General features: G+C 42.5%; 1 protein-coding gene across 1 annotated transcript; it reads right to left on the reverse strand.

The window, feature by feature from the left end:
* Window positions 1–17,856: 17,856 nt before the first annotated feature.
* Window positions 17,857–109,222, reverse strand: C1QL1 (complement C1q like 1). Its single transcript, XM_089674573.1, has 2 exons — window positions 107,944–109,222; window positions 17,857–21,195 (listed from the first exon to the last, which is right to left on the reverse strand). The coding sequence occupies exons 1-2, from the start codon at window positions 108,550–108,552 to the stop codon at window positions 21,016–21,018; spliced, it is 789 nt and encodes a 262-aa protein (XP_089530699.1). The 5' UTR covers window positions 108,553–109,222; the 3' UTR covers window positions 17,857–21,015.
* Between the last annotated feature and the right edge of the window lie 12,674 nt (window positions 109,223–121,896).

The raw sequence follows: 121,896 nt of genomic DNA on the forward strand, positions 1-121,896 counted from the left end.
TAAACCTCCCGTCCACCTTTTTCCCCATCCCATTTTCATTACGACTGGGGCATGGTCCGAAAAAGTTCTTGTCTCTATTTCTATTTTAACCAGCATTTCAATGAGTTGATGATCTATTAGAATGTAATCCAGTCTCGAGTATGTCTCATGTGCATTAGAGAAGAAGGTATAGTCTCTGTCCTTCATGTGCATTATTCTCCAGGTGTCCACCAGCTGGTACTCGTGGATCACCTTCCTCAAAGCTCTCAGGGACCTACCCCCTTCTCTCTGCACAAGGGAGGTTGCATCCATTTGTGGGTCCATACAGAGATTCAAATCTCCTGCTATTATCAAACGCCCTTTTTTAAAATCTATCAATTTTTTTAGCAAACCCTTCAGAAAGATCTCAGGTTTCTTGTTGGGGCAATATATATTGGCTAGTGTGCATTCAATTCCCTGTAGTTTACCTTTCAAAAACAGGAATCTCCCTTCCGGGTCAGTCCTTCTATCTTCCAACTCAAATCTCATATTTTTTGCTAATCCTATTGCCACCCCCTTTGCTCTTTTAATTGGAGAGTCAGCGTAATACCATGTAGGATAATATTTAGATTTTAGTTTCACATTAGATTCTATCTCAAAATGTGTCTCCTGCAAAAATACCACTGACATTGCCCTATGATGTAACTCTTTAAACAACTTAAATCTTTTCCCAGGGCAATTCAACCCATTCACATTATATGTTATAAACTGTATTTCTTCCATCCTTCTTGATTTTATTTATCTCTCTTCTAATTCGTCTCCTCCTATTAGGACCGAATGACTTGCAGAATATTAGCCTTACTCCCCCTCCCCCCCCCTCTCCCCATCTCCCTCCCCCCACCCCCCCTCTCTTACTTTTCCCCTACCCATTTTTAGGCTTATAAACTGCCTACAAATCATTTGTGGAACTGTTTCCACAGTTGATTTAAAATATTGGGCGTAGACTCCGCCCATGGACAGCTCACCTTTCCTCCGACCTCCCTAGCACCCCTTTCTCTATCTACAAGGCTCTGCAATAGCCTTTACTTCCCCACCTCAACCGGAGCCTCCAGAGGGACTTCCACCTCAAAAAAGGGGGATACTAGGGGGGCAAGGGAACAAGAGAGAGAAAAAGAAAAGCGTATTTTTTTGCTCACTTCTCCCTCCCCCCTCTCCCCAACCCCAGAGCCTCTCTCCCCCTCCCCCCGACCCGCTGCCCATCCTCCCCTCCCGTATCATCCGAGTCTCCTTTTTCTTCTTCTTCTTCCCACCCAGTTATCTCCATTCTTTGCAGATCCAGTCTATCACAAAAATCTCTCAGTTCCTCCGGGAATCTCAGGTATGCTGTTACCCCATTTTTCCAGCCAATTAGAGATGCTGAAGTCCGCCATCTATATTGCACGTTCTGTTTTCTCATTTGCTCTAACAGGGGTCTCAGGGATCTCGTTCTCCATAGAGTCTCTGGTGTTAAATCCGAAAAAATTTGAACAGTCAAATCTCCATATTTAATTAACGATCTTCCCTTGATCTTCTTCCAAATCTCATTTTTGACCCCAAATTTCTGGAACTGTACAACAATATCTCTCGGTCTTTCCCTCTCAGTATCTTGTTTGAATTTTCCTATTCTAAAAACTCCATCCAGTTCAATCACTTCTGTTTCAGGTCTGTCTCTTATGGAGTTTAAGATTTTTTTTAACTAGTTCATTTAATGTTTCCCCCTTTGCTGCCTCTGGAATTCCTCTCACCCTAAGGTTAGACCTTCTTTCTTTATTTTCTCGAATTTCCATCCTGTAGAACAGTTTTTTCTGGGTTTTCTCCAAATGGGTTATTTTTTTCCTTAGCTTATCTATGGTTTGGGCCTGGGTTTTAACTTTCTCCTCTGTTTCTTCCATTCTCATTAGCAGATGCCCCTAAATCGTTCCGAATTACTGTCATTTCATGTTTTATCGTTTTCTCCAAACTTTGGAACATTTCTATCATCTCCTTCTTATTCGGTATTTGTAGTTCACCATCAAGTTCTTTTTGTCCCAAGCCATCCGCTATTTGTTGGCTACAACTGCTGTTCATACCCAGTGATAGTCTCGGGCTGTTTCCTGAACTAGTGTCCATTTCCCCTTTGGCGCTTGCGCCTTGGGCCCTTTCTGGCGTAATGTTTCCATGTGATGTAAATTTCTTTATCGTGCCTGATTGAGACCCTTTGAGCCCTGCTCCCTTAGGACCTTTATTCTTCATATCCTCTATAAGTCTTTTGTCTTCTATATTCTCTAGATGGGATTATACCTCTCCTCTATGGTTTGTAATCCAGACAGGTTTACTGAGTTTTACTTGTGCTCTCCTAGGGGAACGTGGGTCTCTTCTCTTCTGAACCCAGGGAGTCCTCCCCTCTCCTCCTTAACCCCTTTTTCCCCACTGTCACTCAGGAGTCCATTATACAATACAATAGGCCCCCAGCAGGTCTCACTCACCCTTCTCTTCCCCGGATGGTGGCTCCAAGCTTGGGTGGAGGGTCTTCACAGCAGCTCTGTCCTGGGGGGGATTCCTCTGGGCTTCCAACTCTGTACCTGGGTTTTTTTGTTTTTTTTTTCCCTCTGGGCTTCGTCTCAGGGATGCAGGGTGGGTCTCCTGGCGCTCCCGGGCTCCCTGACCCAGAATCGAAGAGTCAGCTGGCCGGGGGCCCCAGGCAGCAATAGACCGGGGGCTACAGACAGAAGCCAGTCGGGGATTATGGGCAGTAGTTAGCCGGGGGTTGAGGGCATCAGAGAGCCGGTAACTGTAAGCCGGCGTCTCTCCGTCAGATCAGGCTGCCGGCCGCCTTTCTCCTCTCCCAGAGAGCCTCCGCGGCTGGTCACACACCCCCGCCACGTCACTCCGCTCTCCAGCCGTCCGGGTCCCTCTCTCACCAAGGACCGGAGAGGCCGGTCCGTCACTGCGACCCTCGTCTGGCTCCCATCTCCGGCTCTCCGTGCTCCACTCCACGGCCCTCCAGACTCCGGTGAGTCGGCTCCTAAGGGTCACCAGGGAGGTCGGGGAGCGGTACCTAGCCGAAGGCTAGTGCCGCTCACTCCCCACAGCCGCCATGACCAGGCTCCTCCCAGATAGGTCACTCCAACTCAACTCCTGGTCAGTACTTACCTTGCTTTTGTTATGCTCACTTGCCTATGCTTGGAAATAAATATTCTTGACATATTGCACTACTGGCCTCCTCTGTTTTTTTGAGCTCCTGAGGGAGCTAGTTACATCCACAGAGGGGTCATCTTTAAATGTGAACGCTGAGTGCAAACCATGAGGCAGTGAGGGTTGCGTGACCAGATCTGACCAGACCTATGTGAAGACATCTGATGTCCTTGTCATATTACACAAATGCGCATAAAGGTTGCGTATCTGGTGAGTGCTCAGTCTATATCCTATTTCTCTCACCTCATCCACAAATTGTGTCACTGGACGTCAGAAGATTATCTGAGATCTCGCTCACATTTTCACCTTGGACTTACTTTTGTTTGATATAGTGCACTTCTCTCACGATATCAGCCACATATCCTAGTGGCATATATATATAAGTGCACAGTGTCACTTTACTATATCTATTCATTCATATATATGTATGATTTTACTCATTTGTAATTTTACTAGCGCTGCACCCTTTTTTTTATGTTACTATAGAATAGGAATTAGAATCCAAATTAAAACAAAACAGAACAAGAACAAAAAAAAGGGGGGGGGGGGAGAAAATAGAAGGAGAATAGAAAAAAGGAGAAGTCAGTTGGAGAGATAAACAAAGATAAGAAGAGAAGAGAGGGGGATTGGGAGACGGGGACAGCAAAAAGCAGGACCGTGGAGGTAGTAATTAAAAGGTGAGCTAATATAATATATTATATTAATAATTGGCAATATTTATCTGACTAAAGAAAAAATATTGTATCAAACTGTAATTTTTAGTTCTTAATAAATTGACTATCTATATACCATACTCTACACATTCCCTATAAAAGAGTGCTTAGATGTCACCGATGTTACTTTTATTTTTTCAAGTTACTTTGCTGCAATTGCTGTCCAGTCCAGCTGGAATGTTACTCTTTAAAAGTTGAGAAGTCATTTCATGAACCGTTAGCCCAGTTTTAAATAAATTAAGAATAACACCAGGAGCGACGGGGGATCAGAAACGGGAACGGCGCCATATCCAGGCTGAAAAGTGCTGATACGGATCACGCTGGTCTGGCCGGAGTTGGCCGGTGTGAGCACGGTCTTGTATTTTTATTGATCTCTATTTGTTTACAAGCTCCTCGACGTTCTCCTTTTTACTGCCTTCCACTACGGTTTCTGAAGGCTGCCGCTTTCTGAAGCTCCCGTTGCCGTCTTTAAACAGCGTGAAAGGCCAGTAAAATGCAAACTTAAAAGAGTCTGTGCAATTCATATACATTAAAGGCACAGTGAGGGCTTGTTCCTATGGATGCCTCGTGATGCATTCCGTTGCGTTTTCCATTGTTTTCAGTGGAGCCCTTTGTACTGTAAGAAAATACTCTGCGGACTGCTTTTTTTTTTTTTGGTGCTTAGGCCTGCATTTTTTATAGACAACTGAACTGACTGGGGTCCATCAAAAATGTTATTTTGTAATGGAAAGCAAGAAAAAAAAAACCTCCCCGAAAAAGACGATTAGTAATGTATACCTGTCTCAACATCCTTGGCTTGGATCTTCACTCGCTTGAAGAATCATCAGCATCCAACACCGTTTAACCTTAGGTGATTTTTAAACCCCAAGACAAGATTATATTGCAGTTTACCAATGTCTTTTCTTTTCTCCAGGAATGATATATATATATTTCATACTAAGAACTCATTTAGACTTGTGGTTGGGGAGCATAGCAGAGCCATACAAAGCAGTGTGCTTACAGTGAAACACACAGCCTCATAGATACGGGCAGCACAGTGGCTAAATGGTTAGCACTGCTCCCTGGCAGTACTAGGGTTGTCAGTTCAAATCCCAACCACAGCACCACCTGCCTGGAGTTTGCATGTTCTCCCTGTTCCTGCATGGGTTTCCTCCCACACTCCAAAGACATGCTGGTAGGTTAATTGGCTCCTGTCTAAATTGTCCCTACTATGTGTATGTATGAATGTGAGTTAGGGACCTTAGATTGTACACCCCTTGAGGGTTAGGGACTGATGTAAATGTACAATATATATGTAAAGTGCTGTGTAAATTGACAACGCTATGTAAGTACCTGTAATAAATAAATAAAATCATAGTAAAACAGCCCACAGTTAACCCTTTGATCACCCCAGATGTTAACCCCTTCTTGCCCAGTGCCATTAATACAGTGTATGCTTTTTATTAGCATTGATCACTGTATTGGTGTCACTGGCAATGTCAGTGACACCAAGTCAGTTCCCCCCAGTGTCAGAATGCCCACCGCAGTCCCACTATAAGTCGCTGATCGCTGCCATTACTAGTAAAAAAAAAATTCCATTATATATACCTCCATTTGTAAACGCTATAACATTCACGTAAACCAATTAATTTACACATATTGGGAATTTTTTTTAGCAAAGACATGGAGCAGAATACATTTTGACCTAAATTTATGATTTTTTACATTTTTTACTGGACGTGTTTAATAGCAAAAAGTCAAAAATATATATGTTTTTTCAAAACTGTTATTTTTTTTGTTTATAGCACAAAAAAAAAAACACAGGTGATCAAATAGCACCAAAAAAAAGCTCTATTCGTGGGAAAAAAAGGATGTAAATTTAATTTGGGTGTAGCGTTGCATGACCGCGCAATTGTCAGTTAAAATAACGCAGCGTTGTATCGCAAACAATGGCCTGGTCAGGAAGGGGGGGGGGGGAATCCTCTGGAGGGCAAGTGGAGGTTTAGAAAATATATATTTGAATGGCTGCTTTCAGTTACTGTTCTTAGAACAGCTTTTTTTTTATATAAGCGAGCATGAAAAAGAAATACAAAAACCACACAAGTTACAATTCTGGTAGGATTTTATGTTTACAAGAATTATTTGTTAGATATCCCACAGAAACATTTACAAGACAGAAAAGACAAAGCTTCTGACAAAGGAGATTCCTATTAATATCGAGCAGGGATAAACTGCAGGATCTCAATAGACAGGGCACATGTCTCTTATCTTAATGTAAGATCAGGTATAACTGCACTCTGTGTAGGTAGAAACTGGACGTAAACATGCACACTGCCTTTTATTTCCTGTACATCGTCAATATACCTCCTGAAGGAGTACAAAATGTTGGCTAGTATTAAACCCTCAGCATTTTTTACACATCTCCCAGTAAACTAGTTAAGATTTTTGTTCCGTCACTTTATAGCTTTCAGTGCTGCTGGCTCCTGCTCTCTCAGTGCTTCTTCCCTGAACGTCACAGGAAAGAGTTAACAGCGGACAGTGCAGTCTCTAATCAATTAGCATGGAGAAGGGAGCAGGGAGGAGAAGGAGCCATTCTAGGCTATGGGGCTGTGTGTTTCTGTTGATGCACACAGTGTAGGGAGTCACAATTTTTAATCCCTACATGCAAGGTTGGCTCTATAGAATAATGTAAGAGAAAGGAGCCACCTTGAAACAGAATGATTAAGCTGATGCAATCAGCTGCTGAAAGTGCTTACAAGCTGAGGGTTTAATATCAGTTAGTGAAGCATTTACTGTCGCTCTGGCTATCCTTAGATGAGCCACACAAGCATACTGTAGCACCCAACTGTCACTTACTAAGGGGGGGGGCAAATAAGTGACAGTTGGGTGCTACAGTATGCTTGTGTGGCTCATCTAAAAGTAGCCAAAGTGACAGTAAATGCTTCAATGCCCCTGGGCATCCCCTTGATCAGGCCTGAATCCCTCTGCCAGTGACCTGTAAAGACTTTTTATAAATACTGTGGACCCCTGGGTTACAAGTCATACCTATTTATCTGCCTCCCTGAAATATACATAAGAAAAGTTCAAAAGGCAAAAAATTGTTTCTCGTTCTTTTCCCTTGCATGTTACAGAGATGTATGTAAGCATGTCCAGTATGACCTGTAACCTGCAGTATTTAGAGTTGACTTTTTAGCAACTGAACATGTTTGTATGGATCAATTCATGGCGTCTCCTAATACACAGCAACATTTTTCAAAAAGGCTCCACCTTTTATCATTAAAAAGCTGTCCTTGATTTTCAGTCCAGTGATGCATTTCGAGGGTGCTCTCTCTTCATCAGAGCATTTTTGCCCTGATGAAGAGGGTGTACCCTCGAAATGTGTTAGCGAATGACTTTGTGACATGGTTTTAGTCCATCTGGAGCTGTACACATTGGTTCTGGTTGTTCCTTTGAAGATTTGTGATGTTTGTGTTTTCTCTCCCCCAGTGATCAGCTGGCTGATTTGTGTTAGACTTTTATGAATATAGCCAAGAACTGCATGGGCACCAGGATTTACACCAACAATGAGCCAGCATCTCAGTCCAGGAAGCAGACACTGACCGTGCGTGATTCCTGAACAAAGATGGCGCCAGGCTTTAGATTACTAAAGCAGATGAAAGCCTTGTCAGAGGGAGCACTGTGATCATTGGGAGAGGTAATAGATAGCCGGAAGTGAAACACTTACACATTACTTAGCATGCAAACACTTTTTTATGAAAATATATATCTGATGAAAGGTCCACTGCAAGAATGCCATGGAAGGTTGTCTGTCCCTCCTTCCTTCACAGTTGTTTCTTCTTTGGGTTTGATATCTTGATTTCCATAAATAAAATAACTTTTTAAATATTTTTTAATATTTCTCTTAACTGTATGTAGATTATTTCTGCTGACTCAGTAATGAAGAAGGATACAATATATAGCTAAGAGAAAATAAACAATTACAAACAGGCCTTTTCACATATAAAATGTCTTATTGTGGAATTCTATTAGGAGTTATCTGTGGATGTGATGGGCTTCACACAAGATATGTTTCTTATATCACAATCAGGGGCGGACTGACAACTCATGGGGCCCCTGGGCAATAGGGGATCATGGGGCCCCTGTGTCCTTGCCCAAACTCAAAAAAGCCTATAAAAAAGGTACCAGGGGCATCTCATGGGGCCCCCTACTGACCCAGGGCCCTCGGGCAGTGCCCGAGTTTCCAAATGCTCAGTCCGCCCCTGATCACAATTGTTACAGGTGGTTCTCTCTGAGATGGACAAATTGCTCATTAACTACTGTCCTTATTACACTATGACTGGTCTATATGTACCTATACCTGTACTGTAAATACAGTACTACCTAATATATTGTCTCCAAAAACTATCTCTTACTATAAAACTGCATGTACAGCATGGTGGCTAAATGGTTAGCACTTCCGCCTGGCAGTACTAGGGTTATTGGTTGGAATCCCAACCACGGCATCACCTGCCTGGAGTTTGCATGTTCTCCCTGTGCCTGCATGGGTTTCCTCCCACACGCCAAAGACATGCTGGTAGGTTAATTGGCTCCTGTCTAAATTGGCCCTAGTATATGAATGTGAGTTAGGGACCTTAGATTGTATGCCCCTTGAGGGTTAGGTACTGATGTGAATGTACAATACAGGGGCAGACTGACCACTTGGGGTCAGTAGGGGGCCCCATGAGATGCCCCTGGTATCTTTCTTAGGCTTTTTTGGGTGTGGTTTGAGTTTGGGCAAGGACACAGGGGCCCCATGATCCCCTATTGCCCAGGGGCCCCATGAGTTGTCAGTCCGCCCCTGGTACAATATATATGTAAAGAGCTATGTAAATTGGCGGCACTGTACAAGTACCTATAATAAATAAAATGTACATTTGTTCAATGTGAATGCAGGCAAAAATCAAATGTTATTATGCTATTTTTACAGGAGAGAGACCTGTGTTGTTTACACACAGGTCTCTTCCCTGTCAGCTTTGCCAACGATCACCGAATTATTCCTGGCCGGGACCCAGTGATTGACATCCCCAGCAACCAATAGCGGCACAGGTAGGGTGGTGCACAATCACCTCCTACCCGGAAATGCAAATTACATATATATACGTGCTGTACCACCACCCTGTAGCAATACATCTGCTATAGGGCAGCAGGCAAGCGGATATTTCACCATAGCTCCACCAGGTGGCCATGATGCAGTAGTTTCCTGATTCACTCTATTCTGTGCTAATGAGTAACATTCAACCTGTAGAGAGAAAAATGGCCTAATAACTTTTTGCACAGAACAAATGTACACGCAGTTTCTCAGGATGGATGCAATTTTTTTAAATAAATATACCCAGAATATATATGGTGTCCTCCTAGACAGCTGAACTCTCTTTGACAATATCTGTATTTTCCAAATTCCCAAGATCTTGCTCATTTCACTTCTTACTGATCTACCATTCCAAACTTTCCTCCTGTTACGTACGTATTTTCTATTTTTCCTGTTACTCCTATTTTCAGTTTGTAACAATATAAATATAAGAAATATAACAAACAGAAAACCACCCAGATTAAATACATACAGTGCTGTGAAAAAGTATTTGCCCCCTTCCTGATTTTTTTTGCATATTTGTCACATTTATATGATACGGATCATCAAACAAATTTTAATATTACACAAAGATAATCCGAGTAAATACAAAATGCAGTTTTTAAATGATGACTTCATTTATGAAGGGAATAAAGCTGTCCAAAACTGCTTGGTCCTATGTGAAAAAGTAATTGCCCCCTAAACCTAATAACTGGTTGTGCCACCCTTGGCAGCAACAACTGCAATCAAGCATTTGTGATAACTGGCAGTGAGTCTTTAGAGCACGAACTGCCTGTTTAAGGGCATGCCACAGCGTCTCAATCGAATTTAAGTCCGGACTTTGACTAGACCACTCCAAAATCTTCAGTTTGGATTTTTGTGAGCCATTCAGAGGTGGACTTGTGTGTTTTGGATCATTTTCCTGTTGCTTAACCCAAGTCACAAACTGATGGCCAGACATTCTCCTTCAGGATTTTCTGGTAGAGCGCAGAATTCATGGTTCCATCAATTATGGCAAGTTTTCCAGGTCCTGAAGCTGCAAAGTATCCCCAGACCATCACCCTACCACCATGCCTGACTGTTGGTATGATGTTCTTTTTATAAAATGCTGTGTTAGTTTCATGCCAGATGTAACGGGATGCACACCTTCCAAAAAGTTCAGCTTTCGTCTCATCAGTCCACAGAATATTTGCCCAAAAGTCTTGGGGATAATCAAAATGTTTTTTGGTAAATGTGAGATGAGCCTTTGTGTTCTTTTTGGTCAGCAGTGCCTCAGAACTCTCCCATGGAGGCCATTTCTGCCCGGTCTCTTTCTTATTGTTGAATCATGAACACTGACCTTAACTGAGGCAAGTGAGGCCCGAAGTTCTTTAGATGTTGTTCTGAGTTCCTTCATGACCTCCTGGATGAGTTGTCATTGTGCTCTTGGAGTAATTTTAGTAGGCCAAGCACTCCTGGGAAGGTTCACCACAGTTCCAAGTTTTCTCCATTTGTGGATAATGACTCTTGCCCTGGTTCGCTGAACTCCCAAAGCCTTAGAAATGGCTTTATAACCTTTTCCAGACTGATACATGTCAGTTACTTTGTTTCTCATGTGTTCTTAAATTTCTTTGGATCGTGGCACGATGTGTTGCTGTTTGAAATTTTTTAGCACTCTTCACTTTGTCAGACAGCTTCTATTGAAGTGATTTCTTGATTCAACAGGTCTGGCAGTAATCCAGCCTGGGTGTGGCAAGTGAAATTTAACTTAGCTCTCAAAAAAAATGTGGTTAATCACAGTCCATTCAGGATTTAGCAAGGGGAAGGGGGCAATTACTTTTTCACATTGGGCCAGACAGGTTTGGACAGCTTTTTTCATCATTTAAAAAACTGCATTTTGTACTTACTCAGTTTATCTTTGTGTAATATTAAAATTTGTTTAATGATATCTGAATCATTTAAGTGTGACAAACATGCAAAAAAAAAAAAATCAGGAAGGGGGCAAATATTTTTTTACAGCACTGTATATAGGTGCTGTTTTACCTGCCAAAGGATTTGTATATCTTTCTATCCGGTCCTGAGATTTACACAGCTCTGACACACAGCTCTGACACATTTGCCAGGACATAAAACCTGATTTTTCTCAGCTGCATTTCAATAACGTGTTGTGCCTCCCCTACCCTGTGACTAAAACATCCAAGCAGAAACAGCACAAAGATCTCTCTGGCACTCTGCTGTCTCCTGCTATCAGCAAGCACCTGCATGCATCCTGCTGCACAACTGACTGATTCCAGTCTAAGCTCTGCTGTACAGGGACTGCAAGGGGCTCATAACAAGTAAAATTCAAATACTTACCGTATTTGCCGGCGTATAAGACGACTTTTTACCCCTTAAAAATCTTCTCAAAAGTCGGGGGTCGTCTTATACGCCGGTATAACATGACATGACACTTTTTAGGGGGGCGGCGCGGTGCCGCCGCCGCCCCCCCCCTTCCCCTAACGGAAGGGACACTAAGTACAGGGGTGGGCAGGGGCTATTTCTTACCTGGTTCCGGTCCCACGACGATCCGGTCCAGGAAGCGCGGCTGCGCCTTCAGTTCGGCCACTGGAGTTCGCGCGGCTGCTCGGCTCCGCCTCCTCACCAGCGATTGGCCGCCAGAACTGTAGCTCAGGAAAGGCACACAGGCGGCCAATCACCGGCGAGAGGGTGGAGCCGAGCGGCCGCGCGAAAATCGAGTGCAGGACCAGCAGGTAAGTGGTCAGTGTAGAGGTGCTGCTGTAACCACATATGCTGGCTGCAGCAGCACCATACGAGAACAGAGTCAGCAAGTGTCAGTGGGAGGAATAGTGCCCCATCATTGGTGTCACTGATACCAATGATGGGGCACTATTCCTCCCACTGATACCAATGATGGGGCACTATTCCTCCCGCTGATACCTATGATGGGGCACTATTCCTCCCACTGACACCAACGATGGGGCACTATTCCTCCCCCCCACTGACACCAACGATGGGGCACTATTCCCCCCCCCCACTGACACCAACGATGGGGCACTATTCCACCCCCCACTGACACCAATGATGGGGCACTATTCCACCCCCACTGACACCAATGATGGGGCACTATTCCTCCCCCCACTGACACCAACGATGGGGCACTATTCCCCCCCCCACTGACACCAACGATGGGGCACTATTCCACCCCCCACTGACACCAATGATGGGACACCATTCCTCCCACTGACACCAATGTTGGGACACTATTCCTCCTACTGACACCAATGATGGGGCACCATTCCCCCCACTGATACTAATGATGGGACACTATTCCCCCCACTGATACCAATGATGGGGCACTATTCCCCCCACTGATACCGATGATGGGGCACTATTCCCCCCACTGATACCGATGATGGGGCACTATTCCTCCCACTGGTGTGCACTGGAAGAGGGGTAGTCTTATACGGCGAGTATAGCCCAAACACTACATTTTAGCAGGAAAAGTAGGGGGGTCGTCTTATACGCCCAGTCGTCTTATACGCCGGCAAATACGGTATACTGCTTGCATTTAGAAAAGTACATTTAGTTATATAAATTATATATTAATATATTTAATTGATATGAATATAATTGATTAATGTAAAATAATAATAAATGGATCTAATTTGTATATTTTACATCTGATTGGGGTTCAGTCTTTCATTTTATATTATGTGGGTTGGATGCGCAGAAAGTGGAGCTCATCACATCCGTAGATCTCGCAGTATTCCCAAGCGAGCCAACATACAAAGGGTTAAAAGCTCTTAGCTGCGGTGTATCGGCAATGTCCAAATATTGTCTATATATCGTACTAGTATGACATTAAATAAGGATGTTGTTTGTCGAAAGCGGTCAAATGTTTGTCTTCATTTACTTCTACAAACATGATGGATTTTGCTTGCCATGGGCTGCACAATTCTTTGTTTATTTTAACGATTACCAGAGTGATAAAATGATTTTTCAAAATATCCCTTTTTTTTTTTTGTATGATGTCGGCCATCAAGGGGGGAAGCCGTTCGATCAAACATTTGCTGTCCTTTTTAATAAAACCGTTATAAAATTGAACGTATTCGCTGCTTCGATCGATGGATGGCTGATAGAATCGAAACAGCTGCGATCGCAAAACATGAAAATGTTAGATTGCAAACATTTCTCCTGAACTCAAATTAAATTTTTAGTGCAATTTATTGATGGTTTTTTTAAAACCTGAAATCTTTATATGGCGGGTTGCAGCCACTAGGCTTTGCTGGATGTCATATCATATGCCGAATTGTTTTTCTTTTAAACAAATGTGCTGAATAGTTGTTGAACTGATGCGTACGCGTAAAAAAAAAAAATCTGCAGTACAATACCGCCCATGTAATTACATACACTGATCAGCCATAACATTATGACCACTGACAGGTTAAGTCAGGGGTGCTCAACCTTTTGAAGAACGAGGGCCACTTAAGTGGTTTGGTAACTGGTCATGGGCCACAATGAAATGAAATGGTTTCCGAATTTAGAATTTTTTTTGAATAGCATAATGAACATTGGGCTACACCGGGCAGAACAGTGGCTAAATGATTAGCACTTCCACCTGGCAGTATTCTGGTCGTTGGTTCAAATCCCAGCCATAGCACCACCTGCCTGGAGTTTGCATATTCTCCCTGTGCCTGTGTGGGTTTCCTCCCACACTCCAAAGACATGCTGGTAGGTTAATTGGCTCCTGTCTAAATTGGCCCTAATATGTGTATGTATGAATGTGAGTTAGGGACCTTAGATTGTACAAACCCTTGAGGGTTAGGGACTGATGTGAATGTACAATATATATATGTGTGTAAAGCGCTGCATAAATGGATGGCGCTATATAAGTACCTGAAATAAATAATTTTTCCTCCTGCAGCCATGGAATGCCGGCTGGAGGGAGAGGAGGAGAATCCGGCTTTCAGCGGTTGCAGGAGGAAAATGGAGAGGATCAGTTCCTGTATATGCCACCCCTGCCACCCCTCCTATCCAAGTGTAAAACAAAATGTGACAGTGAGGTCACACAGGCCCCCTGGAGAATGGGATGGGGTCGCCATTGTGACCTCTGATGCTAATCCAGTGGTTGGGGGGGTAAAAACACATTTCAAGTATGGGGTTTTACTGCCCCAAAACCACAAATGTAAATGACCCCCCTACTGTCCTGAGACCCCTATAAGGCCGATTACACACTGATGCACTGTGGTTTACCCCCACCGCAGGAGCAGTGCAGTGCATCTTCAGCTTTCCTGTGGGTTAGCTGCACTTTGCCATAGACTTCTATTGTATCCTGCAAGTGTGATGCACTTTCTGAAAGCACACCAAAACCCCTGCATTAAAGAGTTTTGGTACATAATGCAACTCAGTGTAGCTAACCCGCAGGAAAGTCGCAGGTGCACTGTGCTGGACCCATGGATCAGTATGAAAGCAGCCTAACAGTTGTTAACCCTTTTATAGGTGCTAATATGCCCATTGCAAAAGCACAGTGTATGTGTTGTTTAATACACCGACCTTCTTGTCCTCTTCCAGCTTCTGTTGGTGTTGCTCTCTGTCTCCAGGATGCTAGAAAGGTTCCAGGTGAAGTGCACTTGGCATCCCTCTTGGCATACCTGGGACAGGAGCCGGTGCTACAGAGGAAGCATTGACTGATGCAGCTCCTCCTCCGCTGATGGCTCAATGCACTCTGATGCTCTGGGATGGCGAGTCAGCAAGCCCAGATTGCAATCATAGGGTTGCTGACCCTGGGCATGCGCTTTCCTGGTTTGGGGTTGAGGGTCACATTACAGGGCTCTGAGGGCCACATGTGGGCATAGGTTGAGCACCGCTGGGTTAAGTACATAACACTGGCATCTAAAAGTGGGTGGGATATATTAGGTAGCAGGTAAACATGTTTTCCTTGAAGTTGATGTGTTGAAAGCAGAACAAATGGACATCCCAGTTTGTTGTGTATGGGGTTGTGTAACTGCAGACTGGTCAGGGTGCCCATGCTGACCCATGTCCACAACCTAAAGCACCTACAGTCCAGTCCAGAACTGGCAGCAATGGAAGAAAATAGCCTGGTCTGATGAATTAGATTTTCTTTTACATCATCTGGATAGCCAGGTGCATGTATGTTGCTTACCTGGGGAAGAGATGGCACCAGTATTCAGTATAGGATGAAGACAAGCTGGTGGAGGCAATGTGATGCTTTGGGCAATGTACTGCTGGGAAACCTTAGGACCCGCTATTAATGTGGATGTTACTTGACACTTACCACCTACCTAAACATCATGCTGACCGAGTACACCCCTTAATGACATCATCGTAGTCTAATATGGCAGTGGCCTCTTTCAGCAAGGTAATGGGGTTGATTAACTAAAGGCAAATGGACTGTGCACTTTGCTCCAGAGCTTAGTAAATCAGCAGAAGCTTTGTTGACGTCCATCACACAATCACATGCAAGCAAAAATGCTGTTTTTTTTTTATTTTTCCTGCATGTGATTGGGAATTATTTGTAAAGTGAAGCTGTACCTCATTTACTAAGCTCTGGAGCAACTGCACTTTGCAAAGTGCAAGGTCTGTTTGCCTTTAGTAAATCAACCCCAATGTGCCCTGCCACACTACATAAATGGTTCAAGAATGAGTTGAGGAACACAACAATGAGTTGGAGGTGTTCGCCTCCAAATTCTCAAGATCTCAATCCAATCAAGTATCTGGGATGTGTTGGAAAAACAAGTCAATAACAATCCTTGCAGGCCCAAACTCTCAACTTACAGGACTGTAAGGATCTGCTACTGACAGTTTGGCTCCAGATACCACAGCATACCTTCAGAGGACTGTTGGAGTCCATGCCTTGATGGATCAGGGCTGATTTGGCAGCAAAAGGGGGGCCTACTGAAGATTAGGTGGGTGGTTATGGCTGATCAGTGTATGTACACTGCAGTAAGAATTCCTTGTCAGTCTTTCTCAACCTTTTTACCCCAGAGCAATTCTTGCAATTAATTTCTGGTCTAGGGAAAGTCATACTAAAATTAATTCATTGAGAGTCAGTTGGAAAATTGCCATTAGTGGTCAGTGTGAAAAATGCTACTTACATTTGTGGTCAGTATAAAGAAGCCACCCTTGCAGTGGTGGTCAGTAGGAAGAATGTCCCTTGCAGTGGTGGTCAGTAGGAAGAATGTCCCTTACAGTGGTGGTCAAATGAGAAGAATGCTCCTTACAGTGGTGGTCAGTGCAAAGAATACCTTCCTTACAGTGGTGGTAGTAAGAATGCTACCCTTACAGACAGCTAAAAAGATTATCTGTGTTATGCAGTTGACTCTTAAAATTGGCAATGGCCCCAGAGCTATGAAGGAACCATCAAAATGGGAGGTCAATTACCCACATATCAAGGAACCCCTTGCAACATCTGGAGGATCTGGTTGAGAATGACTAGTCTAGCTCCTACCTCTTGCTTTATATAGGGGTGTACTAGTCAATTTTTACAAGATGGAGCAAGTAAAAAAAAATGAACATTGACAGATATTTTGGTTTAGCTACTGTATCATCCTGTAGGGCAGTTATGTGATTACACAAAACTGGCACAATACTTAAAATAGGAGAGGACCATGAAAAAAATGGGTAGGAGTCTTGATGTTCAGCTTTTTCCTCCCGAAGACCTGTAATCTAAGACTTGTTGACCATTATTAGTTATTGTGCAATTTCTAAAGCTGAACTCCAGACAGATATAAACATTAATTTGGACAGATATAAATAAAAAAAACATTAAATGTAGTTTTTTTTTTAAATGCAGCTAGTATAAGTACCTGCATTATCATGGAGTTGTCAGCCTCCTGTAGTCTTCTTCACAGTAAATTGAAAGACGGACGGTCAGTCCGAGCAACTAGTAAGGTTCTGCTGTATGTGCTAATAAAGGAACAGGAGAGAAGATCTAAAAGAGGGATGACCTTATTAGTGTGCTGCTGCTCCTTCACCATCCTATCAGCTGTGTGAGGTGGGTGTTCTTTGCCAAACTTAATGCTGCAATGGAGGTCACAAACCTGGCTGTGCAGTAGTTCTCAAGCACCAGGCAGCAGCCTCTCATATCCTCTAACTTAATGCAGTGCCTCTCCACTCCACCAACCTCTGATAATTGACAACAGTGCACCTCAACCTCTGACAGTGCCCCCATGTCCCCTGAGAGTCCCCAGCCCCCACACCACAGTGCCCCTTAACCTCCAAGAGTGCCACTCAGCCTCCCACAACCTTCAACAGTGTCTCATAGTGCCTTCAAACCTCCTATAGTGCCTAATAGCCTCCACAGTGGCCTCAAGTCTCCTACAGTGCCCCTGCAAAGCCTCTTGGAGAGGCCCCACCACCCTGCAGAAACTTCATCACCTACAGGGCCACCAGGTCTGCTGCAAAGTCCTCTAACCCCTCCAGAACCTCCCCACATTTCCACCCACAGTGACACCCAGACCCATCCAGAGTCTTCCACAATTTCAATACATATTCTGCATGCTTTTATTGTGTGAATATAAAGTCTATTTCTGTGGGGAACTTTTGGAAGACTTTACAGGGCTCTGGTCCCAATAAGGTTGAGAACCACTGGTCTAGATCATGGGACTAGCTGACCAGAACTACAACTTTTTAGCCAGGTACAACAGTTCCCAAATATGTATTTTAATTGCATTTTTAGCTCTTGGAGTTCAGCTTTCAGCAGTTGTCACTTGTTGTCTACACTTGCCTTGCTTTCAAAACAAGGGTAGCAATTGTCCACTTTTGAACCCACCACCTTTATGTCTATACCACCCAACCAATTCCTACCAATACTAAGCCCCCACCTCTTGCAGATTATGAAAATGTATGCTTAAAAATAGGACAATTGAGAAGAGCAACATACAGATATAAGTAAATTGGTAATTTGTATTACTGGAATCAGTCATCAGTAACTTGTAGAGGTCCATAACATGAATTTAAAAAAGAAATTAAAAAATCATGTAGTCAGACATTTTACAGTTGACTTCACAAACATTCAACCTTACATGGGAATTTGGAAAAAACACTTTGCACATGACTGGATGTCTTTTCTGAACATCACTACATCTACATTATAGTATAGTAACCTCAGCAAATGCTGTATAATTTGCAGTTATTGATTTATGTCCTACAAAATGATACTACAATGCAGTACAAATATTTTTTCTAGATTTGACCAAAAATTATTTAGTAAACCCACGAGATATTGGCCTAACACAGTATTCTCTACTAAGTACGATGGCCATTCTGACACTGCTTGTGGTGATGGTGTTGAATTTCAATAATTTTTTTGGCCAGTCCACACCAAAAATATGTTTCAGTTTTTGGCAGATGCTGGAGAAATAAACCACCTCACAATGACTTATATCACCTGTGGACATGATTGGTGTGGTGTTTACACTTGATTTCCCATATCTACACACCTTCTGTGGCCAGTATATGCAATCCATAACAGTTGGAGCTGGGTAACCCAACGGTTTGTGGGAGCTACCCAAAATTCTCAGGTGGGCAGGAACAGAGTCATCTCAGATCTCACTTGCTGAGTATCCAAAACCAGGGCAAGCTCAGCCCATCAGGTTCCATTTATAACTAAAATATTACTATTGAGTTGATTGAACCTTTAACTTGTTACCATTTTATCTTTTATGCTTACATACCTAAAATATATGATAAGAAAACATAAATGACATATTGAATCTAAAGGAAAGAAAATCAAGATCAAGATTCAATTTGCCATTTTTCTGGTGCAGGCTCAAAAATAACAACTAACAGCACTGGCTGGTCCATTTAACATCTCTTATTTTCTTTCCCCTTATTAATCACCCCCTTTAAAAGTCTGCCAACTTAGGCATAGGCTTTGATGCCCTTCTAATCCTGGCCCAACAAGGCCATTGGCCAGCCATTCACAAGAGGTTACAGTCACTGGCCTTTTTGAAGATTATGTGTGTCTACTATTCTCTAGATTTGTCCAGGTTATCACAAAGCTCAGCGGGGTTGCATCTTTAAGTACAAAAAAATAAACAGCTGTGAAAACTTCACAGATGGACGTGGATGAAAAGTACAAAAAAACATATTATTTTAGCATTAAAGTGTTACTTTTTTAATTAACAAGTCTTTGGGAACGCCTTTAGAAAGCTGCTGCTAAATCTGATTGATTTTGCCATCAAATGATAGAAAAGCCATAATTTGATAGACTGTGTGTTGATAACAGAGCTTTTGAGTTGCTGGAACAATTGTCCAATTCGTGACGTACGTGTTCTAGACTGAAGGGTTATTTATGACTCTTTCTCTCTTAGAATATATATAATAATTACACGATTTATTTGGGAACTCTAGAAATACAGATAATGAGGTAGAAGGGGGACATCAAGTAGGAGATTGTGGGTATAGTTTAGGTACAATGAATAATTACAAGAAAGGTTTAGGAAACCAAAGAAGCTATGATGAAATGTAGATGGGTTTATCCTGGCTTGGATGGAAATATTGCAACTGAGGTACTGTTATTACAAAGTAATTAAAATTGATTTATAATTAATATAAATTATATTTAATATAATTATATATTAGTATATTATATTCATTATTTTATATAATAATAATAATAAAACATAATAATTATTATTAATAATAATAATAATAATTATTATTATTATTGTTATTATTATTATTATAATAAATATATTATACTGTAAAAATTAAAAAGTAAAAATTGTCATAACACAGGCTAGTACAATTTAGGTAATTAATTTTCCCATCAAGGTCAACAACCGAAGAAATAAGACTAATTTGGGATAGCGAAGCTTATAATCATAAGCTGAGGTATCTTCCAAACAAGAATACGTGTAGTGGAAACCAAGATTCAAGATTGTTTTTCTGAGCCATACAATTGGGCTTTGAAGATTACAACGAGAATTACACGTTGACACAAATTTGGATTTGGGGAATGAATTCAGGGATTAGGGTTACCAGCTGAGCATGGATACGTTTTTTCAGGTGGATGGTTACAAATCTAAGGGTTTATAAGTATTTTTCTATGATGCAGCCACCATGTTAGCAGGTACTACACAGGCATGAATGCTGAGCAGATAAGTTTCAATATGTTTGACAAGGAGATAAATGCATGCCATGTTGTGAAAGGAAGGAAATATGAGGCAAAATGATACATGCATTATATTTGGCTGAGGTGTTCATGCATAAGTCATGGCAGATATTTAGAAGGATGAAATATTGCTTTGAAAGAATGGAGTAGGCTTGGCAGTGAGATTCATACAGGGGTATGATGGAGGTGTATTAAGATGAGGTGTAGTAGAGGCATGCAGGCATCAGTCTCTACAGAGGTAATCATGCATGAACCTTGGTTTATGATTAGAATCATTAGAAATAGAAGTGTTAAGAGATGCTTAGGCTTTTCTGGGTATGCAAGGATGAAGCCAGGCAGAAAAATTCATTCGTGACAGGAGAACACAAAAAACAGAGATACATGCATAAAGATCCACCTAGATGAAGAAGGTCATATTGCTGGGACCAGGCCAATTTTTACATGGGCTGAGACTCAGTTCTTAGCAATGTCAGGTCACAGATGTCATGTTCAAATGACGTCTTTAGTTCCATTAGCAAAAGAAAAATAAGTGTCTTAACTGTAAGCTATTGAAGGACATACCATGGGAAAGCAGATCACTGCGAACATTAGTAGAAAAGATACAGGTTTGAGCTCTGTAATATGATATGAGCTACAGTAATGGGACATAATAGCGCTTATGGGGGGGGGGGGCAGTTAAAACAAGATGGCAGTAGCAAGTTCTTATTGAGCAGAGACACAGTGAAGCATAAGAGAAGGTGCAGGAGTGAGCCAAGGACACAAGAGAGATGCAGACTCATAGAGAAGGGAGGCAGCTACACAACCCCAGACACACAAGGTGTGTTGTAGAGGACATAAGTGTTCCAGGTAGCCAGCCTATGCTTCTCTGGTGGGCTTCTTTCTTCTTGGCAGTAAAGGTGAGCCTGGGTGCTGTCCACACAGGGGCCTTCTCAGTCTGAGTAAATGATGAACCCAGAGAAGGTACTGTATTTGTTGTTATTGCCCCCATGAGCTTTACCACCGTCCAGCTTAATGTAAACTTCATCTCCTGCATCCAGGTGGAGGATCACACTGTTACTGGCGTAGTCGTAATTCTGGTCTGCATCCTGGGCAATTGCACTGGCACGAACCTGAAGAAAGAAGCAAAGAAGGTGAGCCCATATTGGAAGACTAAGTGAGAGGGATAAATTAAAAGTGCAGAAGAGAAAGAAATGGAACACTTTCTGAAAAGTTTCCTCAAGCCATTTTTAAATGGGAATATTGTCATAGTGGGAACAGCACAACATCAGTAGCAAGTGGAAACACACCCTAAAACTCTTCTAACTGTAATCAGTAAATGTGTCAAAAAATGATTGCTCAGTTTTAGGTGGTCATGGTCCTGTAAAATAATCCAACAGTTTCTTAAAAACCCTTCAGATCCTTGATGGTAGGCCTTTAACAAAACAACTCACCTTGCTGTACCCGATGTCCTTCTTCTCAGGCTGAAAACTCTTTACCTTTAGGAAAAGCAATGGTGTCACTTGATCAATACTGGGGTCTCCTTTTGAGTTAACTTGAAAAAAACAGCTGCACAAATCAGGTGACACCATTACTCGCATAGTACTGCTCTTGCCTCGGTGGAGCTGGTCTTAGGGAGAAGGTGTAGGAGTGAGCCAAGGACACAAGAGAGATGAAGACTCCTAGAGAAGGGAGGCAGCTACACAACCTCAGACACACAAGGTGTAGTGTAGGGGACATAAGAGTTCAAGGTAGCCAGCTCATGCTTCTCTGGTGGGCTCCTTTCTTCCTGGCAATTTTATAGGGTACTTGCCCTCAAAAGAGCCACCTACACATACCTGAAAAAATGGTTTTGGATGGACAACAGTACGTTAAACATGGCAGTGAAATCATTATATAATATTGAACACAGAGAACCCATTCAATGTGGCAACCTCCTAAAAGCCTAAGAAAAGGCTGAAATGTGAACTATGGAATTAAATGCTTGCCAGAAGAAGAAGCACAGGATTAAACCAATCCGTCAGAGCCCATCCAAAACTGAAATAAAGTCTTTGAATAGAATTACCCTTTAAACATACACCCACTATTAACATCTGCTATTGTGTCATGCATCCCATCTACCTGCAATGCAGACTGGCAGTGTGTGGTATTATAAATGGCCTACCTAAAGTAGTAGGAGAACAAGTAATTAGGCTCACTTGTTTATTTGTCAACGAGGGCCAGACATTTTGAGAAAAGCAAAAAAAGAAAAATAATGCACTAATCAGGCAAAATCACGAGGTGTAATTACCACTGTGCTTTAATCTTGCAAGATCCATCGGAACAGACCTAAAATTGTATGGAGACGGAGAAATCTGATTCCGTTTTCTACATCACAAAGCCAATATATATTTATATATATTTTTTCCCCGCATTATAAAGCACACCATCTCAAATGCAGTCAGACCCTTGACTCCCCAGCCTCTGAATCCCGGCGTTCCCTATCGGAAATCAATGTTCAGGCATGGTGCAGGCTGCTCTCAAGGGGTTAATCAGTAATCCCTCTATTCCAGTGGAAGAGCGGACACCATTCTGACAGGACAAAAGCACACGTGAAGCGAGACAGCGACTCGTACACAGAACCAACAGCACAGGTGTGTTAATAAGGAGGATAAACAACACACTGTGCTAGTAATTAATGTCTCAAGTCACAAGCTCAGCTGCCAAGAACTAAGAAGACATTGCAGAGAGAGAGAGGGAGAGATGGAGCGGGGAGGAAGATGACTATGTGACTCATTAAAAGTCCCAGTCCTCCCTGCAAGAAAAAAATATACAGATACATTTTTTTTTCAATAGCCAACTAACAAATGAGGTAATTCATCTGCGATGATAGGGTTAAGCTAGCAAGCTACTCCCTAATACTTAGTTCCACCAGCAGCTATCCTAATTCATTAATTCAACACTGCAGACTTTCTTCCTAAAGAATTGCAGCAACATCCTCTTTTATGTTGATACACAAATGTTTAGGTGTATATATTAGGGAGTAATTTAGTCTAGAGACTGTAGTCCCTGGTGGCCAAATTAAAGCAGGACTGTGCCTTTAGAGTGGATCCAACTGTCACGTCAGTAATGGAAGGGAAGATAGGTAAAAATGGACATGCTGGTTTGGCAAGTCAAGCCAATCTTCAACCATTGGATATTGATGATTGCTGAGATTTAAATAATGTCACATTGGCACATATAGGTATATATATATATATATATTGACAGTGTTGTACCCTGCCATGTGCTCCAGAGTGCATAATATGAATGGAGAAAATTGGTTTTGCAGTTTTCTCCCAGACTGAACTCTGGAAACCAGAGGCTTCAAAGAGTCTTGGGAGGGAGGAGACCTTTAACCCAGTGTCTACCTTTTACTGTTGATTGGGAGCTTGATAGTGTACACTACCTTTTTAATCAAGGGGCTGGCTGCGATTCAGGGCTCCTTTCCCCTGGAGACAGGCTGCCACAGGAGCAGTATGTGTATGAAAGACATTAGGAGATTGTCTACCCTGACCTCAAGGAGAGGTGGCCAGGTCATTGCGCTGAGAGGCAGTAGGAGATGGTGTGTCTTTAGGTAGGAGCCTGTGCAGCCCAGGTGGGTGTTTCATTGGTTGTAAAGCTGAATTGGAAAGTGACAAGTGAGTACTGTACCGAGAGGGACTATGAAATCTGTATAGGAGACTGGAAAATGTATGTTCTGGTGTTGAAAATCCTGATGGAAAGCATTACACTCGAGTGAAACCCGAACAATATCTATATATAGATATATATATATATCAGGGTTTAGACAAACAAAATAGAACCACTACATGATATATATAGATATATATATATATATCAGGGTTTAGACAAACAAAATAGAACCACTACATGATCACAAGGTGTGAAAGTGACAACATGTTTCATGTTGAAAGTGGATGTGATGTAACATTCTTTTGCTTCTGACGCTTTGTGATGAAACACCTAGCAAACAGGTGGGAAGCCTCACTTTCATCATTCACTGCATGCGCTACTAGTAATATGGAGATATGAGCTTCAAAGAGGGCAAATTGTTGGTGGCAGCCTATCTGGTGCCTCTGTGACTCAAGTTGTAAATTTATTTGCCGAGTAGAGAAGTACAGTATCAAAGGTATGACAGCGTATACAGTTTCCAGGAAAACGTCCAGTGAAGACTGAGATTCAGCTCTGCAGTCACTTTTTCAGCAGTTGTTTTCTTATTCCGGGTCACAATCCTGCGCAATAACCTTTTGTCTCTTTTAGCTAGGTGTCTCATCACACAGCAGAAACAAAAGAATGTTACATCACTTCTGCTGTCAACATGAAACATATCACATGTCACACCTGCAAATCATGTAGAGTTTCCACGGAAAACCCCAAAAATGGACTGAACAAAAATATTGGCACCTTCTCAAAATTGTAAGAAATAATTGCATTTCAAGTTTGTGATGCTCCTGTAATTTGCAACTAAACTCACCTGTATCAATGACCAGGTGCTGGTAATATAGAAATCACATTGGCAACCAGTTAAAATGGGGAAAAATGGTCTCCTCCTTTCTGTTGTGCATCTGTGTGCGCCACATGGAGCATGGAGAAGAGGAAGAACAGCAAAGAATTGTCTGAGGATTTGAGAACAAAAATTGTTGAAAATCATGGACAATCTCAAGATTACAAGTGAATCTCCAGAGATCCTAATGTTCCAGTGTACACTGAGCACACAATTGTCAAAAAGTTTATAGCTCATGGCACTGTAGCTAATCTCCATGGACGTGGACAAAAGAGAAAAATTGATCAAAGATAGCAGTGAAGAATTGTTGGAATGGTGGATAAAGAAGCTCTACCAACTTCCAGACAAATTCAAGCTTTTTGGTACAGCCCATCATTCTACTGTTTTCAGAAAAAGCAATGAGGCCTTTAAAGAAAAGAATACAGTCCCTACAGTCAAACATGGTGGAGGGTCGCTGATGTTTTGGGGTTGCTTTCCTGCTTTAGGCACTGGATGTCTTTGCCATGTGCATGGCATTATGAAATCTGAAGACTACCAGAGAATTCTGGGGTGCAATGTAAGGCCCAGTGTGAGAAAGCTGAGTGTTAGTCAGAGGTCATGGGTCTTACAGTAGGACAATGACCCAAAGCACACGTCAAAAAGCACCCAGAAATGGTTTCAGACAAATAGCTGTAGAGTACTGAACTGGCCAGCAACGAGTCCAGATCTCAATCCCATAGAGCACCTGTGGAGAGATCTGAGAACAGCAGTTGGGAAAAGGAACCCTTCCAATCTGAGAGTCCTGAAGCAGTTGGCGAAAGAAGAGCGCTCCAAAATTCCAGTAGAGAGGTGGAAGAAACTTATTGATGCTTACAGGAAGCGATTGATTTCAGTTATTTTTTTCCAAGGGATGTGAAACCAAATATTAAATTGAAGGTGCCAATAATTTTGTCCAGTCCATTTTGGGGGTTTTGGGTGGAATGTGTCAGATTTGGCTTTTTGTTTCTCCTCTTTTTTGTGTCATCCCAATACAAACAAAAGAAATAAAAATGAGAATGCCTAAACACTTGTAATTTGCAACAATTTTCTGGGCAAAGTGGTGCATTATCGGACAGAAAAGCAAACACTTTAATCTGGAAAAGAGTAAATAAAAATGCTTGATTACACTGGAAACAACAGGTCGACCAGATCGTCACACCATCTTTAAGTCCTCATGCACACTGGGCATTTTAAAAATGCCAGTAGCAATAGCTGTATAAACGAACGTTAAAAACACGAGTTTTTGAATTCTAATTTTCCCCTTTATCAGACTACTTATTCTAACTGAGGATACCCCCATAAATTTGATAAAATTTGGTCATGTTGGCTTGATGTTGTCTCTACCGCCAATGCGGCAGATGATGTGGGTAATTGATTAATGGGTAGTCACCTAGGTGCTTTGTTCTCTGTCTTGAGCTGGGTTCCCTCTTATCTGCTATGGTCCTGGAATTTCATCTACAAATGATTAGGCTTTGATTATCATGTGAAGTCCCCCCTCCCCCTCTGTTTTTTCTCCTTTGGGTTGTTTTGAGTTGTTTTGTACCTTTAGTTCGTTTTTATGTTTCAATCTGTTGGGCTTTGACCCTGCCCCTACGAGGGCATCTGTTGTTTGTACTCTGTATATTTTCACCAACTTAATATGTTTAAAATAAAAAAAGATTTAAAAAAAAAAAACACAAGTTTTTCCTCAATTGTTAGCATTTTTGCATTAGCGTTTAGCCAAGTTTTTTCTCATTTGTGGTTTTTAGTGTGTTTTTTTTTTTAAATAAATACAATTTTGGCTAAAAAAAACACTCAAAAAGGTTTGCCGCGCTTTACTGCATTTTACCACGTTTACCAAAGTTAGAATGTTTTTACAACTAAACAACTCCTCTAGAAACCCACTAGTTCTGGGGGGTTTCCACCGACAAAACGCTGATTAAAGCCTATGTGTGCATGGACACATAGGGTAACATGCTGGGGAGTTCAATGGCTGTAGAAAAAAACACCAAAAGCCAAAAACAGCCGCTGTAAAAACATCCAGTGTGCAGGAAGACTAATAGAGTGGAATTTGTCTACAAAATGGATAGCCTTACAGTCCGACTGCAAAATACTATTCCAAAATGTAACAAAAGTCTGGGCCCCATGCATTTACTTGATGCTATTGCTACTTGACAAGGGTAGAATATACGCCTTGCAACCTAACTAAGCCTGCTAGGCCATACCCTCCACCACCCCAGCTGTACTAAATACACAAACAAGTTTCTGGAGTCAAAATGGCCATAGCAGCCTTTTATTAACCAATAAATTATTTTAACATAGATAACATAACATTCCAAATTATAAACAGATGAAAATGTGGTGGTCTTTTGAGGGCCATAAACCCAACTTCAGTTTTGCGGAAAACATTCTTTCAATTTAGGCCCCCAGCCGCAACCCACCGGCTCGGGGACAATCCTACTTATCCCCAGCTGCAGCACACCGGCTCGGGGATAACCCTACGTATCCGCAGTGACCACCATTTTACCTATTCCGAGTTAACTCCTTGTTACCTGGAATGTACCGAGGTCCCAATACCACTGATGGGTCCCGAATCTGTCTCCATACAGAATTCTTTCCTCCTCCACAGACCAACCACCGCCAAGGCCACCGTGACAAGCCAAACCAAAGCACGAAGGGGAGGGAGGGTAGGAAGCTTCTTCTTCTTTCAAACTTCCCCCACTGGACTTCCTGAGGACAGACCCTTCTTTTTCTCCCTGGGAGACCCTCCCCAACATCCCCATCCAATTAGGTAAGCCTTAATCCCCAATACTTCCTTCCCATAATTTAACCCTCTGTTGTCCCTCTATTCCCCCTAGTCATGTCGACCCTGCGCTTTTATTTTTATTTATTTATTTTATTTATTCCGAGCCTACCTTGCTACATCCCCTCAATTATCATGTTTTTAACACAGTGTTAATGTTTTTATCATCTATTGTTGCATCTCAGTGATGCTGAGCTAGACAGGAAGTTTCTAAACAAGTACCTTAATGAAAGGATCCCCAGATATTATTTGAATGAAGGCTACAGATTTGAAATGATTGAAAAATCACTTTTGCAACTGCAATAAGATATTAAAGGTTGCATTGATTGGGTTTACATAAACATAAAGTATGTAATAATATTCATGAGATTTGGAAAAGACATATTGAAATTGGCTCATGAAAAGTATTGGAAAAAAATGAGCACAAAATTAAAACTTTTACTCACAGTAAGCAATCGACCTTCATTAATTGCTAGATAAAATGTAACGTAAAACCGGACTGGTTGGTAGTTTGTGTCCTGGCTTCGAAAAGGTCATCATGCCATCAGGATGTATGGAGTAGAAGACAGCGCAGAAAAAACAATACCTAACATGACTAAGAAATAAACACCCAATAATGCAGAGATATTAAAGTACGTTAGACTGCTGAATATTGGTTGGTTCTAGCCTCATCCAGGGAGCCCATATAAAGTTACAAATATCTAATCTGTCCTCCACCCAAGCTGACAGCTATCTGAATAACTAGATTTCATGCAGTACAGTTTTCACTTTATCAAAACACAAGATAGGCAAAGTATATTATATTTATTATTTTCTGTACCCGAAGGTACCAGTTGGTTTGATTTCTGTGCATTTGCTTATTTGGGGGTTAAAATAAAGACATACTGCAATGGTTCTCTGTATTCCTAATGTCAGTTACTTCAGTCTGTTTCTAACATAAAAAAGCCTTCAGCTACTTTGAATAGAACAGCCTCTATCAATTATTTTATACCGGAGGAACCCTCAAAATGATTTTCAGGCCTCAGGAAGCCCCTGATAAAATTAATTCATCTGTGTCAGTGATCAGTGGGTAGAATGTTCATTACATTGGTGGTCAGTGGGAAGAAAGTCCCTTACATTGGTGGTCAGTGGGAAGAATGCTCATTACATTGGTGGTTAGTGGGAAGATTTTCCCTTACATTGGTGGTCAGTGGGAAGAAAGTCCCTTACATTGGTGGTCAGTGGGAAGAAATTCCCTTACATTGGTGGTCAGTGGAAAGAATGCTCATTACATTGGTGGTTAGTGGGAAGATTGTCCCTTACATTGGTGGTTAGTGGGAAGATTGTCCCTTACATTGGTGGTCAGTGGAAAGAATGTCCCTTACATTGGTGGTCAGTGGAAAGAATGTCCCTTACATTGGTGGACAGTGGGAAAAATGTCCCTTACAATGGTGGACAGTGGGAAGAATGCCCCTCACATTGGTGGTTAATGGGAATAAAGTTCCTTACATTGGTGGTCAGTGGGAAGATAATCCCTTACATTGGTGCTCAGTGGGAAGAATGCCCTTTAGGTTGGTGCTCAAGTAGGAGAATGCTCCTTACAGTCCAAGAGAATGCTCCTTACAGTGGTAATGATTTTGTGATAAAATGTGTGTAATACCACAAAGTTTAGGGATTGCACATTTGGCATAATCAAGAACTGGGCTGCCCAGAAAGTAGGTGTGATCTTGGTGGGATGTCTGGAAAGCCCTCAGCTGCTTTGAATACAACAGCCTCTATCAATTATTTTATACCGGAGGAACCGTCAAAATGATTTTCAGGCCTCAGGGAACCCCTGATAAAATGTATTCATCTGTGTCAATGGTAAGCGGGTAGAATGTTCATTACATTGGTGGTCAGTGGGAACAAAGTCCCTTACATTGGTGGTCAGTGGGAAGAATGTCTCTTACATTGGAGTACAGTGTAAAGAATGTACCTTACATTGGGGGGTCAGTGGAAAGTATGTCCCTTCCATTGGAGGACAGTGTGAAGAATGTTCCGTACATTGGTGGTCAGTGGGAAGAATGTCCCTTACATTGGAGTACAGTGTAAAGAATGTTCCTTACATTGGGGGGGGGGTCAGTGGAAAGCGTGTCCCTTCCATTGGAGGTCAGTGTGAAGAATGTTCCTTACATTGGGGGGGGGGTCATTGGGAAGAATGCCCCTTACATTGAAGGACAGTGTGAAGAATGTTTCTTACATTGGTGGTCAGTGGGAAGAATGTCCCTTACATTCGTGGTCAGTGGGAAGAATATCCCTCACATTGAAGGACAGTGTAAAGAATGTTTCTTACATTGGTGGTCAGTGGGAAGAATATCCCTTACATTGAAGGACAGTGTGAAGAATGTGCCTCACATTGATGGTCAGTGGGAATAATGTCCCTTACTTTGAAGGACAGTGTGAAGAATGTTCCTTACATTGGTGGTCAGTGGGAAGAATGTCCCTTACATTGGAGGACAGTGTGAAGAACATTCCTTACATTGGTGGTCAGTGGGAAGAATGTCTCTTACATTGGTGGACAGTGAGAAGAATGCCCCTCACATTGGTGGTTAGTAGGAAGAAAGTTCCTTACATTGGTGGTCAGTGGGGTGATGGTCCCCTACATTGTTGCCTAGTGGGAAGAATGGCCCTTAGCTTGGTGCTCAAGTAGAAGAATGCTCCTGACATTATGATTTTGTGATAAAATGTGTGTAATACCACAATGTTTAGGGATTGTACATTTTGCATAATTAAGAGCTGGGCTGCCCAGAAAGTAGGTGTGATCTCGGTGGGATGTCCGGAAAGTGTGTGGGATCTGGGCAGGGCCAAAAGGTGTGCCTATCAAGTGTGGGACATTGGCAGGGATGACAGTGACCCAGGACCTTGTACGAAGATATTCCTAAGTATGCTGTTGCTTTGTACTTTGCTTTCAGAAAGCAGGAGCAGAGTGATGACCTCTTCAGTGTGTTATTTCATTTGCATTCTCCATTCAAAGGGCAGCTTGGTAACCAAACTGTAATGTTTAACTGCAGAAAAAAAGTAAGGTCACTGACCTGGCTTTGTTGTCTAGCAGGTGTCTGTCTGAATCTGACTGAACGCAGTAAGAAATCATTTGGCAAGTAAAACGGCTCTTCTATATATTTCAACCCTGTATTTACCTGTTCACGTTTTGTGTTAATTGGGAAGACCCCCTATGCGGGGAAACCATGAATTATGCTTTATGGAACTTTGTGTGACCTTTGCTTTAAATAAAAGTGGGCAAACAAGCCCTTAATTCAAAACATTTGGCATGGACTGTACTCGATAGCAGGTGTTGCACTTGAGCTATACAACACGAAACATTACAAGTGGTGGAGGATGCGGGCAGAACTGGAGATCTCTGCAAAAAGTGAGTTCATTTATTACATGAAATGTGTTTGTGTGCATGAGACAGCACAAACTGTGTGTGCAGGTGAGGAGAACCTGCAAGAGAAAAGGAACTTGCTTTAACCTCTTCCCATCCGACCCATGCCGATAAATGGACGGACGGGAGCGCTGCCGATGTGGGTAGACATTTCTAAACATTTCCCCGCACCCATTGCCTGTGCGCGCTCCCTGGGAGCATGCGGCACAGATCTCTGTACGGGACCTCTGTGTGAGGTCCCTATTCATGTGATCACTGATTGGCCAATCAGTGATTACATGAATAGTAGTAAACAAGATGTCACTTTCTGAAATCATTGCTTACTACGTGTGAAATCTGTGAATGATCACAGAGGTCACATGGTACAAGGCTATTCATAACAGCCTTGTACCATGTGACAAGCTGTGACCAATCACAGCTTGCACAGTATTTCTCAATGGCTGCAGGAATGCAGCCAGAGAGAAGGCGAAATGATTGCTTTTACAGCTTTTATGGGTGTAAAAGTAATCAGTGTAAAAAAAGAACAAAAAAATCTTCATCACCCCCCACAAGTAGCACAGTATATTTAAAAAATATTCCTCCCAAATTTATTGACATCTATTTAAAATACTACAATTTTGGCCATATTCAATATATTTCAAAATATATTTCAATAAATATACACACATACATATATATATATATATATATATATATATATATATATATATATATAAACTGTAAGTTGAAATGCGGTTTTATTACAAAATATATGAAAAATATTTTTAAAAAAAAATTTCAAATATACTGTATGTTTTTAAAAATACAAATCTACATTTTTGGAGTGCATTTACAAATATATGTAAAATATATGTTAAAATGACTTTTTTATGTTAAAAAAATCTGAAGAATATATTTAAAAAATATATATTTTTAAAAATATTTTTCATATATTTTGTAATATATAAAAAACGCATTTCAACATGCAGTATCTATCTATCTATCTATCTATCTATCTGTCTGTCTATCTATCTGTCTGTCTGTCTGTCTGTCTATCTATCTATCTATCTCTCTCTCTCTCTCTCTCTCTCTATATATATATATATATATATATATATATATTGAAATATATTGAATATGGCCAAAATTGTAGTATTTCAAATATATGTCATTATAATTGGGAAGAATATTTTTAAAATATATTTCAAATACATTATTCTTCCATATGGGACACATGCTATACAACCCCAATATATATATATATATATATATATATATGTGTGTGTGTGTATAACAGTGCAGAAACGTTAAAATGTATATATATATATATGTAGTAGGTTAAAAAATGAGCAGAGGCCAATGGATGACATCAGTATTGGTTATGCACAATCTCCCGGGTCACCTGTTCTGTGGGGTTGATGCTTGCCATCATAGTAAAGCGCCCAGTTGAGGTTTGTGATGGGTTTGAAGTTCTTCTGATCCAGATGCCAGCACTTGACTGAGATTGTATTGCTGGCTATTGTGAATTCCACTAATTGCTGCCCGCCATGACCTTGTGTCTGTGTAACGACCTTGTCTCGTCTGCCTGTTTGGATTTGTTTGCTACTGGGTTTGACCCAGTTTGTTGATTCAGTTCTGTCAGTTAACTGAATTACATTAATAACAACGAAACAGACTCTCCTCTGGCAGCATGGCTGATGTGAATGTGACAGCAGGACTGAAGTCTTAAAGTGCTAATAAACCAACATATATAGAAACAATACATCATATGTATCTATCTCTTCTCTGCTGTGCCCTTTTTCTGTACAGGCCTTTTTTCCATCTAGAGCAGGGGTCTCCAAACTGCGGCCCACGGGTGGATTGCTTACCTTAATCCAGCCCTTGGGGTACTATTCCTTCCACTGACACCAAAGATGGAGAACTGATTCTCCCACTAATATCAAATATGAGGCACTGTTCCTCCCACTGACACCAGAGAACTAATTTTCCCACTGACACTAATTATGGGGCACTATTCTTTTCAATGACGCCAAAGATGGGGCATTATTCCTCCCGCTGACACCGACAATGGGTTACTATTCCTCCTACTGACACCAGAGATGGGGAGCTAATTGTCACATTGACACCAATGATGGGGCACTATTCCTCACACTGACACCAAAGATGGGGCACTATTCTTCCCACTGACACCAATTATGTAATCGTTTTACTCTCAATGGTCACCAAGCCTATAGCATTGTTTACTTCCACCTATGCCAGGGCATTTTCTACTCCACTGGCTACCGTCCAGCCCCCCCCTTTCTAAAGTTTGAATGGCAATAAACTGTCCCTTTGTTTCAAAAGTTTGGAGATCCCTGATCTAGAAATTTATTTTCCAATAATTTTATTGAATGAATTTTGATTCAAAAACAGAAATACATGTATAAAAATATCATTACCACAGTGCAGTCACAGACAATACCATAGGTAGGGCACATCTGATTCAGAGAAAACATAGACAGTATGTATATGAGGGTTCATAACACAACAAGATCAGACATAAAGGCATTTGTCAGCAAAGTACTGTAATCAAAGTAAAGGCAAAGATTGCCCAATCACATTGTACAGCTTAATGTCGTGATATTCTGATGTAAAAGGAGGAGAGGAATAAAATACAGTGAAGTGTCACAGAGCTCCGTTTACCAGAGCTGGCGGCACTTTAACATCATATTTGAATTGAATCGGACAAAAAGTAAAATGATCCAATAAACTGCACCCAGTATAGCTCTATAAGAAGCATAGGAAAATGGAAAAACAAAGGAGAGGAAAGAGTGAGAAAACAAAGGGGAAAGGTGAAGAAAAGAAAAAAGAGAAATGGAGCCCCCCAAACCAGACACCTGACCCCTCAGGGTCCCACCAGTCATACAGAAGATTGAAGGTATCTGATCCAGGTATTCTAGACCTTTTCAAAAATCTCAGGATGCTTGCTAATTTTTGTGAAGCATAATCCCAGGATATTTTGTGTTTGACCAATGCAAAATTAACAACTGGAGACTTCCACGCTTGCGCTATAGTAATTTTGGCAGCCAAAAAAAAAAAAAGGCCAAAGTTCTGATGCTGGCTCTGATGAAGAGGGGATTGCCCCTCAAAATGCATCAGCCATTTGAGGGTCTTCTCGTGCTTTGGGAGCTGACCTGGTGACGTGATTGCTTTAGTTACTGATATGCCTTTGTCACTACAGTTGCTTGTGAGTATATATCTTCTTTTTAACTTAATAAAGTTAACTCTCAGGTAATGCACTAAGCCTGTGCACCCTCTTTTTCTTTGGTTTTCAGTAAGTCCTTTGGGTTTCCCCCAACCCTTACAGGGCAGCAAGGCCTGTGCTGATACTGGATGTTTTCCAGGACCGGAAAAATTCCCATCAACTTACCACTTTTGAGGACAGGAAACATGCTTCTTGTTCCAAAGTTCTGAGATGTCTGGGGATCTCCTCCGAAAGGTCATTAAATAGCACTGTCTTGACATTTTTAGGTACGTTAACCCCGGTTACTGAATAAGGAGATTAAATATCCTAATCCAGAATCTCTGAACATTTGGACAGGATCATCAAACATGAAGCATATTTCCCTCCTTCCCACATTCCCAATAACAGAGGGGGGAGGCGTTGGGATAAACTTTGGCTAACCTCGTCGGGACTAGATACCAACAACATAACACTTTATAGTTTGCTTCCACTAAGGTAGTGTTAAGAATTCCCCTGTGCACCAGATTCGACCATCAGGCCCTATCCTCCCTCTCTATCACTTCCCCCTGATCTAGAGCTTTCATGCATTTCCACCTTTAAGGGGGGTTCTGCTGCTGTACTGAGTTTACCTGGAGCCACTCTTCGGAGGCCTACAGCCGCGTATGATGTGTTATTGCTTTGTGAGGCACCATGAAACCCTTTTAGCACAAACCCATCCTCTGCTTCTCCTGCAAGCCCTATGTTTGACAGTGGCTCTAGGATTCTTTCAAGCTAGCGTTGTGCCAGAAAGGCCAATGACGTGAAAGTGCATACTACCCAACTGAAAATTTGGGGAAGCCCACAAGTGGAAAACATGCAGACAAATGGGAAACAAATAAACCAATACATATTATGAGCATACAGCACTTGGCAATTTCTCAGAAGACAACACTATTCATACCTGAATACCTGATATATACAACAATCAATATAAAACAAATAAAACATAAAATAAATTTGGACCATCAGTCCTCAAAAATTCTATATTATCCACCACCAAGTGAGTGAAGGTACACCACTAAATGTCCTTCTACAAATAAAAGTCCTATATAGTAGACCTCAACTTCAGGTGTTCCACTTTGATCACTGCAGTGCCATTTGTGAGTCACTCTCCCCTCCAGACACCCCACTCACCAAAAATAATTGTTCATTTGGCATAAACAATCAGTCACCAAGTGGTCACTTGATCTTCGGTATCACATCTGCTCATAGGTTAAATCCAGTCACTACAACATCACTATAACACCAGGGGGGGGAAAACGAGCCACATAGCATAATCCCGTTTCACAATTTATTTAATCTCCAAGCCCCCATTAAAAAATGCACAGAAAAAAAAGTAAAGGGAAAAATGTAAAGCTGGCCGAAGATGGATCGAAATTTGGCCATTTCAGCAGGGGCTATGTGTGGCTGCAGAAGACAATCTAATGAGTGACTTCTGTCAAAGGAGCTTGTAGGAAAATTTTGACTAAATGAAATATGGCCAGCTTGGGAAACAATTAGGCTAAAAAAACATGCAACCATGCATAATTTCAAGAAGCTAAAAGGAAAACTATTATTAAGGTAAATATTTAAGTACTACTTTATAGGATGATTCCAGCCAAAACATAATTCTCTATTCTGGGGAGGAGTATGAATCAGGGTTTCATTCAATGTCTAGTTTGCTCTGCACCCTGAGATCACTGCACTAATAACCTTTTCAATACATGTTACACCTGAAATATGTTTGTATCGCTTCCACCTTGATTAACCTTTTGGCGCCGGCTGAACGCAAATGTGCGGCCTCCCGGCATCTGGGCCTAGACACTGAGCAACCGCACATTTGCGTTCTATTAAAAAAACACATATGTGCTGAGAGCGCATGCCCTTCGCGTTCCCAGCACATGCGTTCGTTTCTCACGGAAAGGTCCCGATTTCCTCTTTCGATTGGGACCTTTCCCGATCATGTGTCCGCAGTGACAGCGACTCACGGCGGTCACATGACCCTAAACCCCGCCCTGCCTCCTGGCTTCTGGAACCCATGAAGGGCCGGGAGGCACCGGCGCCAAGGGGTTAATGGGCATCCACTACAAAAAAAACCCAAGGAAAGAAAATCATACAGCACCTCAATGGCTAATGAACACAATATATTTATTGGACGTAAAATATACATGACAATGCACATCCCTATATTCCCTCCCCCGCACCGCCTGCCCCTACACCCCAATGGAGACCTCCCCAGAAGGTATGACTCCACCCCAACCTATCCCCCCCCACTACCCCCCAGGACACCTTCAGCCTACAAGACAGACCCCTCCTCCTCCTCTCCCCCTTCAATCCCCACACACACACCCTCCCCAATCTCAAAAAGAGATGCGGGTGACAAGGGCAAGCAATCCACACCTCTCCCTATCCTCACTCTCTGTGATGGTGGAACCTCCCTAACACCCTGCTGTCATAAGGCTGTAAGCAATATTATGTGCAAGAAATATCAATTCCTGCTAAGATGATGCTGTAAACCAGATCTCAATCAACCAGCAATCATATCAGTTCCACAAAGTATTCCAATGGAGAAAAGCAGCAACTGCTTTTCAACTATGTGCCACATACAAGTTCTCATGTAACTCTGTCTGTAGTGTGCTCAGCTTCTCCAGTGTTCACAAGACCATGATCAGAGCTTCCAAAAGGACATATAATAGGCGTTGAACAGGTCCAGCCTACACCCTGGTAGCTGATTGACTCTGCAATCCAATGGCCGTAAGATAAGTCCATCACTCAATGCAACAGTTAATCGGAACAATCTCACCAAGTGGATCTCTGGACATCTGTGCTGGTAAAGTATCATACAGTCCCGGATAAGCAATATCTTGAAGATGAGACAGGACGAATTGCATCGCAGTGTGTAGTATACATACAGCAGGTTAGGAGAGCCAACATGCACTCCGCCTTCTCAACAGGGGATAGCACATGGAGGGATATGCCCTGAAGAAGCCCCGGTTAGTGAGAGGGGTGTAACATGTAGGCGAAAGGGATCACGGACTTCCTCTATGTGCTATCCCCTGTTGAGAAGCCGGAGTGTACGCTGGCTCTCCTGACCTACTGTATGTATACCACACAATGCGCTGCAAGCCATCCTGTCTCATCTTCAAGATATCACTTATCACTTTTTTCACCATACAACTGACAGCCTCCATATATTACTTACGACAGGTGCACTTTAAGGTGAACCCTTACAGGGCATAGCAAAAGTCTATCTAACTGCCAACTTCCTTCACTGCTTATCTTCACCCCCCTAGCCCCAATGATTCATTAGACTGCTGAAGCATTTTGAAGAAACCATACATGAGCTCCAAGTCACTCTGGTCAGAGCTTACACAAAGGACTTCTTCCCCATACCCAAAGCAGGGCCAGACCAAGGGGTAACCAGAAGGAGTGGTTGCGTTGGGAAATTGTCAAGGTCCTACCTTTCTTCAGAGCTTGTGCATCTCCATGAGCTGGCATCCATCTTGGTTTTCTGCAAAGCATGGTGGGAACCTTTATGTTAGGAATGGACTGGCCAGCAATGGTGGGACTCACCTGCCTTTTGATCTGCAGTACCAGGGCTGGCCAGCGGGTGCTCCCAGCAATCAGAGACTCAACCTTTCAGCCAGCTAACACCTGGAACTGATGATGCTGGGGTATTTAAGGGATGGCCAGACCCACAGACTCTGCCTTGGTGTTGTGTTTGTCCTGGGCCCTGTATCTGTCCTGCATCCTGTTTCTGTCCCTCTGCCTGACCCTCTGTACTACGCTGCTTGTTACCTGTTTTGATCTCTGGCTTGTGACCCTGACCATCCCTCTGCCTGACCCTCTGTACTACGCTGCTTGCTACCTGCTGAACCTGGCCTGTGACCCCGACCATTCTCTGCTTGCTCCCCCTGTACCTACCTGCCCAATTGATATTGACCCGGCCTGCCTGACGACGCTTGCTTGTATGTACTGTTATCTGTGGGTGGTTGGTTTGGTTTGTTTGCACTGTATTATGTTTAGTATTGCACTGCGTTTATGTTTGTATGGTTAGTGTTAATAAATTGTATTGTTTATCACATATCTGAAGTCTGCGTTTCCCTGCATCAGTCACACACCTCTGGTCATACCTGGGAGCCCTGACACTTTATGCCTTCAGGCTTCTGCGGCTCCTCCTCAGAAGGGTGTGGTTGAGCACATTTAAACCTGCTGTCTGCAAGTGTGCTTTGCACTTGTGTCCTGTATGTTGCCCTGTTGCAAGCTCTTGTGTTGTTCCCATTGCTCTCCTGGTAACCGACTCGGCTTGGACAAGACTACTCTCTGCGTTAACCCTTTACCTGACCTTCCGTTGCTGAACCCGGCCCGTGACCTGAGTATTCTTTGCCTACCGTCTAGTACTGTCTGCTCCGTTGTTATTGACCCGGCTTGTCTGACTACTCTACTCGTGTTCCCATCTAGCTCCCACCAGCTGTACGCCATTGGCGGCAGTCGTTATCGCAGCTGGGGTCACTCGGGGGCCGCGACCTGGTCTCAGGCTGCGTCAAGTCCATCCCCACCATCAGGGGCCCTGGTGAAGGGTAGCCTGGGGCTTAGACTCCGCGCCCTGAGGGGCTCTGGTCTGTGGGTAGTGGCTGTCGTCAGTCGCAGCGTGACCGTACCATAGGCCTGCCTGCCCATTCCAGCGTTCCTGCCCTGACATTACACAAGTGCCATGAATCCTGACGGTGCAGGTACGCCTTCGATCCCTATGTTACTCGCCAGACTTGACCAACAGGATCGCTTGTTGGATCAGTTCGCTCAGGCGTTGCAGGCTCTGCTTGCACGCACAGCACACCGTACACCTGGGGCTGCGGAGCGTTCCAACCAGGCCCTGGAACAATTCCTTCGTTGCTATATATCGGATCATCAGGACAACTGGGTCGATCTCCTGCCATGGGCAGAGTTTGCGAGGAACTCAGCTGTCAACTCCTCCTCTGGGATGTCCCCCTTCATGGCCAACTATGGGTTCCAACCCGCTGTATTGCCGGAGTTGTTCTCTCCACAGGACATTCCGGTTGTGGATAACCACCTGGCTGCTCTGCGCTCCTCATGGGGGCAGATTCAGAGGTCCTTGAAGGACTCAGCACAGCGCCAGAAGCTCCAGGCTGATCGTAGACGGTTGCCCGCTCCCTCATACCAGGTCGGAGATCGGGTGTGGTTGTCCACTCGCAACCTCAAGCTTCGGGTGCCCGCACCGAAGCTGTCCCCCCGTTTTGTTGGTCCTTTCCGCATTCTTCGCAGGGTGAACCCGGTTGCCTATGCCCTTGCTCTTCCTCCTGGGATGCACATCTCCAATGTCTTCCACGTATCCCTGTTGAAACCTCTGATCTGTAATCGCTTTACTGCCTTTCCGCCTCGGCCTCGTCCTATCAGGGTCGACGGTCATGAGGAGTATGAGGTGAGCCGCATCTTGGATTCTCGGTTGGTCCGCGGTCGGGTACAGTTTCTGGTCCATTGGCGTGGTTATGGTCCCGAGGAACGTTCCTGGGTTCCTTCCGCGGATGTTCATGCTCCTGCCCTCCTCCGCGCTTTTCATGCCCGATTTCCTCAGAAACCTTTTGTTGAGCCGCGGAGGGGGAGGGGCCCTTGAGGAGGAGGTACTGTCAAGGTCCTACCTTTCTTCAGAGCTTGTGCATCTCCATGAGCTGGCATCCATCTTGGTTTTCTGCAAAGCATGGTGGGAACCTTTATGCCTTCAGGCTTCTGCGGCTCCTCCTCAGAAGGGTGTGGTTGAGCACATTTAAACCTGCTGTCTGCAAGTGTGCTTTGCACTTGTGTCCTGTATGTTGCCCTGTTGCAAGCTCTTGTGTTGTTCCCATTGCTCTCCTGGTAACCGACTCGGCTTGGACAAGACTACTCTCTGCGTTAACCCTTTACCTGACCTTCCGTTGCTGAACCCGGCCCGTGACCTGAGTATTCTTTGCCTACCGTCTAGTACTGTCTGCTCTGTTGTTATTGACCCGGCTTGTCTGACTACTCTACTCGTGTTCCCATCTAGCTCCCACCAGCTGTACGCCATTGGCGGCAGTCGTTATCGCAGCTGGGGTCACTCGGGGGCCGCGACCTGGTCTCAGGCTGCGTCAAGTCCATCCCCACCATCAGGGGCCCTGGTGAAGGGTAGCCTGGGGCTTAGACTCCGCGCCCTGAGGGGCTCTGGTCTGTGGGTAGTGGCTGTCGTCAGTCGCAGCGTGACAGTACCATAGGCCTGCCTGCCCATTCCAGCGTTCCTGCCCTGACAGAAATTTGGCAGAAGGAGGTGCAAAAAGAGCAAGACCTGCAACCTCTGCTGCAGGAGTTCACATCTCATGAAGGAAGGGGGGAGGGGTGGGTGGCTTCAACCAGGCTCAACTCAGTGGGTTCCCTAGATGAGGCCTTCCAGCTTATGGCACAGCTGGGACTTTGGTGAACTTCACCAGACTCCAGCAGGACTGCCTCAAAGGGGCAGCAGCCCCAGAAGCTGGGGACTCCTCCAGTAGGACAAGACCAGGGCTTATCCAAGCTTCAGACTATTAATGTCCCTCTCCAGCCACCTACTGGGCAAACCTCCCCAGGGATTGGCTGAATCACAATCAAAATTCAAGCTGCTCATTTGACTTTCCAGCTCTCTAGAAGCCTCTAGAAGGGAGGGGGAAGCAAACAAACCCACAGTGTGTGAGATCCAGAACAGCCCTAGGAAATCAACAACTGCTCTAATGATTACAGAGTAGCTATACAGAACTAAATTGACCTAATGTCTTAGCAACCTTTCTAGGAGGGTGTTTTATCTACAGTCCTGGAGTTCACCTATAAGTATGCAGATGGTTGGATGTTCACTTACTAGCATGCCATGTATATCAAGGCATTAGGCATTAGGCAAACGTCTCCTCTTTTTTTCGACTGAAAGGGACTCTATCTGCACCTCCAGTTAGGTCTAACGTAGTCTAAAAAAGGGATAGAAGCAATACAATTGGTTATTACAAATCCTTAGCTTAGCTGAGAACATTTAACCAGAAGGTGCTATCAACTGACTACCTTGTGCCTATATCACACATTAGAAGGCACGGGGATATATTTAATTCAGGTTTATTGAGACGTATGGCAGCTCCTATTTGCTAGATAGCACCTTATTTGATTCTTCACAGTCTACGACAGAATCAGACTCGCCTTCAGACACCTGTGATGTTTTTATTTTTTTCATCAAAGCTGCTTATGTTTCTTTCTGTAGACATCACACGTCCTACGTGCACAATTCCCAACATACGAACTGCACTTTTCCAAATATGATATTATTTTGTCTGCAGAGAGCTGGTTATGGGGTATGACAATAAAACGTCTTTGTTTCTTTGTGCCCCCCCCATGCCTCCTGGGATGACCACATAAGCACATAAGTCATTCCATGAGGCAGCAAGGGGCACAAGGTCGTTGAGAAACAAGAAAGTGTTGTAGTGAAGTACCAAAAAAGATCAAAAACATTTCTTAAAAGTGACCTTGAGTTGCCTCTTGGGATGACTTATGCGGCCATCCCATAACGTCATTCTTGCCTAAGTGAGCAACAAGGAACCAAAAGAATCAAGAACTTTAAAAAGTTTGGAATTTTTATCCAATTGTGGGAGAGGGTTGGGGGAGGAACCAGGATGAAGAAAGTTTTTTTTAAATTTTTATTGGCTGAAGTTTTGCCTTAAGAAAAGAGTAGAGCATGAGACACAATGCCAGACATAGCATATATTCAGTTGTCGTCACCACGAGTCCTAGGGTCTGGTCGATGGAACCACAGAGGGGGACCAGCCATTCAACATGCCTTGGAGTATCATGTACTAAATAATCTTCTCTTACCCTAGACCCTAGAATGAAGATCAGTGGCAGGAACGGACTGACCATTTGGAAACTCGGGCACTGCCCGAGGGCCCGGGGTCAGTAGGGGGCCCCATGAGATGCCCCTGGTACCTTTTTCATAGGCTTTTTTGAGTTTGGGCAAGGACACAGGGGCCCCATGATCCCCTATTGCCCGGGGGCCCCTTGAGTTGTCAGTCCGCCCCTGTCAGTAGCCATGCCCCCTCCCACCAGCCATGACCTGTCTGTGTTGCATAGAGAAGCACAGAAACCCAGTGAGGATATTACTGATTCTATAATAGGGAATATAAATTAAACCAAAAGCTTTTATTGAACATTTTTTGATCAGCATGTTGATGAGTGGGAGGAAGAACCAGGAAAGGACAAATCTAAGCAGATTTAACTAAAGCTTTACTGTTTCATCTAGTGGCAGAGTCACCTTAAGGGTAAGTCTGCATGATTATGATACGATAAGACTGAATATTCAAATATCGGTGTAAGCCCAATTATGTTTTTTTTTAACTATAATAACCAAGTAAAACGATCGTGTGTACCAAAAATTTCAGGTGAATGGAGATGGAGACAGAAATGGGATAGGAGAGGGAAGGAGGTACAAAAGAGGGAGGAGGGAAGGCGTTGGAAAGAAGCAAAGGTGTTTTTTAGGAGACGGAAAACATCAGACGGCGGAAAGTAGGGATGGGAAAGAAGAAAGAGCGGGGGGGGGCTGTAGACAAGGAGGAATATTCTGTCACACAAGAGAATGACGAAGCTTTGCCAAGACAAGCTAATCAGAAGCGACATTTGAAGAGGTGGATTTGTCCCAGCAGCTGCCAGCGTGTTTATGTGGAGCAGATGTATTCATTTTATGCAATAGAGAAAGGAGCCAAGGACCCCCACCCCCCTTCATCACGTGCACATTGGGGGGTCAACCGGCAAGCAGCTTGTTGGAAGGTAGAATTAATTCTGGAATAATCACTGAGAAAGGATGGAAAAGTGGTTGCTGGGATGAGGGTGCGAAAGAGGTGTGGGAAGCCCGGGAACAGCTGCAAGGAGAGAATACACAGAATATGAAGGGGGGGGGGGCAAGGTGTAGGAATGGTGGTACTTACTCACAAGTCTTCACAACAAGAGTCTTCTCTGTGTCAGGCGTATTAATGTTCATGATCTCTCTTCATTTTGATGATGTTAAAAAAAATAAAGATTCTACACCAGACCTTCATATCCTTTTTAACATAGAGGACCCCTTAAAATAACTTTCAGGTCCCAGGGAACCCCTGCCAATAATTACTATATCTACAGATCACAGTACATTAGTGTGGTGGTCAGTGGCAAGAATGTCTCTTACTGGTTTTTAGTGGGAAGAATGTCCCTCACATTGGTGGTTAGTGGAATGAATGCCCGCCTAACATTGGTGATCAGTGGGAAGAATGTCACTTATATTGGTGGTCGGTCATTGAATGCCCCTTGCATTGGTTTTTAATTGGAAGACAGTCCTTTACATTGCTGGTCATTGGGAAGAATGCTCCTTACATTGGTGGTCAGTGGGAAGAATGTCCCTTACATTGGTGGTCAGTGGGAAGAATGCCCCTCATATTGTTGGTCAGTGGAAAGAATGCCCCCCTAACATTGGTGATCAGCGGGAAGAATGCTCCTTACTGTGGTAGTCAATGGGAAGAATGCCCTTTACATTGGTGGTCAGTGGGAAGCATGTCCCTTATCTTGGTGGTCGGTGGGCAGAATGTACATCTTACATTGGTGAATACTGGGAAGAATGTTCCTTAGGTAGTCAGTGGGAAGAATGCCCCTTACATTAGTAGACAGTGGGAAGAAGCTCCTTACATTGGTGGTCAGTGAGAAGAATGCCCCTTGCAATGATGGTCAGTGGGAAGAATGTTCCTGACATTGGTAGTCAGTGAAAATAATGTCCGTTATATTGGGGGTCAGTGGGAATAAAGCCCCTTACATTGGTGGTCAGTGGGAAGAATGCTCCTTACATTGATGGGCAGTGAGAAGAATGCTCCCTTCATTGATGGGCAGTGAGAAGAATGCTCCTTACATTGATGGGCAGTGGGAAGAATGCTCCTTACATTGATGGGCAGTGGGAAGAATGCTCCTTACATAGATGGGCAGTGGGAAGAATGCTTCTTACATTGGTGGTCAGTGAGAAAAATGCTCCTTACATTGGTGGTCAGTGGGAAGAATGCTCCTTACATTGGTAGTCAGTGAGAAGAATGCTCCTTACATTGGTGGTCAGTGGGAAGTATGCTCCTTACATTGGTGGTCAGTGAGAAGAATGCCCCTTACATTGGAGGTCAGTGGGAAGAATGCTCCTTACATTGGTGGTCAGTGGGAAGAATGCTCCTTACATTGGTGGTAAGTGGGAAGAATGGTCCTTACATTGGTGGTCAGTGGGAAGAATGCTCCTTACATTGGTGGTAAGTGGGAAGAATGCTTCTTACGTTGGTGGTCAGTAGAAGGAATGCCCCCATTACAGATAATGTAACTAATAAGAGAACTGGTATCAATGGTTACATATTTGAGATTTGAAAATTGCTCAATGCTCAAGGAACACCTGGCAACATCTGGAGGAAACCTAGGGTTCCACGGAACCCTGGCTGAGAAAAGCTTTTTCAAAAATGCTTAAGGCATTTTTGAATTTTTATGTTTACTCATATTCAGAGACAGAAACAGAACCAAATATGCACTGAGCAGCTGCGCAAGGACCCTCCTAAACTTTTTCTTAGATGTAGATCACTTGAGACTAGGATCTTCTCCTGCTGTCACATGGACCTTGACAACTGCAAACTTCGCAGGCAGGTGGAAATCAGGAGTCACTTTTCATGATTCCTTTACCATGATCCCAGTTCGCGGCCTCTGTCTTAACACAGTGAATTTGTTTGTGGGCAGTAGTTGAATAGAAGACCTTGCAAATGTCTAATATTCAAATACTATCATCAAGTTCTACTTTGCCTAACCCGTTCATGTCCCTTGTGGCTTGCTATCGGTCAAGTCTGTTAAGATGTGGACAATCTCCACTTGCCTGCAAACCCTCTCCTGCTGCCCAAGGCTTTCTATTGGTCAGCCAAGCTGCTCATCACATTTATGGACCCACCGGAAAGCTCAGAAGGTTGAAGGATTTGAGACAAGCTCTGTTTTACAGTTATAATCACTGACGTTTTCAACACAGCACAAAAGCGAAAAGTGAGCTCTAATACAAGCAAACTCAGAATGAACAATTTCTTTGCAATTCAACCCACTTTATGTTTTTTTCTACAGTCTCCCATTTCTTTTGCCACCAATGTATCACTACTTGTGGCACGTTAGGTACACAAGATTCTTAGTAGCTAAATCATGGTACTGCATTCCTTGGAGATTAATCATAAGGAATAGTGAATAATCGAAAAGTTCAACAAATGGCTACCTATAGAGTAAGCTACACAAACCTTGTAGAAATGCATTGTAGAATTGGAGCATTGTACAATCATGAGAGATTTTGCCACTACATGCTTACTCCCATTGGCATAACTACAGATCATGAGACCCCGTATCCAAATTTTGATGTGACCCTCCAGCCACTACCCTACTGTCATTGGTCTTAACATAAAATATGTCTAAATCAAGGATAGATAGCAGGAGAGTTGTCAGTATAAAAAAGCTGAATTCCAGGTATTGATATTTTTGCATAATTACATAAAATGTGGACCAATGTAAGTATGTATATGTGCCATACCTGGCTGATCCCTGCTGGAAATCACTGTAATAGATACCGCTACCACAGTGTTGGCCACTGGCTTCTAGGTCCCTTGCCAAGCAGCTGTTGTGGTTCATAGGGAACATAGAAGGTCACTTGCTCGGCATGAGCAACATGTCATGGATCTTTACATTTTGTCAATTTTTGAATTTTGAATTTTACATTTTGTAAAGCGTTTTTTCAAATCTCAGGGCCTCAGTGTAAATTCTAAGTGGTCCTATCCCTTACACCACCACAGCAAGTACTGAAACAGGTGCTGCAGCAGTCAGTAAAACAAAGTCAAGAAAAAAAAATAGACGTAGTAGTAATAATGACCATCACTGTAGTTTTCATTATGAAATAATTGTCAGTACTCCTGCAAACACAAAGTAGTCTAAAACGTTAACACAAACTTCTTTTGACAGCCTGAGAAAGGCATTTAGGGTTGACACAGATGGGGGTACTGAGGTTACAGGAACAAGGGAGGCCAATCAATACACAAGGTCCTCGAAAATTCAACAGCATGCTGGCAAATTACTACGAGAACCTCAAGTTCCCTACTCTGGGCACGGGTAACAACTGTAAAGAGAACAGACACTCTTATCTTCCACTGCTGTCACCAGGTGTCAAGGACGCAAGCCCATGGCGACTTACTAACTGTAGAGGCGGCTCACTAACTGTAGAGAGCACCTTGATGGGTGGGAGAGGGATGCGGAGAGAGCTTACTTTGGGAAGGTAAACCAGCTGTAAACCAGATGACTCCACTGATGGGGCACCTATCCTCCACTGACACCATACCTGTGGTACTCTTTCTCTAACTGACACCAATGATGGGGCACTATACCTCAAACTGACACCCTCAATGAGGCACTGTCCTTCCAACTGACACCAACGATGGAGCATTATTCCTCCCTCTAAAATCACTGATGGGGCATCATTTACTGACAATGATGTGGGGGGGGGTGTTCTACTACCATTGGCCACAGTCTTCCCCCCTAAAGCTTAAAGGACAGTAAACTGGCCCTTTGTTTGGGAAGTTTAGAGACCTCTGGTCTAGGGGAAGATTTATTTACTTTATCCTACGCTCTTTCCAGTTGCTAGACCATTTCCCGCAGTCACTTCTCTCTATTTTCTAGTGGTCTAGGATCCTGATAAACATCAAGATCAAAGCAGGGTTCCTAACACCAGAGCGTTGGGGAGTGCCATCTATCAGCCATGGATATGCGTAATCATCACAACCAAACTAATTTTCTATGTTCTCTTCTACCCTCAGGCTCCAAAGCAGCCAGTTGGGCTGCTAAGGCTATTGTTGCACCACTGATTACTCCATTAACTCCATCTGTTTAGCTATCAACTGCTACTCCTTAATTTACTGACAGTGATGCGAGTGGGGGGGGGGTCTACTACCATTGGTCACAGTCTGGCCCCCCTAAAGCCTAAAGAACAGTAAACTGTCCCTTTGTTTGAAAAGTTTAGAGACCTCTGGTCTAGGGGAAGATTTATTTACACTATCCTACGCTCTTTCCAATTGTTAGACCAATTCCCGCAGTCGCTTCGCTCTATTTTCTAGTGGTGTAGGATCCTGATGTCATCAAGATCAAAGCAGGGTTCCTAGCTCTGCTTTTGATGTGGTGACACTGATGGACAGTCCAACACCGGAGCGTTGGGGAGTGCCATCTACCAGGGGAGTGGAAGATCAAGTAAGAGCCCCAAATTTTCTCTGAGTGGGGCTTTAATTTTACAGTCGTGGATATGTGTAATCTTCACAACCAAACAAATTTTCCATGTTCCCTTCCACCCTCAGGCTCCAAAGCAGCCAGTTGGGCTGCTAAGGCTATTGTTACACCACTGCTTACTCCATTAACTCCATCTGTTTAGCTATCAACTGCTACTCCTAGTGATTTAATAGCCAAGAACTCTATTGTACAGTCCTATATCTTCTGATCTATCTTTTCATACTCTAAATAAACAACGCTGGTATGAAAAAACAAACTCTATGGAGAGGTCATGTTCATTACGTGACTTCACTTTACTGGCATCCAAGTCTGTCACTTGCATTCTGTCCCTCGCTCTGCCACCTCCCTTTTATAAATGCGCTAACCTCCCATCCTGTTTCTTCCAAGACATCTGTTCTTTGGAAACGTTCCTGCATTTTTTTAGATATATAACCGGAGAATTTCTCCAGGGATAGCGTGTTTTGAAACCCACGCCCCCAGAGCTGGAAGCCAGCGCTTGTCTTTGGCTTAATTAGCTAATTACTTGTTCTTAACTACTGGGAGGTGTTTTCAATATTTGGATGGTTTCAGATCTTCATGGTGTGAATTTTCCTCCTACATATGTCTTTATTAGAATTTTTCCATCCTGTTTTCTTGTCTTTGTTTTCCTATTTCTTCATAAATCGGACCATTAAAAAAGATCATTGGACAAAGAGTGAAACCACAGTAAAGGTCCTTGTGTACGTTTTCTGAAAAAAAAAGACAAACTTATTTTCTTAAGCCCTCCAAAGGTTCCCAGCTCCGCCCACGAGGTGCAGTTGTTACAAGTTCTTGCTGTTGGATGAAATATTTTATTATGATAGTCAGCAGCAGAAAAGGTAAAACTACATGGTGGTGAGGACCGGCTTACAAACTCCTGTAACAGGATCTGGTCAATGAAACCATATATAGGAAAGCCATTGGATGATTCTGTCCACTGGCCAAAATGGAAATATCTGTGTACCTAAAAAGAAGTCCACATTAATAGCTGCATTTTCAAGGTTGTTTTCTTAATTTCGCACCGAAACATCGTTTTTGATCACCAGTATGCCACTTTCCTGAACGTCCACTTGTGAAACGTACACTCTTACACGGTACATTCAAGAGCTAATTACTGAATTATTGAAATAAAAAAAGAAAAACATATGCAGTAGTAGGATATTGTATAGATTAGGTGCAGCGCTGAGATCAGAATAACAAAATAAAGTGCAATAAATCCAACAGACTGCAAAGTCAATCATAAACCAGCAGAAATAAAATAAATAATTATATCACTATTCAACTGTAAAGTGATAATGGTGCTAATAAAATGACCATAGATAATGACATTTATGAGTCCATAAAGTGACAAAGTGGATGATATAAATAATAAACGTAATTCCACTCAAGGTGGCTAATGGTGCTAATGAAGTGACAAAGTCCAAAAAGAAAAGTGAAGATCCAATATAGAGATCTCAGGGTATGGTAATCCACTTCCTATCTACAATCATATGGTGATGTGTCAGGTAACAGAAGAATTGCGCACTCACCAGATGCGCAATAATATCACGCATTTGAGAACACAAATATCTCAATGGGTCAGCTAAATCCTCTTAAGGGCATGCACAACCTGGTCTGGACTCCCCTTTTGGATCATCCGTGGGCAGCAGCACCTCTGTCCTCCTCCTCCTTAATGCAGCTCTGTGGGTGGGTTAGGCTCACAAGGAGCCCACTACGTTCCACTTTCCACACCGGAATAAAAAACTTCCTGAACCCCACGCGCAATTCTTCTATTACCTGACACATCACCATATGATTGGAGATAGGAAGTGCGGGCTGCTTGATGGTGTATGCAGAGCCTGACTCTTGTTCCCAGGGATGTCCGGAGCTGTGAAGGTGAGTTTCTTATCTGTTCCCGGGGCGGGGGGTTGTGGCTCTCTTCGTGGGGGAGGGAGGTGTTGGTCGGTGTCACGGTCTCCGTGGGGGGGGGGGGAGCCAATTTTTGTATTGCCTAGGGAAAACACCACTGGCCTAGACTAAGCCTTTATCAGCAGCTTCCAACTTAAAACTGAATTTTAGGGCAAATACAAGAGTCATGTGTATTCTTCCTTGAATCTTGGTGTGCTTTGTGTATTTCTTCCAGATTTGTGCAGTAATCCAGTGAGAAACCTTACCTCTGTGCAGGAGCTTCCTGTAATAAAGACCGCTCACTGCTGCTTTCTCTTCTTGTGCAGGGTGACTGGTCTTGTCTCCGCCCCCTCCTGTAGTTTTATGCAGGCAGCCTGTAGTAGGTGGAGCCTGCTGAGCCCCTCCCACAACTCTGCTGCCTGCCCAGCCTATGAAGAGCACAGTGATGATGTCACTGCTATTTTTCTAAACAATTTGGTTCTCACAAAGTGGATTTAAATTGTATATGATTTGTGATAATTGATGAGTGGATTTAAATTGTATAACCTTTGTGATAATTGATGAGTGGATTTAAATTGTATATCCTTTGTGATAATTGATGAGTGGATTTAAATTGGATATCCTTTGTGGTAATTGATGAGTGGATTTAAATTGTATATCCTTTGTGGTAATTGAGGAGTATATTTAAATAAAAGTTGTTTTTTTGTGCCAATAGATCAGCTTTAACTACATACGTAGAGCTGAGTTGGGCTGCAAGATTTTGTTCAGTTTTATTAGAAGGGAAAAGCCTTTAATTAAAACATTGTCCTTGCAGTGAATTGAATTAGGTGGCTGGGTTTCCTCCAGTTTTATTATATGTAAAATAATGAATACATTTAGATGTACTGTAGCTGGTCTTTCGTACAGAATAAGCTCTCATTCCTTATGTCTGAATTCCCCCCATCTCTTCTAGTTGGATTTTTCAGAGTCCTCCTGCATATGCGTGGAGATAATAGGATGGCAATGATGTGCTCCCATCCAGCCCACTGGATATGAAGGCTCATAGTGGAGCATGGCGAACACTCTTCCCTACTCCTCATGTGAATGCTGAACAAGGTGATTAGCAACACGCCTATGCAAATGAGATATCAAAACTTTACTAGCCAAGAAATATCAATAACAAGAAATCCAGATTGGCATTTCTGGACCAGGGGCGGACTGACCATTTGGAAACTCGGGCACTGCCCGAGGGCCCGGGGTCAGTAGGGGGCCCCATGAGATGCCCCTGGTACCTTTTTCATAGGCTTTTTTGAGTTTGGGCAAGGACACAGGGGCCCCATGATCCCCTATTGCCCGGGGGCCCCATGAGTTGTCAGTCCGCCCCTGTTCTGGACTACACAAATAACTCAGAATATTGTATGGACTGAAATGCGTTAGCCTGGTTCTCTTTTTACCGATAATTTAAGTATAGGCAGGTATTGATAAGGCATTCTAGAAAGCATGTTGCTGATCATTGTTTTCAAGGTAGGCAATAGTTTAGGCAGCCTCAGAATTCAGGTCAGTCTGTATGCTGGGGCTAGGTTTGGTACCTTGTATTGGGAATAAATACACACAGTATGTGGTGTTCTGAAGGATTTTGTATAACTCTTGCACAGTTTGTTTGCAACAACAGATAAATTGATTGTCAGCACTGGTATAGGCAATCCAGAGAATATAAAGTCTCCATGGTTACGTTACCAGAGGGCAGCTTCCATTGGTGGAGAAAATGGCAAACCCAGATACTCCTGCGCTTAGGGATGGACTCTGTATGGATAGGACCACTTCATGAGTTTCTCGGAATATGCACGCCTTGCTGCCCTCAAAAGACCGGGGAAGTCCACATATACGGAGTAGAGATAAAAACAGACAGAGGGCACACCGGCCTAGTGCATTACCTTTAAAAAATGAATTTATTAATGATAAAAGTAGGTATTGTACTCACAAAATGACAATACAGTCAAAGGTACATCGTGAAAGAACTGCTTTGTCCAATCCGCACTACGTGTCTGTCCGTAATGGGAACTCAGGACCTCCAACAGGCTCACGCATTTCGAGGACTTGCCTCTTCCTCAGAGTCAAGTTGGCTCTGAGGAAGAGGCAAGTCCTCGAAACGTGTCAGCCTGTTGGAGGTTCTGGACAAAGCAGTTGGACAAAGCGGATTGGACAAAGCGGTTCTTTCACGGTGTACCTTTGACTGTATTGTCATTTTGGGAGTACAATACCTACTTTTATAAATACATTTTTTAAAGGCAGCTTCCATTACTAGGGTTAGTGTCCCTTTTTTAAGTAAGCAGAGGATGTTACGGCAGTCTGGCTCCAGTCCCCCGCACCACTCACCGGAGTAGATGAAGTGAAGAAGGAGCCTTCCCTGAGCTATCCCTACTCATCTGGAACTTGACTCTCACAAGCAGGTTCCTGTCCCTGACCACTTACTTTCCAAAAGCACGCCAAAATGACATTGGTTCCCTTATTTATTTCCCCCACCCAAGATGGCCACCAAAGTCTCTCGAGAGTTCAGTGCCCACTCAGACAACTTTCCTCCCCCGAGGAACTGGATGGAATCACTAAGGGTTTAATCCCCTTATGAGAATCCCCTCCCCATGCAGTAATAGCACTGAGCCACTTACAGCCTGGAAGGCTAACTGCACCTGCCTACATGTCTATTTCATCAAGCAGAGATTCTCTAGAGCAGGGGTCTCCAAGCTATGGTCCAGGGGCCACATGCAGTTCACTACAAGTTTCTATCCAGACTGCAGCTGATGTGAACATTCTTAGCTCTGATGAAGACCCTGATGTAAGGGAGACCCCAATGGGGGCTTGGATGTAAGGTGGGACTTTGATGTGGACTCTGATGTACAGGGAATTCTGATGGGGACCCTGCTAGAAGAGGAACTCTGCGAGGACTCTGATGTAAGAGGGACTCAGATGATGAAAAAGGAACTCTGATAGGGACCCTGATATAAGGGGGATCCTGCTGTAATGAGGAACTCTGATGTGGAGTCTGATGTAAGGTGGTTCTAGTGTAAGGGGGTTCTAATGGAGACTCTGATGTAAGGAGAGACTCTGATTTAATGGGCACCATGATTTAAAGGAGACTCTGATGAGAAAGGTGCAGACTGAATGCGATTTTGTTCAAACTTTATTAAAGTGTTACCAGGGGCGGACTGACAACTCATGGGGCCCCCGGGCAATAGGGGATCATGGGGCCCCTGTGTCCTTGCCCAAACTCAAAAAAGCCTATGAAAAAGGTACCAGGGGCATCTCATGGGGCCCCCTACTGACCCCGGGCCCTCGGGCAGTGCCCGAGTTTTAGAATGGTCAGTCCGCCCCTGAGTGTTACTAAACCCTGCACCCTGCATTCACTATTTCTGGTCTCCCACAGTACAGAACATGGAAATGCAATTATTTTAGTAAATATAAACTGCTAAATACTTATTCTTATCAGCAGTTAGAGCAATCTTTTTATTCTCTCTCATTGTGCTATGAGACTACAGGAGCCGTGACCCTCTGCATGGACAGTGCTGATTGGCCCTGTGCTGATCACATGCTCTCTCCCAAGAAGAAAACCCCTGTAGCAATACACACCAAACTGAGCATGTGCAGCTTGAGCGCAAGGCACTGTTCTATCAGCAGATGGATTGGGGACAGTAGAAGAAGGGGAGGATCAGAGTAGACAGCATCAAACATCCTTGTTACACAATGCAGAGGATTGCTCCTTAGGTTCCACAGTGAGTATAACAAGCATGCTTTACTGCATATACAGACTGATTGTACTGTTGTGGGTTTAGTAACACTTTAATAGCTCAAGCTTGTTAGGAATTTCTTTGCTTTACTGAATTTATTTCTCTGTTCTTCTGAATCATATATGCTGATTAAAAAAAAAACTTCAAGTAAAACTTATTAATTCATTGACATTTTATTAATCCATTTACAAAGCTGTTTTTTCAACCTGTGAGTATTTGTAAAATATACAATGTGGCCCTTGTGCTCAAAAGTTTGGAGACCCCTCTCCTAACCATTCTGGATGGGGACATTGATAGAAGGAAGGACTGGCTGCACTGAAATATAAAAGCATGAAGTAGTCATAATAATTGCCTTTTATATTTATTATACATGCTCTGCCCATTTATTACAATGGCAAAACTTAGACTGTGTACACTGCATACATTTATTATTGGAGCAGCTATTAATGTATCATGTAATATACACTGAGATACAGTATGTGAGTTTTAAAAGTACGTGATTATGTTATTGGTCAGAATTTCCAAGGATTGAACGGTTTGGTGTCTGAATAAAATCTGTTCTTTTTTTGGTTACTGTATATTTTATTCTACATAACACTTTGATGCCTATTCTAGGATGCACTTTTATCTATGTTAATTATCACCTTTATAAACTCATGCACAATAATTAACATTTACAACTATTTCTTTCTTCTACTTATTCTCACATATGTTAAGATAAAGCTTTGACTGAGAATGACAAGGAATCCCTGGTTGAGGCATTTTCCGTATAGCCAGGACACCGGCCATCAAATGGAAGCTCTTGGTTTGTCCCATGATATCAAAGCGGGTGACGTTGGTAAATACGTTCATTCGCTTGTATAAACCTACCATTGAGATTAGAGTATTGACCTATGTAATGATATCTGGGCACCATTCTAGGAGTACTATAAGTCCAGCCTATGTGACGATGGATGCCTAGAGGGTGGGACCATGATGGCCTGGGCTCACAGAAAGTTGGCCGGATGACCATGGATGTCATTTGACCTGGAAGATGAATATCTTGAGTAGAAAGTCTGATGAAGACAGTGCCAGGGACAAGGTGAGTACTTCACTCAAAGCTGCTTTTTATTTTCATAAGTGATGGGCGTGTTTATTTTTTCTTTTTTATTGCAAAGCTAGACTTGGGATTTAAAGTAGAACTTTGAGGTTGAGTTGCTTCATAGTGCGTGCAGCTAGAGAGATCAGAGAAGGCCTGTTTTAAAGCTTATTTACTATCTATAAAGAAAATGGAAAACATTGAATGTCCATAATCTGGCCATAGAGAAACCTTATGTTTGAAAAAAAAAGGAGTTTACTTTTATGTCCCCCTATAATGCATGTACCATCACAATGATCACTGACATGAAGGTGACTAAGAGGGTGTATGGGTTTTTCTAAAAAAAAAATATTAATAAAATAATAATTTTATTATCACCTTACACTGCAGTAAACGTAGCAGTGCTGAATATTTGAGTCGTCAGAAAGCAAAGTATGTAATGGTGGGCATACACTGATTTTATTATCTGATTGAATCAGCAAATAGTTGGATAGGCATAACTTTTACCTCTGATTGATTTAAACTCGAATCATCGATCATGATGCATTGGCTTGGCAGCACTGAAATGCTTTGGTCATGGATTCAATCATATTTTGACCGATCAGATTGAGACTGCACAGGGAAAACAGAGAGGCGATCGATAACTTATGTTTGTTTCTTTAAACTATCGATTTGAAATCCACTTCCTAGTGTGGATTGGATGGTCAACCATAGATCGACTATTCCTATAGGGAGAGATCGTTCGGTAAATAAATTGATCATATAGTGAAGTGTGTATAGTCACCAGAAAAGAAGGACTGTCTGTATTGCCATAGCAACCAGCCAGTTTCTCTCTTAAAAGAAATCCTGTTGCTAGAATTAGAAAAAAAAGTGTCCGACACAGAAGGCAGTTCATACTTACTTTTCCTGCCTCCCACGCCACTGATCTGCCCTGTGTTAAAGAGATACAGCTGCCTTAAGAATCTTCAGAACCTGACACTTCCAGGGGTGTCGAATTTATGATCCCCCTGCTATGCACTGTGGTTCCTCCCTCTACACTACTATTCCCACAGGGTCAATGGATTAAACCACTGAGTGCAGCAGGGGAAAAGGAGTCTAAAAGTGCCAAAGATTCTCATGAACCTTAATGAAGGGCAATACAGGGCAGTTCAGCAGGCCAGGTGAGGAAATTGTTAACGTTTTTCTTTGCAGGGGATACATCTATTTTTATTCTAGCAACTGGGTCACTTTAATGCCTCAAACATAGATTAAAATTATAAGGGAAGTATATTTGTCATTATAGGTATTCTATCTAAAGGACACCTAACATTTGCGAATCTTTCACCTTTCCGATCGCCTGTACAAATAATTGTTGTGCTCTGACATGCTGTAACAGTTCCAACCAAATAACCTGACTTAAAATCTTTTGTAACCATTTCAAAAACAAAGCAGTTCATCTTGGATGACCTGCTCAATCTCCTTTCATTTTCTGTCTGCTTCAATAAACGAGAACGTTCCCAAATTCAGATATAAAGTGGAAGCAAAGTTGACATTTTACAGTATTATAAGTTAGAACTGAGTTTCCCAGTGATGGTTATCAGGCAAAGATCTGTGATTTATCAAGCTGGTGGATGAGTGTTTTTTTTCGTAGCATTTTAATGGAGGCATAATAATCGTCCTGTGATTTAAAGCTGGGAAACAAATATTTTACTGGCTTTAAACATGGCAATTTTCCATCAATTTCAACCCCGTCTTTCAATTGCAAAAATGATCAAGCAGATGATGACAATCTACCTCAAACTATTTTGATTGTTCAGCCGGGTTGATAAAAACTTCTTGTAATAGGTTTCCTTAACCCATTTGTTTATTTATGGGATTGAAAGCTGTTTGAAAAATGGTTAAAATTGCCTAAATGTTGCCATATGGGTGTTCAGAATTAGCACTCATGAAGCTTGACACCTTGTTCCCTCTGGATACTCTGCCTGCCATATGCAAGGCATCTAGCTATCACCTCGGATGAAGACCGGGGGCACTTCAGGTTCAGTTGGCGGATCATATACAGGAATTAAAATACATGGCAAATCACCAAATTTACACATCAAAGTCTATTTATTGCATGTCATTGGATTTGACAAATTATAAATACATTGAAAAGTTAAATGAGCTATTGTATAGATCTGACTTTTCTCACCAACTAACTAATCGATAACTTTGGAATTGGTTTACGTTTTCAATGACAGTCAAACATTTTAAAATGTGTAACTCAATCTCATTATGGAGTCACCAATGCACCAGGGGCAGACTGACCATTTGGAAACTCGGGCATTGCCCAAGGGCCCGGGGTCAGTAGGGGGCCCCATGAGATGCCCCTGGTACCTTTTTTCATAGGCTTTTTTGAGTTTGGGCAAGGACACAGGGGCCCCATGATCCCCTATTGCCCGGGGGCCCCAGGAGTTGTCAGTCCGCCCCTGCCATGCACACAATCATAGTGTACCTTTCTTAAAGTGGACTTGACCCAAAAGGGAAAGTTCTGCTTGTTTGCCTCCTCCCCTCCTACACTGCCACACATTTTTGGGGGGGAACGGATACCTGGTTTTGACAGGCACCCACTCCCACTTCTGGGTAATAGCGCCACGGCAAGCTTTCGGCCCCATCTCTTTCCCCTTGCAGCCTTCTGGGACACACACGGGTCCAAGATTATATATATTATATCTTATTATATTAATATATTAAATTATTTATTTTATTATTTCAGGTACTTATATAGCGCTGTCAATTTACACAGCACTTTACATATATATTGTACATTCACATCAGTCCCTAACCCTCAAGGGGTGTACAATCTAAGGTCCCTAACTTACATTCATACACAGCGCTGAGCAAACTGTTGGCGTTATATAAATACTGTATAATAATACATACACACTAGGGACAATTTAGACAGGAGCCAATTAACCTAGCAGCATGTCTTTGGAGTGTGGGAAGAAACCGGAGTACCTAGAGGAAACCCACACGGGCACAAGGAGAACATTCAAACTCCAGGCAGGTGGTGCCGTGGCTGCGATTTGAACCAATGACCCTAGTAATGCCAGGCGGAAGTGCTAGCCATTTAGCCACTGTGCTGCCCAAATTGCTATCTTTAAATGGGGTATGTCTTTTGAGCATGAAAACAGTTGGCTGTTTGATTTTGGAATAATTGCTGGCCAGCGATGAGCCTTCCCATGGTATCCCATGGCCCTGCCCTTGTTTGAGATTCTACAGTATAGATATCCCCTAAATCTGTTATAAATAAAGAGATAAAAGTAACTATTATGTGAACGTCTGTTGCTGTTCTCTGTCTTCAGATTCCTCCTTCACCTCGCTAGAACAAGGCAAAATTCCCCTCCTGGATTTCAGCAGAGATCAGCATGTATCTGCTCCGGCTGTCACTTCTCCCTAACACAAGAGGGGTTCTATGTCTTTATCAAACAGACACAAGCTCCTGCAGGCCATCCTTTTCTTGCCTCCTAATTTTCCAAAACGCTGGCGTTGCATACAGTAAACTAAAAATGATAATATTTTTTCTCATACAGAAGCTGCCGGGCTCCTTACGCACAGTTCTTTCTTGACCAGCGCAGTTTAAAGAAAGAAAAAAAAAAAACCAACTTTTAACCCTCTTTCCCATCATAGATTCCTATACATTCCCATAGCACTGGCTGCTTATTTGCAGAGTTACATTGCATCAGGTGGCCAGATTAAATGTAGTTCTTCTGTCAGTTGCACAATGCATACCTGTCAAATTTGCACACATTTTACTGACAAAAAAAAAAAAAGAAGAGAGGTTTGCCTGATTTATAGACTACTAAATACAAATACTGAATAAAAAATGTATAGTCCATTTACTTTAAAAAAAAGTGCCTAAGCATTCACACAGCCATTGCAAATAATCCCCATTAATGTGTCTAATAAGTGTATTTCCTATGATCATCAGCATCATCTAGTGGCTATAACGTGGTATTTTCTCGGTTCTGCTACTTCAGGAAAATACCACATGATGGCCAATAGATGGAGCTGACAATCAGTAGACACATTATGGGATTACTTACAATAGCTGTGTGAATGCTGAGGCATTCGTACCATGATTATTACATAGTTACATAGTTAGTCTGGCTGAAAAAAGACAAAAGTCCATCCAGTTCAACCATAGAAAAAAAAAAAAAAAAGTTATAATACTATACCCACAGTTGATCCAGAGGAAGGCAAAAAAAAACCTAGCAAAGCATGATTATTATTATTTTTTTTAAATAGGCTCCTACATGTGCAGTTAACTCAAAGGCAAGCTCTCCTCACTGGAAACTAGAGGTTTTATTTATCTGAGAGCAAAATGTATAAAATATAATAGGAAAGAGGCAGAATTGTGGAAATAGGGTGGGTATAATTTAATAAAATAAAAGGGCATGGGGTTTCCCCCCTTTTTAATACCAGACCTTTTTCTTTGAGTTTGATATGGATTTAAAAGGGTACCCCACCAAAAAAAGGAAAAGAAAAAGAAAAGGTCCCCCAAGGAAGTCCATACCAGATCCTTCAGGCCTGATACAGATTTTGAAGGGAGAACCCCATGCAAAAAAAAAAATGCATGGGGGTTACCCTAAAAATCCATGCAAGACACCTAATCCAAGCATGCTGACTGGCTAGCAAAGACAGAGGGGCATCAGCATATACCCCTCCTTTCTCCTGAACCATACTAGACCACCTGCTCTCAACATTGAGGGTATCTTGGCAGGGAGGACAGGGGGTCCTCCCTGCCAAGAGTCAACATGGATCCAACATGGGGACAAGGTGCTTTGCCAGGGAGGCAAAGCACCTTGTTCCCATGTTGATTCCACGCATCATTCTAAAATGTGTCAAAAATGTGCTAAGCAACAAAAAAAGCAAAAAACAAAAATAAAACACACATATAAAAATGAGGCTGAATCCAATCACCATGCAACCTCATTCCCTCCCATTTTTGGGCACACTTCCATTCCTGGAGGAAGGTGTAGAAGATAAACGCTGGTATAAACCGATGACTATTTTAGCATAAAATTCTCACTTGTAAATGTAGCGGAATGAGCGAGCGCTAGTGAGCATGTCAGGGCTTCCACTTGGCAATTCACATGACATAAAGTGAATGTATGTGTATTCCAGACTTCAGTCGTCAGTTGCGGTGAAGGTAATTAGTATTCTACAGAATCATAGTGTGTTACAATGACCCAGATCTCGGCAGTAGGATTGAACAGAGCTTTGCCGGTGATTTGGCCGCGGCACCCTTTCATATATATATAGTTGAGCACCTGACTATTAATAACTATAGTACTGGCTGATAGCAACATCTGTTCATTCACAGGTTCAAAGGAAGAAGGATGACAATAATTAGGCAGATTTTGTAACACTACGAGAGCAGTGATGGGCAATAACCCATAGCAACCAATCAAAATGTGTTACCTGTAACTTACACAAGACGAACGTAAAATTATTATTTATATTCATTTTATTATTCGCATTCTTTTATACATTTTTTTAATTTTATCGTTCTATTTTTATTTTTTTTCAAATTAAAGAAGGTTAAATATCAGTGTAATGGTTATTTTTGGAAGCCTTTTTATTAAAATAAATTATGCCTAATATACATTTGTGATTTGATTTTTTTTTCAAGTACAAGTAGTTTATATATTAGAGTCTAGGGGTTATTTTTGTAAACCCTTTTGATAAATAAATCTCTATGATAAACATATTTGATTTGAATTAATTTATTTTCCAAATGAAAGTACTCCAAAGGCATGCTGGGAGGTTAATTGACTCCTGCCTAAACTGGCCCTAGTATGTGTATGTATGAATGTGAGTTAGGGACCTTAGATTGTACGCTCCTTGAGGGTTAGGGACTGATGTGAATGCACAATATATATGTAAAGCGCTGCGTAAATTGATGGCGCTATATAAGTACCTGAAATAATAATTTCCATATAAAACCATAAAAACAAATGTATGGTACACCACAAATATATTTAAATCAATAACTTGGAAAAAATGTATAAAAAAAAGCATATTGCCATTTTTGTTATTGTAAAGATTTTTTTGTGTAATAATAATAATAATAATAGTCTAAAGTGGTTGTAAACCTTGGACTTGAAACATGAACAAAGCAAATTCCTCTACGGTGTGTGCTTGTCTCAATCCAGAGTAGTAAGTGTCATTTCTGTCTGCTATAGGGAGGAGTCACTTTTGACAAGTTTTTCCAGACTTCAAGAGAAAAATGAAGGGGAGGGCACAGCCTGTGATTGACAGCCTCAGCTGTGTCCCAGTGTGCTCTGTGAAGGGGGGTGTCCCTTCCCTCCAATCGGTTCTCAGAGCTCTCCTCACTGATGTAACTTCAGCTCCCCGCCCCCTGCTTTTCAGAGCTGAGAGATCCTGTTTAAATTCTGCACTTTGAATGGATGTGGGGGCAGACAGGGGCAGATAAGCAGGTACAACCTATGTAGGAGGATTTGTTTCATCTCTGTGTATCACATGAGGCCAGTCACCTCACTGGTTATATGTAAGGGATTACAGCCGCTTTAAATAGCGGAGTGTAATGGTTATTTTTGTACGCTGTTTTTATAAATAAATCTCTATAATGAACATTTGGAATATTCTATTTTTAAACAGACAATGAGCCCCCTTCATTAACCACTTGCCCTCCAGTAGATTTACCCCCCTTCCTGACCAGGCCATTGTTTGCGTTACGGCACTGCATTACTTTAACTGACAATTGCGCGGTCATGCAACGCTGCACCCAAATGAAATTTACGTCCTTTTTTTCCTACGAATTGAGCTTTCTTTCGGTGGTATTTGATCGCCTGTGCGGTTTTCTTTTTTTTGTGCTATAAATAAAAATACTGACAATTTTGAGATAAAAACAATATTTTGGACTTTTTTGCTATTAAACATATCCAGTAAAAAAAAAATATAAAAAATCAAATATCGCCATAAATTTAGGCCAAAATGTATTCTGCTCCATGTCTTTGCTAAAAACAATCCCAATACGTGTAAATTAATTGGTTTACCTGAAAGTTATTGCCTTTACAAATGGCCGTATAGATACTGGGATTTTTTTTTCCTACTAGTAATGGCGGCGATCAGTGACTTTTAGCGGGACTGCAGCGGACATTCTAGACACTGGGGGAGAACTAACTTGGTGTCACTGACATTCCCAGTGACACCAATACAGTGATCAGTGCTAAAAAAAAGCACTGACACTGTACTGATGACACTGGGCAGTAAGGGGTTAACATGAGGGGCGATTCATAGGGTTAACTATATGTAGGGAGTGTTTTACTAGGGGGCGGGGTGTGTGTGTGCTTTACTGTAAGCACACTGATCGGGATGGCTGTGCACAGCACAGCCATCCCGAGCAGTGTGCCCAAGCTGACAGGGAGGAAGACTATTTGTAAACAAAACAGTCTTCCTTCCCGTTGGAAATGCTCAGTAATCAGCAGGCACTGGCGGGTAATTACCGGCCGGGACCCAGTGATTGACAGCACGGGTAGGGTGCGCGTACGGCTCGTGCGTGCCCCCTACCTGGAGTTGCAAAATCATGCATATATACGTGATTTTGTGCACCTGTGCCGCCCTGTAGCTGTATTTTTGCTATAGGGCGGTCGGGAAGCAGATAAAGAGGATCCTCTCCTGGAAGTTCCCTCCAGCAGTATGTAGGCAGGTGCAGTCTGTACTCCCCTCTGTAGGTGGCGCTAGGTTTGAGCAGCAATACAGAAGGGAAAGGAAGTTGGGAGGAACCTAGTTCTTCTATGACTTCCTGCAGTTATCAGGGGAGCAGCTGTCCTTTTGGACACTTGCTTGACCTGTGTGGCCATCTTTGGTGAGGGCAGTGTTTATTTAAGACACTGGTTCCCTGGTTTGGCATACTGCGAGTGGTTAGTGTAGGGACAGGTTCCCCATCTGCCAGGGAATGTGTTTGAAGCTAGAGATCTTCCGGTTCCGGAGGAGTAGGGACCGTGCAGTGAAGCTTCCCAATTGGGTGCGGACTGGCTAGGCTGCATTCCCGGTCCTCGGCATCATACAAAGTCAACAGACCACTGCTTAGGGTGGGCACCTCACCCCATATTAATGACACGGGTTCTGGGGCTAATTTATTGCAGATAAGGCATTACATGAGTTTAATTACCACCAGGGGCGGACTGACAACTCATGGGGCCCCTGGGCAATAGGGGATCATGGGGCCCCTGTGTCCTTGCCCAAACTCAAAAAAACCTATGAAAAAGGTACCAGGGGCATCTCATGGGGCTCCCTACTGACTGTATTTACACTTTTATAACCAAATTGGGATATCGCCTACTGAATATGTCACGTTACATGTCACCATTAACATGACATAACTTTAAAAAAATTTTTAAGATATTAGAACATATTTAGGATTTTAAAAAATATTTAAGATATTTAAGATATTAAAAAATATTCAAGATATTAAAAAATATTTAAGATATTTAGGAAATTAAAAAATATTTAAGATAGTTAAGATATTAAAAAATATTCAAGATATTAAAAAATATTTAAATAGTTAAGATATTAAAAAATATTTAAGATATTTAAGAATTGATGGTTATCATTTTAAGTGCTTATCTTAGGACACATCTCCTAAGTTCATCTCCTCTCCCCTTCCCCCCCCCCCCCCCAATATTACCTTCAATTACAGCCATGAATTGCTGTCTATTGCTGTCAAATGCAGCTGCTTTTGTGTAAATTGACATTTGCAGATAGTGAGCAAGTGTCATTGAATAACACATTATTGGTACACATTTCATTCATATGTAGATCAAAGGTGTGACCTCTAATCTGCATATGACATGACATCAGTTGGAGAAACCTTACAATTAAAAAAATGACTACATTTTGAAAAACGCATTTCTTTTAGAACTCCTTATTAACCCTTAGGTAACACTAATTAGACCTAATTAATTCCTTTCCCCCTCAGCCAATATCTTTTTTTTTTTTTTTTTATTCTTACCATTACTATTTACATCTTTTTTTCTCTTGATTTGTTTTGCATGTTATTTTGTCAGCATGTAAAATTAAAAAAACAAACAAACAAAAAACTTTTCATGTCATTTTAAAAGGGGCAAATTATAGAAAAAATGTATATTTTTTTAATCTAACACTGTTAAAAATAAAAAAAATTGTATATGTCTTTTATTTAGAGATTGCATAGAATATAAAGTAATTTTTAAGACAATGTTACCAAAAGAAAGCCTAGTTTCTTAAAAAAAATGGTATGTTTTTCTTTGTTCTCTTCACTTATAAAAGGAAATTCCGCTGATTGTCCTCTCCCCCTCTTCTGCCTGTACTGAATGTTTTTTTTTTTCTGGCAGGTACCCGCTCCCACTTATACTAAGATAATTATTTAAGAGGTTATTGGATAAATTAGCGTGTCACCCAATGTATGGTCTCCATTCAGTAGCCAAAAGAGGCATACAAAAAAAGGGGGTTGTGAAAAGAGATTCACAGAAAAGCGGCTACATAATGAACAGAACGTGACACTCAGGAAATAATTTCCAAAAATTATGCTTTATTACACATATATAGATATGACATATGGGCATTTGCCCTGGTTTACCATCACCTCAGTATGAGACAATACACACAGACCTAAAACCATTTAAAATGACACCAGAACCGGTCTAAATGTGTGTGTACAGCAGGGAAAATGGCTACATGAGTCTAGTGTCCCTGTAGCACAAACACATAAGTGAACACTTCCCTAGGGAGGTGTATCCAAAAATTATGCCATGGGCATACCAAAATAGAGGATATAAGGGATTAAGCAGTAACCATTATGGCAAATCCCTATCAAGGAATCCAAAAATTATGCTATAATGTGTATATCACATGTATGCAATAGAGCAAGCACAATATGCGTCAAAAAGGAGAGTAGCAGGCCTCAGGCCTGTATGAAGAAAGACATAAATGTCAAATATATTATACAATACATTCCTGTGCCGGCACAAGTGGTTGGGGCCCATTCATCTGTAATATAGATAGCTGTTTCCTAAAGCTCTTAGATGGGAATATGCCCCATTTATTTCCAGGATGGAGGAAAAGATGCACACAGCAGCATTCTGCTTAAAATGGTTTCTTCACCACTGCATGTGGACTATACACCACTTTTTGTAGGAAAAGATACGACACATCCCAAAGACTCTTCTGCCTGTTGAGATATATATGATGGTATATCTTGTTTCCTATACATAGCACCATGATGTCCCCATCCTGTAGTGAAACAAACAATATGTGGAAAGTCACTGACAGAGCTAACACTCTATGGAAGATATATAGGTCATATAGATCACAGAGGACCATATATCTAATGTCCTGTAACGATCCACTCACCACCTGTGCTATGGATAACAGGAATGAAAGAAAAGTCCTTCATAGGTACTGCCATACAGGGCCAAGGCGGCCAAGGAACCTGGTCCTGACGAAGCTGAGTGAGATACGCCCATCGGCGAAACGCGTTGACGTCATACGTCAGATACGTCACTTCCGGTCATGCGCACTAGGTGGAACGCACGCTGACCCATAGGGAGGAAGCCATCTTCACAAGCCATGAGGCAAGCTTAAGCAGCACAAGCGCCGAGAAGGGGCTGGAACCCGCGGTATATCGGCGGATGTCAGCGGTGGTTCCTTGGCCGCCTTGGCCCTGTATGGCAGTACCTATGAAGGACTTTTCTTTCATTCCTGTTATTCATAGCACAGGTGGTGAGTGGATCGTTACAGGACATTAGATATATGGTCCTCTGTGATCTATATGACCTATATATCTTCCATAGAGTGTTAGCTCTGTCAGTGACTTTCCACATATTGTTTGTTTCACTACAGGATGGGGACATCATGGTGCTATGTATAGGAAACAAGATATACCATCATATATATCTCAACAGGCAGAAGAGTCTTTGGGATGTGTCGTATCTTTTCCTACAAAAAGTGGTGTATAGTCCACATGCAGTGGTGAAGAAACCATTTTAAGCAGAATGCTGCTGTGTGCATCTTTTCCTCCATCCTGGAAATAAATGGGGCATATTCCCATCTAAGAGCTTTAGGAAACAGCTATCTATATTACAGATGAATGGGCCCCAACCACTTGTGCCGGCACAGGAATGTATTGTATAATATATTTGACATTTATGTCTTTCTTCATACAGGCCTGAGGCCTGCTACTCTCCTTTTTGACGCATATTGTGCTTGCTCTATTGCATACATGTGATATACACATTATAGCATAATTTTTGGATTCCTTGATAGGGATTTGCCATAATGGTTACTGCTTAATCCCTTATATCCTCTATTTTGGTATGCCCATGGCATAATTTTTGGATACACCTCCCTAGGGAAGTGTTCACTTATGTGTTTGTGCTACAGGGACACTAGACTCATGTAGCCATTTTCCCTGCTGTACACACACATTTAGACCGGTTCTGGTGTCATTTTAAATGGTTTTAGGTCTGTGTGTATTGTCTCATACTGAGGTGATGGTAAACCAGGGCAAATGCCCATATGTCATATCTATATATGTGTAATAAAGCATAATTTTTGGAAATTATTTCCTGAGTGTCACGTTCTGTTCATTATGTAGCCGCTTTTCTGTGAATCTCTTTTCACAACCCCCTTTTTTTGTATACCCGCTCCCACTTGCCTGAACAAGCCGAGCGGAAGTTTGGTTCCCCCCCTTCCCCGACCACAACCTCCTGGAATATGTCACCTGCCCCAGGAGACTGCGGGTCCATTCACAAAGTGCAGCACTTCTTGCACATGAACAGTGGGGAGCCACAGCCAGCTTCCCACAGTCAAGATGGTGGCACCGGAGACTCAAACAGTGGCGAATAACCAACCCAGGTAAAGACAGTGCTGGATCCCTGGGCTGGTAAGTGTCTGTATATTAAATGTCAGCAGCTACAGTATTTGTAGTTGCTGACTTTTTTTTTTAACATGAAGTTCCTTTTTAAATTATGACAAAGTTATATCCAAATAAAAATGTCCATTTCCATTGAAGTGGAAATGTAAAAAATGCTCTGCTCCATATTGGATATGCAGGTACTGAAGTGGTTAACCCATTTGCACCGGCGCCTCCCAGCCCTTTAAGAGAAGCCGGGAGGCGGGGTGGTGTTTTAGGGTCATGTGACCGCTGTGATTCACTGTCACAGCGTTCACATGATCGGAAAAGGTCCTGATCGCAAGGGGAGATTGGGACCTTTCCGTGAATCACGGACACATGTGCTAGGAGCACGCAGGGCACATGTTCTCAGCACATATGTATTTTCAAATGGTACGCAAATAGGCACAGTCAAGACCCAGACGCCGAGAGGCCGCATATTTGTGTACGCAAATAGGCCCAGTCAAGGCCCAGACTCCGAGAGGCCGCATATTTGTGTACGCAAATAGGCCCAGTCAAGGCCCAGACCCAGAGAGGCCCCATATTTGTTTACGCAAATAGGCCCAGACACAGTGAGGCAGCATATTTGTGTATGCAAATAGACCCAGTCAAGGCCCAAACGCCGAGAGGCCGCATATTTGTGTACGCAAATAGGCCCAGTCAAGGCCCAGACGCCGAGAGGCCGCATATTTGTGTACGCAAATAAGCACAGTCAAGGCCCAGATGCCGAGAGGCCGCATATTTGTGTACGCAAATAGGCCCAGTCAAGGCCCAGATGCCGAGAGGCTGCATATTTGTGTACGCAAATAGTCCCAGACACCGAGAGGCTGCATATTTGTGTACGCAAATAGGTACAGTCAAGGCCCAGATGCTGAGAAGCCCCATATTTGTGTATGCAAATAGGCCCAGACACAGAGAGGCCGCATATTTGTGTACGCAAATAGGTACAGTCAAGGCCCAGATGCCGAGAGTCCACATATTTGTGTACGCAAATAGGCCCAGTCAAGGCCCAGACGCCGAGAGGCTACATATTTGTGTGCGCTCGGCATCTAGGGGTTAAAGAGTCATTAAATCTTTTTTTTAGATGCAGCCTCATATAATCCCCTCTACAGCAAGACTAAACCTGAGAAAGAGGCAAATTACTAGGAACCAATCAGGTTCTGCTGACAGGTAGGTAAAGCAGAGTGAGCAGAGGGATTACCTCATTAGTGTACTGCTGTTCCTTCACTGTCCAATCAGTGGGCTGGGGATGTGTTCTTATCCAAGCTGGCCTGCTGCAAGTGGAGGTCACCAACCTGGCTGTGCTGTCTGGCAGAACTCCATTGGTAAATCAAGTATTTCAATTGTGTATTCAGCTGTTTATTTTACCATGCAAAGGCAATGTAATCTTCCACCACTACACTTTATAAACACCAATATACTAAATGCAGAAACCAATTATAATTCTTGTCAGTTCCCGTCAGCAAAAACCCTTCATTGTTGCGACTCCTGTAAACTGATGAGAGGTGAGAATGGGTTGCTATGGGCCGCCCATCATTCATGTCCTTTTAAATATGGGTTAAATATGGAGGGAGTGAATGATAAACAAAGAAAAAAAAGCAGAAGAGATGAAGACGGCACACTGGATGGAGAAATGGGAGAGAGACGAAGGCTGGGAAGGGAGTGTGGGAGTGCGGGAGAAACTGAAGAGGCTGCGGGGAGATGAGAAAAGTGACAGATGTGAGCAGGCAGACGGAAACGGACAGATAGAAAAAGAGAAACGGAGAGAGAGCGAAACGCGGAAAGATAGCAACTGACAGAGGGAAAGAGATGAGATAAGCAGAATTATAGAAGGAGACAGCCAACTGTAAGGCAGAGAAGACGTAACGGACGCAAATAGGCACTCACTCCTCTACAGCTGCATCACCCCACGCAACTTGACCACGCACATTACAGTCCCATTATAGCTCATGCTCATCGTAGTATGTGTTGTTACATCTTCAATGCAATCAGATAAGATTGCTCAAGGAAAAAATTTAAAAATATCTTCAGAAAAATGATCAAATTTCGTGTTTTATTGTTTTGTGCTGTAACATTTCAATGACGGATGGGCAAAATAGAAAGTTCTCAGATTTAGATGAAATTTGGCCAGTTTGGTAAAATGCATTGACATTCAATTAAAATGTTTTTGGGTGGATTTTAAATATGTTGATGGCTCCTAAGGTTATGGAAGGGCCCTTCAATTATCCTGGAACTGTACTTGTGCCAAAAAAAAGGTTTCCCAATTATTTTATTTTTTTATAATAAAGACATCAGAGTGAAAAAATGATCTCCCGTCTAAATTGGCCCCGGTATGTGTGTACAGTATATGCATGTGAAATAGGGACCTTAGATCGTACATTTCTTCAGGGCAGAGATTAATGTGAATGAACAATGTATAAAAGTGCTGTGTAAATTGTCAGCGCTATAGACATACCTGTAATAAAATAAAAAAGTGAAATAAATCATTTACAGTGACAGTACACTAATAATAATGAAATACACAAAAAATGAAAACAAAAGGAAATTTCATTACATCAGCCTTTCTTAACCTGTTCACCCCAGAGAAACCTTTAAAATAATATTCAGATCTCAGGGAACCCCTGGTAAGATTAGTGCATTGGGGGTCACTGGGAAAATTCCCCTTACATTGATGGTGGTTAGTGAAAAGAATGCCATCTGTCCAGTCATGCCGCTGGCTCTGCCAAGTGGCTTTGAATTGGGAACTGTGTAGGCACTACTAAATGGGAGGTTAGTCATCCACTTCAAGGAGGAACTCTGCAAACTCTGATGTAAGGGGGGGCCCTGGTGACCAGAGAACCTGATGTAAAGAGTTCCCCTTTACATCAGGTTCCACAGGGTTCCTTTGTACATCAGGTTCTGCAGAGTTTTCCTTTAGGTCATGGTCTCTAGAGTTCACCTTTACATCAGGGTCTGCAGAGTTCCCCTTTACATCAGGTTCTGCAGGGTTCCTCTGTACATCGGGTTCTGCAGAGTTTTCCTTTAGGTCATGGTCCATAGAGTTCACCTTTACATCAGGGTCTGCAGAGTTCTCCTTTACATCAGGTTCCACAGAGTTCCCCTTTACATCAGGTTCCGCAAAGTTCCCCTTTACATCAGGTTCTGCAGAGTTCCCCTTTACATCAGGGTCCTTGTAAGGCAAACCCTGCAGACTCTGAAGTAATGTAAAGGGGAACTCTGATGTAAAGGGGCTCTGGGAATGCTAGGAACTCTGATGTAAGGGGGATTCTAATGTAACAGCAAGAAGAGGGCCCACTGCAGAACATGTGAAAAGGTCCCACTGTGAGACCCTAATAAAGGGCTCCTCAATGGGGGTAAAGGTCCCTCGGGCTTGGATCGGGGGGCCCTCCATGTTTTTTTGCATCGGGGCCCTGAAGGTTCTAGTTTCCCGTTTGGCCTAATTCATTACACCAGTTTTGAGGGACCGGGGACCTTAACGCTGCTGTGCGCAGGCAGCATTATGAACCCTGCCACACTCACCTCTCACGTAACTTAAAACTTCTGGAGCTCCGCCCACCAGCCAATGAGGAGTGATGCTGAGGATCTCAATCTGGGAAAGCCTACCAAGCAGGGCCAGATCCAGACTGTCTGATGTAGGGGTGCAGTAAAACATCTCAGGGGGGCAGATGATGTGAGGTCAGTGGGGCAGTGTACAGGGGGCCAGCAGGGCAGAGGATATGGTCAGCAGTTTATAGGGCAGTCTACAGCAGTCATTAGTTTGTAGGACAGTGTACAGGGGGTTATCAGAGCAGAGGACAGTGTACAGGGGGTTATCAGAGCAGAGGACAGTGTACAGGGGGTTATCAGAGCAGAGGACAGTGTACAGGGGGTTATCAGAGCAGAGGACAGTGTACAGTGGGTTATCAGAGCAGAGGACAGTGTACAGGGGGTTATCAGAGCAGAGGACAGTGTACAGTGGGTTATCAGAGCAGAGGACATTGTACAGGGGGTTATCAGAGCAGAGGACAGTGTACAGGGGGTTATCAGAGCAGAGGACAGTGTACAGAGGGTTATCAGAGCAGAGGACAGTGTACAGAGGGTTATCAGAGCAGAGGACATTGTACAGGGGGTTATCAGAGCAGAGGACAGTGTACAGGGGGTTATCAGAGCAGAGGACAGTGTACAGAGGGTTATCAGAGCAGAGGACAGTGTACAGTGGGTTATCAGAGCAGAGGACAGTGTACAGGGGGTTATCAGAGCAGAGGACAGTGTACAGGGGGTTATCAGAGCAGAGGACAGTGTACAGTGGGTTATCAGAGCAGAGGACAGTGTACAGAGGGTTATCAGAGCAGAGGACAGTGTACAGAGGGTTATCAGAGCAGAGGACAGTGTACAGAGGGTTATCAGAGCAGAGGACATTGTACAGGGGGTTATCAGAGCAGAGGACAGTGTACAGGGGGTTATCAGAGCAGAGGACAAGGGTCAGCAGGGTGGAGAAAATGGGTTGTCAGGTCAGCAGTGCAGAGGACAGGAGCTAGTAGGGCATAAGACATTGGTCAGCAGAGAAGTGGACAGGGTCACTGCTGGCAGAGCACTCAGCAGGTCTCCTCCTCTCTTCCCCACACTGCAAACAGCCTGATTACTCAGATATCCTCCACCCCACACAGCACATAGCCAAGATCAGATTCTCTTACAGACACAGTATCCATCTGCACAGTATATAGCTGGCCTTGCACATATCTCCCCAAATTCATCCTCCTTGCACATATCCCCCCGAATTCATCCTCCTTGCACATATCCCCCCGAATTCATCCTCCTTGCACAAATCCCCCCCAACCCCTCTCCTTGCACATTTTCCCCCTAATCCCTCCTTCTTGCACATATACCCCCTCCTTGCACATAGCCCTCCTAATTACTCCTCCTTCCATGTATCCCCCCAATCCTTCCTCCTTGCACATATCACCTCTAATCCTCCCACCTTGCACGTATCCCCCCTAATTCCTCCTTCTTGCACATATTCTCCCAATCCTTCCTCCTTGATCATGCCCCCCCGATCCTGTGTGTGTGATGTGCTGTGTGGAGGAGCGATCCTGTGTGTGTGATGTGCTGTGTGGAGGAGCGATCCTGTGTGTGTGATGTGTTGTGTGGAGGAGCGATCCTGTGTGATCGATGTGTTGTGTGGAGGAGCGATCCTGTGTATGTGATGTTCTGTGTGGAGGAGCGATCCTGTGTGCGTGATGTGCTGTGTGGAGGAACGATCCTGTGTGCGTGATGTGTTGTGTGGAGGAGCGATCCTGTGTGTGTGATGTGCTGTGTGGAGGAACGATCCTGTGTGTGTGATGTGTTGTGTGGAGGAGCGATCCTGTGTGTGTGATGTTCTGTGTGGAGGAACGATCCTGTGTGCGTGATGTGCTGTGTGGAGGAGCGATCCTGTGTGCGTGATGTGCTGTGTGGAGGAACGATCCTGTGTGCGTGATGTGCTGTGTGGAGGAACGATCCTGTGTGCGTGATGTGCTGTGTGGAGGAGCGATCCTGTGTGCGTGATGTGCTGTGTGTAGGAGCGATCCTGTGTGCGTGATGTGCTGTGTGGAGGAACGATCCTGTGTGCGTGATGTGCTGTGTGGAGGAGCGATCCTGTGTGCGTGATGTGCTGTGTGGAGGAGCGATCCTGTGTGCGTGATGTGCTGTGTGGAGGAGCGATCCTGTGTGCGTGATGTGCTGTGTGGAGGAGCGATCCTGTGTGCGTGATGTGCTGTGTGGAGGAGCGATCCTGTGTGCGTGATGTGCTGTGTGGAGGAACGATCCTGTGTGCGTGATGTGCTGTGTGGAGGAGCGATCCTGTGTGCGTGATGTGCTGTGTGGAGGAGCGATCCTGTGTGCGTGATGTGCTGTGTGGAGGAGCGATCCTGTGTGTGATGTGCTGTGTGGAGGAACGATCCTGTGTCCGTGATGTGCTGTGTGGAGGAGCGATCCTGTGCATGTGATGTGCTGTGTGAAAGAATGCTCCACTGACAGGAGGGAGACAGCAAAGCACAGCCTCTCTCCTGAACACAGACCACATCCCGGGCCGGCCCTGAGTGTGGGAATGGGGGAAGATACTGGGCCATCAGTCGTCAGCCAGGGGGGCACAACAGAAATCTGGGGGGGGGGGGCGCATCCCACCCCAGCACCCTCTAGATTCAGCCATGCTACCAAAGTCTGGGAAGGCCTACTGCGTAGCTGACAGACGGATGGGCATTATTGGGTCTTCATGTCTAAGTTTTGCCCAAGGCCTCACAAAGCCTAGAGCCGCCTCTGATGGCAATCCTTTATAGTGAGATTACTGACCTCTTCTTCTGAAAATACTAGCTGCATGGCAGTCATGTTGAGGTGCCAGTGTGCACACATGCTCTGTTATGTAAACAAAATACTAAATAAACTTTTGAAAGGAGACGTGAAAACATGATTTTGGCCTTACGTCAAAAACCCCTATGTCATCGTGGAGAAACATTAATCACAAACCAATAAAAACTGTAATTTTTATGGCCAGTTTTGGGGATTGAGAGTTCAGCTTCAAACGTTAAGCCAACCCTTCTCGCTGTACCTATCACTGTTGGGTGACATATCCATCTGATGGCTTGTAGGTTTATGAACGTGTGATGGAAAGGAACATCACCCCTCAAGGGACCATGGGATTGAAAATGTCAATCTGTATTATAATTGTGCCTAAAAGTAGTGGCCTGCGTGTATGAATGTGTCACGTCTTATGACCCGAACTTTCAGTACCAAGGGCTTACGGTGACGCGCAGACATGTACAAAGTGCCGTACTAAACCTCCTGTACATCACTATCCCTATGCTGATATGGTATGGCAGCCACGGATGGCCATAGTGGATCTACAGTGCTCTGCACATCACAAATATTAGGTGAGATTGGCAAAAGGGCATCTGTAAATTGCCATTTAAAGGATTAGTCCACTCAAAGGGGATAATTCAATTTTTGGTAGATGCTGGAGAGTTCAACTATCTGACAGATCAAGAGCAAAGGCCGAAGCTGCACTTTCATATAGTCTCACTATGAAGCAGGGGTGGACTGACAAGTCATGGGGCCCCCGGGCAATAGGGGATCATGGGGCCCCTGTGTCCTTGCCCACACTAAAAAAAGCCTATGAAAGGTACCAGGGGCATCTCATGGGGCCCCCTACTGACCACGTGCCCTCCGGCAGTGCCCGACTGCCCGAATGGTCATTAATTAAAGCAGTTGGCTTCTGATATAGTCCCTGCCTTAACCCTCACCCTTCTCATGTGTTTCATCCCGGTTGGGCTCATTTGTAGACCAAAAAGCCCAATTAGGGTGAAACGTGTCAGTGGGTGCAATTTAGGTCAGGGATTATGGTGGAAACCAACAGGCACCTACAGCCATCACCCAGTACAGAGGAGGACCAGAGGAATATGCTTGGGACTTATTTATTTATTTCAGGCACTTCTTTAGCGCCGTCAATTTACACAGCACTTTGCACATATATTGTACATTTACATCAGTCCCTAACCCTCAAGGGGTGTACAATCTAAGGTCCCTAACTCACATTCACATACTAGGGCCAATTTAGACAGGATCCAATTAACTTACCAACAAGTCTTTGGAGTGTGGGAGGAAACCCACGCAGGCACAGGGTGAAACTCCAGACAGGTGGTGCTGTGGTTGGGATTCAAACCAACGACCCTAGCACTGCCAAGTGGAAGTGCTAACCACTTATCCACTGTGACTTGCAGCAGTGCAGTATTTTCTTTGTATCTACCTGACAGATTCTTCTATTTCTTCTTATATGTCATAGCTTGCTTTCACATGAGCAGTTGGGGAAGGCTGCCAAAGACTCTGACGCTTGCCATTTCGGAAACATCCCTCTGCACATCGTGTGCGCGAACAGCCACATGTACAAATCGATGGAAGGCATAGCTGCCATTCACATCCTAGCAGTAATATGCAATTAGGGGACTCTGACCGGCCCTGGGTACAGACAATTTGTGTCCATCAACTGTGTTTCTGGATGCACACGCAGATAATCAAGCAGTTTGTATGCACCCATAGCACAGAGTGCTGCTGCGTTTAACCTCTTCTGAACGCAGCAGCCTGTCTGGCCTAGATCGTCTATCCTAATGAGCCCTTACAAATTCTATTGTTCAGATGTGAGCTTTGTCAAGCTGGAGTGGCTCCTTGTCCCATACTTATAGGGATCATCTGACCCTGGGAGTAGCAGTCCCATTATGCACATGTATGCTGGACTGTTCAACTGAGTGTAGTGAAAAGTATTTCGGTAGGACTATTTCTGACAAAATCAACAAGTGTAGATAAATACAGTTGGGGCTCAAATTGCCAATTAAGGTCAACCTGTCATAAGAAGAACTGTAACACTGTCATTTTGGTCTATAAGTCAAAGTTAGAGCTGGTGGGTCAGCAAAAGAGCCGGGCAACTAACATTTTTTGCAATGGCAGTCCCTGTGGTTTTTTTTTCATAACATCTGCCCTAAATGTGCCAAACTCATAGAATCATGGAATGTGCTACCAGCTAGTTTTGGTGGGTATACAAAGGTATTCTGCCATGACAAACATATAGAGAAAGGGTAGGAAGTAGGGTTTCTTCCTAATGTTATTTCTAATGTTATTCCTAATGTTGTCACAAAGTCCAGTTCATACAAGTTGTAGCCATACTTATCATTAGTGATAGCCATCACATACATCTGCCCTAAATGTGCCAAAGAATAATGGACTTTGCTACCAGCTGGTTTAAGAGATTGTTCTGCCATGGCAAGCACATGGAGAAAGGGTGGGAAATAGGGTTCCTTACTAATGTTACCAGAAAGTCCAGTTCATACATGTTGTCCCAGTAGGCATACAGTTGCAAGAAAAAGTATGTGAACCCCTTGGGATTACGTGGAGTTTTGCATGAATTGGGCATAAAATGTGCTCTGAACGTCATCTAAGTCACAACAATAGAAGAACACAGTCTGCTGAACATAATACTACACAAACATTAGATGTTGCCATGGTTTAATTGCACATAACATGTAAACATTCACAGTGCAGGGAGGAAAAAGTATGTGAACCTTTGGACTTAATAACTGATTGACCCTCCTTTGGCAGCAATAACCTCAACCAAACGTTTCCTGTAGTTGCAGATCAGACCTGCACAACGATCTGGAGTAATTTTGGACCACTCCTCTTCACAAAACTGTTTCAGTGTAGCAATATTCTTGGGATGTCTGGTGTGAATCGCTCTCTTAAGGTCATGCCACAGCATTTCATTCGGGTTGAGGTCAGGACTCTAACTGGGCCACTCCAGAAGGCGTATTCTGTGCTGTTGCAGCCATTGTTTTGTTGAATTACTTGTATGCTTTGGGTCATTGTCCTGTTGCATCACCCATCCTCTGCGGAGCTTCAGTTGGCAGACAGATGGTTGTACGTTTTCCTGCAAAATGTCTTGATAAACTCTGGAATTCATTTTCCCATCAATGACAACAATCCGTCCAGGCCCTGAGGCAGCAAAGCAGCCCCAAACCATGATGCTCCCTCCGCCATGTTTTACAGTGGGGATGAGGTTTTGATGTTGGTGTGCTGTGCCTTTTTTTCTCCACACATAGTGTTGTGTGTTCTTCCCAAACAACTCATTCTTGGTTTCATCTGTCCACAGTATATTTTGCCAGTAGTGCTGTGTAACATCCAGGTGCTCTTTTGCAAACTTCAAACGTGCTGCAATATTCTTTTTGGACAGCAATGGCTTCCTCCGTAGTGTCCTCCCATGTACTCCATTCTTGTTTAATGTTTTCCTTATTGTAGATGTGTCAACAAAAATGTTAGCATGTGCCAGAGATTTCTGTAGGTCTTTAGCTGACACTCTGGGATTCTTCTTTACCTCATGCAGCATTCTGCGCTGTGCTCTTGCAGTCATTTTTACAGGATGACCACGCCTAGGGAGAGTAGCAACAGTGCTAAACTTTCTCCATTTGTAGACAGTCTGTCTTACCGTGGACACATGAACATCAAGGCTTTTGGAGATACTTTTGTAACCCTTTCCAGCTTCATGCAAGTCAACAATTCTTGATCGCAGGTCTTCTGAGAGTTCTTTTCTGCAAGGCATGGTTCACATCAGACAGTGCTTCTTGAAACCAGTAAACCCAAAACAGGTGTGTGTTTTTTAAGGGCAGGACAGCTGTCAGCAACACATCCAATATCATCACACTGATTGGAGTCAAGGTTGGCCCACTCCTGGCTCCAATTAGCTCTGGGAGAAGTCATTAAGCTATGGCCTCACATACTTTTTCCTCCCTGCACTGTGAATGTTTACATGTTATGTGCAATTAAACCATGGCAACATCTAATGTTTGTGTATTATTATGTTCAGCAGACTGTGTTCTTCTATTGTTGTGACTTAGATGACGTTCAGAGCACATTTTATGCCGAATTCATACAAAACTCCACGTAATCCCAAGGGGTTCACATACTTTTTCTTGCAACTGTAGTTATCATTAGTGATAGCTCAACATCAAATCCTCATTCATTATTCTCATTTCATGTGGAAATGATGGGAAGTTGCCAAACTGGCAATATCCATAGAATCAATATGGACAACCTTTCCTCAATTTGTAGACTGCTGCTCAAAAGCTCTACCTAATTGCAGATTATATGCAGATACAGAAAGGACCAAACTAGGGATTCCTTTTTACAGAAATTTATTTAGCGTTGACAATTTACACAATGCTGTACACTGTGTATTGTGTATTTACACCAGTCCCTGCCCTCAAGGAGGGGGGGAGCGATCCAAGTCTTCTGGGACACATCACAGGTCCCAGAAGACTGCAGGACCATTCACAAAGGGCAGAACGGCTTGCGGCTTTACACGTTTTCCCTTAGTTAAGATGCCTGCACCTGGCCCCAAAGCCCATTGAAGAATCGTCTCGGGTAAGGACAGCACTGGATCTCTGGACAGGTAGGTGTCCTTATATTAAAGGTCAGCAGCTATGGTATTTGTAGCTGCTGACTTTTAATTATTATGGGAGGAGACTGGAGCTCCTCTTTAAAGACTGTGACTTCACTCATGGGGCTTCAGACTGACCCTCCTCTATCAGAATTATTTTGAGGCTGCTACTGCTAGAACAGGATTTTTTTGGGGGGAAGCTGTCCTCCAAGATTTTGTACCTTGACTATCCTGCAAACCCATACTCTCCTTCCTGTATTTGTTCAGGATGTGGAATAAATCTTCAAATGACACCCCTGGACTTAGCCTGAATCTTGGGCGTCCTTCTGGAACTGAAAACCAGGCGGGCAGCCCCTGGACAGGTAAGAGGGACCTAATATATTTCCAGTGCCCCCCCCCCCCCGGGGTTAGCGCTATATAAGTTTGAGAAAATAAAACATACCGAGTTCAAAGAAGAAATAAATACATTCTTAAATGGATAAAAGCGCTTTGCATCCTCAGAACCTCAAACCCACAGCTGATCCAGAAGAAGGCAAAAACCCATATAAAACACAAACCATTTTGCATCAACAGGAAAAAGATTCCATCCCAATCCCAAAGACAATGATATAATCCTTTCAAACAATAACCTACAGTGTTGTTTCTTATGGATAGTAATAGCTTGTTTGAATTGGCTAGAACTAGCAGTGTAGAAATCTATTCCACTTTATCAAAGCTCTTACTCTAAAGAAGTCTTTCTGTATGCAGTGGTTAAACATCTTCAGGCACAAGGATTGCTTCATTGTCCTTTGTGATAACCTATGAGCTACAGTATGTGGACCACTTATCAATTCATACAAGGTAGTCATACCCCATTCACCCCCTTATATGTCTTTTCCCAAGTTAAGAATGCATATAGACAACAGTGACTTATGGAACTGATGGAGGCTGAGCAGCTCATTTGGAACTAAGTGCTTCTCATGCACAGCTGTGATTGTTCATGGTGAATCATTTTCAGGGGGATTGACAGGCGGTGAGGAGGTGGTATATCATGTCCTCACTATTTACTATATTTCTCAAAATGCATGAATCAACCAATCACAATCATGTACATTGCACATGATTTCATGGCATTTGCGACATGGCCCCATTCACTTGAATGGTCATGTATAATATTTCTATTGCATACATTTCTGGAGAAGGCAAGAAGTAAGTGGGTGGTGTAGCAACTACCAGATGAAAACCAATAATATCAAAAGCTGAAGTATACACTGATCAGCCATAACATTTTGACCACTGATAGTCAATGTTATCCACTTTACCTATCTCATTACAATGGAACATGAAAGTGGGTGGGATACACTAGGCAACAAGTCAACATGGTTCCCCTGAATTTGATGCGTTAAAAACAGAATAATGGGCAAGCGTAAGGATTTGAGTGACTTTGACAAGGGCCAAATTGTAATGGCTAGATAAATGGGTCAGTGCAACTCCACAACTGAAGATCTTGTGGGATGTTACCAGTCTGCAGTGGTCAGGCTCTACCAAAAGTGGTCCAAGTTAGATGAATGGACAACCTGGTCATGGGTGGCAAAGGCTCATTGATGGGGGCTTTAGGCCAGCCCATGTAGTCTGATCCAATAGAAGAGCTACTGTAGCTCAAATTGCTGAAAAAGTTGTGGTTCAGATAGACAGGTGTCAGAACACAGTGAATTGCAGTTTGATGTGTAGCCACAGACCGGTCAGGGTGCTCATACTGACCTGTGTCCACAGCCAAAAACTCCTATAGTGCGCACATGAACATCAGAACTGGACCACAGAACAATTGAAGAAGGTGGCCTGATCTGATGAATTCAAGAATGGTTTGAGGAACGCAACCAAGAGTTTGAGGTGTTGACCTCCAAATACTCCAGATCTCAGTCCAATCGAGCTTCTGTGTGATGTGCTGGAAAAACAAGTCCAATCTATCGAGGCCCCACCTTGCAATTTACAGGACCTAAAGGATCTAGTATTGATGGCTTGGTGCCAGATACCTTCAGAGGTCTGGTGGAGTCCATGCCTCAACAGGTTATGGTGGGTGGTCATAATTCTGTGGCTGATCGATGTATATTAAAAGCACACCATGGATCTTGTCCAATTGTTTATTCAGGTGATCACATCACAATGGTGAGGTGCAACTTTTTGGACATGCAGGAAATTTCAGGGACATGCAGGACCCCTTCATCAAGCAGGTAATGAATGGGTCTCATTAGGAGTTAGTATCGCCTGCTGAATATGAAGTGCTATTTATTTTTTTTGCCTTGGTCGCAAAACAAAGCATGAGTACAGCCCTGAATGTCTCTCTCTGTTGGAATACAATGTTCATGTATTTTTGTACAACAACTACATCAGTATGAGTATTAAGTAGAGATATATTCTTCAGTCAGTAGAAGGCAATGTTTATAAGTTTGTAGTGGCATCTATGGTTAATCTCTATGCCTTTTCTCTATAATAAAAGTTCCTGTTTCCTGTTAGCCGAGAAGCAGCAGATAAACACATGTGGACTGTGCACTGTCTGTTCTGTAGGGCTATATACATCTAACAGACTTGTGTGAACAAGCCCTAACCACAGCATCCATCCAGCCCTTCTTCAAAAGTCAATAATCACTGACAATTGCTGCCCCCATTTTTTGTCATGATGTCCCATGGACCAGAAGTACGGACAATCTCCTCAACGGGGTCACAGACAGATAAAAACCCAACAATGATTTGAGCTCTTTCCCATACTATCCAAATCTTAAAAAAGACTCGAGTTAGGTTGTGTGCAGGGGCGGACTGAACAGTCGGGCACCCGGGCACTGCCCGAGGACCCGGGGTCAGTAGGGGGCCCCATGAGATGCCCCTGGTACCTTTCATAGGCTTGAGTGTGGTTTGACTGTGGGCAAGGACACAGGGGCCCCATGATTTCCTATTGCCCAGGGGCCCCATGAGTTGCCAGTCTGCCCCTGGTTGTGTGTGTGGTGTCTCTGATGAATCTCTATCCATTACCATCACAACGGATTTATTAAAGTTCCAACTTTTTGAAGTGTGTTGCAGGCCCCTTTAAGATCTCTGATTAGTAGAATATTACATTTTCAGTCCATTGTCAAAGTTTGGAACATCAAATTCTGCCCGTGTGTTTAAATGTTGGTTTTCCTTCAAACTGCTGAATTAGCAGATTCTGACATAAACAGTTTGTTGATCGCTGCAGAATTTTGGCTTTACAATTTTTTTTCAGAATAAAATAGCTCATTGACAGGATACTCTGTGATATTCCATTTATTGCTTGTAGGAAGAATAGGCGTGCTAGCTGCGTTTATCCGCAGATGTAATGCAGCAGAGCTAGTTTGTCAATTCCCCGGTGGCGTGATTGGTGCACTTATTTTTACAGCAGAACTCCAGTTTTTATATTAAAAAAAAGTGTCCTTTCCACCTCAATGACCACCCTGTCGCAGCGCTTTAAAAAAATTCCCTGCATACATACCTTTTTTTTCCTGGGTTTTCCTTCTGGCTGGTCACATGATGTCCTCGGGTCTTCTTCAATCTGGGGTGACAGTGGGTGATCTTCACTTGCACAGAGATTGGCACTGATGTCATACCCTCCGCAGTATTCTACCGTAAGCCCAACCTGACATAGTGACACCCCCCCCCCCCCAGGGGAATCTGTCAGGATGGAGAGCGGCGAAGAGACCAGTAAAGGTGTCATTTACTGGTCACTTCCTTTTCTGAATGGAGAGTCAGTGATCCCCACCAATCACTGACTCTGTCCATTCATAAATAAAGCATAGTAAACTGCGTTTACTATGCTTCAGCCTGTGAATGAAGGGGAATCCAATACAACAAACACTTTACTCCTGCGCTAGGAAAGGACTCAGTAGACCCAATAGGAATGTTCTGGAATTTTCTGGAGTATGCACTGCTTGCTGCTGTCAGGGCTCCGGGTATGACCAGAGGTGTGTGGACTGACACAGGGAAACGCAGGCTTCAGATATAGTATAAACAATATAATTTATTTAAGACTAAACAATACATAAACGCAGTGCAAGACTAAACATAAACACAGTGCAAACAAACCAAACCAAAACCCCCAACAGATAACAAAAGAACAATACTAAGCGTAGTCGGGCAGGCCGGGTCAGTAGCAAACGGGCAGGTAAGGTACAAAGGAGCAGGCAGAGCGTAGTCAGACGGGCCGGGTCAGGAACAATCAGGCAGACAAGGTACCAAAGGAGCAGACTGGAGAGTGGTCAGGAATAGCAGAGGTCAGGACAGGCGGAGTTCAATCAGAGTCTGGGATCAAGCAGGATCAGACAGGAAGCAGACAGGATGCAGGTACAGGGGCTCTTGGGAAACATACACCAAGGCCCTGATTGCAAGTCTGGCCATTCCTTATATGCACCTCCTGCAATCAGGCTCAGGTGTTTTGGCTGACTGCAGGAGTGAGCCTCTAGATGCTGAGAGCACCCGCTGGCCAGTCCTGGTACCGCAACCCACAAGGCAGGTGAGTCCCACCACTATTGGTGAGTCCATTCCTGACAGCTGCCCTCAACAGACTGGGGTGATCCAAATACACTGGATACAAATGGAGAAACAGAAAAAGGGCGCACCGACCTAGTGCATTATCGTTTAAAATAATTTATCGAAGAAACAAAATAGGTATCATACTCACAATGGACATAATAACACAGGCATGTCAAACTGAACAAGATGTATGATCCAAACAACATCTGAGTCCATACGATGGAACCCTGGTGACCAATTGACTACCGCGTTTTGAGGAGGTTGGCTCTGAGGAAGAGGTTGTGTCCTCGAAACGCGTTAGCCAGTTGGTCATCCAGGGTTCCATCGTATGGACTCAGATGTTGTTTGGATCATACATCTTGTTCACTTTGACATGCCTGTGTTATTATGTCCATTGTGAGTATGATACCTATTTTGTTTCTTCAATAAATTTTTTTAAACGATAATGCACGAGGTCAGTGCGCCCTTTTTCTGTTTCTCCATTTGTATCCTGCGAATGAAGGGGAAGCTGTGTACAGAGATATTCCCATCCGTTCATTCTGTGCTGCTGAGGCTACAGAGAAGGAGATTGAGGGCTGTGTCCTCAATCTCTTTTCTCTGTCCCAAAAGTGAAACATCAGAGGTCTGTTTAGACCCCTGATATTTCACCAAAATCACCCAGCGGGGCTCCTAAAGAAATTGTAAAAAATTATTTTAAAAAAAATTGTAAAAAAATAATAAAAATAATGGTAATAAATACATAAAATAACAAAAAATAAAAAAGCTACTGACACCGGTGGCAAAACTACCACAGTCACAAAGTTTGCACTTGTGACTGGGCCCTGGCGTTTCGGAGGGAAGAGCCCCTCCGGGGGTCAGGGGGGTCTTTCATGGCTTCTTGCACAGGGGCCCTACTGTATGTAGGAATGTAGGTACCCTCTCCTGCTTGCTCTCCAGATGGACTAAGGACTATGGGATGTGTAGTATGCATAGAGCAGAGTATGTGACCACAATTAATATATGCTCCTCGTTCCAAACAAATGGAGGTGAGGGGGAGAAGGATAATCTTCGGAGAATAATGATATTATTTAATGTCACTGGATAAATGTAAAGGGTACATTTTAGGCTTAGGTTTAAGGGTCACAAAAAGTGAAGGAGTCAGCTTATAATACAGTATGTGGCCAAAACGTTTGTGCACACCATTCCAAAATATGGAGTTACGTAACACTGATGGATCTTCTCCTTCTCTCAGTATGTAATTGGACAGTAAAGAAGAAGCAGCAGACTGGTAAACTTAATAAACTTATCACTCTGCTCTCTCCTCCTATCAGTATGCTGGTTGTTAGCGCATGAGCACTGCAGCATAACTAACAGGCTCATGGTGCTGCTTCACCTTCCCTGGATTTCAATAGGTTAGTAGTTATTTATTTCAGGTACTTATATAGTGCTGTCAATTTACACAGCACTTTACATATATATTGTACATTCACATCAGTCCCTAACCCTCATGGGGTGTACAATCTAAGGTCCCTAACTCACATTCATACATACACATACTAGAGACAATTTAGACAGGATCCAATTAACCTACCAGCATGTCTTTGGAGTGTGGGAGGAAACCGGAGTACCCGGAGGAAACCCACACAGACAGAGGGAGAACATGCAAACTCCAGGCAGGTGGTGCCGTGGTTGGGATTCAAACCAACGACCCTAGTACTGCCAGGTGGAAGTGCTAACCATTTAGCCACTGTGCCACTAATTAGTTAAATTAATGTACCCACATTGCTTGCATGAAAAAAAATCTACAATTAATGATATATTATTAAATACAGAATTGCATTATTGTGTCTTTTATCATTTCTTGGAGTTCGGCTTTATAGTGACACTAAACTAACGTATGTCCTTATTCTTAAAAAAATATCCCTTACACAGCCCTCCACCCTATAGCAGAAATACTGCTACAGGGCAACAGGGATACGCAAAATCACGTACTGTATACACCCACGCTGCTATTGGCGGCTCGAGATGTCAATCACTGGGTCTCAGCCGGCGCTTAGCGAATGTTGGGGAAAGCTGACAGGGGGAGACCTGTGTGTAAACAACACAGGTGTCTCTTCTGTCAGCAAGGACATACTGCTTTGTATCTCTCTGCACAGCAGAGAAATACAAAGCAGCATGTCTCCCAAGCAAAATACAAATAGAGTACACAATGTAAAACGCACACAGCACACAGTTAACCCTTTGATCGCCTGAGATGTTAACCCCTTCCTGCCCAGTGTCATTAGTACAGTGTCAATGCTTTTTATTAGCACTGATCACTGTATTGGTGTCACTGGGGATGTCAGTGGCAGTTAGTCAGTTCCCCTAGTGTCAGAATACAGTCCTACAGTCTCGCTATAAATCGCTGATCGCCACCATTACTAGTATTAAAAAAAAATCCCAGTATATATACCACCATTTGTAGACGCTATAACTTTCACGTAAACCAATTAATTTACACGTATTGGGATTTTTTTTAGAAAAGACATGTTGCAGAATACATTTTGGCGTAAACTTATGAAGAAATTTGATTTTTAAAATTTTTTTACTGGATATGTTTTATAGCAAAAAGTCAAAAATATCGTTTTTTTTTTCAAAATTGTTGGCCTTTTCTTGTTTATAGTGTACAAAATAAAAAACGCAGAGGTGATCAAATACCACCGAAAGAAAGCTCTATTTGTGGGAAAAAAGAACATTAATTTCACTTGGGTGCAGCGTTGCATGAGTGCGCAATTGTCAGCTAAATTAACGCAGCGCATCGCAAAAAATGGCCTGGTCAGGAAGGGGGGTAAATCCTCTGGAGGCCGAGTGACCCTGTAATCTATTTTTCATTAAGTTGTTTCTTACTGTGTTTTTCTGTCTCCTTGTATTGCCCCCAGTGAGTTCCTGAACCTCTCCTTTTCCCCCTCTCGTCTGTTTGAAATGAGCAGTGCACGTCAGTTGTGGTCATGTGTACTGCACTATGCACAATATGCACAGTATGCACAATACAAATCTCATACTCCATAGTCCATCTCAGGAGCAAACAAGAGGAGATGGCTATTTTCCTACATATGGTTGGGCCATGGAGTGAGAACAGAGCCATCCTCTAACAGAAAGCCAAATCGCAGCCGCAAAAAAAAAAAAGAATTTGGATACTTGGAGGAGGCTGAGAATTTTTTTAAAACCAATGTAGTGTCACTTTAACATAACAAGACCTATATATAAATGTTGTATATTCCCCTTTTTTCATAGGAAATATTTCGCAGTTTCACTTATTACCATCTCTGAGCAATTTCTCATCTCATTTTCACCATATTTCAGCTAAGATGAAAATAGACCAATACAATCTGTACATACTGTAGAATGTTGATTCAGAAAGGCAACTGTTTCACCATCTACACAACCCCAGACCAAGTGTAACATATTATTATTCCAGGACGAAAGCTGGAAAAGAAGTTTTATTCAATATATTGTGGGGGTTTTTTGGCCAAATTTTGGCTTCTGTGCACTTGGCTAAAGTGGTAACTAATTTTCTCTCATTAAGCTGTGTAGGTAAAATATACTTGGAAACTATTTTTTTAGGGGGTGTTTTTCTTTTATTTTAGTTCATGTAGGGCAATTTTATTTTTATTTTTCCTTTTTAAAAATTTTCTTTCAATTTATTATTATTATTCGTGATTAATATAGCGCCAACAGTTTGCTCAGCACTTTATAATATAATTTTTTTCCCCTTTTAAAAATGTACTTCCAATTTATTATTATTATTATTCGGGATTAATATAGCGCCAACAGTTTGCTCAGCACTTTATAATATAATTTTTTTTTTCCTTTTTAAAAATTTTCTTTCAATTTATTACTATTATTATTCAGGATTAATATAGCGCCAACAGTTTTAGTTCATGTAGGGCAATTTTATTTATTTTTTTTCTTTTCCTTTCTAAAAATTTTCTTTCAATTTATTATTATTATTATTATTATTATTATTATTATTATTATTCGTGATTAATATAGCACCAACAGTTTGCTCAGCACTTTATAATATAATTTTTTTCCCCTTTTAAAAATGTTCTTTCAATTTATTTTATTATTATTCGGGATTAATATAGCGCCAACAGTTTGCTCAGCACTTTATAATATAATTTTTTTTTCCTTTTTAAAAATTCTTTCAATTTATTATTATTATTATTATTATTATTATTATTCAGTATTAATATAGCGCCAACAGTTTGCTCAGCACTTTATAATATAATTTTTTTTTTCCTTTTTAAAAATTTTCTTTCAATTTATTATTATTATTATTATTATTCAGAATTAATATAGCGCCAACAGTTTGCTCAGCACTTTATAATATAATTTAGGAGTCTATTTTTGAGTCACGCAACTCATCCACGATTTATTTATTTTTTTCAAACTGAATCCAGTTAGAAAATATCTGAATCTTGGGTGAAACTATTTATACATATTTTGGGGCAGCACAGTGGCTAAATGGTTAGCACTTCCACCTGGCAGTACCAAGGTCATTGGTTCAAATCCAAGCCATGGCACCACCTGCCTGGAGTTTGCATGTTCTCCCTGTGCCTGTTTGGGTTTCCTCCCACACTCCTAAGACATGCTGGTAGGCTAATTGAATCCTGTCTAAATTGTCTCTAGCATTGGGTGGCTTAGTGGTTAGCACTTCCACCTGGCAGTGCTAGGGTCAATGGTTCAAATCCCAACCACAGCACCACCTGCCTGGAGTTTGCATGTTCTCCCTGTGCCTGCATGGGTTTCCTCCAGGTACTCCAGTTTCCTCCTACACTCCAAAGACATGCAGGTAGGTTAATTGGAGCCTGTCTAAATTGTCCCTAGTATATGTATGAATGTGAGTTAGGGACCTTAGATTGTACACCCCTTGAGGGTTAGGGACTGATGTGAATGTACAATATATATGTAAAGCGCTGTGTAAATTGACAGCGCTATATAAGTACCTGAAATAAATAGTATGTGTATGTATGAATGTGAGTTAGGGACCTTAGTTTGTACACCCCTTAAGGGTTAGGGACTAATGTGAACATATAATATATATAAGTAAAGTGCTGCATAAATTGACAGCACTATATAAATACCTGAAATAAATATATCAACCCTGATGTTTTCGTATTTCTGTTTTTTCTCTTCTTTGTTTATTTGATTTATTTGTTGATTTATTATTTGTTAATGTTACTTTAATTTCAAGTAACTAACCTATGTAAGAAGTATACACTTACCTATTTTCAGGCCCAGTTGTTCGATGCAGTATTAGCCAGCGCTACTGCAGGGGAGAGGAGGGAGTGCCAACAATGGATGAGCTATTGAAGCCTATGGGTGACGTCATCACGCCAGGCATTGGAGTGCATCTTTTCTCTCCCCTGCAGCTGGAGCTGGCTAACACATGGGAGATTACGTGGCAGGACCTGAAATTAGGTAAGTATATACATCTTTCTCACACAGGTTTGTTAGCATAGGTGTTAGTTGGTGGGGAAAGAGACAGTTTTAAGGCCAGTTAGGTGGAATTCTACTCAAACATTGTCACTGTCTTGAAAAAAACATTTTTTTTGGTTAAAAAAAATCATAAAATAATGCAACTACTGGGGCAGGTTTCTGGGAATAGAATATGTTCAGGGCAGTTAAAAAGAGCTTCTGTAACACTTAGGAACCATTGAAGGTGGCATGACTGTATTTCAAGACAGAAACTGTCGCATAGGCCTCTTTTTCCTGCAGGCATTGCCATTTGCTCTTTTTACCCTGTAGTGACAAGTTCACTTTAGGGCCCCTTGCATACCAGGTTATCTAGGAGCAGTCCATTCCCCCGACATTCTAGTGCGCCCCAGTGCGCCACATGACCCGGTGGCGTAACGCGTAGGGGAGGGGTTCTGACGTCACGGCGCTTAAAGGAATATCACGCGGCAAGTATAGGAAGTGTGGAGATCACACAGAGCACAGTATATTATATACAACAAAGCGGTTTTTTATGTTTTTCAATGTGAGTGCAATAATTTTGAAGCCTAATAAATAATTTTAAAAGGAGATAAGGCAGTATATTGATTCTTTGATTACATGGTACTAACATATATGGAGAGATATGGAGAGGATCAGTAAGGAGTGGAAAGACCTCCTGGACCATCCACATAAATCCAAGAAATCAGGTCTCTGGATAACATCAAGACCCCCTGCTGGAAAAAAGGGTATCACTACACTCATCCATCCATCCATCCATCCATCAGGGACAAGGATACAGCCCTAAAATCACCCACAAGTCCAATTAAAGGGACACAAGCTGTTTTTGACCTCACTTAACGGTTTAGTCAAAAAAATAAGGTGAGCGTATATTGGTGAAGGAGCACTTAATGAGAACGTATCACAGAGTGGACTTTTGATATATATTTTTTATATAATTTTTGTTTGGGAGGAATTTTTTACCTAAAATCTATATAATTTTTGTTGGTATAGGTTTGCACATGTATTAATGTTTCACGGTTATGTGGAAACATGCACATGTTTATCGCAGGATCATGTATGATGTATATGGATGTTGTTTAAGAGATTTGTTCACACAGGGTATTAACACATATATTAATTTAATAACTAAATGATTATCATTGGATATTAGTGGAGCACGACATGTTTTTATAATTTTTTATTCTAGTGCGCCCCACTGAGGGCAGCCTGTCAAAGTCTATGGCAGGCTGCAGCTAGACGGGGCTTAACACTGTACTGAGTTGTACCTGCATTAAGGGCTCTGTGTTTTCAGGGACTCCAGGAGGGACACACAGCTCCTAGACGGTCTATAGCCCACTGCACACTGACTGACCACCAAAACACACTTTAGTTTTGCCTTCCCCAGGAACTCCAACGCATTTCACCAAAATAGCACCAAAATTGCACCAAAATCTCCTTATTTTTATTTATTTTTTATTTCACTGTGTTTCGCTTTTCCCTAGATTTTCTTTTCATTGTGGTCCATTTTGTACTGCGGTGAGGATAAACGCAGCAAATAAAATTTTTTTGCCATCTTTATTCACAGGTAAGGTTATGCAATGCACAGCTGATGTTTGTTTGGTCATCCCATGGCAGGAAAGTGAAGGAAGCCCCTTTAGGGTTTGGTTCAGATCTATGCATGTGAATGAAGAAAATACAGCGCTAATTATACAATAATATTAAGTCACTTTAAATAAAGTCCATATAAGTCCCCGAATGAATGGAAGCAGGTGCATAAAAGGACAAAGTTCGATCCAAAAACCGTCACCATACACCCGAAACAGATTGGCCTCTTGCCAGACAATTTGATCGTACAAAGTCGGTCAACATGCGCAGTGTGAAATAACATCAAAACAGCAATCGATCCTCAATACAGATCCCCTCCAGGATAAAAAGTTACTTCTCCACCTTCAATGATCTCCAAATGGCAGAAACTCCCATCCAAGGGTCAGGGAATGAGTAAAGAGAAAAGGCAACTCATAGTGTAGTACAGGTCCTGAAATTTCCACTCGCCTGCTCGCGAGTGGAAATTATGGTGGGGGTGAGTGTGTCCCCCAGGGCCGTCTTGCTGAGCAGACTCGGAGTTTAGGCCGGATCTGTTATTGGCACTGGGAGCCGTCAGACTGCTCAATAGCTGAGCACAGTGAAAGCAAAGGAAGGAGTGTGTGCCGTGCTCTCTGCCTCCCCCTAGAGTGCAGTACCTGGCTCTGTGAGTGAACAACGAAGTACTGCAACTTTTTATAGGGTGTGTGTGTGTCTACCTAATTTCAGCTCACTCTGGTCACATGATCCTCTATGTCAGACAGTGGTGGCTTCAGGGGAAAGGAGAGAGCACTTAACAGCATGCATGTGCGTCTGTGTGTATCTGTACATGTGTCTGCATGTATGTACATGTATGTGTGTGTGTACATGTGTGTGTGTGTGTGCATGTACGTGTGTGTGTGTGTTTATGTACGTACATGTGTCTGTGCATGTGTATTTCTGTGTATGTACATGTATATGTGTGTATGCGTGTCTGTATGTGCCTGTGTGTGTATACATGTGTCTGTATGTGTGTGTGTGTACATGTGTCTCTGTGCATGTGTTCATGTTTCTGTGTGTGTGTGTATGTGTGTTTGTACATGTCTGTGTGTGTGTGTACAGGTGTCTCTGTCTGTGTGTGTTTGTTGGTGGAGAGAAACTCTTAAGGCCTGGCTAGCAGCTCAGGACTTGAAATTTTAAGCCCTTCTATTTAAAATCTAATTTGGCAAATTTATTTAGGTTCCACGTACATCGCAATATAAGATAACCGGCACGGTAAAACAAGAAGTTTCTAACCAACAAGATGACCGCCGCCCCTCCAGAGCGCGATGACGTCACACGGCAAGTCTCCACCCTGGACCATGTTGGGAACGTGTGAATAAACGCACACTTTCACGACCCACACAAAAATGCTCTGCTCTTTTCACAACCATGCAGGGATTCCTTTCATTCTTAATGGCACCCCCAGGCATTGGCAAACGTGCATTTTCACGTTGCACCAAACAGCATGGCGGCACAGCACCATGCGCTTTGGTGCTGCACGATTTGAAAAGCAGCGTTGGAGACTTCTTTCCCTGCGTTTCTCAGAGATGAATATGTAGCCGTATATATCTGAACTAAGCCTTGGGCTCCATTCACACCTGTGTGCTTTACGTGAGTTTTAGGTGCAGTGTGATTAACAAAAAGTCCGCTTGATGCATCTTTGATGCTCTTAAATAAAAAACCAACCTCATGTTATAATCATAATGCACCTAAAACGCACGTAAAGGACACTCAAAACGCAACCAGGGGCGGACTGACCATTTGGAAACTCGGGCACTACCCGAGGGCCCAAGGTCATTAGGGGGCCCCATGAGATGCCCCTGGTACCTTTTTCATGGGCTTTTTTGAGTTTGGGCAAGGACACAGGGGCCCCATGATCCCCTATTGCCCGGGGGCCCCATGAGTTGTCAGTCCGCCCCTGAACGCAACACACCTAAAACGCACAGATGTGAACCGGCCCTAAGCCTAAACATAGCTGCTCGGCTTGCATAACAGGTGTTGGACTCAGGCACAGAGCCATCATTCCAGTGCTGAGAGATAAAGAGACTCAGGTCTTCCCCGCTAATATCTATTGCTCTATTTACTAAAGCACCTTGCCCCAGGCTGTCTGCGCTGTACACAACACTAGCACCTAATTAGTGATTATGCAGGTAGCTTCTGCTTTGCAGCACGGTGGAAAGTGACAAGAGGCTGAGGAAGAAAAACTACAGACAACAGCTGTGGCTGGGGAACAGGAAAACGTCATTCTAATGGTAGAGCTACTATTATTATTATACAGGATTTATATAGCGCCAACAGTTTGCTCAGCGCTTTACAATATAACGGGAGACAATACAGCAACAATATAGTTCAATACAAGAGGGATAGGAGGGCCCTGATCCTGGGAGCTTACAATCTAAGAGGGAGGGGCTAGTGGTACAAAAGGTATTAACTGTGGGGGATGGACTGGTAGGAGGAATAGAAGATTCCATTATTAGCTGAAGGCAGGATAGGCTTCCCTGAAGAGATAGGTTTTCAGAGATCGCCTAAAAGTGGGCAGAGTAGGGGATAGTCTGATAAATTGGGGTAGAGAGTTCCAGAGGATGGGGGAGGCTCTGGGGAAGACCTGGATATGAGCATGGGAGGAGGAGACAAGGGAGCTAGAGAGCAGGAGGTCGTGGGAGGAGCAGAGAGGATGGTTTGGGTGATATTTGGAGACAAGATTGGTGATGTAATTTGGGGCAGTATTATAAATGGCTTTATATGTTATTGTTCATTTTTTGAATTTTATCTGTTGGGCAATGGGAAGCCAGTGAAGAGATTGGCAGGGAGGGGTGGAGGACACTGAGTGGAGGTCAGTGGAGGGATTGGCAGAGAGGGGTGGAGGACACTGAGTGGAGGCCAGTGGAGGGATTGGCAGAGAGGGGTGGAGGACACTATTTGGAGGTCAGTGGAGGGATTGGCAGAGAGGGGTGGAGGACACTGAGTGGAGGTCAGTGGAGGGATTGACAGAGAGGGGTGGAGGACACTGATTGGAGGTCAGTGGAGGGATTGGCAGAGAGGGGTGGAGGACACTGAGTGGAGGCCAGTGGAGGGATTGGCAGAGAGGGGTGGAGGACACTGAGTGGAGGTCAGTGGAGGGATTGGCAGAGAGGGGTGGAGGACACTGAGTGGAGGCCAGTGGAGGGATTGGCAGAGAGGGGTGGAGGACACTATTTGGAGGTCAGTGGAGGGATTGGCAGAGAGGGGTGGAGGACACTGAGTGGAGGTCAGTGGAGGGATTGACAGAGAGGGGTGGAGGACACTGATTGGAGGTCAGTGGAGGGATTGGCAGAGAGGGGTGGAGGACACTGAGTGGAGGCCAGTGGAGGGATTGGCAGAGAGGGGTGGAGGACACTGAGTGGAGGTCAGTGGAGAGATTGGCAGAGAGGGGTGGAGGACACTGAGTGGAGGTTAGTGGAGGGATTGGCAGAGAGGGGTGGAGGACACTGAGTGGAGGCCAGTGGAGGGATTGGCAGATGCAGAACGGTTAGTAAGGTGGATGAGTCTGGCAGCAGCATTCATGATAGACTGAGGAGGGGATAGCCTGTGATGAGGTAGACCAATGGGGAGGGAGTTACTATAAAAATATACTATTTACAACAGGCAGGAGCGGCCTGCAGCTAGATGGAAGAGCAGGAACCACAGGTGCCAGCATGCCCTGCCATAAACTGGCAGGGCTAGACGTGTCTTGGCAGCTGCAGGGCTGTGTTGGAAGCTTGAAAATACATTAAATCTAGGTTCACACTTGTTTATCTGCATTTTTTATACATTTTGGGGGGCATTTTTGATGTGTTTTTATTTTGTTTCACATATTTGGCCAGTGACAAGCAATATATACTGTCTGTTTAGGGGAGTAAGCCAGTTGTTATGGCAGAAAAAGTGTCAAAGACGCATCTAAAGTACATGCATTATTTGTGCGATTCTAATAAAGTCTATAGGGACAAAGTGCTACCAAAAAAAATGTGCAAGGGAAAATTTCATAGATATGAACAGGTACCATAGGAAAAGATAGGATTCCTCATTGCTGTGCGACGTTGAACAGCACACAATGGATGAAAAGGCGGGCTTAATGAACATATAACAAATCATTCTCCACTGCACACCAGAATCAGCACAATGGACAGAGGCACATATCTGTTTATTGTGCAGGATATCAAGGATGAGTCTTGGATGGGAATTATATTTCCCCATTATTTGGGTTGTGGCACTTTTATGGGGGATGATAGGAACACATTTTTTGTACTCAGGAGTTCTCACCCATGTAGGGTGAGGGGTTCCAGAGTAGTGCGGTTGGAGAGGAGAGAACTGATTTTCAGTATTATTAAAGCGGAGTTCCAGTCATTTTTGTGTTTATTAAAAGTCTGCAGCTACAAAAACTGTAACTGCTGACTTTTAATAAACACACACTCACCTGTCCCTGGGTCTAATGATGTGCTCCCCCGCGCCGTCCCTTCTCTCAACTGTGGGCACCAGCTTGCGGCTTCACAGTCGGGTGCCCACTGCACATGCGCAAGTCACGCTGCGCATCCTGATTGGTCTGGCAGTCTTCAGGAACCTGTGAAGTATCCCAAAAGACTGCGAGAGGAAGGAGGGGAGCCAAACGTCTGGATTACTTTGCTGCGGCGAACTGAGCCAGAAGTGGGAGCGGGTACCTGTCAAAACCAGGTATCTGCACGCCCCCAAAAAGTGCCAAATATGGCAGTGGAAGGGGAGAGGAGGCAAACAAGCGGAGCTTCCACTTTTGGGTGGAACTTTGCTTTATGTCCTCATCTGGAACCCAGAGCCTTGGTGAGGCTTTGGGTGTGAAAGAATCTCCAACCCTGATTACAGGGATTTTGGTCTCAAAAGGATTAACCCGCCTGCAAGGAAGGCCTGAAAAGGAGCAAGAAGGAGTCAGCACCTGCAAATGATGTAGAGTGGTTCAAAGCTGTGGGCAAGTGTGGACCATCTGGCAACTGAGACACTATTTACTAAACTGAGCCGAAACTGGGAGCGGGTACCTTTCAAAACCAGGTATCCGCACACCCCCAAAAAGTGCCAAATATGGCAGTGGAGGGGGGGGGGAGGAGGCAAACAAGTGGAGCTTCCACTTTTGGGAGGAACTCCACTTGAAGTCCTCATTTGCAACCCAGAATTCAGAGCCTTGGTGAGGCTTTGGGCGGGAAAGAATCTCCAACCCTGATTACAGGGATTTTGGTCTCAAAAGGGTTAACCCGCCTACAGGGGAGGCCTGAAAAGGAGCAAGAAGGAGTCAGCACCTGTCTGTGAAATGATGTAGAGTGGTTCAAAGCTGTGGGCAAGTGTGGACCATCTGGCAACTGAGACACTATTTGCTAAACTCCTGCAGCCTGAAGAAGACAGTAACCCTGTACCCTGGTGTGGGATAGGTATACTGGTGGTGAGCCAATGGGTATTTTCATTGTACGGGAATTATGAACTGCTTTTCATTTGTTTTGCTAAAGGAAGCTAGAAGCTATTTTGTTTGCTTAGTTTGAATAGACAATAAATACTGTTTATAAACGGCTGAATTGTGATCCCAAGTTTTCCATATTATCCTATCTATCTATCTATCTATCTATCTATCTATCTATCTATCTATCTATCTCTATCTCTATCTATCTGTTATCTATCTATCTATCTATCTATCTATCTATGTATCTATCATCTATCTATCTATCTATCTATCTATTTATCTGTTATCTATCTATCTATCTATCTATCTATCTATCTCTCTGTCTGAAGTGTACATATAACATTTTAAAAACCACAATGTATAAAACCATATTTCAAATATAACATTACACTGTGAGTCGAGTGGGGTGCTGCCCCAGGTCTAGATCCATAACACCCTGCACTCACAAAATGCCCTCAGTATTGCAGGCAGAAGACTGAGGACATCTAGAAAAAAAATTATAATGGAGAGCAGCAGACTAGAGGTGACTACTGGGCACTGAGCTACATTTTTTAATTTCACAACACCCGGGACATCCTTAAAGGAAATTGCTTGCCATTTTAATATCACTTTAATCAAGCTGATCTATTTTACAGGAATTCCCTACAAATTCATTGAACTGTATACAACTTCCCATTCTTATCTAATGACTATCCCTATCCATCATCACACTGTAAAAACAATACATTCACTTTCACACAAAAACACATAAAAGATGAACATGTTATATATGGATTAGACCAAAATAAGCCTCGGTGTCCTACAACAATAATAATAGGCTTTCTTGTCCAGGGTATGCTTCATGAAATATTGTATAATGGAAATGGAACGGAAAATGAAGCTTTGTCTTCAAGAAGACTCTGGAATAACGCTGATCCTCTGCTCGTATTCACGCCCAATGCCCATTCAATATGGCATTTCCAGCCCAAATCCCATTCTGTGTAATAATATTTTTTAATAAAATGACTGGATCATTGCCTTTTGACAGAAATCGGGTTGATTAATTAAACGTCGGTGCCACGAGGCCTAGTCGTCTAAGGAACCGTGTGGGACACAGAACAGAGATCTGAGAAGAGTATGTTCTGTCAGAGATTGAAATTGCGCCATTCATTGTTACAGAATTAGAGCCATATATTAGCAATTTGTAAATGCGGTAATCAGCCTTAGCAGAGGTCATACTTTTCCATCACAGTCTACGTAAGCGTTCTTAAGTCCTCATGCACACGGGACGTTTTTACAGCGGCTGACTTTGGCTTTTGACGTTTTTTTCTACAGCTAGTAAACCCCCAGCATGTTATCCTATGTGTCCATGCACACATAGACTGTAATCAATGTTTTTTGGCGAGGAAGTTTTTTGGCTGGAACGTTTTTTGACTAGGAAAAAAATCCCAGGACTATTGAGTTTCTAGAGGAGTTTTTAGCTGTACAAACGCTCTAACGTTGAAAAATGCGACAAATTGCAGTAAAATGCCGCAAACCAGTGTTTTTGGATTTTTTTGTACCCCAAAAAATGTTTTCTTTGGTAAAAAAAAAACACTAAAAAATGCAAATGCGGGAAAACGCCACTAAACACAGAAAAACGGCGCTAAACGCTAATGCAAAAATGCTAAAAAAAGATGAAAAACTCACGTTTTTAATGTGACTTTACACAGCTAATGTTACCAGAGTTATCAAAACGTCCCGTGTGCATGAGGACTAAAATTGCAGTTACTTGGTTAAAGGACATTTGTGAAGTTTTAGATTAGTCAGTTTTGGTAGCCATTAAGGTCTAACCAGTCCAACCTTTATTTCGTTTTAAAATGTAAGAAAAAGTATGGCAAAGGAAAGTGAAACCTGTAAGCAGGGCCAGGCCAAGCCAATGACAGGAGGGGATTCTGCCCTAACTGTGTCCTATCCCCTCCACCTGCCCTTCTCCAGTCTTCACAGTTGTTCCAGAAAATGACTATGGTATGTGAAGGTACATGGGAGATAACATAGCCTTAGCATTCTTCTGGCACTCCATATACTTAAAGCAAAACTAAGTGCAAAATTTTTCTTACGTGTCCTTTTGTATGATCTGAGGCACAGCTGCCTCTGACTCTCAGGAGATTTGGACTGAGATTTGGTGATGCCACTACCATGCTGCTCACTGTTCTCCTTGGAGGAGGCTTTGACATGAGGATACAAAGCCCTGCCTCTAAAAAAATGACTGTCCTTATATAGGGACCCAGTACAGAACCAAGCACTGGAGAGAGATCAGCTGCAGGGAGACCATCATGGCAGCTAGTTCTTTGCCCTCTGCCTGCTCCTCTTTAAGACTGAAATCCAACACAAACATTTTACTTTGAAATTCTCAATAGCCACAAAGGATATAAATCCCCTGTGTGTCCTCCAAAAGCCTTTACAAATCCAGATATTACCTTCAAAAGTAATGGGCACCGCATCACTGTGCTGTACCTAAGTTGTACAGAGAACAGAGCTGTGGGAGGGAGCCAGCAGGCTCCACCCACTACAGGCTGCCTGCAGAAAACTACAGGAGGGGCGGAGACAAGACCAGTCACCCTGCACAAAGGGGGAGAGCAGCAGTGACCGGTCTTTATTGCAGGAAAATCTTGCACAGAGGTAAAATTTCACACTGGATTGCTGCACTGATCTGGAAGGAATACACACCAAGATTTAAATAAGAATACAGACAACTCTTGTATTTAGACTATATTTGCTTATCCCAAAGATCAGTTTTAAAGTCCAAACTCCAGCCAAAACATTTTATATTGGTTTGTATATAGGGGATCTGTGTGCCCCTACTGAGGAGATTTCCCCTCACATCCTGTCAGCTTAGTGTTTGATGGTCAGTCCAATCAGCTTTTGTATATCTAAGAGCAAAATTTCCCTTTAGTAGTTTGTGTCTCTTTCCCTTTGTAACTGTCCATTTCTCTCTTTGCACCTCTACTTATCAGTTTTTGTTTTAGTGTACATGATGGAGAATGCCTACGTAAGCATTTTGGATTTGTAATGGTAAGACCTGAAAATTAGAACAAATTTTGGTAATGATTTATTGTATTAGAGGCCCCAAGAGGTATAAGAAGCCAGCATGTGATTGGAGCTGCCATCAACTACGTAGAACTGAAGTAATTTTTTTTGGGTGGAGAAAACCTTAAAGACAAACATGTTTTCAGTTCACTGCAAACCATTAACATGATTGATACTTCACATTCAGCCTATTAACTCAACAGGAAACTCTAGGGCCCTTTAGATGCATACCCTTCCTTTTGGTTGTCGATTAACAAACTTGGCATTCTAAGCCCCTCAGGATAAAATATAAGTAGACAAGTAGGTGACACTAAGGAGAGGAGAGTGCTTATGGTGTAGCTAGCAGATGTTGGATCCCCATTAGCTGATAGTGGCCTAATTAGGGTCTCACTGGTGGGGATGGATGTTTTTGAAAGTAGAGAGACAATATGGGTACTTGTTATAGGAGGACGGGTTGAGGCTACATGTTTATACACCTTTGAAAACAACTGAGCACTACAAGTACCCTTATGAAGCGCACCACTAGTTAGCTAGGGGGAGCTAGATAGGCTTTTTAGATAGAGGCTGGATAGCAGCCTGGTATGAGTTAGCATGGGATGAGTCAGCCAGGTTCACTTTAGGTCAGGGTTGAGGGCTCTGCAGGTCAGTCACCTCCCCCTACTCTAGAAGCTTGAGAAGTTTCTAGAAGGCAGTGGGTGTGGGTGAGGAGGGGCTGATCTGCATACTTAAGGGATCTTGGCCAATCCTCAAGCAGAAGGTTTGGCATGGGGTCAGGACAGCCCTTAAATATGAGAGAGCCTAGTCAGCAGAGGAGTAGTGTCGGGTGGAAGATGGAGTAAAGCCTGGAGTGTGGAGCCTGGGAGGGGGGCCCAGGAGAGGGGCTTCCCTGCAGGCAGGAGCTGGAAGGGAGGATCTCTCAGCCTCAACCTTTCCCTGAGAGAGAACAGCCTGGGAAGCAGGGAAGGAGCCAACCCAGCATAAGGCCAGAGGGCAGCCACCAACCCACAAGCTTGCAGGAGAAGACTGAATGAATAATCCCACATACCCTGTACCAGATAAGGGGAGAGGGCATTCTGGTGGGCAACCTGACTAGCCCCCATATGGGACTATTGATGTAAAAGTGTCAGTTTCTGAGTGCCCTTGCCTAGGGATTCCCTCAGATAGCTAGGTGAAGAAGAGATTTCATCTGGGGTCGGAGGTGGTACACCAGAAGGGCTAGAAAGCTCTCCAAGAAGAGAATCCTTGTCTATGGACGTGTACATAGTTGCTAAGGAGTTTGTCCTCAAGTTGCAATTTCCTTGGGCATACCATACAACCCTCAACCCTATCCAAGTTCAAAACCCCTTAATAAAAGCAAAATAAAAAAAAACTCACCAACTCCTACGGGGTAGTGCTATACTTAAAAGAGAAAAATGTTGCCCTATTGGATGGACCTTGTTATTCCACTTTGTTGGAAAGGTTTCTGGTTGTTACTGGAAAGACTTTAAAGTTTAATCTTCTTATGGAGTTAATTTTTAATCAAACCCTATTGAAGTTGTCTCTGTCTGTGCGGGTGGTTCGCCTGGTGTCAGTCCTGTATCTTAGGTAAAGGTAAAGATGGTTGATGGATCACATACCTCTGAGCTCTGCCTGGATTACTTGTGATCTAGGATCCCTGTGTTTTGTCTTTTGGGTGAACTGGAAGAAGCCAGCCTATGGACCATGAAGGCTTGTCCTGGGGGAAAGAGCTCCCCTCCCCTCAGATTACATGTTTATACACCTTTGGAACCAACAGAACTTGTTGTACCACTGTTTTCCCCTCCAATAACCATGTCTGTGTAGATTCAATGTTTCTGAGTCATGAGTTTAAGTCCCCAATCACTTCAAGCTGAAAAACAGCTCTGAGGTCAATAGAAATTTGATTTTCAACCTTGACCTTTTTGGAAATAGACCTTTCAAACATGTGCCAGCATTGAGACATAGTGAATTGGATGTATTCCCATGTCCTACATACACTGGGTCATCTATAAAATGGACCCCTCACTAAAAAGCAGCTCATAGTCTTTTACTGGAAACCAAGCAATGAATGTACAGTACATTTAATGCATTTCTCTTTCATCTTATCTGCTTATCCATTCTAATCACCAAGGTCTTAGCTAAACTTATCCATGAAAATTAAAATGAAAAGAAAAAGAGATTTTTTTATCATGAATAACTGCAAAGGACATTTTGTCATCTTGTCATAAAATTGGAAGCAATTCCAAATTAGCCAAAAATGACCAGCAAACCCATAAATTGTCTCCTTCTTAGTAGATTAGTTTTGATGTCAAGCTTCTCCGAAAAGCTGGAGCTTTGTGAAATGGGTAAGGCTTGCTTATATATGGTTGGATTGTGGCAAGACCTAGTCGCAGCATGAATAAGTTACATAGTTACATAGTCTGGCTGAAAAAAAGACAAAAGTCCATCCAGTTCAACCAAAAAAAAAAAAAAAATTATAATCCTACACCCACAGTTGATCCAGAGGAAGGCAAAGACCCCCCAGCAAAGTCTTAAAACAAAATAAAAAGGTAAACAGTAAAAAACTGCAAGCAGGCAGGCTCTTTATTGTAGAAGAGATATTCTAAGTCTCTTCTACAATTTAATAAACTTAACTGCCTGTCTGCAGTCTCCTTTAAAATGTACATTGAGCCACGCATGCGTAGTGTACATTCTTGACAAGGTGCCTTGATGCCAGGATAACAGAACTGCTGCCCATGCGTCAGCCAATCAAGACGGCTGAAGATCCATCACTCAGGAACTGAATACAGAATGTTGTGCTGGCAGGGGTGCTTGTGGACAACAGATCTTTGGAAAGGAGGTAAGAATTTGTGGACATCAGTCCTTCTTTAGGATGGTGACACATTACACAGTTTGATTGGCTTTAGATATACAATGGTTGAATGTTTTCATTTTTAACACTTTATGTTCTTTGCCACAGTAGGACAGCAGATATCTTAAGACAGCACCCAACACCTCTGAACTTTTTGAATAATTTAAAAAGCTATCCAATTTGGTTAAATTAAATAAATAAAAAATAATAATAATAATATTACAAAAAAATAATGTAAATATATATATATATATAGAGAGAGAGAGAAATATATATATAAAATGAAATATGAATATATGTAAATATGATGTTTTTTTTATTTTAGACATTGATATTTGCATTGGATACCATTCTACAACCCTGTGTAACGACTTACGTCATTGGAGTCTTACAACGCATCTGTACCACCAACGATATGGTTGACCAAAGTGAGGGAACCGCTCAATATTTTTTGTAGGTGTTCCTTCGATTGGCCGAGTTCATTTTAACCCTGTGCGGAACTTGCAATGACTCTTGCTTTTTATTAGTTCCTGGCCTTCTTGTCTGCTTGCCTTCCTTATTGGATTGTTGACAATACCGTTTATGGGATTGGAAGTATTTCTCAAGGGAGCAAGCAGGATAAATTAAAGAGTTATTAGCAGGAGGCCTGGAAAACGGAGGGTATCGCCAGCGCTGGGTAGATGCTAGGCAGGAGGTTTAAGTCGGTTAGTGCTGGGGTACAGAGCGAGCAATTCATTCCTTGTGCTATTCAATTACAATGGTTTCACTTACAATTGAATGGCGCACCTGTCACTCAACAGAATGCTCCTAGCCCTTTAGGCATTTTATATATGGGACAAGACATATTACATGAATTCATTACCACTCACTGTTAAGTGACCCCAATCATACTAATAGCTGTTCTGTTTAACTACTATTAATTCAACCTGAACGCCAGGCAACTAGCTAAACCTAAAAGTGATTTATATAAACTGCATATACAGTTCTTTACCCAAATATTTATATTTCTCTCCAACCACTTTTCTGTAACACATACTGTACATCTGCAAGAGTCAAGGAATAAAGTAGTGTTCCATCTGCAGTTTTCTGATTGGACAATAAAGGAGCAGAAGCACTCTGCCGTCTCCTCCTGTCAGCATGTTCCCTGTCTGAGATCTGTAGTGCAGGAGATGACAGACCAATATCAAGACAGATTCAGGAACTTATGTTAGCTGTATGCAACAATACATTCAGATGTTTTCAAAAAAGACACAGCTGTATTAAATGGTGCATTTTCAAAATTTGTGCTGTCCTTTTATTGATTCCTTTTTACCCTATTGGAACCCTTGAAACAATTTTTAGGTCTCAAGGATCCACTACTAATAATTTATCGGGGATGATGAAATAAAATGACCTTACTTACGGCGATGATCGGATGCCACCTTTACAGACAACTAAAAAGATCAATAGTGTCGTACTTCTGGATTTGCTAAGTGGCATCTGCCCTGGAACTATACAGGCATCATCAGATAGGAGGTCAATCAGCCATGGCTCAAGGAACCCCAAGCAACCCCTGGAGGAACCCTGGGGTTCCACAGAACCCTGGCTGAGAATGGCTGATGCATGCTACTAAACATTAGTATCACTAGATATAGCTGAATATATAAAATAGTTTTGGCAAACCAACACTTTAAAGATGAAAATTTCCCATGTTACTGTAGACTATCTTTTTAAATTTCTAAGAGTATTTAAAAATGCTTTAATATGGCCCCTTGTGTTACAATCCTAGGGTGTCATTCAATTGTGGAATTTTACAAAAATCAAAATGTAAGAATTATTGGCTAAAAGGGGAGATTGAGAGGTGTGAATCCACCTATGCAATCTGTTTATTAATTCAATATTTTATAATCTATCTGCTAAATCACAGCTTCATACATCCCTGCTCCCTTTTTATGAACATTTTGTCTATTATATGAACCAATACATTTATGTCCATTTGTGTCTTAACTTAAGAGATTGTACAATTCCATGGAAATGTGTGTCCAGCTTTAGGACAATGGCCACAAAAGGTAGTTATACACAAGTAATTTATACATGGGACATTTTTTTAGCAAAAAAAAAAGTTATTTGAAACAAATTTGACTTGGACTTCTAACTTTATTTTTATTATATTATCTATCTCCAGTATCTATCTATCTATCTATTCTACACTATCTATAAATGTCATTTTCACAGGGAGACACAATTTTTTTGCTATAGCCCCAAAAGCTAGGGAAAAATCATTTATAAAGAGGAGCATGTTTTGTGCTAAATAGCTTTAGGTATGGTCTATTACATTTTATATTGCTCTTTCATTGTTGTATTATGTTACGCATTGCAACTGCATGATTTTTATAGATTTCCCATATTACACAATCAGCGCTGTTTTACTCAATGTGCTTGTCACTACTGCTTCATTTCTGAGAAGACCGCAGTGTATTGTGAGTGTAAAAGCAATACATTTGCCTGGCAGTCAGACAGATGAGAGATGTGGATGGGGAATTGATACCATTCAAGGGGGGTTTATACATTCATAAAGTACTTTTCTCTACAAAAGAACTATCAGGCTTGGTAATTTGTTAGTTCTTGTTTGAATTTGACCTCTTCCCTTGTGGTTCTCTCTGCCTCTGGATGCTGTTCGCCTGGGATAGTAGTTTCTAATGATGCTGAAGGTCCAGCAGAAGCTCAAGATCTTTGGGTTGGCTGAGCTTCCGTTCCTCTGGAGTGGCTGGATTTGAACTAGCCAATTACAGGCATCTGGACTTATTTGCACTAGTTTGTTCTAGATGTGAAATCTTATTTCTAATGTACTTTTCAATTATCTACACTTGCAAGACACAGATGTATTTTTGCATCATGCTACGCTTGTCCCACACAGAGGTCTTCTTGCTTCATACTACTTTTGTCCCACATAACCACACAAAGGTTTTCTTGCTTCCTACTACTCTTGTCCCACTCAGGACCACACAGAGTTATTCTTGCTTCATACTACTTTTGTCACACACAGAGGTCTCCTTGCTTCATACTAATCTTGTCCCACACAACGGCACAAAGGTCTTTTTGCTTTCTACTACTCTTGTCCCACACAGGACCACACAGAGATATTCTTGCTTCATACTACTTTTGTCCCACACAAAGGTCTCCTTGCTTCATACTGCTCTTGTCCCACACAACCACACAAAGGTCTTCTTGCTTCCTACTACTCTTGCCCCACAAAGAGGTCTTCTTGCTTCATACTACTTTTGTCCCACACAGAGGTCTCCTTGCTTCATACTGCTCTTGTCCCACACAACCACACAAAGGTCTTCTTGCTTCCTACTACTCTTGTCCCACAAAGAGGTCTTCTTGCTTCATACTACTTTTGTCCCACACAACCATACAAATGTCTTCATGCTTCCTACTACTCTTGTTCCACACAGGACCACACAGAGATATTCTTGCTTCGTACTACTTTTGTCCCACACAGAGGTCTCCCTTCTTCATACTACTCTTGTCCCACACAACCACACAAAGGTCTTCTTGCTTCCTACTACTCTTCTCCCACACAAGACCACACAGAGATATTCTTGCTTCATATTACTTTTGTCCCACACAGAGGTCTCCTTGCTTCATACTACTCTTGTCCCACACAACTACACAAAGGTCTTCTTGCTTTCTACTACTCTTGTCCCACACAGGACCACACAGAGGTCTCCTTGCGTCATACTGCCCTTGTCCCACACAACCACACAAAGGTCTTGTTGCTTCCTACTACTCTTGTCCCACACGGGACGAGACAGAGATCTTATTGCTTCATACTTGCCTGCAGTCCCCCCTGTCCTACACTGGACTGGCATTCCTTGTCCCAAAGTGGACTAATGTTTCATCTTGTCCCTTTCTAGACTATATCTACATCTATTTTTCTACAACTGACTCCACAACTGTTATGCTGGCCTATCACATATTATACTTCTCTGACCAATCTCAGACCACCCTACTATGGACTGTCACACTCTATATTACATCACACTGCCCTACTCTGGGCTATATATGCTTTTTAACTCAAGGATGTTTGTCTGTGCTGTCTCCAAAACCTACACTGGCCTACAGTATGTCCTACTGACCAAACTGCTGTGAACTATTTTACACAATCCTTTTCTGGGATCATCTGATCAACCTTCTTTGGATCAGAACTTTGCGCTCTGAACATTTATCGTTGGTACATCATCTTGCTCTGAACAGTCTACGGCTGTCTCCTGCTGCCCTACTCACATGACTATCGCATGTTTTTTACTGCTGACTTTATCATGCTGTCCTATTTATTTATTTCAGGTACTTATATAGCGCCGTCAGTTTACGCAGCGCTTTACTAATCAGGGATATTTGTCCCATTATGCTCCCAGTTTGGGCGGTATAATGAAACTTAAAGTGTATCTATATCCCAAACCTTTTATTTTCGTTTTCAATAAGGTGGGGGTTGTTTGGACTCCTGTCAGGTTTTATGGCGATTTAAGTCTCTATAAGAGAGTTTTCTGTTCTGGGGACAAGGTCTTACCAGACAGGAAGTAAGGGAAAATCTGCAGCAGGAAAACAGTCAACAATAAAAAGCTGTGATTTTAGCATTTTTCTACTTAACGTAAAAAAAAAACATTTTCAATTCTGTTTGTGTTGCTGTCATTAGAGAGTTCTGTTCACTTTTTGTCCTGGGGACATCATTTTTACCAGACAGGAAATGAAGGAATTTTTCCAACGACAGTAAGACTTGACAGAAGCTCTAATCCCTCTCCACTCTATCCAAAATAAGGACACGCTTTGGGCACTTTATAGAATATCCACAGTGACTTTTTTTTAAATTTCGATTAAAGTATGAAAGGGTTAAAAACATGTACGTTTATTGTTTGCTGTATGTGCATCATTGGGGTAACTTCCTTCACTTCCTGTCTTGAAGATGCAAGAGTAAATCACAACCAACTGAAGGGAGCTCCTAGAACAAGAGTCCCATTGGAAGATCTCTACCAGCTTCCTGGTCTGGTGACAACTCTAGAATTTGGATTTCCTATCACTTTCTGTCTCAGTAACTATAGTCATCAGGAAATAGAGAGAAGGGAAATCTACAGTAACCACCCAAACAGCAATATAAACTTTGATAGGTATTCTAATTCTTTCCTACTTCATCCAAAACAAAGAAAATTTCATCTATACAGCTTACATTGTTAAAAACTATTTGGAAACTTAAAGGGAGATTTTGGCTAACTAATGGAAGATTCAAAAACATGAAACCTTGTGGTGTTATCTTCAATACTTTTACTTCCCTAGACTTACACTAAATAATTATTTATCCATCCCAGTTAGATTTCTACATAATTCTTGGTGCTAAGAAGGAAAAGCTACTTGTTCCCTTTAGCGACTTTCATGTAGACGTAGTAGTACAACACAGGATATTTATCTCTGTTATCCATATTTATTTGGGCTGGCCTTTGCAGCATTAAATTTGTCATATTCTTGCTTATCTTACAAATGTATTTACTTTTTAATTAATTTTATTTTTTTATTTTTTTTCTATCAAAGTAGCATACGGTAGTCAGTTTTTTTAACAACTGCATAAATGTATTATAGTCAATAAGCAAAAAGCCAAAACCTCCAGTAAAGGAACCCTTCATCTGAAAGTTTTAACTTGTACTGTCACATACTGTATATTTGTCTGATCCAACATGGTATGTTTCTTATTACCTTCAGACTAAGCTTCATGACACTATACTAACTTTGTCTCTTGACTCCGATCAACATTTGTCTTGGAGGTTTTATCATCTTATTCCCCCCACCTCAGCCCATTCTATCTCTCCACGTGTCTCTTTTTGGTTTCTTCTGCACTCCTTATGGTCTGCTTCTAATCCAATGCTTGCTCCCCGAGTCGGCACTTTATCTCCAAAGATGACTTTCATCTACTGTTGTAAGTCGCATGTATTCCTGTCCTGGCTCTTTGCCTAAGCGTTGCTATTCTCCTAGGCATAGTTGTCTCTTTGACTTGTCTTACTTTCTTCCAATTTTGTGGAAGACAAATAGAATTATTTTGTCTCTTGGACCAAGTCAACCAAGTTGCGTCAATTTCTTGGCCTTGAGATGATCAGAGAAGGAGAACCTTCAAAAAAAAAAGTATAAAATACTCATATTTGAGGTTCGACTTTTAGTACGTCAATTTTTCCTTTCTTAAGGTTAGGTTTTTTTTTTAATGTCTTCTGTTCAAAGTGAAGGTTGTTTTGCCTACCTTAGTCTTACCCATATCCATTGTTCAAACCTTGATATCTTTCATATTTTACACACTGGTTTTCCTGCATTCTTGGCTGGCTCTTTCTGCTTTCTCAGGTCTTCTTCCCCTGTCTCTAGGCAAACTCTCTTTCCTACCATGTGCTAACTGTCTACCTTGCTCCAGGCTGCTAGTTTTTCTTTTCCTGTGGGTAAACTCATTTTCTCTGCTCCACTGAAGCTATCTCACTTTTATCTCTGGGTGATTTAAAACGTAAACGCTGGAGTAGAGAAAACCACTGTCCCTTGGGCGCTTAATTTAATAAGCCACCCATTGTGACCACGGTTCGCGTGCCTCAAAGATCTGCATGATTCAGTGCTAAGGTGGCACTAACAGGCTAACAGTCACCACAATACATAATGTACTATTGGGACGCAAGACCCTTTAATGCATTGTGACGGTTGCAATGCAACTGCCCTGTATAAGTTCAAAGCCCCCTTAGTTCATCTTCATTACTCATTCTCCCTTCAGGCTGCCTGGCTCTTTCATGGTAATTAATTCTGATAGTGCCAATCAGGGCATCGCTCCAGAAGGGATTGTACACAAGTTCAGTTCTAGGATCAATGCTAATTCCGAAAGGAAAAAAAAAAAACAATATAAGCACTTTCCCTCCATCTCTCCCCCCTTCTGTTTTGTGTTCTGCTGCCACTTTAGCTTTCAATCAGTCCTTTTTTATTCTAAACACCAATTAATTAAGCTACATTTCAATCACGTAGATGGATGTCGTTTCAACAGTTAAATCATTTTAGCAGTTTGCATGTGAAGGAGAAAGCCAAATTTCCAATTGTAAAGTTGCCAGCTGTCTCTGACTTGTAGGGACTTTGATTTGAAGGACTGTCCCTGGAAATTTTTGATCCTGGTATTTGCCCCCGGCAAATGAATGCTTCTTTTTTTGCTTTGCCTAGTATTGTTTCCTAGACTTTTTGTTATATTCATTAAATAACAGCAATTCAAAAAATCATTTAACTGTTTATATAGACTTTATTAATTGGCGATGATAAATATTCTATCATTATAGCCTAGTAAGTTATGTAGTTCATTTTAGTCGTATGAGATGATTTGGTGTAAGATGAGCATGGATATAATAGTTAAGCAGCAAAGTGTCTCCGGGGAATTATTTCAAGCTATTAAAGATTAGATCTATCTATCTATCTATCTATCTATCTATCTATCTATCTATCTATCTATCTATCTATCTATCTATCTCTCCATAGGATCTATCTATCTATCTATCTATCTATCTATCTATCTATCTATCTATCTATCTATCTATCTATCTATCTATCTATCTCTCCATAGGGTCTATCTATCTATCTATCTATCTATCTATCTATCTATCTATCTATCTATCTATCTATCTATCTATCTATCCATCTCAATTTTGCATTATCTATGTATATAAATTAATACAACTCTTTCTTTAATTAAAAAAGAGGGTGACACTCTTACTCACATTTATGTGAGCTTACAGCGCCAGCACAAAAGACGCATACTAAATTTTACATTTTGAATTTTTGAATTATTTACATGTTTATGTTTTCTTGCTCAGGTAAGGCAGCTTTGCTTGCATTATTGTGCATAGATGCCAGTGCATATATAAAAACCCAATGCAGTGTATAATAATCAGAACTGTATGCTTGAAATAGTAGTTCCTAGCAGCTGGAGGGTCAAAAGTTGATCAGCCTTGGTATAGGAGATTAGCAAGCAAGTTTGTTAACATTGGTTTGTTGTTCAGTTTTTAATGTTCTACCCAAGCACTCTTAAAGCAAATCAGATGTTCCACTGTTAAAACTGAAAAGTGCCAATGCCGGCACACTCACCTGTCCGTTTTTGCAGAGGTCTGCCCACATGCTTGTGCCGTCCCCACCTCTCATCAGGACATGGTAGGTGAAGAAGTAGGTGCCTGGTACTGTACAGCTGAACCGTCCACTTGCAGCATCATAATTGTTCCCAAGGTTGGTGACCACATCGTCAAATTTTAGGATCTCATAGCCCTCATGGGGGTTCTTCAAGCCAGCGTAGAAGGCCACACGTGGAACGGTGGTATATGTAGCTGTACTGATGGCACCAGTCACTCCACCTCCTGGCAGTCCCGCTGGTCCAGGCTTGCCTGGTTCTCCTCGTTCTCCTGGTGGACCTACAGGACCTGGTGGGCCAGGTAGCCCAGGCTCTCCAGGAGGTCCTGGCTTTCCCGGACGTCCAGCCTTTCCTTGAGGACCTTGAACTAAAGTTGATGGGGCTGGTTGTCCTCTGTCGCTTAAAGGTTCAGCTCCAGTGCCGGCTCGAATACTAGTACTGGTGGTTGTTGTCCCAGCTTTAGCAAGGTAGGGGTCACACACCATCCGGCAAGTGCCCAACATCTCATAGTGGCCATCGGAGCCCACAGAGTTGACCAACACTGGAATGAGGATTACCAAAATTAGCACCATTACTACTCCAATTGCCACTGCCACCAAAGTCTTCCTCCCAAGGCCGAATGGGGCCAAGGGACGGGGGGACCCACGGCTGGGGGGAGCTATGGTGCCGGAAATTGTGGAGGGGAGGCAAGTGGCCCCTCCGGAGAACAGGATTTGTGGTCTTTGAGGAGACACACAATGCAGCGTTGTAGCAAAAAAAGCAAAATACAGGATCAGGTAACAAAAGTAAAAAAACAGAAGAAGGTTAAATAAATATAAAGCACAAAAGGATGAATATTCAGAATGGTGAGAACTTGACAGAACTTCAGGAAAATAAAAGAGTAAAAATGGATTTCAGAAAGAAATGAGAAGGAAAATGTAAGAGATGGGAGAAAACTGTAACACCAAAAAAAGTGAATGGATGATATATTACAGAACAGTGAAGAAAGCAAAGATTAAGAATAAAAAGGGAATTGTAGAAGAGAGATAAGAAGGTGGGTAGGATGCAGAGAAGAGGGGAGGGGAGCAGGTGAATGTGAATACTTAAAAATAAAAGGATTAAAGTAGAGAGAACAGACAGAGAAGAGGCAGCAGTGACGAAGAGGGACAGAAGAGAAAGCCAGATAGAAGGAGATTACGAGACAGGGGAAAGCTGCTGAGGCAAAGCAGTAAAAGGCAGCGGGGAATGTAACTTGTGAGAGAATGCTGTGTGCAATAGGAGTCTTATATATATGAGACAGAGCATTGCCCCCTACAGGTTGAATAACAGTATGCAGCTTTTTTTGGAAATAATTTCAGGTGGGTTTACTCACAGGTACATACACCTTAGAGCATATTTTCTAAAGAAGTCAAAATTGGATTTGAGATCTATGTATGGGTAGGTGACCTTAGCTTTATATCATATTTATGTAAGCACTACAGAAGAGAAAGCAAACAATCGACAATAAAGGTTACTTCAAAACAAATGCATTTTTTATATATATACATTTTGAAATATATATATACAATTAAAATATGTCAGTAATCTACAGATAGCCTTCAAAGCTGACCACCTGACAGATATTATTAACATAATTAAATTTGGTTATGATGTTTAAAAATGTATTTCACATACAGTTAGTAAAAGTAACTGAATTTCTCATTATATCAGCTTCCTATATATACAATATATTGCCAAAAGTATTGGGCCAGCCCTCCAAATCATTGGATTCAGGCGTTCCAATCACCTCCATGGCCACAGGTGTATAAAATCATCACCTAGGCATGCAGACTGCTTCTACAAACATTTGTGAAAGAATGGGTCGCTCTCAGGAGCTCAGTGACTCCAAGCATGATACCATGAAAGGTTGTCACCTGTGCAATAAGTCCATCCGTGAAATGTCCTTGCTACTAAATATTCCACGGTCAACTGTTAGTGGTATTATAACAAAGTGGAAGCAACTGGGAACAACAGCAACTCAACCACCAAGCAGTAGGCCACGTAAAATGACAGAGCGGGGTCAGCGCTGAATTGGACAGTGCGCAGAAGTCACCAATTGTCAATATTGAACCCTACGGACTAAGACTGTAGTATATATATATATATATATATACACTATATTGCCAAAAGTATTGGGATGCCTGCCTTTACTTGCACATGAATTTTAATCCAGAAGCTCCATAGAAAATGGATTCATCTATTTGATGGTAACAGCAGCAATGGTAACTTTCCTGGTGAACGCACTCTTTACTGTGATCCTGACTGTACTGGGCTTTCTTTTACGCTTCAGAATATTGTATCTACATTAATTTTAATGACATCCCAGTCTTAGTCCGTAGTGTTCCTTCTAGGTTTGTGGGCTCCAGCTGTTCGAATGGATGGGTCGCGATGACATCACTCCTGTGCATGTGCACAGGAGTCACGGTCATGGCACAGCTCTCTCCATGGATGGCGTACTCCTGTATGCCGTCCATTGAGAGCACAGTTCGCATGCGTTGGTGACATCACTAGCCTCTGCAAATGTGAATATTTCCTAAATGGTGCATGTTTAGGAGATAGTCACTGTAGGTAAGACTTATTATAGGCTTACCCATAGGTAGATATCTTAAACCAGACTTTACTACCACTTTAAACGTCTGATTTTAAAATGGATAATCAGAATATGGAATAGCAAGTAAGTTTAAATGGTAAGGTCACATAAAATGATTACTTTCAGGTAAATGTTTCAATATTAGCTTGCAATGTGACCTTGTACACTCTGGAAGCGTACAATCCAAACGCACACGTTCCTGCGTTAAAAATGGCTGTGTGTATAAGTGGGTGCTGTAGCGACCGTCGGCTGGAACTGAACAAAATCAGCAAAGGAGAATGTCGCCAACACACCAAGGATCACCAATATGGGTCCAAAGGTCACATGCCTGATGAAGGGGTCCTGCGAGACTCCGAAACGTTGCCTTGCTGTAACTATGTGATAGTTTATTAAAACTCTTGGACCCATATTGGTAATCCTTGGTGTGCTGGTGACATTTTTCCTTGTACACTCTGGGTTTCCTCTAAGCAATACAACACCCACTTGAGTTTTCTAATTTCACAGTTTATATAACATGCAAAAGAGAACCCCACTGTGTAGTGTAATATAAAGGCGTAGCCATGCCTGCATCTAGTGTCTATATAAAGGTTTATGTAATAAGGTGCCCATCAGGCTGAGCCTGTCTCAGTGAAGACCGGTGACTTGTATCTTCAAACATTACCGAGGGTGAGGTCTGGTTATGGCAGCTTAACTACAACAACAGATGGGTCTCTAGTGATGATACCTATGCATGGATGGACATTTTCAACAAAGATTTTGTATTCTAATAGTAGAAATCCAGGCAAAAATAACAAGATAAAATAAATAGCCCTTTAAAAGATAAAGTAGCAAAACCAACTTTTGCTGCAATATTCACTTTCAACCCACAGTACTTTTTTCTGCCACTAGATTTCCTCAGTCTGATTGCCAGGATCATTCAACTTATTTCTTCTGAGCCTAGGTCACCCTGGACTAACCCCAACCTGTGAATGGACAGTGAAAGGTGAAAGGAGAAGCAGCACAGCAATGAGCTCATCTCTATATTACTCTGCTTTCTCCTCCTATCAGTATGCCTCTTCTCAGTACATGAACATATTATCTCCTGATGCTGCTTCCTCTCACACTTTAGCCCTGCTGTGCAGGAACTACAAGAGGCCAATACCAGGACAAATTCATGTACTTACACTGTTTATAATTAACTTCTTGACCCTACTGTAACTTATATGTGGGGTGGCAAAGAGAGTGGGCTTGAATACCCACATGTCACACATATATATCCATGGGTGGCAGAGCTTTCTGTGCTGAAAATCTACTAATTGCATGCTCACCACACTGAGACCAAGCTGTCAAAGACAACTCTCAGTCCCTACTAATGATTGAGAGCCTGACTGACTTATGATCATGTGACCACTGTGACAACCAATCACAGTGGTCATGTGATCGGCTGATCCTTCCTGCAAGCTAGGCATACAGACCCTGTTAGAGCAATGTGGGGGCTGGGTGGGAAGACATTCAATGATGCACTAATGAATACAGATCTACATTATACAGTCATGGCCGAAATTGTTGGCACCCTTGATATTTTTCCTGAAAATCAAGTATTTCACACAAAAAAGGTATTGCATTAACACATGTTTTGCTATACACATGTTTATTCCCTTTGTATGTATTGGAACAAATATAAAACAGAGGCAGAAAAGCAAATATGACATAATGTCACACAAAACCCCAAAAATGGGCTGGACAAAAGTATTGGCACCCTTAACTTAATATTTGGTTGCACACCCTTTGGAAAACATAACTGAAATCAGTCGCTTCCTATAACCATCAATAAGCTTCTGACACCTCTCACCCGGAATTTTGGACCACTCTTCCTTTGCAAACAGCTCCAGGTCTCTCTTATTGGAAGGACACCTTTTCCCAACAGCAATTTTAAGATCTCTCCACAGGTGTTCAATGGGATTTAGATCTGGGCTCATTGCTGGCCACTTCAGAACTCTCCAGCGCTTCTTTGCCATCCATTTCTGAGTGCTTTTTGACGTATGTTTGGGGTCATTGTCCTGCTGGAAGACCCAGGATCTTGGACGCAAACCCAGCTTTCTGACACTGGGCCCTACAGTGCGACCCAAAATCCTTTGGTAATCCTCAGATTTCATGATGCCTTGCACACAGTCAAGGCACCCAGTGCCAGAGGCAGCAAAACAACCCCAAAACATCATTGAACCTCCACCATATTTTACCGTAGGTACTGTGTTTTGTTCTTTGTAGGCCTCATTCCGTTTTCGGTAAACAGTAGAATGATGTGCTTTACCGAAAAGCTCTATCTTGGTCTCATCTGTCCACAAGACGTTTTCCCAGAAGGCTTTTGGCTTACTCAAGTACATTTTGGCAAACTGTAGTCTTGCTTTTTTATGTCTCTGTGTCAGCAGTGGGGTCCTCCTGGGTCTCCTGCCATAGCGTTTCATTTCATTTAAATGTCGACGGATAGTTCGCGCTGACACTGATGCTCCCTGAGCCTGCAGGACAGCTTGAATGTCTTTGGAACATGTTTGGGGCTGCTTATCCACCATCCGGACTATTCTGCGTTGCAATCTTTCATCAATTTTCCTCATCCGTCCACGACCAGGGAGATTAGCTACAGTGCCATGGGTTGCAAACTTCTTGATAATGTTGCGCACTGTGGACAAAGGCAAATCTAGTTCTCTGGAGATGGACTTGTAACCTTGAGATTGTTGATATTTTGCCACAATTTTGGTTCTCAGGTCCTCAGACAGTTCTCGTCTCCTCTTTCTGTTGTCCATGCTTAGTGTGGCACAGACAGACACACAATGCAAAGGTTAAGTGAACGTCTCTCCTTTTTATCTGCTTTCAGGTGTGATTTCTATATTGCCCACACCTGTTACTTGCCCCAGGTGAGTTTACAGGAGCATCACATGCTTGTAACATTCTTATTTATCCGCAGTTGTGAAAGGGTGCCAATACTTTTGTCCAGCCCATTTTTGGAGGTTTGTGTGACATTATGTCGAATTTGCTTTCTTTCCTCCCTTTTTTTGTTTTGTCCCAATACACACAAAGGGAATAAACATGTGTATAGCAAAACATGTGTTAATGCAATACGTTTCGTGAGAAATACATGATTTCCTGGAGAAATATCAAGGGTGCCAACAATTTCGGCCATGACTGTATATCTTGCTAGAGTTCAGCTTTAAGTACTATTTTGTAAAGATCAGCTCCGGCCAAAGCTATTTTCCATAGAGTGGGTAAGAGTTTAGCCATTCCCTCCTCTGATCAAGCTTTAAAAGAAAAGATGTAGCTGGAGTTTGGTTTTAATTGACTCAACCCATAGCAGGCACAACGGAATCCACCTTGTGCTGGTCTCGCTTTAGTAGAGCAAAGCTCTAGAGAGAAGCTGCTAGAGATAAGCAATTTGTGAAAAATGCACAAATGTTGATTCGACAAAATGGAGGCCATTATTCACTCCCCCAGGTAAATATTTGATTCGCCCAATGTAAAAAGGAATTAGAACAAAGTGATCAGAGGGGGCCCAAGAGGTCACCCAGCAGGATCGAATGAAGATCCTATTTTTAATATTATAGGGGGCCTGGGGTAAGAATATCTGCCCCTGTTAATGTATTGGCCTCATAAGAACAAACTTACTTCCAAGTGGATGATACATTTCTAAATTCCTCAACTCCATGATGAAGAATCCTTAGAAAGGGAGAAATAGGTAGTTTTATAAAATGTAATAGATTTACCTGGACAAGTTTCAATTCTGTCTGTTTCTGATGGTGTTTTAACATAACCTGCTAGCTTGATCAATAACATCTTAAATGCATCTTATCTACAGTGAAGGAAATAAGTATTTGATCCCCTGCTGATTTTGAATGTTTGCCCACTCACAAAGAAATGATCAGTCTAAAAATCGAATGTTAGGTGTATTGTAACACTGAGAGACAGAATAGCAACAAAAAATTCAAAAGAAATGCATGTCTAACAAATGATTCACTGATTGCATGTTCATGAGGGAAATAAGTATTTGATTCCCTACCATTCAGCAGGATTTCTGGCTACCAGGTGTCTTTCATACAGGTAACAAGCTGAGATTAGAAGCAGTCTCTTAAAGGCAGTGCTGCTAATCTCATTTTGTTACTTTTATAAAAGACACCTGTCCACAGGAGCAATCAAACAATCAGACTCCAAACTCCACCATGGCAAAGACCAAAGAGCTGTCCAAGGATGTCAGGAGCAAGCAGCTTTTGTTGCTATTCTGTCTCTCAGAGTTACAATACACCTACCATTCGATTTTTAGTCTGATCATTTCTTTGTGAGTGGCCTTCACTAGTATTCTTCTGGAAGCTAAATGGAAGTGCAGTGGTGGTTGGGAAATCTTTGTTCTAACAGAGACACTTCCTGTTCTTTATTGATAAGGGTGAAATCATAAAACATTTGCAGTGAATGCCCAAGGTTGCAGACTTTTTTGGGCGTCTAGCACCCTCACAAATGTGAGTCTATCACAATGATGATATATGATATACAGAAAGAGCTCACATTAAGCCTCCAAAACCCCTACAGACCTCTGACCAGTGCAGCCCCTCAGAGCAGAACAAGTCTATTCTAGACATTATCATCACATAGCCAGAAATGGGAAGTAGGGATAGGTTTTCCCCACTCTCCTGCAATCGTGCCAGTCAGACACAAGCATCAGTTGCTGGAACAAGGATTTCCATACCTGGCCACAAGACATGAGGCAGGTCTGCAGGATCCAAGGATTTGCCCAAGTCCAGGGACAATTGGGGGGTATGCAAGTGCACACACCAGGACAAGACCATAAGAAATCACCTTGCCCTGGATCTTCCACAACAGCATGAAGTGTAGCCAGACCCCTACTAAGGAATTGTGGAAACAGACAAATTCTTCACAAGCGAGGCTTAGGTTGCAGACTTTTTTGGGCGTCTAGCACCCTCACAAATGTGAGTCTATCACTTTCAGATTTTTTTCCAAAACGACTACACCAGAGGAGTCTCTCCTGTCCTCCTTTGAATAAAACCATAACAGTCACTTTTCCCAAGAAGCTTTTTAAAATATCCATACTCTTCCCAAGATGCACAAAGCATCAACAGAATGCAAAAACAAATCCTACAATAAAAGAGAAAGAGTAATGTATGCTCATTAAATATAAATTTTGTGTTTTTATAATGAGCCACATTTGCTCAGTTACTATACAAAGGCTGTGCTATACTGCTCCATCTCACAATACACATCTATGAGCATGCTGACTCATCGAAAACAATGCACTCCCTATGTGGTTGAAATTTTACCTCGACAGCTGTTAAGCAGTTAGGCAGATTCATTGTAGTGGCTAATCTACCTGGCCACTAGTGGCTTATTCATAAATCTTGACATTTTATACCATAATAACAATTAGAAGAATGAGCATCAAAAACACCACAAAAATGACTTAAACATAAACACTGCAGAAATAACCGAAAATGTGTAATCACTGAAAATACGTTATACTATTTCTATAAAGTATATGACATCAATTTAAAAACATAATTTAAAAACAGATTAACCAGTCCAGGTTCTTTCCTATCAAATCCACCTTTTTTTCTACAAGTGCACTAACACAGCTACAATCACCTGGCCAAGAAGTTAAAGTATATGCAAACCCACTCACTAAAATCTCACATAATATTTTACATGCTAATGGCATTTCAAAAGTCATTTGCAATCTTTTTTTTCCGCAGCTTTTATTAAAGCTGAACTCCAAGTATGGATTTTATTGCATAGTTACATTGATCTAAACTCAACATTGCAAATAGAAAAATGTATATGTTTCATAACATAGTGGCTAAATGGTTAGCACTTCTGCCTGGCAGTACTCAGGTCACTGGTTTGAATCCCAACCAGGGCACCACCTGCCTGGAGTTTGCATGTTCTCCCTGTGCCTGTGTGGGTTTCCTCTGGATACTCTGGTTTCCTCCCACACTCCAAAGACATGCTGGTAGTTTAATTGGCTCCTGTATAAATTGGCCCTAGTATGTGTATGAATGAATGTGAATTAGGAACCTTAGATTGTACGCCCCTTGAGGGTTAGGGACTGATGTGAATGTACAATATACTGTACTGTATATGTAAAGCACTGCGTAAATTGACAACGCTATATAAGTACCTGTAATAATAATAATTTCCATATAAAACCATAAAAACAAATGTATGGTACACCACAAATATATTTAAATCAATAACTTGGGAAAAAATGTATAAAAAAAGCATATTGTCATTTTTGTTATTGTAAAGATTTTTTTTGTAGAGGTTTTGTTAATTTTGGCTTTTCATGACCTTGAACACTTTTGACTAGTCAGCAGGTGTATGTCATGCTGGTCCGTATTCGTTGTTTCAGTAATGCTGTCTATCCACCTTAGCCTCTATCATTCCCGTCTTCATTTACCTTTGATCTTACCTTTCATGAGATATCTTGGTTAATGTAGCCAACATTTTTGATATCAGTCCTTCTAGTGAAAACTGCGGTTTTATTTATTTTTTTTATATTGCACAGTGGTTTTCTTTCAAGGCCTTGGAACTATCAAATAAAAAGTGCTGATGTTTCTGGGTTGACCTTTCTTTTAAACACTGTGATATATGAGGCGTTACGCTCAAGTTGTAGTGCTTTCTTGTGAGTTCAGTCCAGCCAGAAATACTGTTTCAGGGCTTGGTGGTCCACTTTTACTGAAAGGTTCACAAAACATCAAACTTCAAACACAAAAGCAAATCACTATTAAGTATAAAAGTAAAACCTGCGCAAATGTCACACATGCACAACCCCACAAAGCAGCAAAACTCACCAAAAGGGATATCCCCCTCCTAAACAATGTGTAATATATAAAAGGTATTGCACTAAGGGCAAACAACATGAACCAAACAATATATAGAAAGCACAATAAAGTGTACTAAATAAATAGATACTGACAGTCCATACGGGACCCTGAAGTGCTCAAAGTCTTCAAATGTGAAAGATAATTGCAAAACAGTCTCTGCGAATAAAGAAATTCTCTCAAAGTGCAAATAATAAAAAAGTTCTTCTTCATTCCAACCAGAAATCACCCATGTGAGTGGCCACCACCGTGTATGGCAAATTGGAGGCTTATCAGATCACCAGACCCCTTATTACAAGAGGTCGGGTTAGGCTCAAAGTGAATAAGGTTCCGTCAGGAAGATGAACTATACTAGATCCACCACTCCGCTCCAACCATTCCGGGTTAAAGATCAGTATTGGCTCATAAAAGATAATAAAGAGGTGCCTCTCATAGTGTATTATCTCCAGTAATTTTATTTAAAAAAGACAAGATTGCACTTACAACAGCACTGAAGTAACAGGCATCATTCGCTATGTTTGGGTGTTCCAAGATGGTGGACAATGCAATGACGTCAGAACGGAGGCTCCACCCAATGCATTTCGTCATAAAAAGACGTCTTCCAGGGAGGATCCCTATTAAGCCTGTAGGCAGATACAGTCTGTTTTCTGCACTTTAGGTGGCACTCGACCTGAGTGGCACCAAAGCCGGAGAGGAAGTCGAAGGGAAACATGGTTTCTCTATGGTTTCCAGGGTCAATGGAGCAGTGTTCCAGTTGGCTACACTGTCCCAAGACAGTGGCTGACCCAAGATGGCCACCAAGGGTCAGCAAGGTCACTTTAATACTTGCACGCATTTTGCAAGTGGCTAGTGTAGGGAGAGAGACCCTGCTAGCTAGGCAAAGTAACTAGCAGTAGGGAAAGGTTACTGATGAGGAGGGAAAGGCTAGGGACTTGCTATCCTGGAAGAAGCCTCCCCTCCTGGGACCAGACTACCCAGGCTGGACTTCTCCCACTGAAACAAATGCTGTTGGCACCTCTCCTCAGCCACGTCTTTGACTGCATTGAACTGTGAGTTATTTCTCTAGTGGCATTAGTGACGTTAGAAACACACTTTTTGTGTGTTTCTAACGTTGGCATTGTATTCAATAAACGTTCCAAGCTACACTGCAACCAGACTATTGCAGTACAACTGCTCAGGCCTCAAGCCTAGGCCTTTGGTCTGGTCCCTTCGACTGTCTTACAGCAGCACCATGCTCTGTACTCTGTACCTTTCTTGCATACATCTGCATACCTCGCGCAGCCCTCTACTGAACTGGCCCATGTCCTGACCTCTAGGCTGGGGACCTCCTGTCACCCAGGTGGAGCCCTGAAACACTGCCAGGCCCTTGATTATAAGGGCTGTGCACACCTGCACAGTCAGGTTGGTAAGACCTGGAGATGGGGTTAGAGGCTTCATCCCTCCTAACTTGAGGACCTTTGGGGGAGGTGAAATGTGTATTCATGATCCAAATGTTTTCAGGCAGTGAGATCACTGGTAGGTCCATGAAGAAGAACAACTCTCTGTAACATCAATGACCACCCATCAGTGAAGAAGAGGGTAAGAGGACTCTACATATCTACATGTCACATGACCTACCTAAGGTTAAGTATTTAAAAAAAAAACACATAAAATACAAATGGTGGGCTTCAAGGGGTGGGAGGCAAAACTAAAGTATGGATTTAACTGAACCTGGAACTTTACCCTGAATGGACAATCCCAGATTAACTCTAAGGATAAGACTCTGGATACTTTACTTCAGGTAATTATTTTAGGTTTCTTTCAGCTATGTAAGACTAAATTGTTAACCATCCACCTTTCCCCTGAAACAATGCATCAGAGAATTACATTCTCATATGACTAAATTCTGTATTTTGCCAAAATAATATCCTGATTTTCAAGTAGGCTAGTGTAAGTCCAGTGGACCTTCTACAGTTGAGATTTGAGCTAGACCTGACCGATGAACAGGAGAACAGAATAAGTCTTTGCAGCTCAGTTAGGGGAATCTTCCATGGATAGGGAAAATAATGTCTGCTGCCCTCTAGTCTGATGGGGAAGGTCTGGGGGTTCACATGAACACAACAATGAAAGTAAATCTGTATGCTGTAGTAAACTGCCAACTCCCAACAGCTGATCTCCTGATTATTATTATCAACTGCGCAGTACCCTGCCTGACCTCACCAAGTAGAATAAAAAAAAGTACATCCACACAGGAGAGGCAAAATAAAAAGTTAGCCTATGTAATAATTGCTGCATAGGCTCCGGAGTGCATACCAGATGTCTAGGAGAAGTCATTTTATAACTGGCCGTGATCAAATAAAACAAAAAATAAAAGTAAAAGAAAATGCCTGAACACACATATAAAACAAATTCACCAAAAGACAACTGAATGTCATAAATCTGACTTGTAAAGTATAGCCAGTGATTCATATAGCCACCTTATAATTAAAAACAGTAGGCAAATGTAAAAAAATCTCAATCTAATATATAAAAAGTTAGAACCTATGTCATGTTTTTATTGCTATCTGTGTTTCCACTGGAGGGATTCGCCCCTTTATGTATCCTGGTGACAACAAATGTTGAATTGTCACCAAAGAGAGGGTGTGAAATTTGTTCTTCTGACAAATCTCTGGTAATTCTTTTAGCTTTGGAGAGATTTCCTCTCATTTGCTGTTGCATCTTCAGGACAGGAAGGAAAGGGAAATGTCGTCAATGGGACACAAGAAGCAAAAAATGACCGTGTAATGAGTCTGAAGCCCCCAAGTAGTAGGAGTATGGTTGCACTATCAGATGATGGGAATGAGACCTGTTTCCCTCTTTCGCATGACAATTTCTTTCCCAGTAGTATACATATGAGTTAACAGGCCAGTGATGTGGTTAGGGAAGAGGATAGGAAATTGATGCAATCAGGGTTGTAGTCTGGCAGCATAACAGGAAAATATATTGATAAAAGGTTAGAAGAAGAGTCGTGACAGAGATGCCGTAAACGCTGTACCGATGAGTTTACAAGTAGTGAAAAAGGAGGTTGGTGAGGCAACAGCTCCATGGTTGTTATTTTCCCTATTTATGGAAGATTCTCCTAACTGAGCTGCAAAGACTTATTCTGTTCTCCTGTTCATCAGTCAGGTCTGGCTCAGATCTCAACGGTAGAAGGTCCACTGGACTTACTGCAGTCTAGTTGAAAATCAGGATATTGTTTTGGCAAAATATAGAATTTAGTCATAAGAGAAGTTAATTGTTGGATGCACTGTTTCAGGAGAAACGTGGATGGTTAACAATTTATGTGAATGGGGAAGGGTGATGCTATACAGGCAAGCGGACAAATCATCCTCATCGGTGGTCTAGTTTTTGAACACATTTCATAAACTCTGGGAGAGAGGAATAGGGTACTGCATACCCAAAAGAGAGAAAAAAGTCTCACAACACTTCATTATTAAATAAAGTCTCAGGCCTTATAGCAATCAGTCAATACCGGTTGTGAGACTTTAGGCCAACATTGACAATCTGTATTCGTGGACCACTAAAAGCAAAGGCGTTATCAGTGGAGCAGACATCCAATTGGACTCTCCTGCTCTGAATGACGTCTGTGACCATCTGTGTGTCTAGCGTAGGGAAAGGTTGAGGAGGGAAAGAGTACTGACCTCATGCCTGAGACCTCCATCCAGGAACTCCTTCTGCCTATCGGCTGCTCTTGCTGCAACAACTCCTACCAGCCACCTCCTTCATCAGATACTTTTGGGTGTTGTAAGCTTTCTAACGTGTCCTTTACTGTATTGAGACTGTGTTCCTCAAGGAACTGCAGGATTGTTCGATTGTTCATGATTTAGGCCCTGTTTCCACCTTGTAAGAACTTTGTGCTATAATTCCTTGGTCTTCGTATGCATTTGCTCCCTGTTGGGTACAACACACCTGCTGCACTTACAAGCAGCCAGAATGTCCTGCAATGTCCATCAGCAGCAGCTTGACCCAAGCACCATAAAATCTTAGGCCAAGGCTCAGGCTCTTCTTTCAGCTTTATCCTCTCCAAGCAGCAGGTCTAGGAGGCACAGATTGCCAGGAAAACCTTGTCTCCAGGCCACAGCCTAGAAGGCAAAAGACCCTTCTTTAAGGTCACCCCAAATATTCATATCCTTCCCCAGCAGGCATCACTGACAAAAAACCTAAAGGTGATTTGCCAGCAAGAAATACATATTTATAATTCAAAGTGGTTCTAAATGTGTGGGGTTTTTTTCTTTAAAAAAGAGCAGCCCTGATCCTCCTCTTCTAGGGTACCCTGCCAGCATTTCTGGCCCCTCCCCCTTGCCGAGTGCTCTCAGAGCAAGCAGCGGCTTTCCTAGGTCTCTCCTCATTGGCTGAGACACAGTAGCAGTAGCCATTGGCTTCTGCTGCTGTCAGTCACAGCCAGTACGGAGGGAGCCAAAGGCGAACTGAGCCAC

Source organism: Staurois parvus, unplaced genomic scaffold (genome assembly GCF_062004578.1).
Source record: "Staurois parvus isolate SC_StPar_1 unplaced genomic scaffold, SC_StPar_1.0 ptg000151l, whole genome shotgun sequence".
Classification (NCBI taxonomy): Eukaryota; Metazoa; Chordata; class Amphibia; order Anura; family Ranidae; genus Staurois; species Staurois parvus.

Bases quoted from the DNA above. Each gene is read 5' to 3' on its own strand.
- C1QL1 (XM_089674573.1), bottom strand. From the start codon at position 108,552: ATGGTGCTAATTTTGGTAATCCTCATTCCAGTGTTGGTCAACTCTGTG. The intron at 21,196-107,943 runs GTGAGTGTGCCG...TTCTTTCTTCAG, and splicing joins ACCTCTGCAAAAACGGACAG to GTTCGTGCCAGTGCAATTGC.